This window comes from Coregonus lavaretus (assembly GCF_964263955.1).
Source record: "Coregonus lavaretus genome assembly, chromosome: 1".
NCBI lineage: Eukaryota > Metazoa > Chordata > Actinopteri > Salmoniformes > Salmonidae > Coregonus > Coregonus lavaretus.
The window spans coordinates 61,134,632-61,249,538 of NC_139988.1; the positions used below are offsets into that span (position 1 = coordinate 61,134,632).

General features: G+C 43.2%; 1 protein-coding gene across 5 annotated transcripts; it reads left to right on the top strand.

The window, feature by feature from the left end:
• Nucleotides 1-28,735: 28,735 nt before the first annotated feature.
• Nucleotides 28,736-102,357, top strand: LOC311132717 (kinesin light chain 1-like). 5 transcript variants are annotated; one of them, XR_014613530.1, is made up of 17 exons: nucleotides 28,736-28,799; nucleotides 44,549-44,820; nucleotides 45,288-45,518; nucleotides 48,208-48,289; nucleotides 50,874-51,102; nucleotides 54,685-54,772; nucleotides 55,674-55,775; nucleotides 57,789-57,962; nucleotides 61,482-61,581; nucleotides 66,021-66,073; nucleotides 66,246-66,313; nucleotides 66,745-66,853; nucleotides 68,267-68,425; nucleotides 80,429-80,559; nucleotides 82,279-82,339; nucleotides 84,116-84,188; nucleotides 89,599-91,529. XR_014613530.1 is itself a non-coding variant. In XM_084165996.1 (16 exons), the coding sequence occupies exons 2-16, from the start codon at nucleotides 44,572-44,574 to the stop codon at nucleotides 84,122-84,124; spliced, it is 1,845 nt and encodes a 614-aa protein (XP_084022122.1). In that variant the 5' UTR covers nucleotides 28,736-28,799; nucleotides 44,549-44,571; the 3' UTR covers nucleotides 84,125-84,284. The 5 variants fall into 5 exon arrangements, 4 of the variants coding, with proteins under 4 accessions (XP_084022122.1, XP_084022123.1, XP_084022124.1 ...); XM_084165996.1 differs by lacking the exon at nucleotides 89,599-91,529 and having other exon boundaries at nucleotides 84,116-84,284; XM_084165995.1 differs by lacking the exons at nucleotides 84,116-84,188; nucleotides 89,599-91,529 and adding an exon at nucleotides 101,984-102,357 and having other exon boundaries at nucleotides 28,754-28,799.
• Nucleotides 102,358-114,907: the final 12,550 nt, after the last annotated feature.

A 114,907-nucleotide genomic window follows, 5' to 3' on the forward strand; every position in this document is an offset into this window, starting at 1 on the left:
ACTAAATATCGTTCTATAGGTTTTTGAGCATCTATTTAAAATATTCAAAGATGTTATTAGACCAAGACAACCAGAGCAACATATAGCAGGGAGTTCCAATATGATCCGAAAATACAGACGGGATATATAAATAGCTGAAATGACTGTTAGTCATTTATTTTATTAGTCATCTCAGGAATCCTACTTGAAAACGTCACAGAGAAGCAATTTTTGGTTTTGCTCATAACTAAACAGTCAACAGACCTGAAATCATAAAATTACACATGGTGTAGGACCTCATTAAATACTTCATAATAACCTCTTACCCCTACCCCTAAACCCATCCACTCATACCCCTACCCTAACCCTCACCCTCCAACTTAATGAAACCAGTTCCCCCCCTTTTTTAATCAACCATCTATCCATGCTTTCATCCAATTCATCCATCGATCATTGCTTTCATCCCTCCTTCGCTTGTCTTTCTGCAACCAGACTTCTGTGCCTGTTCTTGTCCTCCACTAGGAGATGCTCTCGGGCCACACTGCCGGATACTGCAGTAAGTGTTTATACGGATGTTCAACTATCCTCCCTACTGACTCTGCTGAAGTCTACTGACCTCTGTACACTCAGACTGATGGTACTCACTTAATACTGCCCGATTTGCCGTTTACTATCAGCCTCTCTGGTAACTGTCATCTTTACACACACAGCAGATTGCTGCTGGAATGAAGACCAAGCTAAAGCCAAGTTTGTGGGTGAGGGACACAGTTAAGGTTGGTTAATGGGTTAGTTAGGGATAGGTGGTATACTGTAATTTGATGGAGGACATTTCTGTTGAAAATCTGTAGTGAAGCCGCTCTATCAGAGATAATAAGGAGACTGCACTTAAATGAGATGGGCAGTGTCATTATGATTTAGATTTCCCAATTTTGTAACTGATTGTTTGATTATGACTGAAGGCTTATTGAAGCGGAGAAGTGTTGTTGTAAAACCGAACAGATTCCTTAACCTTAAAGGGATAGCTCACCCAAATTACAAAATGACATTTGGGTTCCTTACACTGTAAACAGTCTATGGACAAGGTATGAGAGTAATCCATGCTTTGGTTTACTTTCCCTGGTACCATTTCCACATGCTAACGTTTTAGCATTTGTGGCACAAATCCCATTCAAGTCATGGGACCGATATTAGCATTCTTCACGCATCATGTTCAAAACATCTAAGTGACTGTTGAACTTCACAATCAATTTGAGACACTTTCGGATGATTTCGACATGATGAGTGAAAAATTATAATATCCATTCAATGACTTGAATGGGAATTGTGCCACAAATGCTAAAACGTTATAATGTGGAAACGTTGGCAGGTAAACTAAACCAAAGTATGGATTGCTGTCATACCTTGTCCATAGACTGCTTTCAGGGTAAGGAAACCAATGTGTAATTTGGGTGAACTATCCCTTTAAAGCGCACACTAAACGTTTAAAGTTCTCTGTACACTTTGTAAACGTGTAAAGGCCTCTGCACTTTATAAGCGTGTCAAAACCTCTGTACACTGAGTCAAATGATTTGTCTGTTTTACGAAATATTCATATTTAAATAATCTACAGGTGTAGCCTGTAGATATTGGCTAATAAACACATTTCAGTTGGTCTAAAACACAATGTTTTATAACGGGCTGTTTATAATTTCATAACAGGCGGTATAGTGTCATAACACACTCGTACCTTTTGTGTGAATGTTTAGTTCGTAAAAGTGGAACTTGGTGTGCAGGGGCTTAGGGAAGTAAGCACCTCCTGTCATGTGTATGGTTGTCGATGTCAAGTGTTTTATGCTGCGTTCAAAACAACTGGGAACTCGGAAATCTCAGACTTCCCACTTCAGTGTGTTCAAGACAACTGGGAATTCAGAATAAAAACGAGCTCCGACCTACTCGGAATTCCAACTCAGGAACTCGGGCCTCTTTCTAGAGCTCCAACTTTCCGACCTGAAGTTCACTGACGTCATGATTTGACCTTGTATTTTTCAGAGTTCCCAGTTGTCTTGAACGCACCATCAGTTCGATGCCTCAACTGACGATTTGAATCTCCTGGTGTGTGTATGTAATTTGTGTGGTATGGTGACTTGCTGCGTCTACTTCTTGCATCTGTGTTTTCGCAATACTTCACTCACTGTCCATTGACACTGGCTAGTAATGCATGTTTTATAAAATTGCTGTTATGATTCAGGAAAAGATCCCATGAGCCGATGTATCCTCAATATGAGCTGCTAACCCAAATGCTGACCTCAAAATACAAAGGATATTTCATTAATGTATTTGTCTTAATTTCACCAGGTAAAGTAATTGAGAACACATTGTTATTGATAGGATCCGTCACCATATTGCTTTCACCAGTCAGTCTAACATCAAGAACATATTAATGAAATTACAATATGGTTGATTTGTAATAGTGTAATGGCAATACACATATTTCAAAAAGTTGAGTAAACTATGATATAGTTTCTACTACCATTCATGTTGCTTATAGTCTGTCTCCTGTTTGCTTATTTACTGTTGGGTCTGTGTGTCAGTCTTAATCTGTCCTCCTGTAGTTTTAAATCCAGGTCTCTCAGTTGTTTCAGGAAGCCTCAATTGGGAAGGACACAATGCCGCTGTTGCACATGCCCAATAGCGTCAACCAGTGTTAACCCTCGCTCGATCATCATGTATGCCAGGACCATCGTCACCGACCGACTGCGACCCAACACACAGTGCACCAACACCTTGTCTGATACATACATACATACAGTGGCTTGCGAAAGTATTATATATTTACATATTTTCATTAAAAACGTTATTTTGATTAATTTATTCATCCTTCCATAGTCCCGACACAGATCTAGGGTTGCTACCCAAGCCGGCTGGTCGTTTGTTCTATCAGTTTGGTTGCCAGAGACACAACCCAGTCGTTCTGTATCTATGGATGTGACCCAGTCGTTCGTTCTAAATGTTCTGTTGCCATACTGGCTGGCAATGTTCTTATCCCTTGCTTGCTAGCGTGCCAATTTATGGCTAACTTACAGTCACATCAAACAGTGCAGTCAGAATAACAACAAAGTAGCTGCATTTGCATTTGTTTAAGCTGTTTTCTAGTGACATTTATTTGGATACATCCATAACAATGAGCTAATGAGGCGAGATTTCACCTGACATAGAAAATGTGCTCTCTCGCCAGGACACTGTTGTTCAGAGGAGCTAGCTAACACAATCACAATCACTTCCAACTGAAGCTGTAAACTAGCCGCACTTCATTTAGTTTTACCTGTTTTCTATTGATATTTCTTTGTTAATATCCATAAAAATGATGCTGATTAATGATTTCGACTGGCTGAGAAAAGCTGCCTGCCTGTCTGTCTCATCCCGACACGTTCATTACTATGCGACAGCTGGAGATCGAATTTGAATATTGAAACAATGTTGCAAATGTCGGAGAGACAGACAGCAAGGTTTATACAAGTCTCCGCTGTTGAAAACGAATTGTTAGTCTAAAAGAAATATGAGATAATGTCTAGATGCTTTTTATAGTGGAGATCAAGTTTATAAATTGCCTGGCTGGGCTGATGAGACAGTGGATTGCGCAGTCAGATGGAACAGAGTAAATAGGCATCATAGATTTAGCCGGTGGTAACTTGTGGAATAGACACAGGCTGGAATGTGATTTTAACCAATCAGCATTCAGGATTAGACCCACCCGTTGTATAATAGCTAATGTAACATGTCAGTTACACTACTAGCTCAGCACTGGGAATAAATACTTTTTTTTTCTGTCAAACAGCAGTTACCTTGCCAGCTAGATCAGTCAACTAAAGAGTAGCCAGTTTCTGCTCTGCTTGCTTTTACAACTCTGAGAAAATGCACAACACACACAGACAGCAGCTGCCTCTGTTCATCTCTCCCGTGCTGGTCCTATATACCAGCCTTTCAGAAGCTTTGCCTTTACACAGCCAGCCTGTCCGCACGCTCTGTGCTGTGGTGTCCTGTAGTGTCCGTGTGGGTTCTAAATCCAGCCTTCTAAAACCGGAAAACAGCCTACCCAACCCAACCGCTCTGAGGCATCTGCATGGTCCTGAAGCACAGCGGTGCCGTGTTTTGTATGACAGTGCAATAATACAGGGGACGACAAAAATGCAATTTTAAAATGTGTGGGGGGGGTCAATGAAAGTTGCGCCCCTGTTAGAATATAACAGTGGGCACTTTAAATAGTGTTGTTTGACATGACAACAAATTAAAATGCCAGGGAGGAGTTAATGTGACAGCGTATGAACCAAAATGTTGACAAGTTTTTCCTAGGTGACCCTATAATCTTTGGCTACATTGAATGTAGCTGTCCAGTTGTGGTTAAGAAAACAGTGTATGCTTAGTGTTGGGCTATGTGAAGAGATGGGCGAAGTGACATGCCTTCCAAAGCAGGAGGATGGTTAAGGGGCACTGCCTAGCAACCATCAAGAGTTTAACCCCCTAGAGTCGATTGACGCACCAGTGCGTCAATCTAAGTAACATAATAATAAAATCCCCATCAAAAGATGTCAGTTTAAGCTAGAGATATGTCTTTTTGCATTGGATGCGTTTCAATCCACCGCATCTGCTGATGTCGCACTTCCGCATCGGCAGTGAAAGGTGGGAGAGTTAGAGCGGCGTGTTTGTAAGACCATGAGACAACCAGAAAAATTGATGTTCTCCCAAACGGTTTGACCTAGAAGTGTCAAGAGACTCGTCTGAAGTTGGTACCGTCGATGTGCCAACTTCTGTTTGTAACGTCCGAATCGTTTGGGCTACAAACTAATATGACCCCACTGTGGAAAGGGGGGATACACACGAACACGATGGTGTTCTCTGTTTTACTCTACGACCCCCATAAGTGTCATGGGACTCGTCTGAAGGTAAGTGGTACCGGTTCAAAAAAATGAATGGCCGTATGATGGTATACTGAACAAAAATATAAACGCAACATGTAAAGTGTTGGTCCCATGTTTCATGAGCTGAAATAAAAGATCCCAGAAATGTTCTATATGCACAAAACGTTTATTTCTCTAAAATTCTCAAATTTGTTTACATCCCTGTTATTGGGCATTTCTCCTTTGCCAAGATAATCCATCCACCTAACAGGTGTGGCATATCAAGAAACTGATTAAACAGCATGATCATTACACAGGTGCACCTTGTGCTGGGGACAATAAAATGCTACTCTAAAATGTGCAGTTTTGTCATACAACACAATGCCACAGATGAAAGCCAGTCAATATTTAACTATAACAGCCTCCACTCTTCTGGGAAGGCTTTCCGCTAGATGTTGGAACATTGCTGCGGGGACTTGCTTCCATTCAGCCACAAGAGCATTAGTGAGGTCGGGCACTGATGTTGGGTGATTAGGCCTTGCTCGCAGTCGGCGTTCCAATTCAGGCCAGTCATGTTTTTCCACACCGATCTCGACTAACCATTTCTGTATGGACCTAGCTTTGTGCACGGGGGCATTGTCATGCTGAAACAGGAAAGGGCTTTCCCCAAACTGTTGCCACAAAGTTGATAGCACAGAATCGTCTAGAATTGCATTGTATGCTGAAGCGTTAAGATTTCCCTTCACTGGAACTAAGGGGTCTAGCCGGAACCATGAAAAACAGCCCCAGACCATTATTCCTCCTCCACCAAACGTTACAGTTGGCACTATGCATTCGGTCAGGTAGAGTTCTCCTGGCATCCGCCAATCCAGATTCGTCCGTCAGACTGCCTGATGGTGAAGCGTGATTCATCACTCCAGAGAACGCTTTTCCACTGCTGCTGACTCCAATGGCGGCAAACTTTAAACCACTCCAGCCGACGCTTGTCATTGCGCATGGTGATGTTAGGGTTGTGTGCAGCTACTCGGCCATGTAAACCCATTTCATGAAGCTCCCTACGAACAGTTCTTGTGCTGACGTTGCTTCCAGAGGCAGTTAGGAACTCGGTAGTGAGTGTTGCAACCGAGGACAAACAATTTTTACGCGCTTCAACGCTCCCATTCTGTGAGTTTGTGTGGCCTACCACTTCGGCTGGGCCGTTTGTTGCTCCTAGACATTTCCACTTCACAATCACAGCACTTACAGTTGATCGGGGCAAATCTAGCAGGGCAGAAATTTGACAAACTGACTTGTTGGAAAGGTGTCATCCTATGACGGTGCCACGTTGAAAGTCACTGAGCTCTTCAGTAAGGCCATTCTACTGCCAATGTTAGTCTATAGAGATTGCATGGCTGTGTGCTCGATTTCGTTGGCTGTGTGCCCTTTCTACATCATACATTTCACAAAATAATAATACATGTTCTACCGTTCCCTCTACCATACAGCCATTACACATTCCAGTACCATGTTTCCCTATCAATTTCAAAGAGGTATTTATTTTCCGTATGCCCTCATCCTACACAACATAACCTCTCCTGTACAGATTTCCTTGTACTATAAAAATGTCTGCCCTTACTACTTTCATCCCATTGTCTCTGCCAGCAATCTAACCCATTTTCCCAGAATCAATGTTTTAATTTCCCCTCTACCGAATGGCACCTGTATATCCACAATATTATTTGTCACTGCTTTTTTTGCTATTATTTCTACTATATAATTTACATGAACTCCTGTATGAGCCGGAATCCAACAGAACTGAATTTCAATACCATTTCTTTGTAAGCCCAACAACAGCATCATTATTTCCAACTATAAATCCTCTCATTCTGACTTTCCAGATCTTAAACTATGCAAAACTGATGCAGAGTCCGAACATATTACTACTCTTCTTGGTTGCACCTCCTCTATCCATTGCAATCCAACAATTATCGCAACCATTTCTGTTGAAAATACAGATAAATAATTTGTTAATCTCTTGCATAGATTAACATCGAACTCAGGAATAAATACACCTGCTCCTGTCTTTTCGTTCATGGGATTCTTTGAACCATCTGTATACACTGCAAGGCAAGAATAAAACGGATTTTTAATATATTGATCCACTATTGTTCCTACATTATCTTCTTCACACCACTGTTTATTTTCTTCTATCAGGCTAAGATCAACATGTGGTCTTGTCTAACACCACAGTGGCACATTTCCTATTGCCACAGATGGCCCTATAAAAAGGTCCCTGATTCCATATTCATCAACCCGTTTCCCAATCGCTGGGCCAAAACCCCTCTTTTGATATTGTTCATATTCCCAGCAGTCTTCCAATACTGTCAGTGTAGCATGATCTACCGTACTACCCTTCAGTCTTGCCCAGTATGCCAGGGCTAGCTTAACTCGTCTAAGGGATAGTGGCATTTCCCCAGTATCTACTCGTAAAACCTCAACCGGTGTAGTTTTAAATGCACCATCACACATCCTGAGTGCCCCCGCTTGCATCCTATCAAGGCGCTACAGCGATGTAAAAGCTGCAGAATCATATACAAAGCACCCATAATCTATGGACGATCTCATTAAAGTACGATAAATATTTAGTAAAGAGTGCCTATCTGCCCCCCAATCATGCCCAACTATTGTGTCACGCATTCAGCCGAGGCTGTCCTTCCTCCTTGCTCGGGAAGGCTTCGGCGTTCGTCGTCACCGGAGTACTAGCTGCCACCGATCTATGTTTCTGTGTTCCACTTGTTTTGTCTTGATTGCACACATGTGATTCCCATCACGTTCATTTGTTTCCCTATTTTACCCTCTGGTTTCCTCATGGTGTTGTACATGATTGTTCGTTGTTTTGCTGTCTTTCTTGTGAGCTGGTATTTTTCTTCCCTGCGTGGAAGATATGCTCTGTTACTTTTGTTAAGTAAAGTACGTTGTTTACTAAGTTCTGTGTCCTGCGCCTGACTCCGTCCTACCGCTACACACTGACGCATGACAGAATCACACACCCATAATGGAGTCAGCAGGCACATTCATTCCTCCAGTATCAGTGGAGGAACGCATCCAGCAGCACTCGACCATGCTACAGACTCTCGGCACAGCCATGGATCGAGTACTACAGTCGATGGAGCGATGGGAGAGAGGGGGTTTGCCTACACCTCCTCCCACTACAAATCCCCCCACATCGCTGTCTACTTCTTCACTACCTGGATCCAGTGGAATTCGGCTCTCGCTCGCGAGGGCATATGATGGAACAGCTGCCGGGTGCCAGGGGTTTCTGCTCCAGGTGGAGCTTTACCTGGCAACCATCCACCTGGCTCCCTCAGGATACGAGAGCGTGTCCGCCCTCATCTCCTGTCTGTCGGGGAAAGCGCTCGAGTGGGCCAATGCTGAGTGGGGAGGTATAGACGCAGCATCGGTGCGCTATGAGGATTTCACCCGCCGCTTCCGGGCGGTATTTGATCATCCACCGGAGAGGAGAGCGGCGGGGGAACGGTTGTTCCACCTCAGAGAGGGGAGGTGGAGAGCACAGGACTTCGCACTGGACTTCAGGACCTTGGCAGCCAGCGCGGGATGGAATGAGAGGGCCCTGATCGACCATTACAGATGCAGCCTACGGGAGGACGTTCGTCGAGAGCTGGCCTGCAGGGACACCATCCTCAACCTGGACCAGCTGGTGGACTTATCTATACGGCTGGATAACCTGTTGGCCACCCGCGGACGTTCAGATCAGGGTCCGTCCAGTCCATCTCCCAGCACTTCCGACCCTACACCGATGGAGCTCGGAGGTCTGATTTAAGGGTTACCGGAAGGAGGGCTGTTTCCTGCACCAACTGTGGCCACAGAGGACACACTGCTGGTCGGTGCTGGAGAGGGTCCTCAGGGAATCGAGGCAGCAGGCAGGGCACTGGATGACCATCCCGGGTGAGTAGGCACCCGACTCACCTAGAGCTCCCTGTTGCTCACATGTGTGTTCACGTCGAATTTCCTGAGTTTTCCCCGCATTCCCAGCATAAGGCGCTTGTAGATTCAGGCGCAGCTGGGAATTTTATAGACCGTCTATTTGCACATAGATTAGGGATTCCTATTTTTCCTGTTGATGTGCCCTTCCCTATACATGCCTTAGATAGTTGCCCTTTAGGGTCAGGCCTGATTAGGGAGGTCACAGCTCCACGCTGGATGAAAACGCAGGAGGGTCATGAGGAGAGAATCAGTCTCTTCCTGATCGATTCTCCTGCGTTTCCCATGGTGTTGGGGCTTCCCTGGTTAGCCTCTCATGACCCCAATATTTCGTGGCAACAGAGGGCTCTCAAGGGATGGTCACGTCAGTGCTCGGGGAGGTGTGTAGGTGTTTCCGTAGGTGCAACAACGGTGGAGAGTCCAAACCAGGTCTCCGCTATGCACATTCCCCCCCGAATATGCCGATTTGGCTCTTGCCTTCTGTAAAAGGAAGGCGACTCAATTACCACCCAATCGACAGGGGGATTGTGCGATAAATCTCCGGGAGGGCGCTGCACTTCCTCGGAGTCACGTGTATCCTCTGTCACAGGAGGAAACGGCGGCTATGGAATCATATGTCTCCGAATCATATGCCTTCCACTTCCCCTGCTTCCTCAAGTTTCTTTTTTGTGAAGAAGAAGGATGGAGGGTTGCGCCCGTGCATTGACTATCGAGGTCTCAATCAGATAACTGTTAAGTACAGTTATCCACTACCGCTCATTGCGAGTATGACGGAGTCATTGCACGAGTCAAAATGACCGCATTTCAGCCGTGTGTAATTGGCCGACTCCAACCACGGTAAAGGAAGTGCAGCAATTTTTAGGGTTTGCCAACTACTGCCGGAGGTTTATCTGGGGCTTTGGTCAGGTAGTGGCTTCTATTACCTCCTTGCTGAAGGGGGGACCGGTGCGCCTGCAGTGGTCAGCTGAGGCGGACAGGGCTTTTGGTCACCTGAAGGCTCTGTTCACCTCGGCTCCCGTGCTGGCTCATCCGGATCCTTCCTTGGTATTCATAGTCGAGGTGGACGCGTCCGAGGATGGGATAGGAGCTGTACTGTCTCAGCACTCGGGTACGCCACCAAAGCTCCGCCCCTGTGCTTTTTTTTCGAAGAAGCTCATCCCGGCGGAGCGAAACTATGATGTCGGGAACCGGGAGCTGTTAGCTGTTGTTAAGGCTCTGAAGGCGTGGAGACATTGGCTTGAGGGGGCAAAATACCCTTTTCTCATTTGGACTGACCACCGCAATCATCACGTTAATTTGTTTCCCTATTTTACCCTCTGGTTTCCTCATGGTGTTGTGCGTGATTGTTTGTTGTTTTGCTATCTTTCTTGTGAGCTGGTATTTTTCTTCCCTGCGTGGAAGATATGCTCTGTTACTTTTGTTTTATGTAAAATACGTCGTTTACTAAGTTCTGTATCCTGCGCCTGACTCCGTCCTACCGCTACACACTGACGCATGACATATTGTTCTCATAAGACTTAATACTTTCTTACATTTAGTCTCAATACATGTAATATGATGTCTCCATGTAAGCTTTTCATCAAACCATAGCCCCAGATACTTCAATTCTGTTACTCTTTTCATTCGTTCTCCACATAATCGAACACTGACATCTTCCTTTATCATTTTGTTAGCGAACAACTTGTGTCACGACTTCCGCCGAGGCTGCCTCCCCTCCTTGTTCCGGCAGGCTTCGGCGTTCGTCGTCACCGGCTTACTAACCACTGCCACCCCAATTATCATTATCACATTTGTCTTGTCTTGTCAATCACACACACCTGGTTCTAATTAGTCCATGTATAAGTGTTCCCTCTGCCCCCTTGTCCTTGTGGGTGATTGTTTGAATGTGAGAGTAGTGTAGCTCGGTGGAGCTACTCGTACCATTTTGTTGCCATGGTAGACATTTCCCCTGTGCCTATGTATTGTATGGAGATACCGTTACAGTGTATTGCCAGGGTAGATAGTTTCCCCTGTGCCTGTTTCATTTGTCGCTGTTTGATAGAGGAATTTGTATGGTTAGAGTAATGACTAAAAGTTTTCCACCCCGATACTGTATGACTGTGTAAACTGTGTTACAGTTATAAGACAATAAACCCACTAACAGAGAAGGGTTAGAAACTGCTGAGACAAACATTCCAGGAGAAAGGATACCTAGAAACTGTCACACTTAAACATTCTGTACTGTGGAAATTTACAGGCCGCCTAAAGGTGGGCGGAGCAAAGTCCTTTGTGTGGACGCATATAAAAAGGCTGTGTGTGTTTTTAGCGCCAGAGCGCTCTCTGAATAAAATTGCTGATCTCTTGCAGACTGGAGAATTTGTTTAATTCTTAATTAACCAGAGCCTTACAACCTCTGGGAATTATTCAAAGCTTGAGTAACTGTTAGAGATAGAAATTCTTGTGACAATTGGTCCTTCGAGCCGGTGTAAGATCTAATTGAGAAGGGTGGGTCCGTACCTGGGCGGCAGGTAGCTTAGTGGTTTAGAGCGTTGTGCCAGTAACCAAAAGGTCGCTGGTTCTAATCCCCGAGCCGACTAGGTAAAAAATCTGTCGATGTGCCCTTGAGCAAGGCACTTAACCCTAATTGCTCCTGTAAGTCGCTCTGGATAAGAGCGTCTGCTAAATGACTAAAATGTAAATGTAATGTAATGACTCATGGTAGTAGAGGCCATTACCAAAAATAAACTAACCTTGTGTTGAGACAATCTGGGATTGTCAATAAGTATACAAGAAGGAAGTAAACTTTGGCGTTTTTAGACGTTTATCTAGAGAAAACCCATGCGCCAGTATTCTAGATAAATATAAAACGGGGGTGAAACTTCAGGGATGAAATGGTGATAGTAAGACGGTCAGGGACCGTCAATAAATATAACATCTAGATAGTCGACATGGGAAGTAAATCCTCAAAGGAAGTCCGGGAATTAACCGGGGTTGAAAGGTATATGGAGTTAAAGGATAAAAGGCATGTATACAATGGACCCAGATGGAGGAAAAAGTATGGGTTTATTGGACGTCTCGATGTAGACAAGTTAGAATCTATGATTAAACAGATGCATGTAAACTGTGGTACTGATCTAAAAAAAACAGCAGGCAGAGGCCTTAGATACAGCCAAGGTATGGTTATCAGAAGCTAGAAAGAGAGTGGAAGAAAACAAGAGAAAGGAAGTAAGGGAGCAGGAAAGTAAAGAGGAGGTTAAGGCCCATCTGCTCCGCCGGGGACAAAGAGGTTGTATCCAGTTCTGGCAGAACAGGCTTGGAGGGAAAACCCAGATGATGAGGTTGTTGTGTGTAGAAGATTAGGACAGGTCCCCGCACCTCCCCCGCCATATGACGGCCAAGACGGGGGGACATTAGTGAAGAAAAGGGGGAGGGGGATGTGTTAGAAAAGGAACTCAAATTCAGAGAGAGTAGGGAGAATGTAGACAGACTGGGTAGGGAACTGGAAAGAGAGAGAAGGGTAGGAAAATGTAGGGAGTCTAAGCCCAGAGAGTTGAAAAGATTAGTGAATTATAACAAGCCAGGGAGAAAAGAGGAGAGCTGGGAAACAGAGTGGTTAGAGGATGATGAAGAGGCACAGTATCCACTCATAGCTTTGCCCAACCCCCGGGCCGGGGACAGGGGAGAACCAGTTACCCTAGAGGTCTATAGAGCTTGGACTCAAAGGGATGTAGTAAGGGCTGTAGAAGGCATTGTGCATCCTAAAACAGGAATAGAGGGGTTCCGGAGAGATATGGAAGGGCTCACTGCAAGTTTTAAGTTAAACACGGGGGATTACCAAAACAGTTGAAGATAGCCTTCTTACAGTTTTTTCCAACTGCTTACACAAAATCTTTTCATGTCACACGATTTTTGAAACCTCTCACTCAAAGTGCAAAACTACACACCAAATCTCCAAAACTATAAGCTATTTCTCAGCCTTTGACTCAGTTGTCAATTGCATAAAACACTTTTTTCAAAACGATACACACAATTCTCTACCTAAAACACAAAAATCTAACAGGAAGTGACTTGCTTTCCTTTTCCAAACACAACCAATCAAAATGCTACACTTATTCACCAGGTCACACACACACTCCTCACATATGCAAACACTAATTGCTTAACTGATCACTAACCAATCACTGCTTTACTGTAGTATAGGCCTATAAATAGGTCAAAGGTCAGATTACCTGTTTTGAACAATGGATGCCAACAATGGACAGAGAGCAAGAGGAGTAGGAGGGAGAGGCAGGGGACAACAACAAGGACAAATTCAAAGACGAGGAGGAGGAGGAGGAGGAGGAGGAGTAGGAGGAAGAGGAAGAGGAAGAAGAGGACGAGGGCAAAGAAGAGAAGGAAGGAGAGCCATCTCTGATGAGATTAGGGCAACACTTGTTGATCATATGATCAACCACGGTTTGACCATGAGAGGCTGGACTGAGAGTCCAGCCCAACTTGAGTCGATTTACAGTGGCGTCCATAATTAGAACCTTCAGAAATGAGAACAGGTATGCAACTATCTAATGACTATTTTAGCATTACAGTAATGTACTGTAAAATACGTATGACTGCATAGTATTGCATAAACATTTGTAACTCTAAGCCATCCATTTACTGCACTGCATTGAATGAATGAGGTTGGTTATCATGCTGTACTATATTTTTTTGTACATTGTTTACTGTTCCTATGCTGAATACATACTGTGTTTGAATTCTGTACAGAGTGGAAAGGCAAAGACATCATGGAGGACGAGGACGCTTGTTTACAGATGTACAAGAGACTGCAATTATAAATATGGTTTTGGCCAACAATGCAATTAGGATTCGAGAGATAAGAGAGTATATCTTGAATAATGCCATCATATTTAACAACATCAATGCTGTAAGCCTGTCGACCATACAACGCATCCTCCAACGGCACCAAGTGACGATGTAACAACTTTATAAGATGCCATTTGAGAGAAACTCTGACAGAGTCAAGAATCTGCGACATGACTTTGTAGAGGTGTGTATGCAACACTACTTCCAGTACTTCAGACATACCATATTTACTCATCTGTATATCATTTTGTCTGTTACAGAGAGTATTGGAGATGAATACCCATGTAATTCGCCAAGAATTTATTGATGTGGATGAGGTTGGCTTCAACCTCACCAAAACCAGGCGCCGCAGAAGAAATGTAATAGAGGGCAATTACCAATGTCCCTGGACAGCGTGGGGGTAATATAACTATGTGTGCTTCCATCACTCAAAACGGGGTCCTCCATCACAATGCCACACTGGGTCCGTACAACACTGGCCATATGCTCACTTTTCTGGATGCAATTTACACAATGCTTGTCCCTGATCCAGATCAGGAGCCTGCTAGATTTGTGGTTATATGGGACAATGTTAGTTTTCACCGGGCTGTTCTGGTCCAAAACTGGTTTGCCACCCATCCACAATTTGTAGTTTTGTACCTACCCCCATATTCACCTTTTCTAAATCCCATAGAGGAATTCTTCTCAGCCTGGCGCTGGAAAGTGTATGATCGCCAACCCTATGCCCGCATGCCGCTTCTCCAGGCAATGGAGGACGCATGTGGGGACATAGAGGTTGCCTCTGTCCAAGGTTGGATACGCCATGCTAGGAGATACTTCCCTCGATGTTTGGCAAGAGAAAATGTATCTTGTGATGTGGACTAAGTATTGTGGCCTGACCCAGCCCGGAGAAGAGATTAAGCGTAGCTTAGCACTGGTGACTGCCCCCCGCCCCCCCTTACCAATTCCTGGACTAGCCGAGAAGAGAGAGGGGGGTTACCAAGTGAGGAGGCAGTATAGGGAAGGAGATGAGAGGAGGTGTTACAACTTTAATAAAACCGGTCATTTTATAAGAGAGTGTAAGGTACCTTGTACTTACTGTAACAAGAGAAGGCATCAATCCCGACACTGTAAAAACAAAGGAAAAGGCAGACGAGGAGAAAAAGAAAGGAAATCAGGAGTCAGAGGGGGAGGATGAAGCATGATTAGAACAAAGGGAAGATAGTAGTACAGATATTGGAGAAAAGGAGGCTGAGGAACCCATTGATCCGGGTTGTGAAGTGTTTGAATTGGCAACAATTGAATTAGCGCTGCAGCAAGAACAGAAACTATACCTCACTTTAACAGTATTGGGGAAAAATATTAAATTATTGTGTGACACAGGGGCATGTCGCACAGCGATCTGTGCAGCCGACAGGCCCGAAGGGATTAGGATTAATGGGGGGAAAATGCTGGTACGCTCGGCCTTGGGCCATCAATTTATAGAGCGGTTATCAGGTCCTGTGACTTTACAACATAAAAATTCAGGAGGAGAAATATGCATACCTGTACTGATATCAAGCCTGTGTCCAGTTAATCTACATGGAAGAGATGCTATGACTCAGTTGAACGTAGCTGAAACACCGACAGAGGGGTATGAAGGCATATGTAGTAAGGGATAACATGGTAGTGAGTGGAGAGGGAGAGCCATGCTATTGGTATAGCCAGGATTTGCTGAGAGGGGGACTTACAGACATACCTAAATCACTGGTAGACCTCGCGAATGATTTAGTGACTGGACCAACCAAGATGACGGTAGATGACTTACACTGTACATTGTGGTATAATGAGCACCCAGGCCCTGACCCAGTTTATGAGGAAGCATTGTTCAACACCGCAGAAAGAACAATTGGGTTAAAATGGGTTCACTGGGATAACACATGTGCAGCTGTAGAGGTGGGGTTGGGACCACCAAGCCAGAGACTGTACAGAGAAAGGTGGAGCCCCCATGTTTCCCTAGTGAAAGAACCTTCAGAGGAATGGGTATCACTAGGAAAATGGGTAACGCAGGGTAAGATCATCACTGACTGGCAGAGTGCACCAAATGGGGATCAGCATAGCCACTCCACTGGGAGATACAGGAGAAAGTTGAATTGGAGAGCAAAAACCCAACCTGGGGTCCACCTAGAGACAGGTTTTAACAAATGACAGGAAGATATTTTCTTAACTCAGGAACAGGAAGATGAGTTAGCAGCAATCCTGTTCAGTTTATGGTCACAAGGACCTGCCGATGTGGGGCTAATTAAGGGAGTAGCTCCAGTGCAAGTGGTTCCTCGATCCGATCACAGGCCATACCAAAAGCAATATCCTATGAAGCCAGAAGCAATAAAAGGGATAACACCTACATTTGAGCATTTACTTAAGGAAGGGGTGATAATTCCTGGAGATGAGGCACAATGCAACTCTCCAATATTTCCTGTTAAAAAAGCAGCACCCAGCGCCGACTGGAGGATGGTCATGGACTTGCAGGGGGTTAATAAAAATAGAATTCCCAGAGCTCCATGTGTACCAGATCCACATACATTGCTGAACCAATTGAAACCAGAGAATTCCTATTTCATGGTGATTGATTTAGCTAATGCTTTATTTAGTATCCCAGTTCATCCAGATAGTCAGGGGTGGTTTGGCTTTACATTCCAGGGAAGGAAATTGACTTATGCTAGGATGCCACAAGGCTACTCGGAAATTCCTACAATCTTTTCCCAGGCTATAACTAGGAATTTGGGAAAGTTTGAACCTCAGGAAGGAAGCCAAATGTTAATTTATGTAGATGATATTATATTGGCTAATCCCACTCAAGGGGGATGTAAGAAAGATACACTCCAATTGTTGACCTTTCTGGCAGAACAGGGACACAAAGTAAGCAAAAAGGAAACTTAAACTCTGGCAGAGTGAGGTGATTTACTTAGGACATACCATAACTCAGGAGGGGCGAACGTTAAACTCATCCAGGAAAACTGCTATACTTTAAGCACCAAAACCGTTAAACAAGAAACAAATGATAAGCTTTTTGGGAATGATAAACTACTGTAGAGCTTGGGTACCACATTATGCACTGCATACTGATAAATTAAGTGATCTTATCTATGGGAAGGCAATGGCAGCCCATGATAAAATAATTTGGAACTCCGAGGCGGAGGAACAATTTATAGAGATAAAAAGGTTGCTCACTTCCCAAACAGTCTTAGCTTTTCTTAGATATGACAGGCCTTTTACCGAAACGGTGGACTGTAGGGAGGGATATATGACATCGGTCTTGACTCAGAAACATGGTGATAAAAACAAACCCATTGCATATTATTCATCTAGGTTAGACGAGGTAGCACAAGCAATGCCTCTATGTTTACAGTCTGTGGTAGCTGCAGCTCAGGCGGTGCAGGATTCGGCATCAGTAGTTTTGTACCATGATTTAACCCTAAGAGTTCCGCATGCAGTATCCATACTGTTATTTGAACATAAAATGGCCTACATGTCACCAGCTAGACATTTATCTTGTATGATAATCATGTTAAATATGCCTAATCTGACCATAGAACAATGTACAACTCTGAACCCCTCCACTCTGGTTCCTATTGCAATAGATGGCAGCCCACATGATTGTATAACTGAAACTGAGAAACTTGTTGCCAAGACCTGACTTGACAGACCTAGCCTTAGTAGATGGGGAAGTGACTATGTTTGTTGATGGCTCACCTAGAAAAAAAACCTGATGGTACGAATGCTACAGGATATGCAGTTGTAACAGAGACAGACGTCTTGGAAGCTGAATCTTTACCTAGAAATTATTCTGCACAACAGGCTGAGATAATAGCTCTCACTCGCGCATGTCATTTGGGAAAAGGGAAAAAGGTTACTATTTACACCGATAGTGCCTATGCATTTAATACAGTACACATATTTGCTGCACAATGGAGAAACAGGGGAATGGTAACCACTTCTGGAAAAACCATTACACATGCCCAGTTAATTTTGAATCTTGTAGATGCTGTACTTCTACCAGAGAAGTTAGCTATTTGTAAATGTGAGGCTCATACTAAAGGTACAGATAGCATAAGCAACGGCAACAGAAAGGCAGATGAGGAAGCAAAAAAGGCAGGCCTCAAACTACAAGCACCCACAGGCTTAAATCTGAAAGAAGAAGTGAACATTGATAAAACATTACTGATAGAGAGCCAGTTGAGGGCAATAGTGAAGGAAGTGACCAAATGGGAGAAAATAGGAGCAGTCAAGGAGGGAATTTGGCATCAGGGTAATTTACCTATATTACCGAAATCTCTGTTTAGATATGCAGCAATTTTGATACATGGGCAAAGTCATGTATCAACAGGGGGGATTTTGGAAATAATTAGAAAGTACTTTGTAGCGTACGGGATAACAAATTACTTAAACATTTTTTGATCAAGGTGTGTTATATGTGCACAAAGTAATCATCAAGGAAAGCAGAGAGCACCAAAAGGGGAATATCCCCCGGCCAGATATCCATTCCAACAGTTGGAAATTGACTTTATAGAACTTACAAGAAGTGAAGGAAAGAAATTGTGCTTGACTATAATAGACAAATATACCAAATGGGTAGAAGCGTTTCCAACCTCCTCCACTGATGCATTAACAGTAGCTAAAGCATTATGTCAGGAAATAATCCCTAGATTTGGATTGCCAGAAACTATCTATTCCGACAATGGGTCTCACTTCGCCAATCAGGTGATAGATAATATTGGACAGAAGTTACATATTAACATGAAGAAACATTGTTCATATCATCCGCAATCGGCAGGTTTGATTGAGCGCACGAACTCTACGATTAAAGCACGTTTGAGAAAGACACACGAGTACAGGGAGAAATTGGGTACAATGTCTACCAATAGTATTAATGACGATTAGGATAACTCCAGATAAAGAAGGGTTATCCCCATTTGAAAAAGTTTTTGGGAGACCATATAGAATGCCCTAGTTAGGCAGACTAGAACAGGCAGACATAGAAGTAGAAGACACGTTAGCAGAACATATGAGGAGACTGTTCGTTAACCAAACACGTATGTCAAAGGTTTTGTGCCCCACAGGAGAACTAAAGGAGAGGGTAACCCACTCTATCCAACCAGGTGACTGGGTGTGGATACAATCCCTAAAGAAGAAAGACTGGAAGCAGCCCGTTGGGAAGGCCCCTATCAGGTTTTATTGGTCACCGCCTTTGCCATTAGAATAGCAGAAAGAACAACCTGGGTCCACGTTACCCACTGCAAAAAGGTAAGAACACATACAAGCGCCACTGAACACACGCAGAGTTAAAGAGAAGAACTGGACCAATAGGGGCTGGGGATCACCTCTGTTAACGAAGATCTCCTACCCCGACCTATCATCACTGTAGTGTGTTCTTAGGGTGTGAGTATGGGGTGGTACCAAGCAGAAAGACTAAGGGCAGGAGAGGGTTGGCGGTTTTGGGGAATATGGGTAACCCTGAGCTGCATCATAGTCTCGGCAATGGTCCTGATATGTCAAGATCCACCACCACCCTGCACCAATTACGCTATGCCCTTACCATTGTTAAGAAGTAAAAGAGAAGCGACCCGACATACTGACTGTCAAGGACAAGTGACCTACAAAATAGGAGTCAGAGAAGGGTGGACGGCAAGATTCTAAATTAAGATTAGGGATCTTATCGGCGTGTGTAAGCAAGCAATTTGGGATGATAAAATCCCATTATATTAATGAGCTCCTTCGCCGGATTGTTCCTGGGCTCAGGTGTTTAGACACAGTTGGGGACGGGGATATGAGACCGGGCGGGACGTCCAGATGGGGGATAATAAGGTATAAAGACATCCCCATGGAGATGGTAGTGACAATAGCAAAGGTCACTAAGGAGGACATGCAAATAACTTACTGGGCTTGCGCGGATGAGTACGGATGGGATACCTGTCTGCAATTACAATTGGTAGAGACCAAAGTGACGAAGTCCCCAGGTCTTGGCATAAATCCATTAATAGCACCAAACCAAGTAGATCAATCAAGGGAGGACGGAGTCAATTCGACTAACCCGTCCACTATGAAAGATTTTCTCCTCCAAGAAAGGAACCAAGGGGAAGTACAGGGTATCCCTGATGAAGATCTCTGGTTAAAGTGGATGAAGTACACCGCCAGGGCCTTGGGGCAGACCAATTGTTATGCATGTTCCATTGGGCGACCGACAATGTTGACCGCCCCAATGACACAGGCAATGTTTCCCTGTGTATTAGACCTGGGGTCTAATCTAAAAGAACCCAATTGTACAGGGATTGGGCTGGCAAAGTTCTCGGCCAGCCCACCTAGGTTCACTTTAACTCCTGGCAAGTACCAGTGTTACAGACATAGAAATGGCACCCGTAACTTGGGTGATTTTGATGGCTGTAAGGAGATAATTAATGTGACTGATTTAGGTAGGGAAGTACAGGAGAAAGTTATGAACCTTACCATCCCTCTGACTGATGTGTGGTGGGCCTGTACTAACAAAGAGAGCACCCGACAGACATTACCAAAAGGGTGGGTAGGTACTTGTGCCCCAGTATTGTTGGTCCAACCTGTAAGAATTAGTCATCAAAGACCAGTTACAGGGGGAATAGTCAGGAGGAGAATAAATATAGATCAAGAAGGAAATAGCCCAATTTGGATAGATGGTATAGGCGTCCCCAGGGGTGTTCCAGACTAAAAAGATGGAGACAGCGATAAAGATTTGGAGATTAAAGGTGCTTCATATTCAAGAGGATTTTATCCTACAATGACTAGCACAGAACAAATAGAAAGAGATATAGACCGATGTGTATCATGCCTGGATAAAGCGAATGATTTAGAAGAAGTAAAAGGACTGGAAGAACAACTCAAGAAGCTGAAGATACAGAAGAAAAAACTGCTGAAAAAAGGATCCCAAGAATTGGAGAAGAGGTATACATTAAGGCCAAGACAAGGGAGCACCAGTAAGAAGATGATGCCAGTGATCATTCGAGGTCAAAACTTAGAATATAAGCCTTTGCAAAATACCGATATGTCAGATATACTTGAGAAGCTGCCTACTCTTCAAGATGGAGCCTATCCTTGGATTTCAAAATTGGAAGAAATTATGGTGGGAACACAGTCTGCTATAGGAGACATTAAGAGACTTTTGGCTAATCTCCTTGGGATTCCAGGTATGGAAGACATTTTTCAGAGAGCGGGACTCAATAGATATGTGGGGACTGCAGTGAACGACCCTGAATTGTTGGCTGCAAGTAGGAATCGTCTGTGGAGAGCATTGAAAGATACATTTCCAACAAATGTGCATCCTGATAACATTCTGATTGACCCACTAGGACAACAAGAAAATCCAAGAGCCTATGTGTCAAGAGTCCATCAAGTGTGGAGAAATATTACTGGAAATGATCCAGATGTGAGTCAAATTGAGCAGTCAATTTTGAGAGCTAAATTGCAGATGGGACTGCCCTCACCAGTAAGGAGCAAACTGGCAGAGGTGGTTGGACTTGGAAGCATGACAAAAGGCGTCTATACAGATCATGTAGCCCATCAAGTGGATCTGTACAGGAAAAAGGAACACAACCAGAAAGAACAGGACCAAGAAACTCTCAGAAAACTCAATCAAATACAGCTGGTGGAGAATAAGAAGGAGAAGAGAAGCTTTGGTTATGCAGAATCAGGGTGAACCAAATCAACAATCACTGCCACAGCTTCAACTGAACGAGGTCAAATGCAATTGTACCAGCCACAACTAGTGGTAAAAGTTGTTTCATATCCATAGATAGTTTCTGGAAAGAAAGAATTTCAGAGGAAGATACAGGAGCAAGTGAAGATAATCTGGAGGACAGGTGAACCCTTAAAGGAGCAAGGATTCTGGAGTGCCTAGAAGATCGGAAAGGGGGGTGTCAGCTGGTAGCACCAATTAGGAAAAAGATCCAACAATTGAAGTGAAAACAAAGGACTATGAGAAGTGATGGTGAATAGCGGAAAAGCTTTTATCTGTGTTCAGCCTGAAGAGGTTACACATCTCACTATGTAAAATTAACTAATTAAGATAGGGATTTGAGGGAGTAAAACAGTTGATTACTTTTAAGGAACCAATTGAGCTCTGCTATAAAAATCAGAGACAAATTAAAATACCCATACTGGTATCAGAACATATACCTATTGCATTGTTGGGAAGAGATGCATTGTGTAAGTTGAACTGTACAATAAGATGTACACCAGACGGCTGTCTGGTAGAAGATTACAAAAGAGTATGGTTTTTGGGAATCATATTTGCTTGAAAAGATTGTCCTCCTTCCTATAGGACAATCTGTCTGAAAAATAGTGTTTACAGGGGCTGACTGTTATTCTTGGTTACATTCTTACACCAAGAGGTGCATAAGATGTCAAATTAGGCTAAAAGATGCTCAGTCGTTTGCCAAGTCTGTGTGTAAAGAAGTCATAAGCAGGTGGGGACTTCCCGATCACTTTAGTGGGAAAGGAGTTTATGGATAAATCAGTGAGATGGTTTTTGAAAAAGTTAGGAGAAAAGTCAGATTAAAAAAAGTTAAGAAAACTAGGGTTGAAGAAACTCTAGGAGAGTAAGCTAAGCTTCAATGTTAGTAGGAAGAGAGAGAGAACAGTGGTGAAGGGAAATTTAGAGTTCAGTGGGAAGATAGATATGGCATAGTTTAGATCTGTTAGGAGCAGTTGCATTGAGAAAGTATGCGTTGCTGAATGATGAGAGAAGAATGAAGATTGAGGGTGATTGCGGTATCTATATTTACAATTCCCAGCAGGAAGATCAAGGTGATTATAAGTGTATTTTTTATAATCAACAGTTTGAAAGTAAGGGATTAGAGTTAGGACTGAGAGTTAATGTAGTGACACTAGTGGTGATAGATGGAAGTACAAGTCAAGAGTTCAAAGCCTTAGGGAGAATGGATGAAGTAACAACAATGACATCAACACTTCAGCCTATTATAACAACAGTGAGAAGCAATTTAACTCTTTCAACATTGACAGTTATTAAAGCCATGAATATATCACATTTGATTACAAGGGAGCCAATCGCTCCAGCACCAATTTCAGAGGAAAAGACTGTTATTAGGGTTAGGATGGGTGATACAGCTCATCTTCCTTGTAGATGTGAGAGATGGAGTGGGGGTGGTGACGTTCCTCCCACATGGAGAGATAATTATGGAGAAGAAGTGTTGTTATCAGGACCAGAAGTAGAAGCTGTTGCACCTAGTCAAAGGAAGTATATTTTGTACAACGATATGAAGTGGAAGAGGGTTATGAGTGATTGCTCACTAATTTTGCGTAATGTTACATGGAAAGATCAGGGAGAATATATGTGTACTTATTTAGTGCAAGCGTTAAAGTTTGTTCCGACTAAGAATTATTGGTTAAAAGGCTATGTAACTCGTAAGGTGATGCTTATGATGGAAGATTTGAAGTCTGTTGAAGCTTCCACAGTCACCAAAGGAGTTCAGGAGAAGTATATTACAGTAGCCACTCCAACAGTAAATACTACACAGAGGATATCTGTAAATTTCCCACTGGAAATAGTTAAGAGTGTTAATACATCAACTAAAGCAACTATTTTAATAGCAACTTTGAAAGAGATTAATGGTACGACGGAAATAACAAATGTAGGAAGTATTACACAGACACCAACAACAACTTTTCTGAAACTAAAGGATGTAGCAAGAGCGACTCAAGAGTTTATGATACGGATGGAGAGTGCTGTAGTAAGGATAGTGTTGAGATAGGAGCGCAGATGGTAGTAGAGAATGATGCAGATTCATCTGAAATAGTGCAGGATATTATCATGGAGGTACAGGATGAGTTCTTTGATTTTAATGACAGACAAGAAGATATATTTGATCAGTACCGCTCGTTAGGGATGAGAGAAACTAAATGGAAGGCATATGGATTTTATTCTTCTGTTTTGAAAATTAAAGATGGATGGGCAGGTAGGAATATTTGGTTCCAGCAGTTAACTCATTCTGTAAGATCAGTGAGGAATCTTGAGGGTCCATGTCTGTTGAGAATTCAAGCACCAGGCACATGGGGTTCTATTTTAGAGACGGTCGCTAAACCTTTATCAAGTACGTGTCAATCTTATGCTTTATCATGGCTGTTGTATCAGCAACAATCATTAACGGATACAATAATGTCGTTGTCGAAACATTTGTTTAGGCCTAGGTTTAAGTGTTCTTGGTTAAATGAAATACCCTATGTGAATTTGTTAGATGGGAAGGAAAATCAGTTAACAGCGACTCCTGAAGCATTGGAGGTGAAACCAGTAAGGGCTAAAAGCTGATTTTGTTCTAATAAAACATATGATGGAAAGGGTATGTTTATGGGAATATCAGATTGTGATGATTATATGATGACTTTGGGTAAGCATGACCTTAAGGTTAGTAATGAGAAATATAATGTAACTTTTTATGTTCCAGTTAGTAAGAAGAGCAGGACTTTGATGGTGAAAGATCAGCTTTTGCCTGGCAATGTGACTATTGGGAATTTTAGAGATATTTGGTGGGTTTGTGGGGATAAAGCGTATATATTCTTACCCTATGGATGGACAGGATGTTGTTACATGTCGACGTTGAAGCTTCCATATGAGGTTTTTACCATTGAAAGAGGGGAAGCACCGGACACAGATAAATCTGAGTCTAAGTTTGGAAATAGGGTGAAAAGGGACATGGCGGAATTTCATAGTCTGGAAGCCTACCATTGGAGGATAAGTCTAGGAGAGAAGTGGGGACTGGGACTTTTACCATGGTATGGTGTAACATTTTTGGCAGATCACATTGATAATATTACCTATACTTTGCAGAGTTTTGCAAATGAAACGATAAGAGGGTTTAACCTTCTGTCGAATACTCAAAGAAGTCACAGACTGACGCTGTTGAAACATGACATGGCTCTTGACTATATTCTGGCAAAACAAGGTGGCTTATGTTTGGCTATGAATTTGACGGGGGATGATTGTTATACTTTGATCCCAGATAGTTCCGATAATATCACTAGTGTTATAGATGCATTGAAGAATATAAGGGATGCATTTGGTAGATCTGAAGGAGCTGGATTGTCAGCGAAGACTTGGTTGCAAGATCAGTTAGGCCCAGTGGGAGCAGTGATGGTTCAGATTTTAGTAGCAGCTCTGATAGCACTGTGTGTGATGTTTTGCTTTTGTACTTTGTTACTGACCTTTGCGAAGGCTATGATATTGAGATGGGTTGGAGTTGTGATGCCTGGAGACAACACTCAGATGCCGTTGTTGACTGTTCCTGATCTGGATGAAGATGGACAAGTGGGACTGGATGGAGTATTGATGGATAAATATCCAATTTGATTATCTCATCATTTTTCAAATGTTTTTCAATATTAGTGTGATTTTAGTATTTTGTTATGAATCAAAGGGGGGAAATAGAATGTGATTAATTTATATATCATTTTATATATCATTTTTTATATTCTTAGTTGATATTGATGTTTTAATTTGAATGTGTTGTTTTGCAAAAGATACTGTTTGGTCTTTTCTTTTCTTCCAGAAGCATTTGGGGGAATATGTAGAGATTCAAATGCTCAAACAAGGACAATATGAAAGGACGATATGAAGGGACTGGAGGAGATGGAACAAGGAAGGTGTGGAAATGTTCCGATTCCATCATCAACGATGCATTGGAAGTCGACACTGCTGAGGAGATGAAGTGTAGTGGACTACATTCCAGTGTCTGCAATGATATATAGACATATTTGCATGTGTAATACATAATTTGTGTCATATTCTTTCTGTATTAATTTTTGTAGAATTATATTTGCTGTTATTGGATACATGTGGGGATCTCAGATGTTTTTGTTTATTTCGTGAATGCTTAGGGACATGGGGTCTAGGCAGGGATAGAGAGAATCCATAGTAGGGTCCGATGGGTCGACCAGCCTGAGTGTGGACATTTTGGATAGTATTTTGTTTGCTGGGGCTTTCATGTGTATTTAATTGCATCATAGTTTCAAATGCATTGATAAAGATTTATGAATTGATCTGGAGTACTTAGGTGGTTGCCTGGGGCAGAGGGGCCGTGAGAGAATTTTACTGTCTTGATTGATGGATGGATATTTGGAAAGAAGGCTGCCAGACAGGTTTTTCGCTCTCACACTCCATAGAGATTTGTTCATATTTCATAGAAATGTATTCACACTCCATAAAGATTTGTTCATATTTCATATAAATATATTTACACTCCATAGAAAAATGTGTTTTTGGTTTATTGTTAAAGATACTCAATAAGATAAATTGTTACTTGTCATAATCCTATTCTGTTTGTTTTCAAGACTTAATTTGTCTCGAAGGGGGGAATATGTAGTGTATGAAGAATTATGACTTTGCTAATGTTTTCAAGTGGAACCTGAGAGGATGTTTATTCAGTTTTAGAGGGATCCGTTTTAGAGTGACACCCCATAGAACAGAGGAAGTCTGTTGGGTGAAGACAGGTGATTGGTCAGTATGGGAAACCACCCATATCCTGGTAAAGATTATATAAGTACTGGGTAGAGACAAAGAAGATCAGAACAGACATATTCTTTTGGGACACTGTTCTCCAGATGCTGCAGACGTCTGTAAACTTATGCTGAAATCTTGTGATATAAATAAAACGTATAATCAAAGTACAGTATAAGCGGACTCCTTGGTTTCACAGCATAATTAGCAACGTTAACTCGACACTACATTAGCAAAAATAGATAAGATCTTGCTACCATGGAACGGTAAATACCTGTCAATTTGTGGAAAAATCACCTTGATTAACTCTTTAGTATTATCCCAGTTTACCTATTTGCTTATGGTCTTGCCTATGCCTAACGAACAGTTTTTTCAATTATATGAGACAAAATTAAACGGGCCTATTTATATAATGAATATGAATTCGGAGGACAGAAGTTATTAAATATTAAAGCATTAGACCTATCACTAAAAGCTACAGTCATACAGAAGTTATACTTACATCCGAACTGGTTCTCTAGCAAATTAGTAAGATTGTCTCACCCAATGTTCAAGATTGGCCTTTTTCCCTTTATTCAGATTACAACCTCACACTTTCAGTTATTTGAAAAGGAAATAATCTCCCAAATATCACTATTTCTAAAACAAGCCATAGAAAGTTGGTTGCAATTTCAATGTAATCCTCCAGAAACGACAGAACAAATAATGCAACAAATATTGTGGTTAAACTCAAATATACTAATTGATAAAAAAACAATTTTTTTTGACAAAATTTGTAAAAAAGGTATAATCTTTGTAAATGATGTCATCGGTAGGACTGGTGGCGTTATGTCGCACATGCAGCTAACAAAAACATATGGAAATGTCTGGTCTACCCAAATTTACAACCAAATAATTGCAGTATTACCGCAAAAATGGAAGAGGAAAGTGGAAGGGGGAAAATGTAAGGAACTTGTCTGTCGGCCTTGCATTAAAGAACATAATTGGTTAAAGAAAACTGTGATAAATAACAAAGTATACCAGTTTCATTTAAGGACCAAATGATTGACAGCCATCCCATATAGACTGGAAAATAGTTGGGAAGAGATTTTTGACGTACCGATCCCATGGCATAGTGTTTATGAACTGATACGCAAAACGACGCCGGATTCAAAACTTAGAATTTTTCAATTTAAATTATTATACAAAATTCTTGCTACCAATAGAATGTTATTTATATGGGGGATACAATCTTCCCAGCTCTGCAGATTTTGCTGCGAAGAGACAGAATCATTAGATCATTTGTTTTGGTACTGTCCATTTGTAGCTTGTTTTTGGACACAGGTCCAGGAATGGCTAAATGATTGCAATATTTGCCTGGAGCTAACCCTGCAGATACCATTACTGGGTGATCTGAAAAGTAATAGTCAATCAATCAATAATATAATAATACTTGTAGCAAAAATGTTTATTTTCAATTCACAATCTGTAGAAACAATGAGAATAGAAGGGTTCAGAACTTTTGTAAAACATCACAGTACAGTTGAAAAATATATGGCAAATAGAAATCCAATATGGATGGTGTTAAGAGATAGATGGGTGGTGTTGAATGCAGTTGAAGGATGGGACTAATAACAACTAACAACAACTAATAACAACAAGATAACTAATAATGTAAGCATACTCTGTCCATAATAAGTATATAGGTTATAGGTTGAGAGCTTTTGTGAAAGAGCACAGTTAGAAAGATATGGCATATAGAAGCAAACCGGATGGACATCATGAAAATGATCGGAGAGGTTGAGGGTAGAGGAAGTTCAGGAGTAAAAACAAACAAAATTGAAATATTGTAAAATTGACTGTGTCCATAAAATGTATATAGTATGTATAAGCTAGAAGTAGAGGCCTAAGCATTGTTGTTCACTAGTTTACTTCAAATAAGGGAAGGGGTGGTGGGGTTGGAAAGTAATAAAGGGAAATATATTTTAAAAAAGGAAATGTATATGTGTGTATATATGTATGTATATATATATATATATATATATATATATATATATATATATATATATATATATATATATTTGTGGGGGAAAAAACATATGGGGGATTGGAAGTGATGCAGACAATTACATTGATGGAAGTTACAATCTATCTGCAATATTAAAGCTGATCTACCCCCTAAAAAAAAAAAAAAAAGGTCAGTGGACCAAGATTCAAAGGTCAGATTAGGAAGGAAGAGGTGGTGTTTGCTCGATTGTGCTTAGGTCATTGCACATTGACCTCGTCATTACATATGGTTGGCAAGCATGTGAATGGTTTGTGTCTGGAGTGTATGATAGATGAAACGGTGGAGCATGTGTTGTTATATTGTTGTAAGTAACTGCCCCATTCGGGAGCCCATCTGTTTTATGTAACCATACCAAACGTAACGCAACATATCAGTGTTCTGAATTTACATTTACTATGTTACGTCTATTCTATGAGACCAGGCCCCGGAATGCGTGACGATTAGCTTAGCAACCACGTGACGCAGCATGACAACCTGAACGTGATTGGTCAACAGTCTGATTGGTGGGGGCGTTATACGTTCCTCCAGTCATTGCCCAATGCGATTCCTATCGCTAATATCTCTGGCTGATCCAGCTCTCGTCTCGGTGAGTCCAAGTTAGATATTAATTTGATTTTAATTGAAGTCAACGTGTGACTGTCAAATTTTATTATATGATTAGAATATGTCATGAAACTTAATGTTTGTGTTTGCTAGTCATTTACAGTCCTCAAATAGATTGGGGGGAAACAATTGGCTAACGTTCATTAGCTTTTAACTACGTTAGCTTTCTCTTTCAGCTGGCTAGCAAGAAATGTGGCAGTTCGCAGTGTTTTCGTAGCTAACGTGACCAATTTGCACGCATGCTTATGTATATCTACTTTTCATGGAAGAAAAAAGGCTGGCTGCTAACTAGCTATCTAGACATTTTTCCGCGTTATGACGATGTCATCTCATGTTAGTTAGCTAGCTAGCTAACGTTTACTTTATTTAGAGACATGTCAACATACTAGCAGTGAAGTGACAGTGGGCTTGTTGGACATTGCAGCACGGCAGACGGACTGTTCTACGAAGAACCTTGCATCATAAATAACTACTCATTATTATTTGTATGTCAGTCAGTCACAATTTACCCATGATACGTTACGGGCTTTATCATTTTGAACACGGCCGAAAGTCAGACATTAATGTGGTTTTCCAACAGCAAGGCGCAGATCAACATGACAGTGTTGCCATTTGTTTGTAAAAGTGTTTCGTTATAATGTACATGTCCAACCCCCATATCAAACACTCACAAACTTAAATGATATGTGTGTACGATCAATTAGTGAGAGAGAGCCTCATATCACATTAATTTGTCCACTGTATACATAAATCAAGGCAATGTTGGTTCCTATTTCAGTCATGTCTTTGGTCACGTTGGCGTGAGTCAATAAAAAAAAAACCCGAATGATTGGTTGACAATAGAGCCTCCCACAATGCAGGTGATGGCTGCAGGATGAAGTTGGTGAAGAGCAACTGCAAAAACTTGCTGTCAACTTCGTGATCTTTGATCACATGATTTTTGTAAAGTTCATGCAGTTGACATGTAGGTGCAAGTCAGACAATTTTTATCCCCATAATGCAACAAACTGGCTGTGATCAACATAATTAGTGGGGATGCTTCTAGTGTCATAATGATAAGGGTTCTAATTCCTAATTATATGGATAAGACCTTGTATTTAGAATTACCTAATGATTCTAGCAAGCTAGTTCTATGGAGAAGGCATTATTATTCGGCACTAACCAGCTAGCTAACGTTAGCTACACAATGAGAGATTGAGTGGAATGACCAGTTATGTTCTATGGATAAGGTTTAATGTTCAATAAATGGTCAGGCAGTAAATGCAAATTATGGATTTATATACATCATTGGTAAATGCACTGGGAGATAACGTTAGATGCATGACTCCATAGGGGGGGGGTGGCTTTTTCAACATCAGGGGCATCACTCATTCTCTGTCCTTTTGCCATCAACTCTGTAGGAAATCTGGGCTGCATCTCTAGCCCAAAGTGGCCTCCTATTCTTGTGTCCTCCTTCATCTGTGCTGATCTGAGAAGATGGGTTTGGTGAAAGCAATATGGTAGATACTATGCCTACCACAAGAGGCTTGGTGGCACCTTCATTGGGGAAGACAGGCTAGTGTTAATGGCTGGAGCAGAATGAGTGCAATGGTATCAAACAAACCATGTGTTTGATGCCATTCCATTCGCTCTGTTCCAGACATTATTATGAACCAGCCTCCTGTGGTGCCTACCAGGAATTTGCTTTCACCCTAGTAGACTCGCAGTAGGGTAAAGCCATTTGAATTCAGTAACTGTTTGACAGCATCCCTTTTTGATTTGAACAAAACTTTCCATACGTGTTTGCCCATGCAAGAAGTGGTCAGAAAGTGACCTTTTGGACCTGAATGCCAAAACCTGAATGTATGTGTGTATATATATATATATATAGTACCAGTCAAAAGTTTGGACACCTACTCATTCCAGGGTTTTTCGTTATTTTTACTATTTTCTACATTGTAGAATAATAGTGAAGACATCAAAACTATGAAATAACACATATGGAATCATGTAGTAACCAAAAAAAGTGTTAAACAAATCAACATATATTTTATATTTGAGATTCTTCAAAGTAGCCACACTTTGCCTTGATGACAGTTTTGCACACTTGGCGTTCTCTCAACCAGCTTCATGAGGTAGTCACATGGAATTCATTTCAATTAACAGGTGTGCCTTGTTAAAAGTTAATTTGGGGAATTTCGTTCCTTCTTAATGCGTTTGAGCCAATCAGTTGTGTTGAGACAAGGTAAGGGTGGTACACAGAAGATGGCCCTATTTGGTAAAAGAACATGTCCATATTATGGCAAGAATAGCTTAAATAAGCAAAGAGAAACGACAGTCCATCATGACTTTAAGACATGAAGGTCAGTCAATCTGGAACATTTCAAGAACTTTGTACGTTTCTTCAAGTGCAGTCGCAAAATCCATCAAGCGCAATGATGAAACTGGCTCTCATGAGGACCACCACAGTTACCTCTGCTGCAGACGATAAGTTCATTAGTTACCAGCCTCAGAAATTGCAGCCCAAATAAATGCTTCACAGAGTTCAAGTAACAGACACATCTCAACATCAACTGTTCAGAGGAGACTGCGTGAATCAGGCCTTCATGGTCGAATTGCTGCAAAGAAACCACTACTAAAGGACACCAATAATAAGAAGAGACTTGCTTGGGCCAAGAAACACGAGCAATGGACATTAGACGGTGGAAATCTGTCCTTTGGTCTGATGAATCCAAATTTGAGATTTTTGATTCCAACTGCTGTGTCTTTGTGAGACACAGAGTAGGTGAACGGATGATCTCTGCATGTGTGGTTCCCACCGTGAAGCATGGAGGAGGAGGTGTGATGGTGTGGTGGTTCTTTGCTGGTGACATTGTCTGTGATTTATTTAGAAATCAAGGCACACTTAACCAGCATGGCTACCACAGCATTCTGCAGCGATACGCCATCCCATCTGGTTTGTGCTTATTTGGACTATCATTTGTTTTTCAACAAGACAATGACCCCAAAAACACCTCCAGGCTGTGTAAGGGCTATTTGACCAAGAAGGAGAGTGATGGAGTGCAGCATCAGATGACCTGGCCTCCACAATCACCTGACCTCAACCCAATTGAGATGGTTTGGGATGAGTTGGACCGCAGAGTGAAGGAAAAGCAGCCAAGAAGTGCTCAGCATATGTGGGAATTCCTTCAAGACTGTTGGAAAAGCATTCCAGGTGAAGCTGGTTGAGGGAATGCCAAGAGTGTGCTAAGCTGTCATCAAGGTAAATGGTGGCTACTTTGAAGAATATCAAATATATTTTGATTTGTTTAACACTTTCTTTGGTTACTACATGATTCCATATGTGCTATTTCATAGTTTTGATGTCTTCACTATTATTCTACAATGTAGAAAATAGTAAAAATAAACAAAAACCCGTGCATGAGTAGGTGTCAACTTTTGACTGCATTAGGAAAGTATTCAGACCTCATGACTTTTTCCACATTTTGTTACATTACAGCCTTATTCTAAAATTGATTAAATAAACTTGATAAAAAAAATAAAAAAAACTTATTTACATATGTATTCAGACCCTTTGGTATGAGACTCGAAATTGAGGTCAGGTGCATCCTGTTTCCATTGATCATCCTTGATGTTTCTACAACTTGACTGTGGTAAATTCAATTGATTGGACATGATTTGGAAAGGCACACACCTGTCTATATAAGGTCCCACAGTTAACAGTGCATGTCAGAGCAAAAACCAAGCCATGAGGTCGAAGGGATTGTCTGTAGAGCTCCGAGACAGAATTGTGTGGAGGCACAGATCTGGGGAAGGGTACCAAAAAATGTCTGCAGCATTGAAGGTCCCAAGAACACAGTGGCCTCCATCATTCTTAAATGGAGGAAGTTTGGAACCACCTCAAACTGATCAAGCAGGGGAGAAGGGCCTTGGTCAGGGAGGTGACCAAGAACCCTATGGTCACTCTGACAGAGCTCTAGAGTTCCTCTGTGGAGATGGGAGAACCTTCCAGAAAGACAACCATCTCTGCAGCACTCCACCAATCAGCCCTTTACGGTAGAGAGCCAGACGGAAGCCACTCCTCAGTAAAAGGCACATGACAGCCCGCTTGGAGTTTGCTAAAAGGCACCTAAAGGACTCTCAAACCATGAGAAACAAGATTATCTGGTCTGATGAAACCAAGATTGAATTCTTTGGCCTGAATGCCAAGCATCACATCTGGAGGAAACCTGGCACCATCCCTACGGTGAAGCATGGTGGTGGCAACATCATGCTGTGCAGATTTTTTTCAGAAGTAGGGACTGGGAGACTAGTCAGGATCGAGGGGAAAGATTAAAGCACACCGCCAAGACAACGTAGGAGTGGTTTCGGGACAAGTCTCAATTTCCTTGAGTGGTCCAGCAAGATCCCGGACTTGAACCTGATCGAACATCTCTGGAGAGACCTGAAAATAGCTGTGCAGCGACGCTCCCCATCCAACCTAACAGAGCTTGAGAGGATCTGCAGAGAAGAATGGGAGAAACTCCCCAAATACAGGTGTGCCAAGCTTGTAGCGTCATACCCAAGAAGACTCAATTCAAATCAAATTTTATTTGTCACATACACGTGTTTAGCAGATGTTATTGCTGGTGTAGAGAAATACTTGTGCTTCTAGCTCCGACAGTGCAGTAATATCTAACAAGTAATATCTAACAATTTCACAACATATACCCAATACACACAAATCTAGTAAGGAATGGAATTTAAGAATATATACATATATGGACAAGCAATGACAGAGCGGCATGGACTAAGATACAGTAGAATATTATATAATAGAATACAGTATATACATATGAGATGAGTAGGGTAAGATATGTAAACATTATTAAAGTGACAAGTGTTCCATTTCTTAAAGTGGCCAGTGATTCCAATAGGCAGCAGCAGCTTCTAATGTGCTAGTGATGGCTATTTAACAGTCTGATGGCCTTGAGATGGAAGCTGTTTTTCATTCTCTCAGTCCCAGCTTTGATGTACCTGTACTGACCTCGCCTTCTGGATGATAGCAGGTGAACAGGCAGTGGCTCGGATGGTTGATGTCCTTGATTAACTTTTTGGCCTTCCTGTGACATCGGGTGCTGTATTTATCTTGGAGGGTGGGTAGTTTGCCCCTGGTAATGCGTTCGGCAGACCGCACCACCCTGTTGAAGCTTTCCACCTTCTCCACTGCGGTCCCGTCGATGTGGATAGGGGGGTGCACCCTCTGCTGTTTCCTGAAGTCCACAATCATCTCCTTTTGTTTTATTGATGTTGAGTGAGAGGTTATTCTCCTGGCACCACACTCCCAGAGCCCTCACCTCCTCCTTGTAGGTGGTCTAGTCATTGTTGGTAATCAAGCCTACTACTGTTGTGTCGTCTGCAATGTTGATTGAGTTGGAGGCGTGCTTGGCCACGCAGTCATGGGTGAACAGGGAGTACAGGAGGGGGCTGAGAACGCACCCTTGTGGGGCCCCAGTGTTGAGGATCAGCAAAGTGGAGATGTTTCCTACCTTCACTACCTGGGGGCTTAAATGTCTTTACTCACGTCGGCCACAGAGAAGGAGAGGCCACAGTCCTTGGTAGTGGGCCTCGTCGGTGGCACTGTGTTATCCTCAAAGCGGGCGAAGAAGGTGTTTAGGTTGTCTGGAAGCGAGACGTCGGTGTTGGCAACGTGGCTGTTTTTCTTTTTGTAGTCCGTGATTGTCTGTAGACCTTGCCACGTACGTCTCGTGTCTGAGCTGTAGAATTGCAACTCCACTTTGTGTCTATACTGACGTTTTGCCAGTTTAATTGCCTTGCGGAGTGAGGAGCTACACTGTTTGTATTCTGCCATATTCCCAGTCACCTTGCCATGGTGAAGTGCGGTGGTTCGCGCTTTCAGTTTTGCACGGATGCTGCCATCTATCCACGGTTTCTGGTTAGGGTAGGTTTTAATAGTCACTGTGGGCACAACATCACCTATACACTTCCTGATAAACAAAGTCACCGTTTCAGTGTATTCGTCTAAATTATTTTCGGAAGCTACCCGGAACACATCCCAGTCCGCGTGATCAAAACAATCTTGAAGCGTGGATTTCGATTGGTCAGACCAGCGTTGAATAGTGCTTAGCACGGGTACTTCCTGTTTGAGTTTCTGCCTATATGAAGGGAGGAGCAAAATGGAGTCGTGGTCAGATTTGCCGAAAGGAGGGCGGGGGAGTGCCTTATAACGTCACGGAAGTTCGAATAGCAATGGTCGAGGATTTTAGCATCGCGAGTACAACAGTCGATATGTTGATAGAACTTTGGCAGCCTAGTCCTCAAATTTGCTTTGTTAAAATCCCCTGCTACAATAAATGCAGCCTCAGGATATGTGGCTTCCAGTTTGCATAAAGTCCAGTGAAGTTCTTTGAGGGCCGTCGTGGTATTGGCTTGAGGGGGGATATACATGGCTGTGACCTATAACTGAAGATAATTATCTTGGGAGGTAATACGGACAGCATTTGATTGTGAGGTATTCTAGGTCGGTTGAACAAAAGGACTTGAGTTCCTGTATGTGACTACAATTACACCATGAGTCGTTAATCATGAAACACACCTCCGCCCTTCTGCTTCCGGAGAGATATTTATTCCAGTCTGCGCGATGAACTGAGAATCCATCTGGCTGGACCAATTTCGACAGAATATCCCCAGAGAGACATGTTTCTGTGAAACAAAGTATGTAACAGGCCTTGATGTCTCTCTGGAAAGAAATCCTTGCCCGGAATTCATCTACCTTGTTAACCAGAGACTGAACATTAGCGAGTAGTATACGTGGAAGCGGTGGGTGGTGTGCGTGCCTCCTAAGTTGAACCAGCAGGCCGCTCCCAGTGTCTCTCCTCCGCCGGCGATGTTTTGGGTCAGCCGCTGGAATCAGTTCAATTGTCCTGGGGAGAGCAAACAAATGATTTGCTTCAGGAAAGTCGGATTCCTGGTCGTAACGCTGGTGAGTTACCGCCGCTCTGATATCCAATAGTTTTTCCCGGCTGTATGTAATGATACAAAACACTTTCTGAGTTAATAATGTAAAAAATAATACATAAAAAAACAAAATACCGCTATTCGCGAGGTCGCCATCTTAGTTGGCGCCAGGATCTCGAGGCTGTAATCGCTGCCAAAGGTGCTTCAACAAAGCACTGAGTAAAGTGTCTGAATACTTATGTAACTTTTATATTTCCGTTTTTTATTTTATAAATTTGCAAACATTTCTAAAAACCAGTTTTTGCTTTGTCATTATTAGGTATTGTGTGTAGATTGAGGTGGGGGGGAAAAACATGTTTTATCCATTTTAGAATAAGGCTGTAACGTAACAAAATATATTTTCCATAACCAAAAATATTGTATTTGAAGCTGGTTTACAAAACCAAAGTAAAAGACAAACTAACCTTAAGAACAGGAAGCATAGAAATAGTGCACATAGAACAGATCTACTTCTTCTTAGACTTGCTTTCAATGAGAATGACAGACCTATAACTCAAATTTTTATGTGAATTAAGTTGGGTCGACCAAAAAGTTACATATTGCAGCATTAATAAAACATTACATTTTTTAAAGGTTTTAACAGAAATTATCTAAAAACACGAAACTCCAATTTTTTTTCATATTCACGTTGTAGCTTAGACCCTACTTTACATCATCTGAGGTTTTTTGTGTTGCGCCCCTCATCGGTTGAGACACATGGTCTTCAAGACAGGGTGGGTGTCATTTCAATCATAGAAATAAGAATTCATAGACTGGACCTATCCATTCAGACCACTGGAATCTTTCTGATACACCATAGAAATTTACATTTTTATTTCTAATTACTACCACAAAGATGGCCGCCGGTCCACCCACTGTTGAATGTCAATTTAAATTGTCATGTCTATTCTATTATTTATATTTCTATGATTTCAATAGGTTTCCTATATGACAGTATAATTTATATGATAAAACGTGTTGTTTGGCTTCTGGATGCTGATTGGTTGATAGCAGGGAGTTATAGCATCACAATCCCTGCATTCTCTGGAAAATGCCTGTTAACAGTTCCATTAGATTTATCAAAGCACTTCCACTATCCTACAGGCCAGCCAGGCATTCATAAACGTAATCTCAGCTGGAAAAGTGTCTAGACAATATTTCCTCATGCTACTAGGCTAGCATTTGGTGTGGTACAGCAGGGGTTAATATAAGCCTTGCTGTGTGCCTATCCCAACCTATGAAACATGTTGCAGTTATTTTTTTGCCATCCACTGTGCCGTGCATATGAATGTGACGAGACTGACAGCTTCTCTGAGCCAGGCGAATTCATTTATCTGGATCATTATAATGGATATATCCAAATAAATAGCAATAGAAACAAAGGTGAAACAAATGAAAGTGCATACTTCACTGTCATTTCAGCTGGTTGATGTGACTGTGTTTGCTTTAATGTTAGTTGGCTAGCTAGCTATCAAAGGAAAAGTATAGTTAGCCTAGCTATCCTCCGTAACTATCTTATTTACTCAACAGTCAGCTGGTTAACTTATTGTCTATTTATACATTATTTATTAAATCATTATTTGCTGAAGTTCTTGTTGGCTATTTATCAATTATTTATTAAATCATTTATTGAAGTTCTTGTCTCTCGTCATCATTAAACCTCTTCTAGCTAGCTACATGCCAATGATTTGTTTAGCATAGCAACGTGGAATGAATAGAATGAACGACTGGGTCAAAACATGAGAATAGACTTAACTACCAGCATGTTTGATTATCAACTTCAGAACCTCAGAACTAACAACTGGCTTTTGCCCGGACTATATCATCTGGTGGAAGGATGAAATACAACTAATTTAAAATGAATGTAATGAAAACATGTTGTAAATCTTTTTTAATATGTTTGCAACTGTTTTATAAGGCAGTAAGTCATGAGAACCCGGGAATTATCATGTGATAACTCCCTCCTAAGGGCTGTTTCCTGGCCCTTGGCTTTGCCTCGGACCTAAGAACAGCCCTTAGTCGGGAGTTATCACACGATAATCCCCGGGTTCTCGTGCCTTATTGCTTAAACAACAGATATTCCTGTTCATGTCAACATTCTCTGATGTGTGGACCTCCCAACCATCTTTATGGTACGATTTGTGGTTCCCATTTTATTAAATACATTTTAATTTAATAAATTTAATTTATGTATGGAAGGTTTCATTAACATCAAAAGAGGTGTTGTTAAAAAGTGATAGAATTCAAATGGATTTACCCAGTAGACTCTGTTCTGTCCAGGGCTACATTTGCCTGTCTTTGTTTTTTCACAACTTCATATCTGTGCAGATGAAGCCAACTATCACTAGATTGTAAACGAACAAGATGTGTGCAGAGAGGCACAGCATATTTGTTTGCTATCAGTCAGGCCACTGTGTGCACTACAGACTACAGAGGGAGCACAATGATAACGGCAGCCTAGGCTATATGATAGTCTGGCTCCTGTCCCTACCTCTACCAGCCTACCTCACCAAACAGACCCATTCAAACCTGCCACATGTGGAAAAAGCCTCCCTAAAGTGTGCTGACGGGCTCACAGGGCAGATGATTGATGAATTGGAACTGTGTCATGGGCACTTCGTTCTCAGCTGTCCCTTGTTCCGCCACACCCGCCCAGTTGGCTGACGTTTTTTTGTGTTTTGCCGTGGTACACGGGGAGGAGGGTGTTTGTGTGTGTGCAGGAAACGGAGGATGATTAAATTATCTAGTGGTGTTCAGCAGTCAGAGCAAGTGGACAACAACCTCTCCCTCAACGTGACCAAGACAAAGGGGATGATTGTGGACTACAGGAAAAAAAAGAGGACTGAGCACGGCCCCATTCTCATCGACGGGGCTGTAGTGGAACAGGTTGAGAGCTTCAAGTTCCTTGCTGTCCACATCACCAACGAACTATCATGGTCCAAACACACCAAGACAGTCGTGAAGAGGGCACAACAAAGCCTATTCCCCCTCAGGAGACTGAAAAGATTCGGCATGGGTCCTCATATCCTCAATGTTCTACAGCTGCACCATCGAGAGCATCCTGACTGGTTGCATCACTGCCTGGTATGGCAACGGCTCGGCCTCCGACCGCAATGCACTACAGAGGGTAGTGCGTACGGCCCAGTACATCACTGGGGTCAAGCTTCCTGCCATCCAGGACCTCTATACCAGGCGGTGTCCGAGGAAGGCCCTAAAAATTGTCAAAGACTCCAGCCACCCTAGTCATAGACTGTTCTCTCTGCTACCGCACGGCAAGCGGTACCGGAGCACCAAGTCTAGGTCCAAAAGGCTTCTCAACAGCTTCTACCCCCAAGCCATAAGACTCCTGAACAGCTAATCATGGCTACCCGGACTACTTGCACTGCCCCCCCCCCCACCCCCACCCCATATTTTTACGCTGCTACTCTGTTAATTATTTATGCAAAGTCACTTTAACTCTACCCACATGTACATATTACCTCAACTAGCCGGTGCCCCCGCACATTGACTTTGCACCAGTACCCCCCCCTGTATATAGCCTCCCTACTGTTATTTTATTTTACTTCTGCTCTTTTTTGTTGTTTTATTTTACTTTTTTATAAAAAAATTAATGCATTGTTGGTTAAGGGCTGTAAGTAAGCATTTCACGGTAATTCCTACACCTGTTGTATTCGGCGCATGTCTGAAAAAGTAGGCTGGCTACACCGAGAAAAGTACTGGAGCAATGTAACTACGCATCAGTCAGAGCGCTGTCTGCTGATTTTAGAATGCCCATTTGTGAATTCTCATCCGAGTGGAGAAGTGCAACTGAAGCACAAAATTAGTTTGATGCCGAGCAGAAATTACAACATGAAAAATTACAACATACCCCTTGTGTACTAAGCCGGTAATACCGTAATTCCCGGGATGAGAGAAGGACGGTATGACAATATGAACATCTGGATACCGCCCAACCCTAATGAGGACTTTACTCACATTTGGGCGGGAGGGGGAAGCTTTCCCGATTGCAGCAGAATGTAAAAACTGGCAATTTCTCAACAACAAGCTGACTCATGACCCGCGTTTCTGTTCTGCACCCCAAGGCGGCAGCATGCACCAGTCCTGACACTGTTTTATTGGGTAGACCGATGGTAAAGCTATATGCATTGTGTCATTGCTCTTGCCAAAAGCAAGTGAGTCTGTTTCCTCTCAGATCAGTGTGCTGAGAGAGTCTATTTTGGTGTTTTGAGCTGAGGGTGGGATGCAGTGATGAAGTTAGGATGAACTCTTTCTCAATTGTCTAAAATCCTTCCTCTTCTCGTCTCCTTCCCTTCATCTGCACTGTTTGGAAAATAATTGAGAGGTGAAAACAATGTTTTAATCCCATCATTAGGCTGGCTTTCACCCGAGTGGTGTACTACGAATCTAGATAGAGGAGATTGAGAGCTAACTTTGGTCAACTCTGAGTTCAACTCCAAATAACCGGTGACATGAAGGATGCTCACCTTTTAGTCAGGTACATTTCTATGGCAAAGAATCCTTCAGAACTAACCTGCTCCGGGCGGGCTAACTCCATATATCCTGAATGAAGTGTTTGAGCGGTGAGTTGAGGACAAACCAAACCAACGATATGCGTAAGAAAGACGGCACTTTAATAGGCCATTTCACACCATAGCCTGCTGAATTTGCACTTCAACTGTCTTTCATTTTTATTTTGGCAAAAATATAATTGGGCCACTGATTGCCCACGGATTGATGTTTCAGCATTGTCTCAATGAAGAGTTTGGCGTTCGACGACTAGCAATGTGCGACATGAACACACAGTTACAAGCCCGGGTCGAGCATGCTCTAGTAAGCGGCATGATCAATATCTAGGCCTTCCTTTGTAACATGGGTCAAGCCTGAGCTGGAATGTGCAGCTAACTGATGCTAGCTTATTTCAGAAAAGCCTGAGTACATATCAAATCAATCAAATGTTATTTGTCACATGCTTCGTAAACAACAGGTGTAGACTAAAGGTGTCCACATGCTTCCTAGCCGAAACAGTTCGGAAGAGTTTGTGCATATATTATGATTACATTTTGTGACGTTGTTGTTAGTTTTGGATTTGGTAAGGTTTTTTTCGGCTGTTTGGGCACACATGTTTTTCTTGAGGCAAGCCAAAGTCGGTAGCTGAAGTCTACACCTCTTCTTTGGTGATTGATCATCAACAGTAAGGATTCTCCAATAGTCTTTGTTGTCATTCAACGAGAGACGACTCGTTTTCGTGCAAATTTTTCATTGAGAAATACTGCACCAAACACTAGTTCGGCGCTAGCTGAACTGAAGCGTGCTGACGTCTTAACAGTGAAATGCTTACTTAAGGGTTATTTTCCAACAATGCAGAGTTAAAGATTTAAAAAAATAATGGTGACTGACCTTCATGTCTTAGTAATGATGGACTGTCGTTTCTCTTTGCTTATTTGAGCTGTTCTTGCCATAATATGGACTTTTACCAAATTGGGCTATCTTCTGTATACCCTTGTCACAACACAACTGATTGGCTCAAACGCATTAAGAAGGAAAGAAATTCCACAAATTAACTTTTATGAAGGCAAACCTGTTAATTGAAATGCATTCCAGGTGACTACCTCATGAAGCTGGTTGAGAGAATGCCAAGAGTGTGCAAAGCTGTCATCAAGGCAAAGGGTGGCTATTTGAAGAATCTCAAATATAAAATATATATTGATTTGTTTAATACTTTTTTGGTTACTACATGATTCCGTATGTGTTATTTAATAGTTTTGATGTCTTGACGGCAGGTAGCTTAGTGGTTAAGAGCGTTGTGCCAGTAACCGAAAGGTCGCTGGTTCTAATCCCCGAGCCGACTAGGTGAAAAATCTGTCGATGTGCCCTTGAGCAAGGCACTTAACCCTAATTGCTCATGTAAGTCGCTCTGGATAAGAGCGTCTGCAAAAAAAATAAATTAAATGTAGAAAATAGTAAAAATAAAGAAAGATCCTTGAATGAGTAAGGTGTGTCCAAACTTTTGACTGGTACTATATATATATATATATATATATATATATACATACATACATACATACATACATACATACATACATACATACATACATACATACATACAGTGGGGAGAACAAGTATTTGTTACACTGCCGATTTTGCAGGTTTTCCTACTTACAAGCATGTAGAGGTCTGTAATTTTTATCATAGGTACACTTCAACTGTGAGAGACTGAATCTAAAACAAAAATCAAGATAATCACTGTATGATTTTTAAGTAATTAATTTGCATTTTATTGCATGACATATGTATTTGATACATCAGAAAAGCAGAACTTAATATTTGGTACAGAAACCAAATATTACAGAGATCATACGTTTCCTGTAGGTCTTGACCAGGTTTGCACACACTGCAGCAGGGATTTTGGCCCACTCCTCCATACAGACCTTCTCCAGGTCCTTCAGGTTTCGGGGCTGTCGCTGGGCAATACAGACTTTCAGCTCCCTCCAAAGATTTTCTATTGGGTTCAGGTCTGGAGACTGGCTAGGCCACTCCAGGACCTTGAGATGCTTCTTATGGAGCCACTCCTTAGTTGCCCTGGCTGTGTGTTTCGGGTCGTTATCATGCTGGAAGACCCAGCCACGACCCATCTTCAATGCTTTTACTGAGGGAAGGAGGTTGTTGGCCAAGATCTTGCGATACATGGCCCCATCCATCCTCCCCTCAATACGGTGCAGTCGTCCTGTCCCCTTTGCAGAAAAGCATCACCAAAGAATGATGTTTCCACCTCCATGCTTCATGGTTGGGATGGTGTTCTTGGGGTTGTACTCACCCTTCTTCTTCCTCCAAACACGGCGAGTGGAGTTTAGACCAAAAAGCTATATTTTTGTCTCATCAGACCACATGACCTTCTCCCATTCCTCCTCTGAATCATCCAGATGGTCATTGGCAAACTTCAGACGGGCCTGGACATGCGCTGGCTTGAGCAGGGGGACCTTGCGTGCGCTGCAGGATTTTAATCCATGACGGCATAGTGTGTTACTAATGGTTTTCATTGAGACTGTGGTCCCAGCTCTCTTCAGGTCATTGACCAGGTCCTGCCGTTTAGTTCTGGGCTGATCCCTCACCTTCCTCATGATCATTGATGCCCCACGAGGTGAGATCTTGCATGGAGCCCCAGACCGAGGGTGATTGACCGTCATCTTGAACTTCTTCCATTTTCTAATAATTGCGCCAACAGTTGTTGCCTATTGTCCTGTAGCCCATCCCAGCCTTGTGCAGGTCTACAATTTTATCCCTGATGTCCTTAAACAGCTCTCTGGTCTTGGCCATTGTGGAGAGGTTGGAGTCTGTTTGATTGAGTGTGTGGACAGGTGTCTTTTATACAGGTAACGAGTTCAAACAGGTGCAGTTAATACAGGTAATGAGTGGAGAACAGGAGGGCTTCTTAAAGAAAAACTAACAGGTCTGTGAGAGCCGGAATTCTTACTGGTTGGTAGGTGATCAAATACTTATGTCATGCAATAAAATGCTAATGAATTACTTAAAAATCATACAATGTGATTTTCTGGATTTTTGTTTTAGATTCCGTCTCTCACAGTTGAAGTGTACCTATGATAAAAATTACAGACCTCTACATGCTTTGTAAGTAGGAAAACCTGAAAAATCGGCAGTGTATCAAATACTTGTTCTCCCCACTGTATGTATATATTTTTTAAAATCAGTAAACTAAGTTTCTTTCCTTATCGCACTGGACTCCAAGTGTATTGGTCAATCCATCAACCACTCCAATCTTAATTCCAACCCTCAGATGTCTACAGACTAACCCATCTTTCTCAGTACACTACTATTTTACTATTTTGTTTTGCAATACATCCTTCTATTGTACTGCGATGTCTTACAAGGGTCTTGAAGCTTTCTATTCGTAAAATTTCTACTGAGATTACCGTAAAAAGAAATGGCCTACTTTACCTAAGAGTATAATCATATTTCCCATTGATTAATCGTGATTTTTCCAGATCTCCTAACAGTACTGTTTGTAGGTCCATCTGAACACTGACATTATGACTAATCTCTTCTTGTGTGTCCAGAAGATCTCAGTTAGGCTCATTTGTCCTACTTACAGTTGTCAGTCACACATCCTCAGTCTTATACGTACTGTGTTATCATGATAACTGGAGCCTTAAGCAGTAGTGTGAAGATGGAATCCGTTGTATTTTAGTGTCACTGTGACTGCTGAGACTGGGGACAGTGAGCACTGAGCAGTAGTGTGAAGATCATATCCGTTGTAATTTAGGCCAGAGGGTGAGGCTTTGAAACGTTGACCTGGATAGCAGGGAATGTAAAGCAGGTGCTGCTGTGCTTTGGCTCTGGAGCTTCAGTCAAACCAAACAGTCTCCTGTCTATGTCTCTTGATGGGAGCTGTTAGGCTAATAGGCTCTGTGTAAATGAAAGCAAGAGTAAACGAACGCAGCTGTGTTTGAAATCCAATCAGTTGTGTTGTTTACTCGTCTTCTAATATGCCCTGCAATAATTGCCCCTCTGGGATGAATATAGTTTATTTAATTGAAATGTCATTTCACATGACATTGAGTGGGCCTCTCTCTACCTAGGGTTATAAAACTTCTGATTCTGGGAATCGTCCAACTGGGATTTCTGTAAAACCTGGGAATTTTGGGAAAGTTACAGGAATTTTGCAACCCTATTTTTACCTCTCTGTTCCAAGACATTAACCCACCCTTGTCCTCCTCTGTTTCAACCTTCCTTTCCCTCCAGGTCTTCCTAAGGTAGACTAGACAATGTCCACGATGGTGTACCCGAGGGAAGAGAAGCTGGAGAAGCTGTCCCAGGAAGAGATAATCTCCAACACCAAGCTGGTGATCCAGGGCCTGGAGGCGCTGAAGAACGAGCACAACTCCATCCTGCACAGCCTGCTGGAGACCATCAAGTGCCTGAAGAAAGATGAGGAGGCCAACCTGGTGCACGAGAAGTCCAGCCTGCTGCGCAAGTCTGTGGAGATGATCGAGCTGGGCCTGGGAGAAGCACATGTATGTAAGCCTGATGGAGGATCTGAGTAGCTTGGTCCCAGATCTGTTTAGTGCTATCTTGCAAACTTAGTTTGTTGTGACAATGACCGTTGGCAAGACTGTATAACAGATCTGGGACCAGGTTCTCTGCAAAATACTGAAGTTGGTACTAATATGAGTCTTCAACTTCTGTATATATTTCACAGCAACTTCCTTATTTTATATTAGACCAAGCTTAGGAAAACATTCCTCATGATTCACCCTAACCTCAGCTAGTTGTGTTTTAGTGTCTCTGTCTTTCATAAGGCTCTCTCTCTCACACTTACCACCGACCTCTCTGCCATTCCCTTGTTCTCTTACTCCTCTTATGCTGTTTCTTCATCTGAAGAACCAGGGAGAACTAGGATGAAAGAGAACTAAAGAGAACCATGGACAGCTACTGATGTGTGGTGGTCTGATTTTAAAATATCCTTACCTCTTCTCCTCAGGTGATGATGGCCCTGTCCAACCATCTGAACGCGGTGGAGTCTGAGAAGCAGAAGCTGCGAGCCCAGGTGCGTCGGCTATGCCAGGAGAACCAGTGGCTGAGGGACGAGCTGGCCAACACCCAGCAGAAGCTGCAGAAGAGCGAGCAGAGCGTGGCTCAGCTGGAGGAGGAGAAGAAGCACCTGGAGTTCATGAACCAGCTCAAGAAGTACGACGAGGACGTCTCTCCCACTGTAAGTGTCTAAGACTTGTGATAGGTAAAATGCAGACACAACAGATCAGTTTCAATTTCGATTATATTGAAGAATAGAACACACACAACTTATTTATCTGATTCTGTATGCAATAGCTTTTCTCTGAAGCGCAGCAAACTAACCAGAGAGGAAATCTGAAATTAGAATGTGATTAACTTGGCTGTCATGTCTTTACCGGGAAGGAAAAATGACCTGCAGGGTCTTCCTGGAAAGGGACTGGTCAGGGCCTCATTGATCGAGTGGTTGAAATGAATCCCCCATGGTCACGTTCATTAGGTCACACAACATTTTAAAACACTTTGCAACGGAAAACGAAAATGAGCAGTAGTCCCTTCCTGTTCAGTCCGTTTTCTTCAGTTCGATCCCGAATGAAAACGACCCTGCATTTATGTATTCTGTTCAAACTACAAAAATGTTCAGATAGAAATGCATTTTCCAGAACAGATATATAAAAAAGAAATCTATAGAATTGGCCATAATGTCAGTCCGATTCGTTACATTTATATCTGCAACATTCTGAACATTTCATCTCACTAAATTAATCCCAGACTTTCTCCTGAGTCACTCACTGAAGCTGTAATAGCCCACGCAAGGCTGCTGCTTAACTCGGCAGGAACCTTTCCAGATTACACCTCTCTGGGACCACAGCCCTCGCCCGGCTATCAGCTTTTCCATTTTAAGGTATTTTAAGTGGTTTCCTGTCAAAGAAAATGCTTATATATACAGTGAGGGGAAAAAAGTATTTGATCGCCTGCTGATTTTGTACGTTTGCCCACTTACAAAGACATGATCAGTCTATAATTTGAATGGTAGTTTTATTTGAACAGTGAGAGACAGAATAACAACAACAAAATCCAGAAAAATGCATGTCAAACATTTTATAAATTGATTTGCATTTTAATGAGGGAAATAAGTATTTGACCCCTGCAAAACATGACTTAGTACTTGGTGGCAAAACCCTTATTGGCAATCACAGAGGTCAGACGCTTCTTGTAGTTGGCCACCAGGTTTGCACACATCTCAGGAGGGATTTTGTCCCACTCCTCTTTGCAGATCTTCTCCAAGTCATTAAGGTTTCGAGGCTGACGTTTGGCAACTCGAACCTTCAGCTCCCTCCACAGATTTTCTATGGGATTAAGGTCTGGAGACTGGCTAGGCCACTCCAGGACCTTAATGTGCTTCTTCTTGAGCCACTCCTTTGTTGCATTGGGCGTGTGTTTTGGGTCATTTGTCATGCTGGAATACCCATCCACGACCCATTTTCAATGCCCTGGCTGAGGGAAGGAGGTTCTCACCCAAGATTTGACGGTACATGGCCTCGTCCATCGTCCCTTTGATGCAGTGTTGTTGTCTCCTGTCCCCTTAGCAGAAAAACACCCCCAAAGCATAATGTTTCCACCTCCATGTTTGACGGTGGGGATGGTGTTCTTGGGGTCATAGGCAGCATTCCTCCTCCTCCAAACACAGCGAGTTGAGTTGATGCCAAAGAGCTCGATTTTGGTCTCATCTGACCACAACACTTTCACCCAGTTCTCCTCTGAATCATTCAGATGTTCATTGGCAAACTTCAAACGGGCCTGTATATGTGCTTTCTTGAGCAGTGGGACCTTGCGGGCGCTGCAGGATTTCAGTCCTTCACGGCGTAGTGTGTTACCAATTGTTTTCTTGGTGACTATGGTCCCAGCTGCCTTGAGATCATTGACAAGATCCTCCCGTGTAGTTCTGGGCTGATTCCTCACCGTTCTCAATGTCATTGCAACTCCACGAGGTGAGATCTTGCATGGAGCCCCAGGCCGAGGGAGATTGACAGTTATTTTGTGTTTCTTCCATTTGCGAATAATCGCACCAACTGTTGTCACCTTCTCACCAAGCTGCTTGGCGATGGTCTTGTAGCCCATTCCAGCCTTGTGTAGGTCTACAATCTTGTCCCTGACATCCTTGGAGAGCTCTTTGATCTTGGCCATGGTGGAGAGTTTGGAATCTGATTGATTGATTGCTTCTGTGGACAGGTGTCTTTTATACAGGTAACAAGCTGAGATTAGGAGCACTCCCTTTAAGAGTGTGCTCCTAATCTCAGCTCGTTACCTGTATAAAAGACACCTGGGAGCCAGAAATCTTTCTGATTGAGAGGGGTCAAATACTTATTTCCCTCATTAAAATGCAAATCAATTTATAACATTTTTGACATGTGTTTTTCTGGATCTTTTTGTTTTTATTCTGTCTCTCACTGTTCAAATAAACCTACCATTACAATTATAGACTGATAATTTATTTGTCAGTGGGCAAACGTACAAAATCAGCAGTGGATCAAATACTTTTTTTCCTCACTGTATATGGGTGTTCCATTACCCACAAGGGTTCTTGAAAGACGCTTCTGAAATGTAGAATTGAACATCTCTTCTGGGTCGTGTTATTAGTTGAAAACGTAACCTAATGGTTTAGGTTTTTTTCCACCCATCTTGAGATTATTATTAATAAAAAATAGCTCTGGTTTTCAGAACATCTGCCACGTTCACTGTAACGTTATCAGTATATATTGAAGAGATATGAATTCTCAAAGCTTAGAATTTTCCAACATGGCTGATAAAGAAACTGCCCCCAACAGCCTCACAACTGGATTCCTGTGTCTGTGTTGATTGGGCTAATGATGTGTGATGTGGTCTATCAGCAGGAGGAGAAGGACGGCGAGCCCCCCAAGGACTCTCTGGATGATCTCTTCCCCAACAATGAAGAGGAGCAAGGCCAAGGCAGTAAGACGGATACCACTGACATCATTACTACATCCCTTAGACAGGGTTCGCACAAGGTGCTTAAAGTACTTGAATTTGGCACTCTTAAGTTCAAGTACTGGAAAAACTTGAAAATCAGACCTTTTCTCAAGTTGGTACTTGAAAAGTACTTGAATTAAAATGAGAGGAGAACAGAAAATGATCAAATATGTTAATATGAAAAATATTAGAAAAATGTATTGGTCTCATGAATTAATTTCCAGGCTGACTGCTGAGATTTAATTCCTCACGTGTTTCGAGCTCTGGTTGCCAGGCGAGCTCGCTCATTCCACCCACACTGCCACTCAGCCAGGCATGTACAGAACTGACTGATTAGGTGCCGCCAAATGTCACATTGATAGCTAAAATGCAGAACAAATGTATATTCAAAACTACCTTTTGTGTGTCAGGAAAATGTTATTTCAGCACATGAAACTTGGGACCAACACTTTACATGTTGCGTTTTATATTTTTGTTCAGTATAGTTTACCCACTTTTCTTTTTACCACTACATCACTGTACTCAACCAACCCACACAGTGTAAGGTGCAAAAGATGCGTCAGACTTTAACATTGTGAGCATGGGTGAATTGGTCCTGAAGGGGGATAGACACTACGCTATATCCTGCGCTGGCGCCAGTTCTACATTATGCGGCATTTTCTCTCCAGAGCTTTTTTGCTTCATTCAAGCGGCGCCCGCGATATTCTGCTTTATCAAGCGGCAGCCGTGCTCCTGCCGTTCACATGCCGTTTTCCTCACACAGCCCGCCCGTCCTTCTCCTGACCGGCGACATTAAAGCTGCCAGTCGGAAGCAAGACGCTTTTTCATAGCTTTTTAAGTAGTAGATTCCCCGATTTTAAAAATACAATACAGTCATTGAATTGTTTAGTAATGCGAATAGGAAATGTGTGTTCACCAGTGGAGGCTCCTCAGAGGAGGAAGGGGAGGACCATCCTCAGTGAATTTCATAAAAATGTAAATGGTAAAACATTTCAAAAGTGATCCTTTTTAGATAAACTATACTAAATATAATCACGTCACCAAATAATAGATTAAAACACTATTTTGCAAAGAAGGTCTACAGTAGCCTCAACAGCACTCTGTAGGGTAGCACCATGGTGTAGCCGGAGGACAGCTAGCTTCCGTCCTCCTCTGGGTACATTGACTACAATAAAAAACCTAGGAGGCTCATGGTTCTCACCCCCTTCCATAGACTTATACAGTAATTATGACAACGTCCGGAGGATGTCCTTTAGCCTATCAGAGCTCTTGCAGCATGAACTGACATGTTGTCCACCCAATCAAAGGATCAGAGAATGAATCTAGTACTGAAAGCATAAGCTACAGCTAGCTAGCACTGCAGTGTATAAAATGTGGTGAGTGGTTGACTCAAAGAGAGAGAAAGACAATAGTTGAACAGTTTTGAACAAATTAATTTCTTCCAAAATGAAGGAGAAGCATGAGAAATAGTCATTTTTTTTCCAGTTTCACTTACTTAGCAAGCAAAGGCATCTAGTTAGTTTAGCCTGCTGAAACACCCTGCTCAAACAGAGGGATGCTATGTTAGCTAGCTGGCTATGACTTTCCAACACAACATTGGAACTCTTCCAAGTCAAGGTAAGCTTTTGGTATTACTAGTTTATTGCCACCGGGGCCCACCGGTGTAACTGCTTACTGACTGTACACTAACGTTACTGCATGATTGTAGCGGGTTTACTAACGCGTTAGTTCTATTAGCTATGCTGAGTATGACGTTACTTTAGCTAATATGTTGTGTTGTGCATTGAAGTCCCGAAGCGAAGGGAAGAGGTGAGAGGAGGAGAGCGCATAGATTTGAGAAGGAATAAAATGTGGCTGCTATGAAAGTGAACTGTGTTTATGCGTAATCAGGGGTGTATTCGTTCCGCCGATTTTGATGAAAAAACGTTTCTCAAACGGAACAAAACGGGGATAAACATACCTGAATTTGTCCAATAGAAACTCTTGTTTGTAACTGTTGGACAAATGATTACACCCTATATCAGCTAGATGCAGGCAAGACTGTTTTAAGGCGGTATTGAATGTCACGGTCTGTCCATGTGCCACTGTCTGTCACCTCAAATTTGTCTCTCGAACTGTGTGCACCTATGTTGTAAACTTTCATTCATAGGCTACAACATTAGTACAGTACTGACTGACCACTCATGTAGTAGATAAGTAGTGAAACACGTATTGAGTAGAACTTGTGAGGTAGTGATTAATAAATAGTAAGTTAGTTGGTTTTATTCATGACGTTGTGGCGACATACTGCCATATGGTGGTGAACAATTGCATAATAGGAACTATTACAAATTGATGGTCCTTCAAAATAAATATTAGTGCTTGAAAAAGTCCTTAAGTCCTTGAATTTGACTTTCCACTGTCTGTACGAACCCTGCTTAGAGTGCTCTTAGATATAGTTGAAAAACCATATTAGCTTGTAATGTATTATTGTATCACTGTTTGTTGCCAAAAACAGGTCACCAAGTGTCCTTGCTGTTGACATGACCTTTGCCCTCTGTGTTTTCTCCCTCCTCCACCCCCACAGTGCAGCACCAGCACAATAGTGCGGCGGTGGCTGCAGCCCAGCAGGGAGGCTATGAGATCCCAGCCCGCCTGAGGACACTCCACAACCTGGTGATCCAGTATGCCTCGCAGGGCCGCTACGAGGTGGCCGTGCCCCTCTGCAAACAGGCCCTGGAGGACCTGGAGAAGACCTCCGGACATGACCACCCTGACGTGGCCACCATGCTCAACATCCTGGCCCTGGTCTACAGGTGAGGCCTGGCATCCTCCTTGATCTATACTAGGTTTGTGTTCATTAGGGCACCCAGTAGACAACATTTAAAAAGTGTTTTGCAACTATTTGTTATTGGACAAGACCCTGATTCTTACCCTACCTGGCTTACATAGGGACAATGCTGCATGATTTGCCTGTTATTTTGTTTGGTGTGCTTGGCTAGATTTTCATAGTTGCCATGTTTGTAGAATTTGTAGTAGTGTTGCACGGTACACCGGTACCACGGTAATATCACGGTACTAAAACGTCATGAAACTTATGATACCAACATTTTTGAATACCATAGTACCGTTTCATATGATATTACCAAATTTCTCGTCCCTATCGATCTAAAGAACCAGCTGGCACCTGCTATAAAATGTTTATAAATTCTGTTACATTTCAGTCAATTTAAAATAATTATTTAGGCCCTAATCTATGGATTTCATATGACTGAGAATACAGTTATGCATCTGTTGGCCACAGATACCTTAAAAAAAAAAAAGTATGGTCGTGGATCATAAAACCAGTCAGTATCTGGTGTGACGACCATTTGCCTCATGCAGCGCGACACATCCTTCGCATAGAGTTGATCATGCTGTTGATTGTGGCCTGTGGAATGTTGTCCGACTCCTCTTCATTGGCTGTGCGAAGTTGCTGGATATTGGCGGGAACTAGAACACGCTGTCGTACACGTTGATCCAGAGCATCCCAAACATGCTCAATGTTGGGTGACATGTCTGGTGAGTATGCAGGCCATGGGAGAACCGGGACATTTTCAGCTTCCAGGAATTGTGTACAGACCCTTGCGACATGGGGCCGTGCATTATCATGCTGAAACATGAGGTGAGGGCGGTGGATGAATGGCTTGACAATGGACCTCTGGATCTCGTCACAGTATCTCTGTGCATTCAAATTGCCATCAATAAAATGCAATTGGGTTCGTTGTCAGGAGCTTATGCCTGCCCATACCATAACCCCACCGCCACCATGGGGCACTATGTTCACAACGTTGACATCAACAAACCACTCGCCCACACGACTCCATACACGCTGTCTGCCATCTGCCCAGTACAGTTGAAACCGGGATACATCTGTGAAGAGCCCACCTCTCCAGCATGCCAGTGGCCATCAAAGGTGAGCATTTGCCCACTGAAGTCGGTCACGACACCGAACTGCAGTCAGGTCAAGTCCCTGGTGAGGACGACTAGCACGCAGATGAGCTTCCCTGAGATGGTTTCTGACAGTTTGTGCAGAAATTATTTGGTTGTGCAAACCCACAGTTTCATCAGCTGTCCAGGTGGCTGGTCTAAGACTATCCCGCAGGTAAAGAAGCCGGATGTGGAGGTCCAGGGCTGGTGTGGTTCCATGTACTGACAAACTCTCTAAAACGACGTTGGAGGCGGCTTATGGTAGATAAATTAACATTCAATTCTCTGGCAACAGCTCCGGTAGACATTCCTGCAGTCAGCATGCCAATTGCACGCTCCCTCATAACTTGAGACATCTGTGGCATTGTGTTGTGTGACAAAACTGCACATTTTAGAGTGGCCTTTTATTGTCCCCAGCACAAGATGCACCTGTGTAATGATCATGCCGTTTAATCACCTTCTTGATATGCCACACCTGTCAGGTGGATGGATTATCTTGGCAAAGGAGAAATGCTCTTTAACAGGGATGTAAACAAATGTGCCAAAAAATTGAGAGAAATTAGCTTTTTGTGCTTATGGAACATTTCTGGGATCTTTTTATTTCAGCTCATGAAACATGGGACCAACCCTTTACATGCTGCGTTTTATATTTTTGTTCAGTATACAGTACCAGTCAAAAGTTTGGACACACCTACTCATTCAAGGGTTTTTCTTTATTTTTACTATTTTCTACATTGTAGAATAATAGTGAAGACATCAAAACTATGAAATAACACCTTTGGAATCATATAGTAAACAAATCAAAATATATATTTTATATTTGAGATTCTTCAAATAGCCACCCTTTGCCTTGATGACAGCTTTACACACTCTTGGCATTCTCTCAACCAGCTTCATGAGGTATTCACCTGGAATGCATTTTAATTAACAGGTGTGCCTTGCTAAAAGTTAATTTAAGTTAATTTATTTCCTTAATGCGTTTGAGCCAATCAGTTGTGTTGTGACAAGGTAGGGGTGGTATACAGAAGATAGCCCTATTTGGTAAAAGACCAAGTCCATATTATGACAAGAACAGCTCAAATAAGCAAAGAGAAACGACAGTCCCATCTTTACTTTAAAACATGAAGGTCAGTCAATCCGGAACATTTCAAGAACATGCAGTCGCAAAAACCATAAAGCGCTATGATAAAATTGACCCTCATGAGGACCGCTACAGGAAAGGAAGACCCAGAGTTACCTCTGCTGCAGAGGATAAGTTCATTAGTTAACTGCACCTCAGATTGCAGCCAAAATAAATGCTTCACAGAGTTCAAGTAACAGACACATCTCAACATCAACTGTTCAGAGGAGACCGTGTGAATCAGGCCTTCGTGGTTGAATTGCTACAAGGAAACCACTACTAAAGGACACCAATAAGAAGAAGAGACTTACTTGGGGCATGAAACACGAGCAATGGACATTAGACCGGTGGAAATGTGTCCTTTGGTCTGGAGTCGAAATTTGAGATTTTTGGTTCCATCCGCCGTGTCTTTGTGAGACGCAGAGTAGGTGAACGGGTGATCTCTGCATGTGTGGTGGTGCTTTGCTGGTGACACTGTCTGTGATTTATTTAGAATTCAAGGCACACTTAAACAACATGGCTACCACAGCATTCTACAATCATACGTCATCCCATCTGGTTTGGGATTAGTGGGACTATCATTTGTTTTTCAACAGGACAATGACCCAACACACCTCCAGGCTGTGTAAGGGCTATTTGACCAAGAAGGAGAGTGATGGAGTGCTGCATCAGATGACCTGATCTCCACAGTCACCCGACCTCAACCCAATTGAGATGGTATGAGTTGGACCGCAGAGTGAAGGAAAAGCAGCTAAAAGCGCTCAGCATATGTGGGAAATCCTTCAAGACTGTTGGAAAGACATTCCTCATGAAGCTGGTTGAGAGAATGCCAAGAGTGTGCAAAGCTGTCATCAAGGCAAAGGGTGGCTAGTTTGAAGAATCTCAAATCTCAAATATATTTTGATTTGTTTAACACTTTTTTGGTTATTTCCATATGTGTTATTTCATAGTTTTGATGTCGTCACTATTATTCTACAATGTAGAAAATAGTAAAAATAAAGAAAAACCCTTGAATGAGTAGTTGTGTTAACTTTTGACTGGTACTGTATATAAAAATTCACGGGACGCTAGGCCACTGAATATACCCCCCTGTGGTTCCTCGATACTACTCGGTATCATAATACTTGGCCTGGTATCGTAAGTAAAATGTTGATATCGTGACAACTCTCATTTGTAGTATTAATCGTTCAGTGCATATGTTCTATTTTGGCTGAATTTCTGCATTTCTATGCATGTGGTGAAGACGGCACAGTATGACTTGGCAGTGTGCATGTATGCTGAGATCATATTGGACTATCTCTCTCTCCAGGGATCAGAACAAATACAAAGAGGCCGCCCATCTGCTCAACGATGCTCTGTCCATCCGGGAGAAGACTCTCGGTAAAGACCACCCCGCTGTAAGCAAGGACCTTCGTTGTCATGACAACCACACTATGTGTCAGCTGTTCTTTTGTTATCAGTTCATAATAGCCAGAATGTCTCTGTCTCTGTGAAGGCAATAATGTATTTACCGTCCCACACTGCGTATCTGTATGGATTTATTGCTTAATCCACATCAATTCCTTGTATGGATTTCTGTCGCTGGTCTCACTTACATGAGTCATCAATTACAACCGTTCAATACCCTTTCACCTAAACCCGGAACTAATGTAATCGTTAAATCCAATCATTTCCAAAACAACATCACACCATTTCATCAACATCCATGGGAGTGGATGGATAACAATAGTTTGTGTCCCAAATGGCACCCTATTCTTTATATAGTGCACTACTTTTGACCAGGACTTTATGTAGGGAATAGGGTGCCGTTTAGGCACAGACTCGTACTCTGCTGGTGAAGTCAAGGGAAAGAAAGGATGACTATATGTATTTACTGAAGAATAAGGGTTGGAAGTAGGCAATTTGAAGCTCCGCACTAGGGTCCATGCCCCTCCCTCCCGGCCTCTCCCTGGCCATGTGGACAAACTAATGAAATACTGTGTTAGCTATAGCCATCTCACACATACCAGGCCCTAGAGACTAATGGCAAAAAGATGACAGATGCTTGTTAGATTGGGCAATATCCATTTTATGTTCTTGATACATCACCTGATGACATGGATAGAAATATCTATATTTTTGCTCAAGGGTACATCGACAGATTTTTCACCTAGTCGGCTCTGGGATTCGAACCAGTGACCTTTCCATTACTGGCCCAACACTCTTAACCGCTAGGCTACCTGCCATCATAGATAAGAGTGACACTAACTCCAAGTTGTGAAATCCTCACTGTGTGTGTGGTTTGTGCGTGTCATCCAGGTTGCCGCCACCCTCAACAACCTGGCCGTGCTCTATGGGAAGAGGGGCAAGTACAAGGAGGCCGAGCCATTATGCAAGAGAGCCCTGGAGATAAGAGAAAAGGTAGGCCACATCCATGGACCTCTTATCTATTACACTCCTGACATAAGATTGCTCAAATCACCTCAAAACACACTCTTTTCTAGGCCTCAGTTCTGATAGAAACTCTCGAATCAATGCTGAATGAAATTCCTATGATGTGATAATTATAATAATGGGTAATAAAAATAAATTTCAATGGAACAATTGCTACACAATTGCTACACAGGGGTCATCTTGTCTGAAGCAATTACAGGGATTAATTGAGATCACATTAAGTAAAAGTGATAACGTAGAGAGGTAGGGGAGAGAGGTAGGGGAGAGAGGTAGGGGGAGGAAGAAGAACGGGAACAGAGGGAGGTTTGGAAGAAAATAGAAAACAGTGCAGACAGAACATAGTAGATAAGTTTTGTGCCTCAGTCCCGAGCAGCACGCTCCGTATTGATCTGGCTTTTATTCGATTTACTCCACCTGACACAGTGGGTGGACATGTTAACTGCTGAAAGAAATTGTTTAATAAAGCAGATAGACATATGTACAAAGAAAACATAATCAAAGGTTGAGACGTACTAAAATGGTAATTCAATGGTAGACAACAAAACAGAAAGTGCTTGATTGCCTACCGTGCGCCACCTATGCTCTCTGCCTGCAGCTCTAAGATACACTATACATACAAAAGTATGTGGACACCCCTTCACATTAGTGGATTCGGCTATTTCAGCCACACCCATTGTTGACAGGTGTATAAAATCGAACACACAGGAATGCCATCTCCATAGACAAACATTGGCAGTAGAATGGCCTTATTGAAGAGCTCCATGACTTTCAACGTGGCACCGTACTGGATGCCACCTTTCCAACAAGTCAGTTTGTCAAATTTCTGCCCTGCTAGAGCTTCCCCGGTCAACTGTAAGTGCTGTTATTGTGAAGTGGAAATGTCTAGGAGTAACAACGGCTCAGCCACGAAGTGGTAGGCCACACAAGTTCACAGAATGGGACAGACGAGTGCTGAAGCGCGTAGCGCGTAAAAATCGCCTGTCCTCGGTTGCAACACTCGCCACCGAGTTCCAAACTGCCTCTGGAAGCAACGTCAGCACAAGAGCTGTTCGTCGGGAGCTTCATGAAATTGGTTACCATGGCCGAGCATCTGCACACAAGCCTAGTATCACCATGCGCAATGCCAAGCGTCGGCTGGAGTGGTGTAAAGCTCGCAACCATTGGAGCAGTGGAAACAAGTTCTCTGGAGTGATAAGATGCCAGGAGAACGCTACCTGCCCAAATGTGTAGTGCCAGCTGTAAATTTTGGTGGAGGAGGAATAATGGTCTGGGGCTGTTTTTCATGGTTCAGGCTCCTTAGTTCCAGTGAAGGGAAATCTTAACGCTACAGCATACAATGACATTCTAGATGATTCTGTGCTTCCAACTTTGTGGCAACAGTTTGGGGAAAGCCCTTTCCTGTTTCAGCATGACAATGCCCCCGTGCACAAAGCGAGGTCCATACAGAAATGGTATGTCGAGATCGGTGTGGAAGAACTTCACTGGCCTGTACAGAGCCCTGACCTCAACCCCATTGAACACCTTTGGGATGAATTGGAGCGCCGACTGCGAGCCAGGCCTAATCGCCCAACATCAGTGCCCGAACTCACTAATGCTCTTGTGGCTGAATGGAAGCAAGTCCCCGCAGCAATGTTCTAACATCTAGTGGAAAGCCTTCCCAGAAAAGTGGAGGCTGTTATAGCCACAAAGGGGGGACCAACTCCATATTAATGCCCATGATTTTGGAATGAGACGTTCCAACGAGCAGGTGTCCACATACTTTTGGGCATGTAGTATACTTGTATAATATGCTTAGTAATGCTACTGATTGTTAACGTTTTGGCAGTTTTTATTTCACCGTTTTATAACTGTTGGTAAAATGTATGTTATTTGACCATTCAACGATGTGATTCGTTCATACAACCATATCGATAAATACATGGAATACTGTATTGTAAAAAACAAATAAATACAGATATAACTTGTGTTTGTCCCTCTCAGGTACTGGGCAAGGATCACCCAGATGTGGCCAAGCAGCTGAACAACCTGGCCCTGCTGTGTCAGAACCAGGGCAAGTATGAAGAGGTAGAGTACTACTACTGCCGCGCCCTGGAGATCTATGAGTGCAGACTTGGTCCCGACGACCCCAACGTGGCAAAGACAAAGAACAACCTGGTGAGTACTTCTGGGCAACACCTGGGTGGTGTTCATTAGGCACCAAACTGAAGAAAACTGACAAACAGGGAGGGACTTCATGGATTATTATTTTGTTATTGCGTTGTGTGCCCCAATTAACATGGCCATGCTTTCATACTAACTCACTCTATGTGGGTAATGTCCTATAGAGGGTCTGTGTTGTTTACAAAACATAATTATCTACGTTTAGTGGGTCCCACACACACATGCTTGTGAGAATAGCTACTGTCCCTTGTGTGCATAGTCATTCACCTATAAATAAACACCCACATATGCCATGTGTGAATTAGTTTGAACTTGCATGTTTGGTTAGTTAGGGTTTCTGTGTCGCTAGATTAATTCAAAATCAAGTTGTACTTGTCACATGCACCGAATACAACAGGTGTATACTTTACCGTGAAATGCTTACTTATGAACCCTTTCCCAACAATGCGAAGTTAAAAAGTAAGAAACATGCAAAAAAGGCAATAGTAACACAAAGTAACATCCTCATAGAGGATCTAGATACATTTTCTAACCTCTCTGGATTACAACCAAATTATGACAAATGTACTATATTACGTATTGGATCACTAAAAAATACAATTTTTACATTACCAATAAAATGGTCTGATGGTGATGTGGATATACTTGGAATACATATCCCAAAGGAAATAAATGATCTCACTTCAATATATTTTAATAGAAAGTTAGCAAAAATAGATAAGATCTTACTACCATGGAAAGGAAAATACCTGTCAATTTGTGGAAAAATCACCCTGATTAACTATTTAGTATTATCCCAGTTTACCTATTTGCTTATGGTCTTGCCTACGCCTAGCGAACAGTTTTTTTTTTTTAAATTATATGAGAAAAAAATATTCTATTTTATTTGGAACGGCAAGCCAGACAAAATTAAAAGGGCCTATTTATATATTAATATGAATTCGGAGGACAGAAATTATTAAATATTAAAGCATTAGACCTATCACTAAAAGCTTAAGTCATACAAAAGTTATACTTAAATCCGAACTGGTTCTCAAGCAAATTAGTAAGATTGTCTCACCCAATGTTCAAGAAAGGCCTTTTTCCCTTTATTCAGATTACAACAACTCATTTTCAGTTATTTGAAAAGGAAATCATCTCCCAAATATCACTATTTCTAAAACAAGCCATAGAAAGTTGGTTGCAATTTCAATTTAATCCTCCAGAAACGACAGAACTAATAATGCAACAAATATTGTGGTTAAATTCAAATATACTAATTGACAAAAAACCTTTCTTTCTTGACAGAATGTTTAAAAAAGGTATAATCTTCGTAAATAATATCATCGGTAGGACTGGTGGAGTTATGTCGCACATGCAGCTAACAAAAACATATGGAAATGTCTGCTCTACCCAAAATTACAACCAAATAATTGCAGCCTTACCGCAAAAGTGGAAGAGGAAAGTGGAAGGGGGAGAAAGTAAGGAACTTGTCTGTCGGCCTTGCATTAAAGAACATAATTGGTTAAGGAAAACTGTGATAAATAAGAAAGTATATCAGTTTAATTTAAGGACCAAAGGATTGACAGCCATCCCATATAGATTGCAAAATAGTTGGGAAGAGATTTTTGACGTACCGATCCCATGGCATAGTGTTTATGAACTGATACGCAAAACGACGCCGGATTCAAAAATTTGAATCTTTCAATTTAAATTATTATATAAAATTCTTGCTACCAATAGAATGTTATTTATATGGGGATACAATCTTCCCAGCTCTGCAGATTTTGCTGTGAAGAGACAGAATCATTAGATCATTTGTTTTGGTTCTGTCCATTTGTAGCTTGTTTTTGGACACAGGTCCAGGAATGGCTAAAGGATTGCAATATTTACCTGGAGCTAACCTTGCAGATAGCATTACTGGGTGATCTGAAAAGTCATAGTCAATCGATCAATAATATAATAATACTTTTAGCAAAAATGTTTATTTTTAATTCACAATCTGTAGAAGCAATGAGAATAGAAAGGTTCAGAACTTTTGTAAAACATCACAGTACGGTTGAAAAATATATGGCAAATAGAAATCCAATATGGATGGTGTTAAAAGATAGATGGGAGGTATTGAATGGAGTTGAAGGATGGGACTAATAACACAAAACAACAAATAACAACAAGATAACTAATAATGTAAGCATACTGTGTCCATAATAAGTATATAGGTTGTATGTTGGGAGCTTTTGGGAAAGAGCACAGTTAGAAAGATATGGCATATAGAAGCAAACCGGATGGACATCATGAAAATGATCGGAGAGGTTGAGAGTAGAAGAAGTTCAGGAGCAAAAAAAATAAAAATAAAAATAATAATAATTATTGTAAAATTGACTGTCCATAAGGTGTAGATAGTAAGTATAGGCTGGAAGTAGAGGCCTGGGCATTGTTGTTCACTAATTTACCCCAAGTAGGGAAAGGATGACTGGGTTGAAAAGTAATAAAGGAGTATATATATAAAAAACATGGGGGATTGGAAGTGATGCAGACAATTACTAGGGCGGCAGGTAGCTTAGTGGGTAAGAGCGTTGTGCCAGTAACCGAAAGGTCGCTGGTTCTAATCCCCGAGCCGACTGGGTGAAAAATCTGTCGATGTGCCCTTGAGCAAGGCACTTAACCCTAATTGCTCCTGTAAGTCGCTCTGGATAAGAGCGTCTGCTAAATGACAAAAAAAAAAAAAAAAAAATTACATTGATAGAAGATACAATCTATCTGCAATATTAAGCTGATCTACCCCCCATAAAAAAAACATAACGAGACGAGACGATATACAAGGAGTACCGGTACCGAGTCAATGTGCAGGTGTACGAGGTAGTAGAGGTAATATGTACATGTAGGTAGTGGTAAAAATGACTAGGCAATCAGGATAAATAATAAACATGGTAGCAGCAGCGTGAAAGTATGTGTGTGTGGCATCAATATGCGTTTGTATGTTTTGTGTGTCAGCGTATGTAGTGTATGTGTTGGAGTGTCAGGGTAGTGTGTGGGTAGAGTCCAGTGAGTGTGCATAGAACCGGTGCAAATAAAATACCTCAACACCCGTTGAATATGGCTGGTGTCAGTAAACGTCAGCAAAAAATGTAATTAAATTGTTGCCAGCAGCACAGTTACAGTCACCAAAGCTCTGGATAACATGAAAACAGCCTAACCAGCTCTGCTAGGGCGAGTAAAATGGTCAGAGTGAGGTGTTCTTTCATTTGTGTCTGGAAGTGGCTAGCAAGCCAGTTAGCTTGGGTGCTTGACTGCCGTTGTGAGGTCAGAACGCTCGGATCAACCCTACTCCTCGGCCAAATCATGTCTGCTTTATGATTGAGGGGCTGTATTGAGACCCAAAGGCAGGCGCAGTAGTGCTATATCATTGTTCATGAGCCCCTGAACTACACTTGGGAAATATGTGCATGGATGGATTGGACAAGTTCTTTTAGGGAACTGTGTGATTCAATACCCTTGTTTGATACAACATTCTCTTCTCTCTTTTCTCTAAAGGCATCCTGCTTTCTCAAACAGGGCAAATACAAGGAGGCTGAGATTCTGTACAAAGAGATTCTGACCCGTGCCCACGAGAAAGAATTTGGATCTGTCGATGGTAAGAACAGTACAGTACAATGCTTTTCAATTAAGCTCTCACCTCAGAGGGGGAATATGGTTTTCTATAGTCATAATATGAGCAGAACTGGTGGAGGTGGTAGGGCAGGGTTCCCTTAGAAAGTACATTGGAGATGTCTTTAAAGATGTTATCTTTCTTCTCGATTTGCCTCTTGTCTTACCCCAGCGAGCAGAGCCACTGACGGACACAGGGTTAAAAAATGGACAGTGTTCTAAACAGGGTGCTGTTCGTTCGTCAAGGCACGACTGGCTCACCAGTCAGGATGAGAGGATTTTCTGAAGAAAATAAAAAGGCTTTTTCCTGGTTTAACAGGTTAACTTTCCTTGCTCTTATTCCTTTGGGATAAACTCAAGGGTTTCGATATCCTACTTTAGAATGTCACATTGGTACAACATTTTTTGAATGAGTGCGACTTGGCACAGGGGAACACTCAAGCTGACTAAACTAAAATAGTTTGGTTGGTTCTCAAAATTGCCTTGAAGCGTTTTCATGAATTGAGACAAGGCAGGTCTTTTGTTTCTGTTGGTCGCCTGAAGTTTAGACAGAGCTGTTGCGGTATACCAATTTTACGATGTGTGTTATATTATCTTTTTATTCTTAAAATGAAGTATATTTGTGATCTCTGTCTCAACACATACTAAACACTCTGCATTTTTATATTGCGGTAAGGCAAAGATGCTGTCATGGGTTTATGGGTTTTATTCGTTTATTGATTTATACCTTTTTTAGGTTAATTGATCTCTCCTCAGTTGATCTGGCATTAGGGAGTAGCATTCATAGCATTTTCAACGCAATCATTTGAAACACTGTTCTTGCTTAATATTTCTAAAGGGGCAGATGAGCTTTTGTGTTGTATTATGCACAATTATCATACTGCATGGGTTTGTGTGAAATGCATGAATGTTTTAAGAATACACATTTAACCCATCAGGATTCATAGTTTGTATTTTTGGGATAATGTGTTTAAATGTACACAGTATCATTAACATAGTAGCACTCAATTTAAGAGTACTGAATCACACAGTACATTGCATTTCTTTCTCCATCCTGTTTCAAAACTCAAACACATATTTGTAGTCTACCTTAATCCTTAAACTCTTGGCATGTGGGTAAAATACCTTACTTAATTGGTCCAGTTTCAATAAGAGAAACTGTATTTAGCAGTTCACATTTTATCTCTAGGAGAAATGTTATTAATAGAACAGTCAATTTCTTGTGAAATTGTAAAGGAAAATTCCCAAGTCTTGATCATTAATTAATCAGAATAACTATTGGTTTGAAACAATGACACCTTAAAAGGAAAACTTTTATCCCACCTGTCTGAAGAATAATGTATCACACACTTTAAAGAATAGAAATGAGAGGTGCACTGCCCGGTCCTCAGAGCATATACAGTATTCAGAAAGTATTCATACCCGTTTAGTTGTGTTACAGCCTGAATTCAAAATTGATTAAATATGTTTTTTTTCTCACCCGTCTACACACAATACCCCATAATGTGAAAGTGAAAACATGCTTAGAAATGATTGCAAAATTATTTTAAATGAAATACACATCTCACTTACATAAGTCTTCACACCCCTGAGTCAATACATGTTAGAATCACCTTTGGCAGCAATTACAGCTGTGAGTCTTTCTGGGTAAGTTTCTAAGAGCTTCTGCACACCTGGATTGTACAATATTTGCCCAATATTCTTTTCAAAATCCTTCAAGCGCTGTCAAATTGGTTGTTGATCATTGCTAGACAACCATTTTCAAGTCTTGCCATTGACTTTGCCATCAAGCAGATTTAAGTCAAAACTGTCACTCAGGAACATTCACGGTCTTCTTGGTAAGCAACTCCAGTGTAGATTTGGCCTTTTGTTTTAGGTTATTGTCATGCTGAAAGGTAAATTCATCTCCCAGGGTCTGGTGGAAAACAGACTGAACTAGGTTTTCCTCTAGGATTCTGCCTGTGCGTAGCTCAATTCTGTTTATTTTTTATCCTGAAAAACTCCCTAGTCCTTAACGATTACAAGCATACCCATAATATGATGCAACCACCACTATGCTTGAAAATATGGAGAATGGTACTCAGTAATGTGTTGTATTGGATTTGCCCCAAACATAAAACTTTGTATTCAGGACAAAAAGTGAATTGCTTTGCCACATTTTTTGCAGTATTACTTTAGTGCCTTGTTGCAAACCAGATGCATGTTTTGGAATATGTGTATTCTGTACAAGCTTCCTTCTTTTCACTGTCAGTTAGGTTAGTATTGTGGAGTAACTACAATATTGTTGATCCATCCTCAGTTTTATCCTATCACAGCCATTAAACTCTGTTACTGTTTTAAAATCTACCAATAGGTGCCCTTTGCGAGGCATTGGAAAACCTCCCTGGTTTTTGTAGTTGAATCAGTGATTTGAAATTCACTGCTCAACTGAGGGACCTTACAGATAATTGTATGTGTTGGGGTACAGAGAGGAGGTAGTCATTCAAAAATAATGTTAAACACTATTATTGCACACAGAGTGAGTCCATGCAACTTATTATGTGACTTGTTAAGCACATTTTTACTAAAAGTATTTAGGCTTGCCATATCAAAGGGGTTGAATACTTATTGACTCAAGTTTCTAAAAACAAAATTCCGCTTATGTGGTATTGTGTGCAGGCCAGTGACAGAAAATCTCAATTTTACCCATTTTAAATTCAGGCTGGAACGCAACAAAATGTGGAAAAAGTCAAGGGGTGTGAATACTTTCTGAAGGCATTCGGAAAGTATTCAGACCCCTTGACTTTTTCCACATTTTGTTACGTTACAGCCTTATTCTAAAATTGATTGAATAAAATAATTTTGTCATCAATCTACACAAAATACCCCATAATGACAAAGCGAAAACAGGTTTTTAGAAATGTAAGCAAATGTATTACAAATAAAAACCAAAATACCTTATTTACATAAGTATTCAGACCCTCTGCTATGAGACTCAAATTGAGCTCAGGTGCATCCTGTTTCCATTGATCATCCTTGAGACACTTCTACAACTTGATTGGAGTCCACCTGTAGTAAATTGAATTCATTGGACATGATTTGGAAAGGCACACACCTTTCTATATAAGGTCCCATAGTTGACAGTGCATGACAGAGCAAAAACCAAGCTATGACGTCGAAATAATTGTCCGTAGAGATCCGAGACAGGATTGTGTCTAGGCACAGATCTAGGGAAGGGTACCAAAACATTTCTGCAGCATTGAAGGTCCCCAAGAACACAGTGGCCTCCATCATTCTTAAATGGAAGACGTTTGGAACCACCAAGACTGTTCTTAGCTCGCCACCCGGCCAAAATGAGCAATCGGGGGAGAAGGGCCTTGGTCAGGGAGGTGACCAAGAAGCTGATGGTCACTGACAGAGCTCCAGAGTTCCTCTGTGGAGATGGGAGAACCTTCCAGAAGGACAACCATCTCTGCAGCACTCCACCAATCAGGCCTTTATGGTAGAGTGGCCAGATGGAAGCCACTCCTCAGTTAAAGGCACATGACAGCCCGCTTGGAGTTTTCCAAAAGGCACCTAAAGGACTCTCAGACCATGAGTAACAAGATTCTCTGGTCTGATGAAACCAAGATTGAACTCTTTGGCTTGAATGCCAAGTGTCACGTCTGGAGGAAACCTGGCACCATCCCTAAGGTGAAGCATGGTGGTGGCAGCATCATGCTGTGGGGATGTTTTTCAGAGGCAGGGACTGGGAGACTAGTCAGGATTGAGGGGTAAAATATATACGGAGCAAAGTACAGAGCGATCCTTGATGAAAACCTGCTCCAGAGCGCTCAGGATCTCAGACTGGGGGCGAAGGTTCACCTTCCAACAGGACAACGACACTAAGCACACAGCCAAGACAACGCAGGAGTGGCTTCGGGACAAGTCTCTCAATGTCTGAGTGGCCCAGCCAGAGACCGGACTTGAACCCGATGGAACATCTCTGGAGAGACCTGAAAATATCTGTGCAGCTACGCTCCCCATCCAACCTGCCAGAGCTTGAGAGGATCTGCAGAGAAGAATGGGAGAAACTCCACAAATACAGGTGTGCCAAGTTTGTGGCTGCATACCCAGACTCAAGGCTGTAATCGCTGCCAAAGGTGCTTCAACAAAGTACTGAGTAAAGGTTCTGAATACTTATGTAAATGTGATATTTCAGTTTTTTTATATTTTATAAATATGCAAACATTTATAAAAACCTATTTTTACTTTGTCATTATGGATTATTGTGAGTAGATTGATGAGAATTAGTATTTTTTAAATCAATTTTGGAATAAGGCTGTAATGTAAAAAATGTGGAAGAAGTCAACGGGTCTGAATACTTTCCGAATGCACTGTATGTCTGTTTGTGGTCAGCCTGACCGATCTTTGTACAGAACACCTCTTCTGTCTCGTTTTCTGCAGCTGAGAACAAACCCATCTGGATGCACGCGGAAGAGAGGGAGGAGATGAGCAAGGTGGGTTGTGTGTATTTACCTGTGTTCTCACGTGTACTTAAGGCCATACTAGGTGGAGCTCTATAACACATCTGTATACCAGCAGGAATGTAGTAGTTCCTGTCTGAAGTTCCACTCTCACATTTTACCACTCCCACTCAACGTCTCTCCTTCTCTCTTTAATTACTTCCAGGGCAAGCACAGAGACAACACCCCGTACGGCGAGTGCGGAGGCTGGTATAGGGCCTGCAAAGTCAACAGGTGAGCCACGAGTTGTGCTGACGTAGCTGAGACAAAGCATTAGTCAGTCAGTAGTTTGGCCCCTATTCAAATTGACATTGTGACACTAAGATTGTGTATTTCAACAGCTTCAGGATATTAGGCCAATTTAATGGTGTCAATTTGGCATGGAGCTATTAAGAGATTCATTAAGTTCTATCAAAATATTTTACCCTGAAGTATTATCCAAATGAGTCCTTGCAGCAAAACTATCATAATGGGAAGAAGTTTTGCTATAATCCCAAACAATGTCTATGTATAATCTTCAAAAAGTGAGAACACACACACACACACACACACACACACACACATACTGCAAATAATATAAAATATGTCGTTGAACTGGTCATCTTGAACATGGTCATCTGCCTTTATCAGTATGAGTGACCATTGCTGTGTCTGTCTACCTGCAGCCCTACAGTGAACACAACTCTGAGAAACCTGGGGGCTCTGTACCGCCGACAGGGCAAGCTGGAGGCCGCAGAGACCCTGGAGGAGTGTGCCATGAGGTCCCGCAAGCAGGTACATACAGTGAGCTCCAAAAGTATTGGGACAGTGAATTTTGTTGTTGTTTTGGCTCTGTACTCCAGCACTTTGGATTTGAAATGATACAATAACTATGGAGTTTAGACTGTCAGCTTTAGTTTGAGTGTGTTTTCATCCATATTGGGTGAACCGTTTTGAAATAACAGCATTTTTTGTACATAGTCCCCCCATTGTAGGGGACCAAAAGTGTAGGGATGTAGCTCAGTTGGTAGAGCATGGCATTTGCAACGCCAGGGTTGTGGGTTCGATTCCAGTATAAAAAATAAAAATCTATGCACTCACTCTGGATAAGAGCGTCTGCTAAATGACTAAAATGTAAATGTAAAAATGGTACAAATTCACTTATGTCTATTAAAGTAGTAAAAGGTTAAGTATTTGGTCACACATTCATATTCATTGGTCCCATACGCAATGACTACATCAAGCTTGTGACTACAAATTTGTTGGATGCATTTGCTGTTTGTTTTGGTTTTGTTTGAGATTATTTTGTTCCCAATAGAAATGAATGGTAAATGATGTATTGGAGTCACTTTTGTTGTAAATAAGAATATAATATGTTTCTAAACACTTCTACATTAATGTGGATGCTACCATCATTACGGATAATCCTGAATGAATCGTGGATAATGATGAGTGAGAAAGTTAGAGGCATAAATATCAATCTCCCCCCAAAATGCTAACCTCCCCTGGTATTGTAATGGTGAGAGATTAGCATGTCTTGGGGGTATGATATTTGTTCGTCTAACTTTTGGTTAGGACAATGAATCTCATGCAATGTTTTCCTTTCTCTACCTTGCTTTGGATGCAGAGCAACACGGTAAGTGTTTTAATTCTAACAGGTAGTCTCACTAGAGTCTCCCTTCTAACATCACTCCCATGTAACTGTCATTGTAGTGTCCATGTCTCTGTGGTGGCTCCTATTGCCAATTGTAATTCCACAGCCCCTATGTACTATAACAATGGTATTCAAAGTCGGGGTTGTGACAAAAACTTGAGGACAGATTATTATTATTATTATTATTATTTATTTTGTTAAGAAATGCAATGAATTGAAGGTTACTTGTTGTTGTAAAAATAGACAAACTAATTTAGATTTGGGGTGGGGTTGCAAGAATGTGTTGTGGAAAAAAAGGGGTCCTTGCTGAAAAGGTTTGAATACCACTGTACTAGAATATAGCCTGACTTCAGATATGTTTTGCTGCCTTGCCAACTCCTATGGTCAACATGACAACGACCTTAACAGTTGGGAATACGGCACTAGAATGCACTAGCTCGTGACATCTTCAAGGTTAGTTGTCTTTAAAGGGTGTGTGTGTGTGTGCTTGTGCTTGTTTGTGTCTGTCTGCTTGCGCGTGTTTGTGTGCATGTGTGCACTCATCCCTCCCCCAGGGCATAGACCCCATCCACCAGATGCGTGTGGTGGAGATCTTAAATGATGGCGAGGGGGACAGGGAGAGGCGGAGGAGCAGGGACAGCCTGTCCAGCGTCAAGTACGAGAGCGGCTCCGAGACCGGCGAGGAAGTGAGTATGGGCGTAGAGTGGAACGGGGTGAGTACAAATCCACAACTTATTCAGTCCCCTAAACTCCAGTGGCCTTAGTGATGGATAGAGCAGTCATACAGAGTACACTGCTGAGCTAATGGTCTGGTACAGTAGTACACCCGCAGCCCTAATCCTAAACACTGTGCACACAGTGGTTGTGTACCAATTCTCCACACTTTTTCCGAAGTGGGTACTTGCAAACCTGTACATGGATTTCAAAGGATTGTTGTGAAAGCATTAGCTGGAGGGAGTTGTCACCATTGTTAAATCCATGAGAGGTGGGGTACTCACACCCGAAGTGCACATTTCGGGTGATGCATGAAAAATTGGGATGCTAACACAGTCATCAGTACTAAAGTATGTGTGCAAGGAAATTAAGGCTGTTCACTCCTGGATCTGGAGATGCATCTATAAGAAATTGGATTCCAGGTATCTATACTGTATCAGTCCACCAGCTCTATGTATTAGTGCCCTGTCGTCACTAAAGTGTCACCTGGAAATACTTTTTGAAAAGGCAAAAAGCTGATTGAGTGTCTTGGCATACCCTGTTGTGTAACTCCTGTTCATTTAAATACTGGCTTTGTATGTGTTAAAACTTTTATGTGGTGCTTGTATATTATAATTTCTCATTTTAGCAGTGAAATGTCCCTCAGTCAGACACTGGCTGCTTGTCCCCGTTAGGACATCTGGACTGGTAATGCTGGCGTGAGTTTTAATCCCCTTCTCTCCTCTACGAGCCTTATGGGAAGGAGAGTTTCACTTACTGCACTTGATGGGCATTTACAGCCCAGGCTAGTCAGGCTACAGATCTGCTGCAGTGGGAGGGCTGCCGATGGCAATGACTAAAATAGTGAGGGATAGTGAGAAGGGATTTTGCTGATAGGAACTATTAGAGTTAACTGCTAGGCTGCGTCCTAAATCGGCACTGTGTGACCGTATGGGCCCTGGTCAAAAGTAGTGCACTATATAGGGAAATAAGGTGATATTTGGGACGCACCCTACTGATACTGCCAAGAGAGACCCAGTTTGTGAGTCTGTGCCTCCTCTCACTAACGCACCCAGCTAGCTTTCACTACCCCCCTCCCACTTCAAACACGCATGTTCCACCACTGCTAGCCTGCGAGGCTCACCTTTTAACACGGGCCTGCCATGTTAAACATTTGTGTGTGTTTGTGTGTGTGTTTAGTTGGTTTGAAATGCACTACATTACCCATTAACCACCTGCTGTGCTGTGGCTGATTCATGTGTCCTCATATCCTTGCGGTTCTTTTCTGCATATGTTCTTATAATCCTTTTCTGATCTGGAGTTGATATTTAAAAATAGAGTACAGTGTGTATTTGTTGAATCGTCTATGATGGCTCCAATCAAGCGCCGTCCACAGGGTATGGCATGGCGTTGCAAAATGGAGTGATAGCCTTCCTTCTTCAAGATCCCTTTTACCCTGTACAAATCTCCCACTTTACCACCACCAAAGCACCCCCAGACCATCACATTGCCTCCACCATGCTTGACAGATGGCATCAAGCACTTCTCCAGCTTCTTTTCATTTGGTCTGCGTTTCACAAATGTTCTTCTTTGTGATCCGAACACCTCAAACTTCGATTTGTCCGTCCATAACACTTTTTTTCTCCAATTATCCTCTGTCCAGTGTCTGTGTCTTTTGCCCATCTTAATATTTTCTTTTTATTGGCCAGTCTGAGATATGTATTTTTCTTTGCTACTCTGCCTAGAAGGTCAGCATCCCGGAGTCGCCTCTTCACTGTTGACGTATAGACTGGTGTTTTGAGGGTACTATTTAATGAAGCTGCCAGTTGAGGACCTGTGAGGCGTCTGTTTCTCAAACTAGACACTCTAATGTATTTGTCCTGCTCAGTTGTGCACCGAGGCCTCCCACTCCTCTTTCTATTCTGGTAAGAGCCAGTTTGTGCTGTTCTGTGAAGGGAGTAGTACACAGCATTGTACGAGATCTTCAGTTTCTTGGCAATTTCTCACATGGAATAGCCTTAATTTCTCAGAACAAGAATAGACTGATGCATTTCAGAAGAAAGTTATTTGTTTCTGGACATTTTGAGCCTGTAATCGAACCCACAATTGCTAATGCTCCAGATACTCAACTAGTCTCAAGAAGGCCAGTTTTATTGCTTCTTTAATCAGCACAAACGTTTTCAGCTGTGCTAACATAATTGCAAAGGGGTTTTCAAATGATCAATTAACCTTTTTAAAATGATAAACTTGGATTAGCAAACACAACATGCCATTGGAACACAGGACTGATGGTTGCTGATAATGGGCCTCTGTACGCCTATGTAGATATTCCATTAAAAATTAGCCGTTTCCAGCTACAATAGCCATTTACAACATTAACAATGTTTCCGCTGTATTTCTGATCAATTTTATGTTACTTTAATGAAAAACATTTCTAAGTTACCCCAAACTTTTGAACGGTAGTGTATATGTGAAATTAGTTTCAGTATAGTTTCAGTTCAGCTTCGAGGTAATTTTCGGGGTGATTATAACCGGAAGAAGGAGCGGAGCAGTCCCTACTGTTGGGAAAAGGAGGGGCAACGGGGGAAAACCCTTTAAAAAAAATGACATGCCATCCTAAAACTGGTTATAACTCCAGTTCTGTTTGTGATATTAAGATTCTAATATGGACAGTGTGTTATAGACTTATTTAGGAAAAGTCAAGGATGGAGGGGGGCATGACTTAAAAAAATGGCAGAGTAATTAATTAATTAATTAATACAATTCACGAGCAGTCAAAGTTCAGATTTAAAGTTGGCTTCTTTTTTAGAACTAGATCTTGCCTCTCCCTAAGTAGCAGGAAGCAGAATGTACAGTCAACTTTCCTGCCAGTTCTTGACTATGGTGACACCATTTGCCAGATTGCAGCAGCCATTACTCTTAAACCTTTGGATGCAGTCTACCATAGCACCTTTCACTTTTTCACAGGTAACCGTTTTAATACTCACCACTGCATCCTGTATCAAAAGGTTGGCTGGTCCTCATTAAAGTCCCGTAGATCACTTCATTATTCCCTTTTTGTTTACAACTTTGTTTCTAATGTATAAAAGAATGAGCTACCAAACCCGCTCGCAGGATTGGTTAACTCTTGAGGTCCTTCTGGTCTCGACCAATTTAGGTAAATCCTCCTTTAGTTTTAGTGCCCCCATTGTTGGAATAACCTACAAAACTCCTTTCATCTTGATTCCCTGGTGCCGCTAGGGCAGTTTAGGACTCTGGTGTTGAATGAATTCATTGAGGATTGATTGAATGTAGTGGTTTATTTGTTGAAATTGTGATGTTGAGGTTGTGCCTTGTATTCTTGTTTTATTTGTAATGTACATTTTTCTTCTTGTTTTTGAGAAAATGTTTGTACTCAGGGCACCATTGTGAATGATACCCTGGTCTCAATTGGGCTACCCTGAATAAATACATGTTAATAAAAATGGCCTTTAATAAAGGACCCAGCTACAATAAATGCGGCCTCAGGATATGTGGTTCACAGTTCGTACATATTCCAGTGTAGTTCCTTGAGAGCCGTTGCAGTGACTGCTTGGAGGGGAATATACACAGCATTGACGATGGCCGAAGAAAATTATCTTGGGAGGTAATGCGGTCGGCATTTGATGGTGAGGTATTCCAGATCGGGAGAACAAAAGGACTGGAGTTCCTGTACATTACCACAATCACACCATGATTTGTTAATCATGAAACAACCCCTCCGCCTTTCTTTTTCCAAGGGAGTTCTTTCTTCCTGTCAGTGCAATGGATGGAGAACTGAACTGGCTGAATGGATGGGGACAATATATCTGGAGAGAGCCATGATTCTGTAAAACAGAGTATGTTACAGTCCCTGATGTCTCTCTGGAAGGCGATCCTTGCCCTGAGCTCGTCTACTTTATTGTCCAGGGACTGAACGTTAGTGAGTAGTATACTCGGAAGCGGTGGATGGTATGCCTGAGTCTGACTAGGGCCCCACTTTTCCTCTTCTCCGACGATGAATAGAGCTGCCTCGGGAAGTTATTTCAAACAAAGGATCCACCTTTATCATCCTAGTGATGGCCATGGCAGTTAAAATAATATTATGGCAAGGGGGAAAATTGGAAGAAAATGTTTCTCTGTACATCCATCTATTGCAATTAAAAAATAATAGAGAATCAATATTTGTCCTGCTTTATTTGAAGTGCATCTTATGAAGGCTTCATAAAACATTCATATAGGCTTCATAAGCACTGCATAAATGGGTCACAAATCATCTATAACCGTATTTCATGCTCTATAAAATATTTAATAAATGTGAACAAATAAATTGATGGTTATGTCACACAGTTAGGCCACATTGTGAATCTTTATAGAGCATGATATACGTTTATAGATTATTTGTGAAGCATCTATGTAGTGCTTATGAAGCCTTTATGATGCACTTCAAATAAAGTGGGACCCAATATTTCATGCATTACTTTCTCACTGTGTTGAAGTGATAGAGCGGTACACGGATGGTAGTGGTTTTTGGCTGTGTTGCATGGAAGCAGTTGTGGTCGTATACTGTGGTTATGTAGAACTTGTCTCTGTGTGCCTGTGAAAAATGCATTATTGAATGTGCGTATGTGCTGTGCTTGTAATGTAGGTTCCTTTTTGCGTTAGCTAATCTAATGCATCGTCTATGGATGTCATCCTTTTCCTTCTGTTTGTGCCACTACTAACCTACCCTATTGATGATTATCCTTGCCATGGCAACCAATCAGCCTGTCAATCAAATGTTCCTTTCCTTCATTCAGTGGATTTTACTCTTCCTTTTGATTCCGCCATTCTACTAAGGTTGGACCAAAGCTTGGGGGTTGGGGCGGGTTGTTATGGTCAGAAAACAGACCAGAGTATCCAAGCTAATATAACTAATCTATTATAATGTAGTATTGGGGTGGGGTTAGAATGTGCGCTGTTATCTCTTATAGACTACCATATGTTATTCTAACGTACCTAAAACCAAAATGTTTATTCATTACAGGTTTTTAAGATATGTTCATAACAATTAGTTAGCCTGCATTGATATGATCAAGCCTAATATTTCATACTGTTAAATACATATTACTCTCTTGTGCCCCGGCAAGTTTCTTCACTGCAGTATAACATTTGTATGGAGGGATGGATACATTTTCAGGTATTATATCCATAGATCATCAGTCAGTACAGACACCTCTCTCTGCCAAGCCTCCCCTTATTGTTAGTTCTATGACTGTGCTGCTGCAGTGCTGATGCTTGCAGATGTCCTCCGGTCTGCAGTGCACAGTCACTGGCTGGGCTCTGTGTGCCAGGTTCACCCCTGCCTGCCTGCCTGCCTGCCCAGCAGAGCCCACATACACAGTACAGCAAACAGCTGAGTCACAGTGACTGACTGCACCCAGACACAATAGTAACAGCACTAACCAGCACTGGAGGTGGAGGGAGGCTGTAGCACCATCCAAAAATGGGTCACTGTTTATTCATCAAACAAAATAGCCGTGGTGCTGCAGGCTATTTAGGTCGATGGATGAATTTGATGTGTTAGGAAAGGCTACTTTTAATTTATTCAATGGCTAGTCATTCATTTCCTCTTTTATGGTGAAGCTGCAATGGTAAATCGATAAACGCATAGGCTTACACATTATCTTTGAGCTTCAACAGGAAGGCAGAGCCACATAGTAAGTCTCAACATAAGCATGCATGCTTCCTTTCTATTCAAACATATACAGTGCATTCGGAAAGTATTCAGACCCCTTCCCTTTTTTCACATTTTGTTATGTTACAGCCTTATTCTAAAATTGATTAAATAATTGTTTTCCCTCAATCTACACACACTACCCCATAATGACAAAGCGAAAACAGGTTTTTAGAAATTTTTGAAATCAGAAAAACCTTATTTACATATGTATTCAAACCCTTTGCTATGAGACTCGAAATTGAGCTCAGGTTCATCCTGTTTCCATTGATCATCCTTGATGTTTCTACAACTTGATTGCAGCATTGAAGGTCCCCAAGAACACAGTGGCCTCCATCATTCTTAAATGGAAGAAGTTTGGAACCACCAAGACTCTTCCTAGAGCTGGCCGCCCGGCCAAACTGAACAATCGGGGGAGAAGGGCCTTGGTTAGGGAGGTGACCAAGAACCCGATGGTCACTCTGACAGAGCTCCAGAGTTCCTCTGTGGAGGTGGGAGAACCTTCCAGAAGGACAACCATCTCTGCAGCACTCCACCAATCAGGCCTTTATGGTAGTGGCCTGACGGAAGCCACTCCTCAGTAAAAGGCACATGACAGCCTGCTTGGAGTTTGCCAAAAGGCACATAAAGGACTCTGATCATGAGACACAATATTCTCTGGTCTGATGAAACCAAGGTTGAACTCTTTGCCTGAATGCTAGGCGTCACGTCTGGAGGAAACCTGGCACCATCCCTACGGTAAAGTATGGTGGTGGCAGCATCATGCTGTGGGGATGTTTTTCAGAGGCAGGGACAAGGAGACTAGTCAGGATCGAGAGAAAGATGAACGGAGCAAAGTACAGAGAGATCCATGATGAAAACCTGCTCCAGAGTGCTCAGGACCTCAGACTGGGGCGAAGGTTCACCTTCCAACAGCACAACGTCCCCAAGCACACAGCCAAGACAACGCAGGAGTGGCTTTGGGACAAGTCTCTGAATGTCCTTGAGTGGCCCAGCCAAAGCCCGGACTTGAACTCGATCGAACATCTCTGGAGAGACCTGAAAATAGCTGCGCAGCGATGCTCCCCATCCAACCTGACGGTACTTGAGAGGATCTGCAGAGAAGAATGGGAGAAACTCCCCAAATACAGGTGTGCCAATCTTGTAGCGTCATACCCAAGAAGACTCGAGGCTGTAATCGCTGCCAAAGGTGCTTCAACAGAGTACTGAGTAAAGGGTCTGAATACTTATGTAAATGTAATATTTATATTTTTTTGTAATACATTTGCAAAAGATTCTAACAACCTGTTTTTGCTTTGTCATTATGGGGTATTGTGTGTAGATTGATGGGTAACAAAATGTGGAAAAAGTCAAGGGGTCTGAATACTTTCTGAATGCACTGTACCATGCAAATAAAGATCTATTCTATTTGAAATCAAGAGTAGTCCATACTGCAGTGCAGATTTGGCCGAGGGCACATCTCTTAATGTTAGGATAACCTGCATAGATTAAATAAAGGGTTTAGTTAGAAGATGCCCCACCACAGAGTTTTTAATCAAATGTTTTTTGTGTTTCTTTGTGTTTCTTTCTCTTTCCATCAGGCATAAGCCACATCAAGATTATTGCCCCATCCTTCTCCCTCTTCTCCCCTACCATGAAATGAAAAGTTCCTCTACCATTCCTGGTGTCCTCGGCAAGACTTCTCCTTGTTGTCACCTCTGTCCCTCTACTGACAACCGTTGGGATGTTTGGTTTTCTCTCTCTCTTCCCACTGATCCTGCGCTCTCTCTCTTTTCATCCTTTTCTTTCACTGATCCTGTCTCGCTCCTTCTTCAAAATTTTCTCTTCCTATTCCCATAACACGATGTCATGCCTATCACACTCTCTCCTCTTTTCTCCCTTCTTCTAACATCCATCTGTAATATTCAGCTGTATTCTACTTTATTTAATAATGACATGATAGAAGGGGTCAGTGTTTGAGTTTGGAAAAACTGTGTCCCGTTGGGAACACAGAGAAAAGCAGAAATACCAGAATGGTTTTGGACAATGGGGAATCTGTGTCCATGTGACCTGCAACTGCTCCCGCCACCTTTAACATATGCCCAAAACCCCAGTCTGTTACCATGACACCTGTCCCGTTGCTTTCACAACATAGCTGAGGTTTGACTGTCTGCATCTCAAGTCTCCCTTCAGGATTTAACTGTTGCTTTGCATTGGCCTCAGTCTGTATTTGTGTTGGAGTCGCTTTGCTTTCGAGAGCACATATACACACGCATACACACACTTTCCCAGGACTGTAAGCAGCTGGCATGTGAAAATAGTATGTGATCAAATACAACATTTCTTGGAGTCTGCAGTTGACAAACTAGGTGCCTGTATATTAGCCGTAGTAGTATCTTCTTATTGAAAAAGTCAGTTTTATTTGCTTCTTTAAAGTTAATTGAATCATTTTGAAATGTATCCATATGCCTGAGATCAATTAACTGAGCAGTTTTAAATAAGTGTTGTAATAAATGCTAATGACTTTGTTATATTACATAAGGTAGGCTAACTCCGATTACTTTTGAGTTCACAAGCGTGGGGATGTTGTGGATTCAAACTTGTCCTTTTTTAAATATATATTCTTCCTATTTCGTTTTTATTTTGTACGTTTTTTTCTTGTTTACATCACTTTTATTATGCTTGCTGTGTATTGACGGCTGAAGAAAGCAGTGGTATTCTAACTTACTATACTACCGGTATGTGGTGTTATAGTATCATACAGTAACCGCTGCATGTTTGTCTTGATGGATTAATACACACTGCAGTATTTTCAGCCTGTGAATAATATAGTGGCTTTAATGTACCCTTTTGACAAAAGCAAACTGTCATTGCGACCTTCACAATTACCCTATGGCTTGAGTTCTTATTGGCTAGACTGCTCTCCCTTCTTTGATGCATAGCGTTGGCCTATTGTTTACCGTGCACAGGTTACGTTTAAAAAGGGAATAGTGACACATGATCAAATGGTTAAAGGCTACTTTAACATCAAGACAAAACTAACATTTACGTTATCAAAACAGCCTTGTCGACGCAACGCCACATCTGTTGTCTTCAAATTAGATGTTCAAACCTCTGAGGCCAAGGGTATGTTAGTGACTTGATGGGCTCTTCATTGCCCGCAATATATAGCCTTTGAATTATATGCTGGTGTTGAGATTGTATAGGACAAATTATTGTTGCTGTTTGAGAAAACATATTAATCATAGTATTGGTGTGTATTTATGTGTGAACGCTTTAATGGAATATGTTGCCTTCCATACATCAGACAGTTAATTACAGGTGAACATTGTCCATTTTGACTAGGCCTTTTTTTGGACTACAAAACCCATAGTTAGTGCTCCCTCAAGGACAATTTCTTAAGTGTTCAACTAACTAAATGTAATCATTTCCACATTATACTTAAGCGTATTAATGATATTTATGGATATGATAATTGCGCTCATCACATAAGCGTTTGTAATGTCCTTTGCATTGATTTGCCATTCCTAACCATGAAGCATACTGTTAAGAATACAAGCAACACTGAAAAAGAGGGAGAGAAACGACAATGTTCATCACGTAATTCTGACAATATTGTTGTTATATTGTAATGCTGGTTATTTATTTTACCTGTCTGTAATTTATATTATATTGTGTGTACTTCCGTTTCCTAGGGCAGAAGTAAACTTCATGGCAAACTCTATGCATCTTAGAATGTAGGACTGCATAATATTTACAATTTCTTCTTGCATTGTGATGATTGTTGCATCAACACTTGTTGGTATTCTCAAATAAAGTTTTTCATTTGTGAAGTGTGTCATTTCTCTCTGCACCTCTTCCAGATCATGAAAAGCTTCCTCACCTGCAAGTTGTGGTGTAAAAGAATAGCTATGAAGTTTTATTGTGCCCTCTCCTGGCCACATTGAAATACTGCCATCTCTATTTAGAACATTATGCAGAAACATATACTTTTTGAGTGTGGATGGCCACATCAAATCAAATGTATTTAAAAGCAGATGTCACAAATTGCTTATACAGAAACCCAGCCTAAAACCCCAAACGGCAAGCAATGCAGATGTAGAAGCACTGTGGCTAGGAAAAACTCCCTAGAAAGGGAGAAACATAGGGAGGAACCAGGCTCTGAGGGGTGGCCAGTCCTCTTCTGGCTGTGCCAGGTGGAGATTGTAACAGTACATGGCCATTAAGGCCAGATCGTTCTTCAAGCTGTGCAAACGTTCATAGATGACCAGCAAGGTCAACTAATAATCACTGGTTATAGAGGGTGCAACAGGTCAGCACCTTAGGAGTAAATGTCAGTTGGCTTTTCATAGCAGAGGTTGAGACAGCAGGTGCGGTAGAGAGAGCGAGAGAGCGTGATGGGAGAATTAGAGGGAGCATACTTAAGTTCACACAGGACACCAGATAAGACAGGAGAATTTCACCAGATAGGACAGACTGACCCTAGCCCCCTGGCACATGGACTATTGCAGCATCGAAACTAGAGGCTGAGACGGGGGTCTGGGGACACAGTGGCCCTGTCCGACAATACCTCCGGACAGGGCCAACCAGATATAGGATATAACCCCACCCACTTTGCCAAAGTACAGCCCCCACACCACTTGAGGGATATCACCAACTTACTACCCTGAGACAAGGCTGAGTATAGCCCACAAATATCTCCTCCACCGCATGAGCCCGAGGGGGCGCAAGACCGGACAGGAAGATCACATCAGTGACTCAACCCACTCAAGTCGAGTATAGTGAAAAAAGCCTGGCACGACGTGACGCACCCCTCCAAGGGACGGCATGGAAGCGCACTAGTAAGCCAGTGACTCAGCCCCCGTAATAGGGTCAGAGGCAGAGAATCCCATTTGAGAGAGGGGAGCCAGCCAGGCAGAGACAGCAAGGGCAGTTTGTCACTAGTGTCTTGCCGTTCACTTTCGCACCCCTGAGACAGACTAAACTCAATCATAGGACCTACTGAAGAGATAAGTCTTCAGTAAAGACTTAAAAGGTGGAGACAGAGTCTACGTCTCTCACATGGATATTCCATAAAAATGGCGCTCTATAGAGAAAGCCCTGCCTCTAGCTGTTTTCTTAGAAATTCTAGGGACAATAAGGAGGCCTGCGTCTTGTGATTGTAGCGTACGTGTAGGTATGTACGGCAGGACCACATCGGAGAGATAGGTAGGAGCAAGTCCATGTAATGCTTTGTAGGTTAGCAGTAAAACCTTGAAATCAGCCCTATCCTTAACAGAGGCTAGCACTGGAGTAATATTTTTTTTAATGTAGCACTAACTGAAATGTATTTAGTGCTTTATCCGGAGAGTAGAGCATTGCAATAGTCAAATATAGAAGTGACAAAAGCATGGATTCGCTTTTCTGCATCATTTTTGGACCGACAGATAAGATCTAAACCAGGCAAGAACTTGTCCGTGTAGACCAATTAGGGTGTCCAATCTCTCCAAAAGAATGTGGTGATCGATGGTGTCAAAATGTGTACCCAACTCACTTAAAGTGGCCATGTATTCTTATAATCTCCACCTTGCACAGCCAAAAGAGGACTGGCCACCCCTCAGAGCCTGGTTCCTCTCTAGGTCTCTCCCTTTTTAGGGAGTTTTTCCTAGCCACAGTGCTTCTACATCTGCATTGCTTGCCGTTTGGGTTTTATGCTAGGTTTCTGTATAAGCACTTTGTGACATCTGCTGATGTAAAAAAAAGCTTCATAAATACATTTGATTTGATATGGCCATCCACACTCAAAAAGTATTTGTTTTTGCATAATGTTCTAAATAGAGATGGCAGTATATCCAAGTGTCCAGCAGAGGGCACAATAAAACTTAATAGCTTTTTCTTGTAACGCCAGGGGAGTGGGTTTCGATTCCCAGGACCACCCATACGTAAAATGTATGCATGCATGACTAAGTCGCTTTGGATAAAAGCATCTGCTAAATAGCATATATTTATTACATATTTATTGGGAAAGTGCCTGCTAGCTCACTGATCTGTGGTTGTCTGCAGATCTACTGATCGATTGGTCTGATTTCTGTAATTTGGATACGTGTATAGGGTGTGTATATAATAATAATAATAATAATAATAATAATATGCCATTTAGCAGACGCTTTTATCCAAAGCGACTTACAGTCATGTGCGCATACATTTTTACGTATGGGTGGTCCCGGGGATCGAACACACTACCCTGGCGTTACAAGCGCCATGCTCTACCAATTGAGCTACAGAGGACCACATGGGGACCACATGGTCCCCAGAGGACCACATGGTCACTGATGTGTGGGTGTATCTGCAGGATGGCAGTGGGGCGCTACAGCGCAGTGGTTCCCTGAGTAAACTGAGGGACGTCCTGCGCAGGAGCAGCGAGCTACTAGTGAAGACACTACAGGACAATGGACCTCCAGAACCAGCTAGAACCAGCACCAGGTAAGAACTACAGAATCACTGACCTACAGTGCATTCGGGAAGTATTCAGACCCCTTTACTTTTTCCACATTTTGTTAAATTAAAAACGTATTCTAAAATGGATTAAATAAAACATTTTCCTCATGAATCTACACACAATACCCCATAATGACAAAGCGAAAACAGGTTTGTATAATTTTTAGAAAATTCATAAAAAAATAAAAAATAAAATACCTTGTATACATAAGTATTCAGACCATTTGCTATGAGACTCGAAATTGAGCTCAGGTCCATCCTGTTTCCATTGATCATCCTTGAGATGTGTCTACAACTTGATTGGAGTCCACCTGTGTCTGCAGCATTGAAAGTCCCCAATAACACAGTGGCCTCCATCATTGGAAGACGTTTGGATCCACCAAGACTCTTCCTAGTGCTGGCTGCCCGGCCAAACGTAGCAATCGGGGGAGAAGGGTCTTGGTCAGGGAGGTGACCAAGAACCCGATGGTCACTGACAGAGTTTCAGAGTTCCTCTGTGGAGATGGGGGAACCTTCCAGAAGGACAACCATCTCTGCAGCACTCCACCAATCAGGCCTTTATGCTAGAGTGGCCAGACGGAAGCCACTCCTCAGTAAAAGGCACATGACAGCCTGCTTGGAGTTTGCCAAAAGGCACCTAAAGGACTCTGACCATGAGCAACAAGATTCTCTGGTCTGATGAAACCAAAATTGAACTCTTTGGCCTGAATGCCAAGCGTCACGTCTGGAGGAAACCTGGCACCATCCCTACGGTGAAGCATGGTGGTGGCAGCATCATGCTGTGGGGATGTTTTTCAGCGGCGAAGTACAGAGAGATCCTTGATGAAAACCTGCTCCAAGGCGCTCAGGACCTCTGACTGGGGCGAACCCTCCAGCAGGACAACAACCCTAAGCACACAGCCAAGACAACACAGGAGTGGCTTCGGGACAAGTCTCTGAATGTCCTTGAGTGGCCCAGCCAGAGCCCGGACTTGAATCCGATCTAAAATCTCTGGAGAGACCTGAAAATAGCTGTGCTGCAACACTCCCCATCCAACCTGCCAGAGCTTGAGAGGATCTGCAGAGAAGAATGGGAGAAACTCCCCAAATACAGGTGTGCCAAGCTTGTAGCGTCATACCCAAGAAGACTCTAGGCTGTAATCGCTGCCAAACGTGCTTCAACAAAGTACTTAGTGAAAGGTCTGAATACTTATGTAAATGTGATATTTCAGTTAATTTATTTTTATACATAAAAAAAAAAAAAAAAACGTTTTTACTTAACCATTATTGGGTATTGTGTGTAGATTGATGAACAATTTAATCCATTTTAGAATATGGTTGTAACGTAACAATGTGGAAAAAGTCAAGGGGTCTGAATACTTTCCGAATTCACCGTATGAATTGGATCAAGAACTGGGTGGTGTTCATTAGTGCACACAACAGAAAACATTTAGCTAGGGGAAAAAAACGACAATGTCTTATCGACTCCGTTTCGGTCCGTTTTCTTCCTTTTGGTGTCTAATGAACAGGACTCGTGAAATGAAATCTATGCAAAAAACAGAAGTGTCAAGACACTGCTTGGCTAAAGCAGAGACATACTGTGCACATTGACATCACAACATCAGCCAATGCTAGATTGATCATAATTTGATGCTGAAAATACTAGCAGGCTCCTGCTCATCTCACATGCTGCCTCGTGTCCTTAAAATGTTTTTGTTCCAACAGCATGAAGAGAACTTCCTCCCTGAATTACTTGAACAAGGCCAGCGACCTAGACGGCCTCCAGGTGAGATTGTCTAGTATCTCAGTGGGGTGTAGAGCAGTAGGACTGCTACAGTAATAATATGACAAGTTATTAGACTCTGGTGTTATTACATACAGTGGGGAAAAAAAGTATTTAGTCAGCCACCAATTGTGCAAGTTCTCCCACTTAAAAAGATGAGAGAGGCCTGTAATTTTCATCATAGGTACACGTCAACTATGACAGACAAAATGAGAAAAAAATATCCAGAAAATCACATTGTAGGATTTTTAATGAATTTATTTGCAAATTATGGTGGAAAATAAGTATTTGGTCAATAACAAAAGTTTCTCAATACTTTGTTATATACCCTTTGTTGGCAATGACACAGGTCAAACGTTTTCTGTAAGTCTTCACAAGGTTTTCACACACTGTTGCTGGTATTTCGGCCCATTCCTCCATGCAGATCTCCTCTAGAGCAGTGATGTTTTGGGGCTGTCGCTGGGCAACACAGACTTTCAACTCCCTCCAAAGATGTTCTATGGGGTTGAGATCTGGAGACTGGCTAGGCCACTCCAGGACCTTGAAATGCTTCTTACGAAGCCACTCCTTCGTTGCCCGGGCGGTGTGTTTGGGATCATTGTCATGCTGAAAGACCCAGCCACGTTTCATCTTCAATGCCCTTGCTGATGGAAGGAGGTTTTCACTCAAAATCTCATGATACATGGCCCCATTCATTCTTTCCTTTACACGGATCAGTCGTCCTGGTCCCTTTGCAGAAAAACAGCCCCAAAGCATGATGTTTCCACCCCCATGCTTCACAGTAGGTATGGTGTTCTTTGGATGCAACTCAGCATTCTTTGTCCTCCAAACACGACGAGTTGAGTTTTTACCAAAAAGTTATATTTTGGTTTCATCTGACCATATGACATTCTCCCAATCCTCTTCTGGATCATCCAAATGCACTCTATCAAACTTCAGACGGGCCTGGACATGTACTGGCTGAAGCAGGGGGACACGTCTGGAACTGCAGGATTTGAGTCCCTGGCGGCGTAGTGTGTTACTGATGGTAGGCTTTGTTACTTTGGTCCCAGCTCTCTGCAGGTCATTCACTAGGTCCCCCCGTGTGGTTCTGGGATTTTTGCTCACCATTCTTGTGATCATTTTGACCCCACGGGGTGAGATCTTGCGTGGAGCCCCAGATCGAGGGAGATTATCAGTGGTCTTGTATGTCTTCCATTTCCTAATAATTGCTCCCACAGTTGATTTCTTCAAACCAAGCTGCTTACCTATTGCAGATTCAGTCTTCCCAACCTGGTGCAGGTCTACAATGTTGTTTCTGGTGTCCTTTGACAGCTCTTTGGTCTTGGCCATAGTGGAGTTTGGAGTGTGACTGTTTGAGGTTGTGGACAGGTGTCTTTTATACTGATAACAAGTTCAAACAGGTGCCATTAATACAGGTAACGAGTGGAGGACAGAGGAGCCTCTTAAAGAAGAAGTTACAGGTCTGTGAGAGCCAGAAATCTTGCTTGTTTGTAGGTGACCAAATACTTATTTTCCACCATAATTTGCAAATAAATTCATTAAAAATCCTACAATGTGATATTCTGGATTTTTTTTCCTCAATTTGTCTGTCATAGTTGACGTGTACCTATGATGAAAATTACAGGCCTCTGTCATCTTTTTAAGTGGGAGAACATGCACAATTGGTGGTTGACTAAATACTTTTTTTCCCCACTGTAGGCCTGTTGATAAATTATAAACTTCTTCACAATTATCAGTGTTTACATATTGCATTTCAATCTCACCCAATGTCTCTAGCCTTTCTAGTGAGGGTGATCAGGCCTCACCAGAATGTCAAAACAGAGGTCAGAGGGTCATTCCACCCCATTAAGTGAGTGTTTCTTTCCCTGTACCTCATACTCATTATTTAAAGATATTTCAAACATTTTGTGTACCAGGTTTACATTGGGTTTTTTAGTACATTTCTTATCAGGATAATTTACATGTGTGCAATCAAAACTCTGACAATCAAAACTTCAGAAAATGTAATTTGTGTGCCTTTTAAGGTGCATCCTTTCTAACCCGTGAAAACCCCACTAAAACCAAAATAAAAAGATCCCACACAATAAATCAAACACGATATTAACACCACTAACAAATATTCATAACAGGTGGGTTGTGTGTGGGTGCTGGTGTGTGTGGTAAAACGTAGGGTAAAAACAAACAAAATGGCCAGGCCTTATTTAATTTGGGAATTCCCTTAACAGCCAGATCCGGATACCTTTATACTGTATAGGACACAGTCTCAATAACTGCTCTCCTAAGGCACCTGCCTCAGGAAGCCTTTCAAAGGGAGAGAAACAGAATCAATGGTAAACTCATCAGAAAACTTGGTGGTGGACATTCCATCAGTCCTGGAAGAAAGGAAATAAACATGTACTTAGTTTTCAATATGCTACACCTTAATCAGTCCTAAAAAATATTAATCTTAATTGGGCAGGAAGTCTTGATAAAACCATGCGTAAACAGTCATGGTCAAAAGTTTTGAGAATGACACAAGTATTGGTCTTAACAAAGTTTGCTGCTTCAGTGTTTTTAGATATTTTTGTCAGATGTTACTATGGTATACTGAAGTGTAATTACAAGCATTCCATAAGTGTCAAAGGCTTTTATTGACAATTACATGAAGTTTATGCAAAGAGTCAATATTTGCAGTGTTGACCCTTCTTTTTCAAGACCTCTGCAATCTGCCCTGGCATGCTGTCAATTAACTTCTGGGGCACATCCTGACTTATGGCAGCCCATTCTTGCATAATCAATGCTTGGTGTTTGTCAGAATTTGTGGGTTTTTGTTTGTCCATGCGCCTCTTGAGGATTGACCACAAGTTCTCAATGGAATTAAGGTCTGGGGAGTTTCCTGGCCATGGACCCAAAATGTCGATGTTTTGTTCCCCGAGCCACTTAGTTATCACTTTTGCCTTATGGCAAGGTGCTCCATCATGCTGGAAAAGGCATTGTTCATCACCAAACTGTTCTTGGATGGTTGGGAGAAATTGCTCTCGGAGGATGTGTTGGTACCATTTTTTATTCATGGCTGTGTTCTTAGGCAAAATTGTGAGTGAGCCCACTCCCTTGGCTGAGAAGCAACCCACACATGAATGGTCTCAGGATGCTTTACTGTTGGCATGACACAGGACTGATGGTAGCGCTCACCTTGTCTTCTCCGGACAAGATTTTTTCCGGATGCCCCAAACAATCGGAAAGGGGATCATCAGAGAAAATGACTTTACCCCAGTCCTCAGCAGTCCAATCCCTGTACCTTTTGCAGAATATCAGTCTGTCCCTGATGTTTTTCCTGGAGAGAAGTGGCTTCCCGCTGCCCTTCTTGACACCAGGCCATCCTCCAAAAGTCTTCGCCTCACTGTGCGTGCAGATGCACTCACACCTGCCTGCTGCCATTCCTGAGCAAGCTCTGCACTGGTGGTGCCCCGATCCCGCAGCTGAATCAACTTTAGGAGACGGTCCTGGCGCTGCTGGACTTTCTTGGGCGCCCTGAAGCCTTCTTCACAACAATTGAACCTCTCTCCTTTAAGTCCTTGATAATTCGATAAATGGTTGATTTAGGTGGAATCTTACTAGCAGCAATATCCTTGCCTGTGAAGCCCTTTTTGTGCAAAGCAATGATGACGGCACATGTTTCCTTGCAGGTAACCATGGTTAACAGAGGAAGAACAATGATTTCAAGCACCATCCTCCTTTTAAAGCTTCCAGTCTGTTATTCTAACTCAATCAGCATGACAGAGGGATCTCCAGCCTTGTCCTCGTCAACACTCTCACCTGTGTTAACGAGAGAATCACTGACATGATGTCAGCTGGTCCTTTTGTGGCAGGGCTGAAATGCAGTGGAAATGTTTTTTGGCGATTAAGTTCATTTTCATGGCAATTAATTGCAATTCATCTGATCACTCTTCATAACATTCTGGAGTATATGCAAATTGCCATCATAAAAACTGATGCAGCAGACTTTGTGAAAATTAATATTTGTGTCATTCTCAAAACTTTTGACCACAACTGTACAGAATCATACTTCAGACATCTGATGATAACAGTGTCCCGTCAAGCGGAATAGGCACCTTCTAAAGTAAACAATCCCAGAGCCCATCTCTTGTAATCTTATCATTTTGACCTGTTGCACTGACATATGTTCCTCACTGACTGTAACTGTGACATCAAATAGCCAAAATATGAAACCTGTTGTTTAACAAATCTGCCAGGTCCTTCAAAAAGTTGGTGCTGGCTTATCATCTCAATATTCGGTACTAAAAACATTTACTTGGATCTACCTCAATTTTGGACACAGTTCCACGTAATGGAAACAGATTATTGTTTTAGATGACATTACCTTCTTACTTAAATCACTGGTATATTCAAACTATCGAATTGAGAAATAATGATTGGAAATTGTCAAAAACGTATCTTATTCAATTATTCATACCTCTGCCCCACATTTTCCCACTGTGTCCCTTACAGCCTGTTTGAGTTCAGTGAGTACTGGTGGCCTATCTAGTTGTCCCCAGGAAGCTTATCTCTAACCCAAACACCAGATGGCAGCCTCTAATATAATGTCCCAAGGCTCAATCCCTCTGTTCGTCATGTGACCTTGTATTGAAACATTTACTTCTTCAAATTTCTAAGATATTGCATTATTAGAGTGCTATCTGAAAGCCACTAATATTACCATTCACTCTTTCCAGTAGAAAAAACATTTTCACTACTGCTAATACACACGGATCACTCTGTTCTGCTTTTACCCCTATTGTAAGGTTTAAAAACATATTGGAAGGCATTGTTTTCATTTTAGTCTACCCTAACAATGTTACTCTATATATTTATTACCAATTTCTGTTGGATATTCACTTTCTGCTTCACACTTATTAAATGTCTATTATTTAAAGATTAACATGTAATGCGCCAAATTTATAAAATACATCGGCCAGGGGACTCCCGAGTGGCGCAGTGGTCTAAGGCACTGCATCGCAGTGCTAGAGGCATCACTACAGACCTGGGTTTCGATCCCAGGCTGTGTCGCAGCCGGCCGTGACCAGGAGACCCCATGAGGCGGCGCACAATTGGCCCAGCGTCGTCCGGGTTAGGGGAGGGTTTTGCCGGCCGGGATGTCCTTGTCCCATCACGCTCTAGCGACTCCTTGTGGCGGGCCGGGTGCATGCACGCTGACTTCGGTCGCCAGTTGTACAGTGTTTCCTCCGACACATTGGTGCAGCTGGCTTCCGGGTTAAGCGAGCAGTGTCTCAAGAAGCAGTGCGGCTTGGCAGGGTCGTGTTTTGGAGGACGCATGGCTCTCGACCTTCGTCTCTCCCGAGTCTGTAGGGGAGTTGCAGCGATGGGACAAAACTAACTGCCAATTGGATATCACAAAATTAGGGAGAAAAAGAGGTAAAAAGTACAACAAATTAAAAATACATCGGCCAATTCAGAAGGGGAGAGAACTTTCTGGGATCAACATGTATTGTAACTGGGCTGGCACTGTCTATCAGTCCACTGTAGATGGAGTGCTCTGTCCATAATAAGTCTGGCACCTGAGACAGGATAGACTGGGAAACAGAGCCAGATTCCGACTCTGTCTACTTTCTACACCACCTACGTACGTCTATGTGTGGGTGTGCAAGCTGCTATTATTATTATTTTCCATTGTTACTTTATCAAATCTCTAGTAACTCATTATACTCTTCTTCACACATTCCTCCTTTACACTAGTGTTCTCTTCATACAGGGGTTTAAATATTTACACTAGTGTTCTGTTTAACAGCATTTTCGGGAATGGTACTCTCTCCTTTCATATCACATACAGAATCCCTATATAACTTAAACGGTTCCTCTATAGTCTCTATAGTCGCAACAGTCTCCATATTCTCTACAGTCTCCATATTCTCTACAGTCTCAAATAGTTTGAGTCTCCATAGTTTCAGGCTCCATAGTCTCTATAGTTTCTATAGACTCTATAGTCTTGCCACTTCTATTCTTAGGTATTCACATCCACACCACCAGCAACGATCACAGCGCAGCCAGCCTGAGAGGTACACCTGTCAGTGCTCACTACCTGTAGATCGACGGGCGGTGGTGGACAGAACCCCTAGATAACATTATAGATCGAAAGACTCAGCTCACACTGAACTGGTTGGGGTATTCATTCAGACATGCACCTCTTTCACACCGGAGCTAGTCCCCTGACAGCTCTCATTCACTCAGTACTTAATAGTAATAATATATCTTATCATCTACATTTCAATGAGCTTATTATCCACATTTCAATGAGCTTATTATCCACATTTCAATCTCTTATTATCCACATTTCAATCGTCCTTTCAACACTCACACAACTCTCACATCCACATTCACTTAGTACTATTCCCAAACACACTCAGTAATCTCCCTTTATTACTCCATGTGCATCTTCAACGATTCTCTTGTCGTTACTTCCTATGCACCATATGTATCTTCCTATACATATAAAATAACACCACATGCTCAAAAACACCTCGTGCTATTACCAGTGGCTGCAGACCACGTAGACACTTCTCATAAATTGCTACAGACAGCTGTCAGCGGGGCGTTCCCATGGTACCGTTACATGCCCTCGCTCTAGTCTTCTCTATAACACTAGCTCTAGCCTTCTTCTGAAGACTAGTGGTACCTTTTTATGTTTAGTTTTATTGGTTTTATTATTTATATTTTTATACAAATTCATTTAAATTCACTTACAGAAATTTAGTTGCCGTGTCCCTCAATTGTTTGCGGATTATGTGTCTCCTCCTTGGCTGCTCACAGTAAGGGTCTGGTCTGGGCGGGTCCTCGTCATCTTTTGGTCAGACGGGAATTTCCCTCACGCTTCATAAAATGCGCCACTGGTTTTCCTCGCAGACCCTCACTGGAAAGCTCCGCAGGCAGAATCAATCATTGCCAGATTGTTGTGGAAATTACCACCAGGGACACCTGCAGTCAATCTTAAATTAATCATTCTTTATTAACAGCAAGCTGGAGAGTTCACAGTCAAACTTAGATAAATAAAGTACCGGTCTGAAGTGAGCTCTGCTGGGGCAGTCCCATTTAATTATCTTATATACTGCTTACACAGACAAGCTACATAGGCATGGTTCATAGGGTTGGTTCCTGCATGTGTCTGGCACCGTCTCTTATCTTAACTTATAGAACATATTCTGGACGTTCTGCCAAAAGATCTGAGGAGGGGGTCATGACTGTCTTCCCCTCATATCTCTACCCAGCACCAACAGGAACCAATGATTGTATGAGACAAGATGTACAATTCAAGGCTGTCCCTCCAGACTATACATTTGTCCTCCACACTACCCAGCAGGAAACACACACATACTTCTTGTGAAACTTTTCCTGTATACACATAGTAAGATAACTATAGGTGTGTGTACACGGTTTAGTTACGTCTGGAATTGATGTTGCCATTGCTGTGCTTTTCTGTAATTACAGTACTTTATACATCCCTGTAAAATACTGCAGAATGTTGTTGTTTAATTGTGCTGAATCCTACCATTTGATTTAAACTTCCTGTGCCATCTATTCCTTGTTTTAACTTTGCAATTTGTTTTGCATTTTTACCATCCTGTAAAACAAAAACATTTTAATTTCCCTGCCAATTAGAGCACCATACATGTTTGTAGGAAACTAGACTGCTGTCATTTTGTCTTTCTTTTAGCTGGAATCACATAACCTTAACATGTACTAACCCTTTATGAATAGTTGCCTCTTGAGATTGCTAGGGAGACAAGGTGTTGGTAGAAAGCTTTGGATAATAGGACGATTAAAATGAAATACTTTAGTAGAGTACAGTGTGTTTAGTTGATTTTACAGCTAACTATCCACTTCACATGCTTATATTGACATTGGTATTTGGCATTTGCAACGCCAGGGTTGTGGGTTCGATCCCCATGGGGGACCAGTATGAAGAAAATGTATGCACTCACTACATTTTACATTTGAGATTTTAGTCATTTAGCAGACGCTCTTATCCAGAGCGACTTACAGTTAGTGAGTGCATACATTTTTTTTTCATACACTACTGTAAGTCGCTCTGGATAAGAGCATCTGCTAAATTACTCAAATGTACAATTTAGAGTGACTAGGAGTAAAGTCATAGGTGCATCCCAAATGGACCCTATTCCCTACATAGTGCACTACTTTTGACCAGGGCCCTCCTATGGGCCTTGGTCAAAAGTAGGGCACTAAATAGGGAACAGGGTGCCATTTGGGAAGTAGCCATAGATAAAGGGGGTGATGTTAAGCGCACTTCTGCCACCCCCTTGTGCCATGGGTGTCCTGCTGAAATATAAGATGCTGGAAAGGTAATTGAGTTCACATGATCGCTACACCCAGAATGAGGTCAATGAACTTACTGTCTGAAGTTATGATTGCCACCAGCAGGCACTCTCTCTCTTAATATTCTGGTTTAAAGTGGAGTTACTTTGTATGATACATTTCTTAAATGTATATATGGTGATTTTTTGGAACGATAATTTTGCACAACTCTTGGACAGGTCTTCTATCTTTGATCAACTGTAATGTAAAGAAAGTCAACATTGAACATAATTGGCATGTTATGTGAATGTAAAGGACTTGCAGTCCAAAATGGGGAGATACTATCTGAACATGTCCAATAGGAAGCACTCTTTTTTGTTTGACGTTGTGCAAAGTTTTGAAACGTTTTGCTACAGTGTGCCCTAATGAATACGACCTTGTCCTAAGCTTGATGTTTTTTATGTCCTTTTAAAACTGGTACATATTGGGGATCTGCATAGTGGTTTGACAGATATCTGTCCGCACTTTTCATAATCAGGGTTGGTAAGATGTAAAGTGATAAGGCTTCTATCTACTCTTCTTATTTAAATGATTCATCTTTTGTTCTTAAAAGCCATTTAGGTCCAGCTAAACAATAGGCTGCAATACATCTGCTCTCATAAGATTCAGTCTGTCTTGTATCTATGTCATCTGTACATCTTTTCCATTGTCAGCTCTGCTTTTCTGTCTACCAATAAATAAATAAAATCCTGTGCCCATTTAGCAGACTCTACTGATAGCTACTTTATTGAGGAAAAATGTAGTTTCTATGCCTGTGATATGTGGTTGTCCCACCTAGCGATCTTAAGATGAATGCACTAACTGTAAGTCGCTCTGGATAAGTGTCTGCTAAATGACAAAAATGTTAATGTAAGAACAATATTTTGGTGAACATATTTTTTCTTTTTTTGTTATTATAAGGTTGGTACCAACGTGAAAATTGTTGTGGAAATCTGTTGCAGCTCTAGTTTACTACAAAAGCCACAATACAATGCTCTCTCCATTGGCTGGCTAGCTAGCAAATGTAGCTACACACAATAATACCAACGTCAAAGTGGATAGTTAGCTGTAAAATCACCTAAACACACTGCACTATCAATTTAGGAGTCTACAATCTCACCATGTTCAACCTGCAGATCGATGTGCCTCGCAGAGTGGAGTCTGACATTCACAACGGCACCATGCAATGCACCCTGGACTAAAGAGGCAGACAGAAAGGAAAAATGTGGTGGACCCTCTATTAAATAAAACATTTCTCATGGTAGAAATATCGCAAAAATATGATCAATGGCTCATTCGAGAGAAGACAGCCTCCTGCGTTATGATATCAGCCAGTATTAAAATTGGACATGTATGTTAGACGTTTTCGCGATCTAAAAGTCGTATTCCTATTAACTTCCAGTGTTGTGAGAGCGGCTTTATCGCAATGGTACATCATACCGGACGAATTTCTGCCTGGCTGGTGGTCGAAAGATATCGGAGGATGACGGGCTCATTGTAATGGCTGGAATATAAATAATGGACGTTTGATTTGTTCGATAACGTTCCATTTATTCCATTCCACCAATTACAATGAGCCCATGCTCCTATATCTTCGTCCCACCAACCACCTCTGCTTCCCACTAACACTGGAAGAAGACCTTTTAATATTCTTATTAATAGCTCAGATACACATAAAGAATGTAATTGACCCCGGGAATCAATACAAGATTGCTCAGAGATGCACAAAAACAATATAACATTCAAAATGGGTGAATCTTTCCTTTAAGTACAGTGTAAGTACAGTGTAACAATAAGTAATTACAATGTTACACTGTACTTATAAAATAATTACACAGTAACAAGGGGACACTGTAAAATAAAGTGTAACTGAATTTAAATACACACATTTCACTCTGTGACCCTGCTAATATAAGAGAACAAGGTGCCATCCAACCTGAACTGGATAACTGGTGACCTACACACCTTCGTGGCATATCACATTGCCAACCTATGTAGCTACACCCAAAGACCACATACCATGCAAATATCCTATAAATATCAACAACAACAAAAAATATTTGTATGCTAAAAAGAAATAGCAGTAATTTATCAAGTTGTATACAAGGTTTACTGGTAGTTACAGAATTGTGAAGAGGCTGAAATGTGTATGAAAAGGTTAATCACGGTGTCTTCCGACATTTGATCGTTCGTTGATAGCTGTAGCCTCCTCACATATTACATTGATGCGGTGTGGATGTAAAGTTTTCTCTGCTCTACAAAACATAACAGAAGGATAAGTTTGTAGTTCAGTACAAGCATTTGAGCATCCAAAGAAGTAAAAAAAGTAAATTTGTAATACACACGTTTTCTAAACCTTGTAGAATGTGCCTATTTTCTCTCCATCTCACTATTAAATACAGACACAAAGGTAGTGTATAGTTCAAGCTCTGATGTTCCTGCAGGTACAGTGCCTGTTACTATCACATTGTCCATTGTAGTAACTGCCCAGCCTGCCTTCCTCACACCCCCCTCCACAATGCTTTAACTGTCTGTGTATAAGATAAACCTAGGGTTTTCCAATAGATAACATTTAATAAGCCCATCAGTGAGCTGATCCAACTCACAACAGTCGTGTTCAAGTAATGTGGTATCTGGAGGAAGCATCAGAGTAGCTGGATTAGATGGTGTGCCACGTTGTATGATGATGTTAGGAGCCTCCAACACAGTTGACCACTTGTTCCAACGAGCAGCTGTGACCTGTGCAGCTCAATTCATTGTCAAAAGAGTATGAACAGCATGTGGACACTTGATGGTAAGATGTTGGTCGAGAACAAGCGATGCCACCATCGACAAAGCGACGTAAGTAGCCTGCATAACAAAGACTAACAACTGTAACCCATCATAAGGATGTAGATTGTAGAATTTGTTATATCGCGTTAAATGGTCACACGTCTTCATACCCACGTCTCGTGGATCCTTCAAAGTCTTTGACCATTCATCCAACTGTTTTGGAGATGCTGATTTATGTGTGATTACTGTCACCGGAGGTTTGTCTTTACTCCCTTTAACAGCCTGTGTTCTGGTTGGCCTAAGACATTGTTCGTCACCGCTGTCAGAATCTGTTGACTCAAAGCCAGGCAGTGCTGACCAGATGCTTGAAACCCGATCTGCCTTTCACAACTCAGTGTGAGGGTAGATTGAGGGAACAAAGAGCCCACAGGTGTGGGCCAGGTCTGCCTTTTCCACCCTTGCATTCTGTAATTATTGAATTTCATCTTTTATGTTTTTATTTGTTCACCAAGAGCCCTCAAACTCTCTTAATCTCTCTGCAATGTCCTATCATGAGTATCACGAAGGAATTTATCATCTCGTTTTCTGACTTCGGCTAATACAGTTAAAGACCATCGTGTCTTTGTCAATGTCACGGATTCAGCCGAGGCTGCTCCTCCTCCTTGCTCGGGCAGGCTTCGGCGTTCGTCGTCCCCGGAGTACTAGCTACTGCCGATCGATGTTTCGGTGTTTGTCTTGTTTGGTCTTTATTGTTTACACCTGTTTCCCATTATGTTGTATTGTATTCCCTATATTACCCCCTTTCTCTCATTGGTTATTGTGTGTGATTGTTCTTTGTCATTCCGGCAGTTGCTTTGGTGTACGGGTTATTGTGTTTTCCTCCCTGTTTGGAGGTTTGTTGTTTCAGTAACTCTGTGTCCTGCGTTTGACTTCGCTGACCGCATACACGTCGCGTGACAGAATCACACACCTAGACATGGAGTCAGCAGGAGCGGCGGTGCCAGCTGGATCAATGGAGGCGCGCAGCACAACAAGCGGCCATGATCCAGGCTCTCGGCACCGCCATGGAACGGGTGGTGAACACCATGGAGCGATGGGAAAGAGGAGGTTTGCCCACACCTCCTCCGACGATACCACCACCATCAGCTATACCCATCGCTTCACCTCCGGGGTCCAGTGGGATTCGGCTCTCGCTCCCGAGGGCTTATGATGGCACAGCGGCCGGGTGTCAGGGTTTCCTGCTCCAAGTGGAACTCTACCTGGCAACAATCCACCCGGTGCCCTCGGGATACGAGAGCGTGTCCGCCCTCATCTCCTGTCTGTCCAGCAAGGCGCTGGAGTGGGCCAACGCCGAGTGGGGGGGAATAGACGCCGCTACAGTCAACTATGCGGAGTTCACCCGCCACTTCAGGGCGGTGTTCGATCATCCCCCAGAGGGGAAGGCGGCGGGTGAGCGTCTGTTCCACCTCAGACAGGGGAAGAGGAGCGTGCAGGAGTTCGCACTGGACTTCCGGACTCAGGCTGCCAACGCGGGATGGAATGAGAGGGCCCTCATCGACCACTACAGGTGTAGCCTGAGGGAGGACGTGCGTCGGGAATTGTCCTGCAGGGACACCAACCTAAGCTTCGATCAGCTGGTGGACATGTCGATTCGCCTAGATACCCTGTTGGCTACCCCGCGGACGTCCGGAGTCGGGGCCGTCCATTCCATCCCCCAGCACTTCCGAGCCGAGCCCTATGGAGCTCGGGGGTGCTGGTGCTAGGGAGACCAGGAGAGAGACCAGGAGAGAGGCCGTCCCCTGCACCAACTGTGGCCGCAGAGGACACACTGCGGGTCGGTGCTGGGGAGGGTCTCCTAGGAATCGAGGCAGTAGGCAGCGCACTGATGAGTCATTCCAGGTGAGTAAGCACCCAACTCACCCAGAGCTCTCTGTTGCACTTATGTGTATTAAAGTTGTGTTTCCCGAGGTTTCTCCTCACTCCCAGCATAAGGCGCTAGTAGATTCAGGCGCAGCTGGGAATTTTATCGATCGCCGGTTCACGTATAAGTTAGGGATTCCTATTGTACCAGTTGATGTGCCCTTCCCCATCCATGCCCTAGATAGCCGCCCTTTGAGGTCGGGATTGATTAGGGAGTGCCGGTGCCGGGTGTAGCACGAAGCTAGCTAGCTAACTCACCTCCTGGATTAGCTGGCGAGTAGCTATTAGCAACGGTAGCAACTAAAAACAATATCCTTTTAGCCAGCTACATTCGTTCGCAGCGACGCCGTTTTTCAAACAAAGTCAACACAGCAGCCATTGCTAGCTAGCCAACACTACCAGCTGGCTGTACTGTAGTAGCTAAATACAATATCTTTGTGCTAGCTACCCAACGTTTAATCATTGCTGCGTTATGAAAGGTAAGCTTGGCTTCTTATATGGTGTTGAGTAAAGCTTAAACCATGTATTTAGATTGTAGGTAGGTATTGTAGTTTGGTATTATAGGTAGCTTACTCAGGTAGTTATTGTAGGTTATTGTAGGTAATTATTGTAGGTAAGTATTGTATTCGGCGGACCCCGGCGAAGCACGAGGCTAGCTTACCCACTACTTGGACCAACAAAGCTAGCTAGCTAGCTAGCGGGTAGCTACTGGTAACTTTTAGCAACTGTGGTTAGTTGTTTCCAATGTTATTTCATGCTTAAGAGTACCTGTGATTGAGCCAGCTAGCTGCCACCATTCAGCTGTTTTTCTAACCTCATTATCCGAGGCATTAACGTTAGGTGGTTGGTAGCTGCTGTACTTAATTACAGCTACTGATAACAGTCTGCTGTAGTTTACAACAATTCTAATTTCTAAAGTGGAAGTTGGGAGAGTTTTATTCGGGTGGTTCAGTGAAACAATTATAGTTTCTGAGGTGGAAGTTGGGAGAGTTATATATTTTTTTTTGGTGAGGGAGGCCTGCTCTCTCCTTTCCCAGATGTTTAGTTCATTTCATTCCGATCTCCTCTGCATTATTGTAGCCATCTGCTGCAGCCTGTCAACTATGCCTCTGCCTATCCCTGTTCTCTCCTCTCCGCACAGGCTACACAAACGCCTCACACCGCGTGGCTGCTGCCTCTCTAACCTGGTGGTCCCTGCACGCACCACACTCCTGGAGTTCCAGGTCTCAGGCAGCCTCTGGAACTGCCGTTCTGCTGCCAACAAGGCTGACTTCATCCCAGCCTATGCTACCCTCCAGTCCCTCGACTTCCTGGCGCTGACGGAAACATGGATTACCACTGAAAACACTGCTACTCCTACTGCTCTCTCCTCGTCTGACCATGTGTTCTCGCATACCCCGAGAGCATCTGGTCAGAGGGGTGGTGGCACAGGAATCCTCATCTCTCCCAAGTGGTCATTCTCAATTTTTCCCCTAACCCATCTGTCTATCTCCTCATTTGAATTCCACGCTGTCACAGTCACTAGCCCATTAAAGCTTAATATCCTTGTCATCTATCGCCCTCCAGGTTCCCTTGGAGAGTTCATCAATGAGCTTGACGCCTTGATAAGTTCCTTTCCTGAAGATGGCTCACCCTTCACAGTTTTGGGGGATTTCAACCTCCCTACGTCTACATTTGACTCATTTCTCTCTGCCTCCTTCTTTCCACTCCTCTCCTCTTTTGACCTCACCCTCTCACCATCCCCACCTACTCACAAGGCAGGCAATACGCTTGACTTCATCTTTACTAGATGTTGCTCTTCTACTAATCTCACTGCAACTCCCCTCCATGTCTCCGACCACTACTTTGTATCCTTTTCTCTCTCGCTCTCCTCCAACACTACTCACTCTGCCCCTACACAGATGGTAACGCGCCGCCGCAACCTTCGCTCTCTCTCTCCCACTACTCTCTCCTCTTCCATCCTATCATCTCTTCCCTCTGCTCAATCCTTCTCCCTCCAATCTCCTGATTCTGCCTCCTCAACCCTCCTCTCTCCCTTTCTGCATCCTTTGACTCCCTGTGTCCCCTATCCTCCCGGCCGGCTCGGTCCTCCCCTCCAGCTCCGTGGCTTGATGACTCATTGCGAGCTCACAGAACAGAGCTCCGGGCAGCTGAGCGGAAATGGAAGAAAACTAAACTCCCTGCCGACCTGGCATCTTTTCACTCCCTCCTCTCTACATTTTCTTCATCTGTTTCTGCTGCTAAGGCCACTTTCTACCACTCTAAATTCCAAGCATCTGCCTCTAGCCCTAGGAAGCTCTTTGCCACATTCTCCTCACTGCTGAATCCCCCCCCCCCCCTCTCTCTCCAGATAAAATCTTGCGACTAGTGACTGCAGGCTGCCCAACAACCTGCCCGCTTGACCCCATCCCCTCCTCTCTTCTCCAGACCATCTCCGGTGACCTTCTCCCCTACCTCACCTCGCTGATCAACTCATCCTTGACCGCTGGCCATGTCCCTTCCGTCTTCAAGAGAGCGAGAGTTGCACCCCTTCTCAAAAAACCAACACTCGATCCCACTGATGTCAACAACTACAGACAAGTATCCCTTCTTTCTTTTCTTTCCAAAACTATTGAGCGTGCCGTCTTTAGCCAACTCTCTTGCTATCTCTCTCAGAATGACCTTCTTGATCCAAACCAGTCAGGTTTCAGGACTGGTCATTCAACTGAGACTGCTCTTCTCTGTGTCACGGAGGCTCTCCGCACTGCTAAAGCTAACTCTCTCTCCTCTGCTCTTGTCCTTCTAGACCTGTCTGCTGCCTTTGATACTGTGAACCATCAGATCCTCCTCTCCACCCTCTCCGAGCTGGGCATCTCCGGCGCGGCTCACTCCTGGATTGCATCCTACCTGACCGGTCGCTCCTACCAAGTGGCGTGGCGAGAAGCTGTCTCCGCACCACGTGCTCTCACCACTGGTGTCCCCCAGGGCTCAGTTCTAGGCCCTCTCCTTTTCTCCCTATACACCAAGTCACTTGGCTCTGTCATATCCTCACATGGCCTCTCCTATCATTGCTACGCTGACGATACACAACTAATCTTCTCCTTTCCCCCTTCTGATAACCAGGTGGCGAATCGCATCTCTGCATGTCTGGCCGCCATATGACGGATCACCACCTCAAGCTGAACCCTGGCAAGACGGAGCTGCTCTTCCTCCCGGGGAAGGACTGCCCGTTCCATGATCTCGCCATCACGGTTGACAACTCCGTTGTGTCCTCCTCCCAGAGTGCGAAGAGCCTTGGCGTGACCCTGGACAACACCCTGTCGTTCTCCGCTAACATCAAGGCGGTGACCCGATCCTGCAGGTTCATGCTCTACAACATTCGGAGAGTACGACCCTGCCTTACACAGGAAGCGACACAGGTCCTAATCCAGGCACTTGTCATCTCCCGTCTGGATTACTGCAACTCGCTGTTGGCTGGGCTCCCTGCCTGTGCCATTAAACCCCTACAACTCATCCAGAATGCCGCAGCCCGTCTGGTGTTCAACCTTCCCAAGTTCTCTCACGTCACCCCCCTCCTCCGCACACTCCACTGGCTTCCAGTTGAAGCTCGCATCCGTTACAAGACCATGGTGCTTGCCTATGGAGCAGTGAGGGGAACGGCACCTCCGTACCTTCAGGCTCTGATCAGTCCCTACACCCAAACGAGGGCATTGCGTTCATCCACCTCTGGCCTGCTGGCTCCCCTTCCTCTGCGGAAGCATAGTTCCCGCTCAGCCCAGTCAAAACTGTTCGCTGCTCTGGCACCCCAATGGTGGAACAAGCTCCCTCACGACGCCAGGACAGCGGAGTCACTCACCACCTTCCGGAGACATTTGAAACCCCACCTCTTTAAGGAACACCTGGGATAGGATAAAGTAATCCTTCTACCCCCCCCCCAAAAAAAAAAATAATAATAATAATAAAATAAAATAAATAAATAAATAATAATAATAATTGTAAAGTGGTTATCCCACTGGCTATAGGGTGAATGCACCAATTTGTAAGTCGCTCTGGATAAGAGCGTCTGCTAAATGACGTAAATGTGCCCTTGAGCAAGGCACTTAACCCTAATTGCTCCTGTAAGTCGCTCTGGATAAGAGCGTCTGCTAAATGACTAAAATGTAAATGAAAAATGTAATGAAGACGCAGGAGGGCCATGAGGAGATTATACGGTTATATTTGATTGATTCTCCTGCGTTTCCCGTGGTGTTGGGGCTTCCCTGGTTAACATCTCATGACCCCAACATTTCATGGCAACAGAGTGCTCTCAAGGGATGGTCTGATCAGTGTGTCGGGCGGTGTGTAGGTGTTTCCGTAGGGGCAACGACAGTGGAAAGCCCGAACCAAGTTCCCACCATGCACATACCTCCTGAGTATGCCGATTTGGCACTCGCCTTCTGTAAAAAGAAGGCGACTCAATTACCACCTCATCGACAGGGGGATTGTGCGATACACCTCCAGGTAGGCGCTGCGCTTCCTCGTAGTCATGTGTATCCTCTGTCTCAGGAGGAGACGGCGGCTATGGAGACATACGTCACCGAATCTCTGAGACAGGGATACATACGATCGTCCACTTCCCCTGCGTCCTCGAGTTTCTTTTTTGTGAAGAAGAAGGATGGGGGTTTACGCCCGTGTATTGATTACCGTGGTCTCAATCAGATTACAATCAAATACAGCTATCCTCTCCCTCTGATTGCTAGTATGACGGAGTCATTACACAGGGCGCGATTCTTCACAAAATTGGATCTCAGGAGCGCGTACAACCTGGTGCGCATTAGGGAGGGAGATGAGTGGAAGACAGCATTCAGTACCACCTCGGGTCACTATGAGTAACTCGTCATGCCATACAGTTTAATGAATGCTCCTTCAGTCGTCTTCCAATCGTTTGTGGACGAGATTTTCCGGAATTTGCATGGACAGGGTGTAGTGGTGTATATTGATGACATTCTAATATACTCCGCTACACGAGCCGAGCATGTGTCCCTGGTGCGTCGGGTGCTTGGTAGACTGTTGGAGCATGACCTGTATGCGAAGGCGGAGAAATGTCTGTTCTTCCAGGAGTTCATCTCCTTCCTGGGACATCGGTTGTCCGCATCAGGGGTGGAGATGGAGATTGACCGCGTTTCAGCCGTGCGTAATTGGCAGACTCCCACCACGGTGAAGGAGGTGCAGCGGTTCTTGGGTTTTGCCAATTACTACCGGAGGTTTAACTGGGCTTTGGACAGGTAGCAGCTCCCATCACCTCCCTGCTAAAGGGGGGCCCGGTGCGTCTGCAGTGGTCGGCTGAGGCGGACAGGGCGTTTAGACATCTGAAGGACCTGTTCACCTCGGCTCCGGTGCTGGCACATCCGGATCCCTCTTTGGCGTTCCAAGTTGAGGTGGATGCGTCCGAGGCGGGGATCGGTGCTATACTGTCTCAGCGCTCGGGTACGCCACCAAAACTCAGCCCCTGTGCTTTCTATTTTAAGAAGCTCAGTCCGGCGGAGCGCAATTATGACTTGGGGGACAGGGAGCTGCTAGCGGTTGTTCAAGCCCTGAAGGTGTGGAGGCATTGGCTTGAGGGGGCTAAACACCCTTTTCTCATTCTGACTGACCATCGTAACCTGGAGTACATCCGGGCAGCGAGGAGACTGAACCCTCGTCAGGCTAGGTGGGCCATGTTTCTTACCCGATTTGTAGTTAAGCTTACCTATAGACCAGGGTCACAGAACGCTAAGGCAGACGCCCTGTCCCGACGATATGACACAGAGGAGAGGTCCATTGAGCCCACTCCCATACTTCCGGAGTCTTGTCTGGTGGCACCGGTGGTGTGGGAGGTCGATGCGGACATCGAGCGGACGTTACGTGCCGACCCTACTCCCCCACAGTGTCCAGAGGGACGGAAGTACTTGCCGCTCGAGGTTCGTGATCGACTGATACATTGGGCTCACACGTCATCCTCCTCTGGTCATCCTGGTATTGGTCGGACAGTGCACTGCCTTAGTGGGAAGTACTGGTGGCCCACTTTAGCTAGGGACGTGAGGGTTTACGTTTCCTCCTGCTCGGTGTGCGCCCAGTGTAAGGCGCCTAGACACCTGCCCAGAGGGAAGTTACAACCCCTACCCGTTCCACAACGGCCGTGGTCTCACCTATCGGTGGATTTTGTCACGGACCTTCCCCCCTCCCAGGGGAACACTACGATCTTGGTCGTTGTGGATCGGTTTTCTAAGGCCTGCCGTCTCATTCCTATGCCAGGTCTCCCTACAGCCCTACAAACTGCCGACGCCCTGTTTACTCACGTCTTCCGGCACTACGGGGTGCCTGAGGATATAGTGTCTGATTGGGGTCCCCAGTTCACCTCTAGAATCTAGAATCTATCAGGCGGCAAAAGGCAAGCACCGATCGCCACCGCAGTGAGGCTCCGGTGTATGCACCGGGAGATCGGGTCTGGCTCTCGACCCGAAACCTGCCCCTTCGCCTGCCCTGCCGGAAGCTGGGTCGGCGGTTTGTGGGGCCATTTAAAGTCCTGAGGAGATTGAACGAGGTATGTTATAGGTTATAACTGCCCATTAATTACCGCATTAACCCCTCGTTCCATGTGTCTCTCCTCAGGCCGGTGGTAGCTGGTCCACTCCAGGAGAATGAGGTACGAGAGGCTCCTCCACCCCCACTAGACATCGAGGGGGCTCCGGCGTACTCAGTTCGGTCCATCTTGGATTCGAGGCGTGTTTCAGGCTCAATGTACACCTCCCATAAAGCACAAGAAACAAACAGGCACCAATCACAACCAACCAGACTAACCCAGAACATGCCACCTTGTATCTCAGGGGTTTGTACTTCAGGAAGACCACAGGGTGGACCACTGCCAGGTAGCGTTCAAAACATATACAGTTATGAAACAGGAATCATAACTTCAGTTGTAGGGGCGTGAAAGCTGAGAAAGATGAGGATGGCAGAAGAGCATCTCAGACACGGTCGGGTTGAGAGCGAAGAACTCTGAGGCCATCTTCCCTCCCGTTCCAGTCACGATCAGCCACAGGCCGTAGACATTGGTGGGAAGAAACAGGATGAGGTTGATTGCTTGGGCAGCAATCGTCATGGATACAGTGTGTGCCTCATAGTCAGAGATGACAGAGGAGTGGTAGGAAGAGTTCATATCTTCACTGGACTTAGTTTGGACAACTGAGCTTTAATGGCCTCGTATTCGCAAGACTGGATAACCATGTACAGTGAGATTTTAATATTAAAGAATGTATGTAATTACAGTATTAAGAAAAATTATTATATTGTAAATACATGTTAAGAAATCCATGAAATGAATTGATTGTGAAAAAATTATTTCATACCTGGATTTATATACTGTAGTGTTCCTCTGTGTTGTTGTGTCCAACTTAATCCTTGATCCAAATCACTGCCTGCCTTGCCTGCACTGCACACCTGTGTGTTTGATAGCTTAAATGGACAACATAAACAAATATAACTCAGCAGCAATCAGAGAGGAGTATCTGATATGCAAAAACATAGGATGGTAATGACTGGACCCACACCCTTTCTTCAATATGACCAGAGGACATTCCCTGGCTCTTGTGAATTTTCATGAATATATGACAGTGGATTTGGAAATAAAACTTTTTTCATTCCTGACTGCAAGAGTCAAATACATTCACAATCAAGAAGAAACACATTGGTTCAGCAAAATAAATCAAGATGGCAGACTGAACACAGCAGTGCAGATCACCTCAAGATAAAAACGTAATATTCAATATCTGTAAATTTGACTAAATATTAGCACTTCACATACTGGTGGGTAATAACCTTCAATCTGGATAACAACACAAAACAAATCATAAGGCTAGAGAAATGTATCAACAAATATTACGAAAACAAGCAACACCCAAATGGAGAGTAAACAAAGAGAACCAGTCTCCAAAAGAAAACGCGACTCCTCGACGGACACAGACGACTTAAGCTTTTCACCACTGGGAATGGTAAGGGTGGAAACCGATCTGTTAAAATCGATAAATGACAAACTGGGCATACTTGAATTAGTCAATAAAGATATAAAGGAGTTGAAGGCGAGCCTCGAGATGAGTGACGAAAAAGCTGTGACAATAGAGAAAGAAATAAACAAGCTGAAAGGGACAGTCAATAAGATTGAAATGGACGTTAATTAACTTAAAAAGGAGAACATCTTTCTGAGAGAAGCCTTACTTGACATACAGACTAGATCTATGAGAGAAAATCTGGTACTTACTGGTATCCAAGAGAAAGAAGGAGAAGTTCCTGAGGGTGTAGTGAGGGAGTTCCTCTTTAAGGGCTTCAGATCCCACGCGAAGCTGTCGACAAAATCCAACTCGAACGTGTACACCGTTTGGGACAGAGAGGACAGAGATATGAGTGCCCAATCGTTGCCAAATGTGCTTTCTTTAAAGATAAAATAATGGTTAAAAGCCTGGGTAAAAGACTTGCTGGCACTAAATTAGGCATAAATTATCAGTTCCTGAAGGAAATCGCAGAACGGCGCAAAATTCTGTACCCAATCTTCAAGGAGAATAGATTAAAAAGGAAACGTGTAGCTCTCGTAGTCGATAAACTGTGTATTGATAACCAAATGTTCTGAGACACAGACTACTCAATGGCTATTCTAAATATTACAAAGTTCCCAAAGAGGAGTCGAATAATGGGACACCCAATACTAGCCATGGTAGGGATTGTAATATTTTATTATATAGAAAAGCAATAAAATACAACAATTGTTAAAGAAATAACTACACTACACCATTCTAGATAGGGAATGTTGGAAAATAATTAGTATTAGACTTTCCATTTATAGAATTTCATGAATTGATAAGACAGCATTAGAAGAAAGGATAATTAGCTAAATAATACATCTTCAAATATAAGGTACTGGAACACAAAAGTACTCAACATAGTAGAGATAAAAACACAGCAAACAGAGGACACAGAAGGCACAGTATGTGGGTATGTGCGGATGTATTGTGATGGAAGGTGGGGTGTGTGTTTTTGTGTTTGGAAAAGTGTGGAGTTAAGTGAGTGAAAAAGGATAATGGTTGCAAATCCCAGAGCCCATGAGTGTTTGTGAGCAGGGGTTGTGAGAGAGCTTTCAATTTTGTGCAGATATGGGATATACATTTTAAAATAAATTATAAATATAGTTTGTTTATTTATTGTGCTATCATGATGGAATGGTCCCCAACCCTATACACCCACCTGAGCGACCCATACAGTAAGGAAAAGTCCTTATCTGTTTTGTGGGCCAACTGTAAGTAGCCTATACGCAGACAAATCAGAAAGATTAATGCGGTCAGAGACCTACTAAAGAAGCACTGCCCCCTCAAGATTCTGAGCCTGCCTGGCAGGGTTGGTCCTACAAAGCCAAATCCCCCTGATGGGAGAGCATAATATACAAGGAAATTCTCAAAGCTGCAAATGAGAACCTTGACGACTTTGTACCTAGCCAGTGGGGATTCCGGTGGGGTGCCCCCACCCAGGTAGTGGCAGTGTGTGTGTATTTCAGGGGAAGGGTGTGTATTTGATCTCCATCATCTAGGATTTGACAATGGTTAATGAAATCTCCCCATTTTTGCCAGTTTTTGCTAAATTTTGCATGCCTTCTCAAACAGCTGTATATACATTCGTAAATCATGTCCTTTCTTGAGTTGGGCTCTGGGATGGAACAACTGTTGAGCATCTGAGTTTATGGTTGTTTGTGGGGGAAAGGGGTTGAATGTGTATGTTTCCCACAACTGTTGCTAGGGAGTAAAGATGTTAGGGATAATGTAGGATGAATCACAATAATTGATTGCTAAAATAATAATTGCTTGCCAAAAATGTAACTTTTGTAATGACAATTCTGGTTAGATCAAATCATACAAAATAATCTGGGTAGCAATGATTAGCTGTTCAGGAGTCTTATGGCTTGGGGGTAGAAGCTGTTAAGAATCCTTTTGGACCTAGACCTGGCGCTCCGGTACCGCTTGCCATGCGGAGGCAGAGAGAACAGCTTATGACTAGGGTGGCTGGAGTCTTTGACAATTTTTAGGGTCTTCTTCTGACATCGCCTGGTATAGAGGTCCTGGATGGCAGGAAGTTTGGCCCCAGTGATGTACTAGGCCGTACGCACTACCCTCTGTAGTGCCTTGCGGTTGGAGGCAGAGCAGTTGCCATACCAGGCAGTGATGCAACCAGTCAGGATGCTCTCGATGGTGCAGCTGTATAACTTTTTGAGGATCTGAGGACCCATGCCAAATCTTTTCAGTCTCCTGAGGGGGAATAGGCTTTGTCGTGCCCTCTTCACGACTGTCTTGGTGTGTTTGGACCATGATAGTTTGTTGGTGATGTGGACACCAAGGAACTTGAAGCTCTCAACCTGTTCCACTACAGCCCCATCGATGAGAATGGGGGCGTGCTCAGTCCTCTTTTTTTTTTCCTGTAGTCCACAATCATCTCCTTTTCTTGATCACGTTGAGGGAGCGGTTGTTATCCTGGCACCACACGGCCAGGTCTCTGACCTGCTCCCTATAGGCTGTCTCATCGTTGTCGGTGATCAGGCCTACCACTGTTGTATCATCGGCAAACTTAATGATGGTGTTGGAGTCGTGCCTGGCCATGCAGTCATGGGTGAACAGGGAGTACAGGAGGGGACTGAGCACGCACCCCTGAGGGGCCCCCGTGTTGAGGATCAGTGAGGCAGATGTGTTGTTACCTACCCTTACCACCTGGGGGCGGCCCGTCAGGAAGTCCAGGATACAGTTGCAGAGGGCGGTGTTTAGTCCCAGGGTCCTTAGCTTAGTGATGAGCTTTGAGGGCACTATGGTGTTAAACGCTGAGCTGTAGTCAATGAATAGCATTCTCACGTAGGTGTTCCTCTTGTCCAGGTGGGAAAGGGCAGTGTGGAGTGCAATAGAGATTGCATCATCTGTGGATCTATTGGGGTGGTATGCAAATTGGAGTGGGTCTAAGGTTTCTGGGATAATGTTGTTGATGTGTGCCATGACCAGCCTTTCAAAGCACTTCATGGCTACAGACGTGAGTGCTGTGGGTCGGTAGTCATTTAGGCAGGTTATTTTAGTGTTCTGGGGCACAGTGACTATGGTGGTCTGCTTGAAACATGTTCGTATTACAGACTCAGTCAGGGACATGTTGAAAATGTCAGTGAAGACACTTGCCAGTTGGTCAGCGCATGCTCGGAGTACGCGTCCTGGTAATCCGTCTGGCCCTGCGGCCTTATGAATGTTGACCTGCTTAAAAGTCTTACTCACATCGGCTACGGTGAGCGTGATCACATAGTCATCCGGAACAGCTGATGCTCTCATGCATGCTTCAGTGTTGCTTGCCTCGAAGCGAGCATTGAAGTGATTTAGCTCGTCTGGTAGGCTCGTGTCACTGGGCAGCTCGCGGCAGTGCTTCCCTTTGTTGTCTGTAATAGTTTGCAAGCCCTGCCACCTAGCCAGTCTCCAGACCTGAACCCAATAGAACATCTTTGGAGGGAGCTGAAAGTCTGTATTGCCCAGTGACAGCCCCGAAACCTGAAGGATCTGGAGAAGGTCTGTATGGAGGAGTGGGCCAAAATCCCTGCTGCAGTGTGTGCAAACCTGGTCAAGACCTACAGGAAACGTATGATCTCTGTAATTGCAAACAAAGGTATCTGTACCAAATATTAAGTTCTGCTTTGCTGATGTATCAAATACTTATGTCATGCAATAAAATGCAAATTAATTACTTTAAAATCATACAATGTGATTTTCTGGATTTTTGTTTTAGATTCCAGTACCAGGATTGGTAAACACTGTTGAAGTGTATAATTGTAATACATACATGCAGACAAAGTGTTAATTAAAAGAATGGAGTTTAATACTCCTGGTATTGGATATGACTGAAAAAGAATATCTCACAGACATTCATACCTGAACTGCACCTTTATTTGCCAAGGTAGAGTACATGATCAGTGAATATACATTTACATTACATTTTAGTCATTTAGCAGACGCTCTTATCCAGAGCGACTTACAGGAGCAATTAGGGTTAAGTGCCTTGCTTAAGGGCACATCGACAGATTTTTCACCTAGTCGGCTCGGGGATTAGAACCAGCGACCTTTCGGTTACTGGCACAACGCTCTTACCCACTAAGCTACCTGCCGCCCTATATTCAATGTACAGGCTACAATGTGGGGATCTCATGCATGGTAATAACTACATGTATATACGATTGCATCCTTGGCACAACATTATATTATATTCTACTAATCCATAGGCTTCATTAATGTAATTCATACTGTTTTGAAGTTGATACAACCTGCTCTGATAGCTGAGGTTCATAGCTAGGTTCTGAACTAATATGTATACCAAAGTTTTAGAGTCCATACACAGATCGGCTACATAGCTAGCTACACATCCATAGGCATACAGGTATTTTTATCCTCCACTGCACAATAAGCAAGAAAATAATTACCTTACTACGTTACTTCAGCTGCATTGCATAGCAAATATCAGCAAGGCAAGCTTACAAAATTGTACATTCAATTTGCAGTAAATGCTTTAGCTAGCTAGATTCTTTACATCCACTGTTTCACAAGAGGACAGCCTGGTTTGCTGGTTGTTGCAGGAGTCCCTAAAACATTAAACAACCAGAATTACAATTTCATACTCATGTCACAACGCCAATAAAGCTAGCCAGCTAGCTGGCTAATGTTAGCTAGTCAGCTAGCTTGCTAAATATGCATAATCTTTTGTCTCTACATTAACTAACATATCCTTCTCAACTGTACATTTTTTGCATGATTAGTTATGACATTATAATTACTTAAATTTGCTTCCATCCTAGTATTTTTGTCAGCCATCTTTGCTGAAGAAAGTCTCCAGTAGTGATGGGTCATGCGCACAAGCATCGGCTCTGAGAGCCGGCTCTTTGTAGTGAATCAGAAGAGCCGGCTCGCATCGAGTGAGAGCCGGCTCCCAGTTTTTTGCCCATTCGCTGCTTAGGTTTCACTTTCACAGAGGTCTGTTATGATTGGCCAGCATGGCGACCAGCATGCGGCATTCACGTGAGAATTAAGGATGTGTAAACAGAGAGGGGGCGGGGCAGACACACCACTTGACTCCACTGCAAGTGAAGAGAGAGACAGAGCGGACTGAGGAGCGTGTGTGCGTCTTGCATTGTCGTGTCGTTTAACTATGAGTGACACTAGAAAGCGAAGCAGCATCTGGCTGCAGTTTAAAGATATTGGGAACAAGAAAGCAGAGTGCCTTCACTGCAAAACGAAGGTCACTATAAGAGCAGGTTCCACCACAAACCTGCATAGACATACAAGAACTGTCCATCCTACAGTGCAGTTAGAGGAGAGAGGGCAAGCCAGCTCACCATCTACTGATCCTGGTGTGTCTCATACCAGAACAACAGCTGCTGTAACGTCTACTGCCATCCCCATGCGTGCAAGTATAACCTCTCCTACTGCAACTCAAAGCAAAATAAGTCAGTTTTTACCTAAACTGATGACCCCAGCCAAACAGCACAGTATTGATGATGAGTTGGCTAAAATGGTAGCTTCTGATTTTCAACCCTTTTCCATTGTGGAGGACAAAGGAATGAAAAACTTTGTCAAAGCCCTAAATCCCACATACACTCTACCCAGTAGAAAAACACTTTCCCAAACAATGATCCCAAAACTATATGACACAGAACGTGCATTATGGCAAGAAAGGGTGACAAAAGCTCCATCAGTTTGCCTGACAACTGACTGCTGGACCTCCAGAACAACCTGCTCTTTCATGTCTGTCACTTGCCACTTTATTGAAGATTACAAGATGACATCTTGCCTTCTGGACTGCTTCGAGTTCACCGACAGACACACTGCAGAAAACTTGGCAGTGGAGCTACTAAGAGTGGCAAAAGAGTGGCAAGTAGAGGACAAAGTGGTGTGCTGTGTGAGTGATAATGCTGCAAACATCACCAAAGCCATAAAAGTTTTGAAGTGGACCCATCACCCATGTCTGGCGCATACACTAAACCTGGTGGTTAGAGATGCTCTGAAGGTGATCAAAACAACCGTGGATAAGGTGAAGGCTGTTGTGGAGTTTTTCCACAAAAGCACAGTAGCAGCACAGAAGCTAAAGTCCACACAGCGCCAAATGGGGATTCCTGAACTGAGGCCCAAACAAGAGTGTGCCACCAGGTGGAACTCAACATTTGATATGTTGAAACGAATGCTTGAAATAAAAGATGCCATCATCTCCACCCTGGCCCTCATCAACGCATCTATTGAGCCATTAAGCCAAGAGGAATGGGAGCTGGTGAAAGAGGTCTGCGCCGTCCTGGAGGTGAGGAGCTACCTTGAGGAGCCCCTCATCCAGAGAGCAGAAGACCCACTGAGCTGGTGGCAGGCCAAGGCCTCAGTCTTTCCACTCCTGGTGAAGGTGATGGAGGGGAGACTATGTATTGTTGCCACATCAGTTCCTTCTGAGAGAATCTTCTCCAAAACAGGGCAGATACTCACGGAGAGGCGAAATCGTATCAGGCCTATCAGCCCATCCAAGCTGAGGCATCTGATCTTCCTGAATGCCAACCTGCCCTGAGGACTAATGCTGTTTGCTGGAGTTTGGTTCTGGTTTTGATTCTGTTCTGTGGATTTGTTTGAAGTTTATTGTTAATTTGTGCAATAAAAAAGTTTAATTGAAATAAACAAATGTAAGAGTGGTTTTGTCACAGAATAAATGCACAGAATTAGGCATTATAAGGTCTCTCATAAAAACACTGAAAGCAAAAGGGTTTTCAACACATAAACCATGATTTTTTTTCAAAGTTAAGGTAAAATATAGGCTACAAAAGATCCTAAATAAAGAGCCGTTCGGGAGTCGAAAGAGCCGGCTCTTCTTTGGGAGCCGAGTCAAAAGAGCCGGCTCTCAGAAAAGAGCCGAACTTCCCATCATTAGTCTCCAGCCTTGGGTCACATAGTGTCAAGTTCGTCATGGGAACCACTGGATATGATTGGTCATCACCCAGCAGTCACCGCTGGTGATTTGCATAAAGTTGGGAAAAGTTTCACTTTTTCACCGCCTCCCACACCACCTTCATGCCGCCCAAAGGTCCCCCGCCCTCTCCGCTTCTCACCGCTTTCCTTCCATTGAAAATGAATGGGAAGCTGTGTTTCACCCTGAGTGCTAGTGTACATGAGGCATTAGAGTAGCTATCCTTCCAATTAAAATGAATGGGAAGCTGTGTTTCACCCTGCGGTGCCGCCCACTAGCCTGAAAACTGAAGAGAGAGCACCAGATAAACAACATATTTTAAATGTTATCATCACGGTGAGCGAGTTATAAAGCATAAGATATGAAACACCAAGTTAAGCGGAGTGTAATTATATAATTGTTGTTATTTGTTGATGACGTTTTAATAGTTTAATAAATTTCTAAAAGTCTGTTAGCATAGAAGCTAACGTTGGCTAAAGTTAGCTCCAGTCAAGCTAGCCTGTCCTCATGATGGCGACAGGACCAACGAACTTTCACACGGAGTGTAAACAAAGGGAAACATTGTAACTTGCTGTTTTTAGGAATATTTTGACAATTACATGATGAAAATGTTTCTATGCAATGAGATGATAATTAATATATTTTTACAAATTGTGTTTTTTGTATGTTGGCTATTTGGAATTGCATAAGAGTAGCCAAGTCAGTTGAATGGCCAACTAAAAACTGTATTGAAGAGAGAAGCAGGAGATAAACTATTTCAAATCTTCAAGTTCTATATCATGGAGCTCCGCTCCTATTGGTTTACCCCGCTGCCTAGGCAGCGAACAGCCTGAGACAAAATTATGCACACACCTGCAGCCAATAGGAGTACAGGTGTCCCTATAAGAGGGGACGCTTCCCCTCAATCAACCTCCCATTATCTTCAGCGACTGGACTGGAATGAAGAAGCCGATAAGAAGACGAAGACTCAGGACGGAGAAAACGCAGTCGATTTTCCAGATCATCGACGTCGTCCTAAAATGAGCACACCAGGAGATTTTCCACCCCCAAAAGCTATTTTCAGAGCTCAATGTCGCTGTTCCTCTATGGTGGCTGCTGACCCCCACGACTTATGTTTCGTGTGTCTAGGGTCACAGCACGCCAGGGACGGCCTCATAGATCCTCCACTATGTGCCAGCTGCGCCCTCCTTTCATTGAAAGAGAGGAAGCAGCGTTGGGCATTTTTTAGGGAGGATATTCCTCTTGAGGATGTGCTATCAGTGTTAGCCTCAGGTTATGAGGCATCATCTGAGGGCGCTGACTCAGGAGATGACAGGGATATTGGGGAAGCGATGGATATTCCAGTGGAACAATCCATCCCTCTGACTCATGATTTTAAGACCCCATTGGAAAGGGCGAGGTCTTTTTCATCCCTGGGCGATGATGATGCGGGCTCTGAGAATTCAGCAGCCACATCATATGCCACAGCCTCTCTGCGCTCAGACTTTCCAGGGCTCATCGAGAGGGCTGCCGAGCGCCTGCAGATTCCCTCCAACCCGGCAGTGGATATGATGGAGGGCGGTCCTTATTCCAGGCCCAGGAGGGCGGTGGAGCTTCTGGCACCGACCATGCCCTCGCTTGGTAAGTATGTGGTGGGCTCATGGGAGGCACCTTTAGCGGCGTGTTCACTGGCTAAGGTGTACCTCCCATTCACCAGAGTAGATGGCAGACAGCAGGGCTTTTCAAGGGGAATCCCTAGGCTCGAGAGCGCCCTGGCTGCGTATCTCGTGCCGGGTTCGAGTCCCTGGCCCTCGTCCAAGAAAGCCGTTCTACCCACACAGAAGGACCGACTCACAGCACAGCTGGTTGAGAAGTCCTTTGTGTTGGGAGCCCAGGCCGTTGCAGCGGCGAATAATATTGCCCTCCTAGCAGCCTCTCTGTCCCGCCTAACAACGGGTAAGTCTGAGCTCACTGGGGAGGAAGTGGAAGAGGCATCCAGAATTTCTGGCGCTATTCTCCACTTAACGCAGGCATCAGCTGTGTGTGCGGGGAGGTCCATGGCCACTTTGGTGGTGGTGGAACGACACCTTTGGCTGTCTATGACAGCCATGAAAGAGACAGACAGAGCCGCGTTACTGAACGCCCCCATCTCTGATGACGGCCTGTTTAGGGTCGCCGTCAAAGATGCGACGGAGTGTTTTATGACGCTTGACGAGGAGAGAAAGCAGCTGGCCAGACACCTGCCGCTGGCAGGAAGACTCGGCCCTGCACCGAAATGACCGTTAAGCTCCACCGCCTCAAGTAGACAGGGGTCTACAGAGAGGCGTCGTGCCCGGCACCATGCAGCGACTTCCAGCAGCAGAGATGTGGGCCCGCCCCTCCTGCGGAGCCAGAGGTCCCGACCGTGCCGTTGACGAGAGAGGTCGTCAGAGCGTCTTCTTGGAAGCACCCGAAGGGTGGCCAGAAGAGACGGCGCCTATGACCTGGCGAGGGGGCGAGAATGGGAGATGGCACAGCAGCTGGTACGACTGTGCCCACTATTCCCCCCCACCCTTCTGTTGAGGGTATGGAGGGAACTGTTGTTATTGATGTGTTGAATAAAGAGTTGACAATTGACTTTGTCACAAGAGAGCACCTTTTCCATGATACATCCGAGAATGTTCAAGCTCCTTCACTCTCTCTCTCTCACCACTCTGAGTGTAGCCCATCCCATCAAGGGTGCGTAGTTGAACACACACGAGGCGGGTGTTGAAAAGGTAACAAGGCGCCGTCTTGCTTTACCTCATAAAGACCTCACATTACAGACTTCTAGGAGTGCTGTAGTGAAGGTCTAACATAGCAGACTGCAGTCACAGCCAGGTAATGGAATGATGACGCAATCGCTATTCGGGGACTGCGCTCTGTCTCCGGCAAATGCCTCAGTCAGTGCAGTTCAGACCTGTGCTGCGTTCACAGAGGGCTGGGATATCGACGTTACGAGTTTAACCAACGTATCGGCACCCCCGTTTCTCTCAGAACGCGCTAATGTTTCCTCTTCCTTTCTTGGGAGGCCCGCCTTGGGCTGTTCCACCACTTCAGTGTTGGGGAACAGCGGCGGCGAGGGCCGTCGAGGAACACAGGTCCTTCCTACTGAATGTACCACAGCTTCGAAGCTGTACCCTCTCCCTCTGATTAGACCAGACGTTACAGAAGGGTTATGCCATCCAATTTCATCGGACCCCTCCCCCATACAGGGGGGTGATGGACACGATGATGAAAACGCCCGAAAAAGTCGCCGCTCTCGTTGCAGAGATTACGGAACTTTTGGCGAAGGAGGCGGTCACAGTAGTTCCCTGGGAGCAAAGGAACAAAGGGCTATATTCACCCTATTTCCTGGTGCCGAAAAAGACAGGGGGAATGAGGCCGATATTGGATTTACGCATTCTCAACGAGAGCGTAGCCAAACGGCCCTTCCAAATGCTAACGACACAACGTCTACTGGAATGTGTCCAGAAGGGAGACTTTTGTACAAGCATAGATAGAAAGGACGCGTACTTTCAAGTGCCGGTGCAGCTGCGTCACAGGAAGTTTCTGCGGTTTGCCTTTAAAGGGGTGGCATACGAGTTCACGAGGATGCCATTCGGGTACGCCCTGGCACCTCGCACAGAGCGCACCCTGGCCCAGTCATCAGATTGTCTATCTGGGGATACAGATAGACACTGTAACGATGAGGGCTCGAATTTCAGACCCTCGAAGGGTTGCTATGTTGCTAGCCCTACGAAGGTTTCGTCCGAATCACACAGTAACGGCGCTTTCGGTCATGTTTCTCTTGGGTCTCATGTCGTCTGCCCATTTCGTGGTTCCGCTGGGACTCCTGCGCATGCGCAGGATACAGCGATGGTTCGCCCAACTACAACTAGACCCAGTGCGTCAACGTCGTCGGTTGGTGGTGGTTACCCTCTCCCTCAGTGCAGATCTGAACTATTGGAGAGACCCGCGTGTTCTCCTACATTCCAGTGTTTACAGATGCCTCTCTGACTGGATGGGGAGGGAGGTGTGTGGCCTCTTTCGAGTCATCACATCAACCTCTTAGAGTTGGAAACGGTTCTACTGGTTCTGACCTACTTCGCATCTACCCTTCAGGGTCGTGATGTGCTGGTCTGGTCAGACAACCGAACCACAGTAGCCCACGTCAATCGCCAGGGAGGAGTCAGGTCTCCTGCACTCCACCGGGCGGCGGAGGAATTGTGGCGGTGGGCTCACGAGCACCTTCGCTCATTGAGAGCAGCACACATTTCAGGCTACTTGAACGTAGGGGCAGACATCATGTCTCGAGGGGGTCCTCGAGACGACAAGTGGCGTGTGCACCCGAACATCGTTCTCCAAATTTGAGAACGGTTCAGGAGAGCCGAGGTGGATCTATTCGCGTCATGCGTGAACGCGCATTGCCCTCTTTGGTTCTCTCTTTGAGCTCAGGACGAACCGCCACTGGGGAGGGATGCATTTGCGCACCGACCGTGGCCGAGAGTTTTCCTGTATGCTTTCCCACCACTGTCCTGCATTTTCCCACTGTTAGCCACGGTGAGATCAGGC

Coding starts and splice junctions, on each gene's coding strand:
- LOC311132717 (XM_084165995.1), top strand. CDS start 44,572: ATGTCCACGATGGTGTACCCGAGGGAAGAGAAGCTGGAGAAGCTGTCC. Junction 57,963..61,481: donor CAAAGACAAAGAACAACCTG/GTGAGTACTTCT, acceptor TTTTCTCTAAAG/GCATCCTGCTTTCTCAAACA. Junction 82,340..101,983: donor GCGACCTAGACGGCCTCCAG/GTGAGATTGTCT, acceptor GTCTCTCCTCAG/GCCGGTGGTAGCTGGTCCAC.